The following is a 117,133-nucleotide window of genomic DNA, read 5'->3' as shown; positions in this document are numbered from 1 at the left end:
AGCATTACTTTTTCATTATAAGTGGTATCATAGTCATATTATCAATAATTCATGTGAAGGAGAAAAATATAGGATATTCATCTGACAGCATTAAAATGTGGAGAGTGATTACGCAACATAATCCTTCAACTCTGGTCTCTTTGTACTCAAAACAAGTTATATAATGATCTCAAAATATGATTTTAATCATATGCAGACAACAATGGATCGGTTTACAGATCAAGTGTATTCAAAGTCGGTGTTTTCAAAGATTAATTCAGATGAATGGAAAGATTCCGCTTAGTTTGCACTGAAAACCTCTGTTGAGTACTGGTAGAATAAGCCCTGTAGTCATCATAAAACTTAATGGTTCATTAAGATTTAGTTTAAATGAGGTCACTTTAACTTTTAGTTTCCACATGTTACACATAAACAGAGGGCGTATGTTTTTCTTCAGATACGTCACAGTGAAGTAACTTCTAGTGGTGCAACATTATAAAGGAGTTGCTCAGTGTGATGTGTTGTTCAGGGACGTGGGTAACATTGCTGGGTGTACTGTGGGATCAAACCAAACATATTTTCAATTTTTTTCTCAGTATCCATTGCAACCAACCTTCTGAGAGTTGCAATGGAAGAAAAAGCAGTAGTAGGAGTAGAAGTATCAGTTTCGGTGGGAATAACTGTCAGAATACTAGTAGCAGTACCAAGCTGTATATATACACACTGGAGTAGTAGAAGTTGTAGTGGCAAATGAGAACTAATCTTGTATCATTTCTGAACCAGTTGATGTCTTCGTCGGCATGCCGATAGACAAAGTAATCTGACCCTAATGCTGTGATCAACTAGATCTTATCAACCGTGAGGTCAGCGCATCTGACCAACCACAGCGCGCTGACCATGAAAGGCTCCTGACCTGATTCACTTTGCTGGCACTAGATGAGGTTGTGGATGAGCCAGGACAACTTATTCTCCCCCTCAGTGGTGCGAATGTGCTTAGCATGCTACGCGATTGGCTTCTAACGTGACAAGCGAGCGGAGACCCACGTGTGTAGTGTATACACATACAGGGTCACATGACACGGATGAGCTATTGCTCTTTAATCCACATCTATAGCTGGTAGCTTAAAGTATCATGCACTGGCCGCACCCACAAGGTTATTATTAATCTTTGACATGTCCACCTATTGTCTATTCAGTTTTTGCAGCAAATTAGCACTGAAAAATGCTGAATTTATACTTTTATTTATACAGTCATGGAAAAAATGATTAGACCACCCTTTGTTTTCTTCAATTTATTCTTCATTTTAATGCCTGGTACAACTACATGTACATTTGTTTGGACAAATATAATGATAACAACAAAAATAGTTCAAAAGAGTTTCATGGTATCTGATATCTAGACATTTTCCATGGTTTTCATGATAATAATGTTGGTTACTATCAAGAAAACCATGGAAAATGGCTGTATATCAGCTAGAAATTGAAGAAAACAATGGTCAATGACTGTATGTACAACAAGGAACAACGGTGCAATATATTTAGGCCTATTCTATGTGCAATAACTCTTATTATGTCGCTGTAAATATCCCAAACCTGCTACTCCCCCTTTCTTCTTCTTGTGCTTTTTTATAGGTCTTCTAATATTGTTTTTACTGTTTAAATTATTGTATTCTGTTGCACTAAAAGGAGAGCTGCTCTATTTAATTTCGCTGTACTTCTATGCAATGACAAATAAAACTATTCTATTCTATTCTATTCTATTCTATTCAATGTGCATTCACATGGGTGTTCTTGCATACATCTAAGTCCCTTCTGCCTGTTTGTCCACCCAATTTCCTGTCAGTATGGTGATTATTTTCCCCGATAAACAGGCTTGTCTGACTGGCTGGCTAAATAGCCCATTAATAGAATGGCGTACTGTGCAGATACATGCATCTCCTGAATGGCTGGAAAATTGACTGACTGACTGACTGACTGACTTAAAGACAGCTATTAAAATGTAATGCCTGTCTTCCTGACTGGATCTCTGTCTTCCTGGATACCAAAGTCTTGACGCAAGAGTGCTTTGTGAGGCATGCAGCCAAACATAAGTGCTTGAGAGAGCAGAGAAGCAGATGGTTAGACTGGATGAATTGGGAGCTGTGTAAATGCAGATCATTATATTAAACAAATATTAATCCCGCTAACTGAAGGTCAATAGATCCTTTTACCAGTCTTATTGATTATCCTGCCATAACCGATGTCTTCTGACATCTCATTCTCTATTCCATCTGGCCCATTTCATACCTCTCTGTAATTGGTCATTAGTTTTGTCAAGTGAACAATGTTTAATAATAGGCGACCATTATATCCAATAGACAATATTTCCCCAAAACATAATCACTGACCCATTCATTAGACTTAAGTCTGAATTGAGATGAAAAAGGCGCAGTGATTATGATGGGTTGCAATTAGGTATGCTTCATTCCTTGAGAACAATACACCTCACATGCCAGGGTGGGTAGCAATTCAATTATGTCAGTTTAGGAAATACAATTACTTGGGGAAGATAAGGGGACATACTTCGAAATCCAACGTGTTTTGAAGAAGAAGGAAAAAAAGCCTGGAGTAGGAGTTTGTTAATTAGTTCATTATTCAACAAAATAGGATTTAATTAAACATGTCATGATATGTTCTCTGTATTTGATTCCCCATAACACGCAGCTTGGTGCAGAGCTAGCAGATTACTGAAAGAAACTTTCCAAAAATTTGCTGACCTTTTGAAGGAAAGAGGAGCTCTCAGATGGCAGAACTGAAAAGGCTTTTTTTTCTTTTTTTGTTAAGCTGTTTGCTCAGTGCTCGTCATTCAAATTATTTCTGTGGAAAACAGACTGACATTGAAATAGACAAAGGCGTGCCGTGAGGAAGAGAAAAAAGCCTACGGAACGGGTGACAAAGAAAGAAAGAAAGAAAAGACCTCTTTTGCTCAAGATCTGAATATTCTGGATGCCTCACTGTACATTCAGCACCACAGATGGCTCCAATATCCAACTTATTATTATTATTAATACTACACACAATGACAATTCAAAGTCATTGCTAACACACTCGTCAAACCGTGGCTCGCGGCACCTCTTACACACTATGACACTTCATTGCTTGTTATCATCCAAAAAGTGCATTGTCTAAACTCATTTCTGGCCACACCACAGTGCTTCTATAAATACACGATAGCTCCCACGTGAGATGGACCCACTGTACTTTATGAGCCTCACCATGTGGTATCTATGGTAACCACTTACAGTAGGAGAAGCTCAGCATGTGTGGTGGAATGTGTGTGTGGATATTTCGAGACTATTAAGAACTAAATGTGTTCACAGGAATAGAAAGGTGAGGAATTTCTGCTCATTGCCTCTGAAAGTGACTTGAATGAGATGTAGGGGTTAGGGAAAAGATAAATTTGACTAAAGGTTAGTTAGGTGAGGTCCAGTCAGTATTTAGTGAACAAGATTTATGATAAGTTAAGATATGACTTTATTTATCCAGCAGTGGGGAAATTTAGTTGTCACAGCAGCTCAAGATACAGACACTAAGATAGAGAAGATTTTATAAGAATATAAAAAATAGGACATACATATATGCATACATATACATACATTCTATACACATTATATACATACATTTCTGCTATTTGGCATTAGTATTAATATATATTTTTTGTGTTTGTTTGTTTTCTGAATAAGGTAAGAAAGCTTTTAGTTACGCTGCCCCTTTATCATGGAACAATTTGCAAAAGGAATTGAAATTGTCTGAATTGATCACAATCGGTGCATTTAAATCGATTCTTAAGGAAAAAGAAATCTCTTCCCTTGGTCGGTGTGACTGCTGCTTATAAGTCGGCTACTGAGGCTCCTTCAGTGTTGTCATGATGGCTGTATTTGTATTTAATTGTTTATGATCACTGTGTTTAATTGTTGTAACTTGTCTCTTTTTATGCTGCTTTCTTGGCCAGGTCTCTCTTGGAAAAGAGAATTTTATTTTTTTTGCCCAATGAGACTTACCTGGTTAAATAAAGGAAATATATTTTCCTGAGAGTACTTATATTGCACATTGGAGAAAAAATATATATACATTTTTTAAACTTAAATTTTTATTGAAAATTTTCAGCTCCACATGTAAACATCAAAGTATACATATAGATCCATGTATTACATCCTATGGGTGAAGCGGTAGAAAAAATCAGATACAACAGTCATGGCTACATGCGTCCATTATTAAATTACACTGTATACAGATATAAGAGGAAAGAATATGAATAAGATACATTTCAAGTATTCCCAACTGTGTCCCATCATGTCCACTTCTCCCATTTAGTCAAAAAGACATTGAGAAAATATATTTTAGCATGTTAAATAAATGATGGAAAGTCCCATATAACTTAACTGTATTGGTTAGTGGTTATCCATTGTGTGTGTGGTATTGGTGGCAGTATTTGTTTTTAAGTGCTTCTTTGTCGAAAAGCTCATTCCTTAAGACCTACATTAAAGTCAGTGGGTTTTAAAAACTTTGGAACACAGCCTGGATATAGCCTTTTCCTCTCCCCCATAGCCACACATCCACAGCAGCACACACCAGCAGTACATCTTAAAAATCTCTACTCCTCAGACATGATGTGCTGCACCACCTCCAGTGGATTCAGCGCCGGGGAAAGAAAAAGAAATTCCACTGCAGTTTCCATGGAGACCAAACCATATCATAGTAAGATAAAATAAATGTTGATTTTGAGAAAACAGTTGTCCTTACTGCCTCGGTTGACCTTTCGCCTGACTGCAGCCAAAAGCTTCACAATGAACTGCTCTGGGCAGCTGCCAACAGTCCGCAGTATGGAGAGAGGGAATAAAGGCAGTAAAACACACTGAAAGTCAATTCAATAAACTTTATTGCCTCAAGGTTTGTATTCGTTATTGAAATGTAAATGTAATGCATGTAATATTTGAACTGATGTAGCAGAGGATTGTAAATGCAACACTCGGGGCGCATATTTCTGTAAAGGCACACAACAATGTGTGATATGCCACCAGCACAGATACATCATTAAAAGTTTGCAATTACAGCACATGTGAACACATACAAGAATAGATTATCACACAGATAACACTATTTCTATGGTAACTGATCTATTTTAAGTGCAATACAATTTGTTGAGAAAACTTTATTGTCTTACTGCCTCAGATGACCTGTAAACTGCAGAGCAAAGGAAAAGAAAATGAAAACTTTAGCGCCATAAAACTCAGCCAACAGCCTCCAGTGAAACAGACAAACAAGGCAAAACACAAGTTGAAATGACAATGTACTTGTATTTAGGATTAGTCTGCATGCCCCATTGATCCTTTATTCCACTGAGGTTTGTACAAGTTAGAGTCTTTGGCCCCGACCACGGTTCTGAAGTATCAGTAGTATAAGTGCACTTTTTACTGAGGAATTCATGGCGCTGTCCGTGGTGCTGAATAGCAGATGGATTTGTAATTGGGAATTTTTGTCTAAGTTTTTACCTTTTGTCAGTTTTGTCTTTGATCTAAAATATTCTCAAAACTATAAAGCTTTGGGAATTATGTTTAAGGGTTGAACTTAGTATATACAGCATATATTTAATACTTAACCGTTTATCCGCACTCGGGTCGTGGGGGGCTGGAGCCGATCCCAGCTGACATTGGGCAAGAGGCGGGGTACACTATTACAAGGCTGACATATAGATACAGACAATCACGCTCTCATACACACCTACGGGCAATTTAGAGTCACCATTTAAACCTAAGTGCATGTTTTCGGACTGTGGAGTACCTGGTGAGAACCCACGCTGACACGGGGAGAACATGCAAACTCCACACTGAAGAGCTGCAGGCCGGAGTCAAACCGGCGACCCTCTTGCTGTCAAGTCAAGTCAAGTTTATTTATGGAGCACATTTAAAAACAACCTCAGTTGTCAAAGTGCTGTACAGTTATTAAAATACAATACAAATCATACACACATATAGTAATAAATAAAAAGAATAAAAAAATAAAATAATACTAAAACAAAAAAATTGCAATAAAAAAAGAGTTAGAGTTAAAACAGAAATAAAATAATAAAAGGTAAAAGAAAAAAGCTTCTGTGAGGCAAGAGTGCTAACCACTACACCACCATGTAGCCCGAAATCAATCAATACATCAATCCATCCATCCATCCATCCATCCATCCACTCTCGATAGATAGATAGATAGATAGATAGATAGATAGATAGATAGATAGACAGACAGACAGACAGACAGACAGACAGACAGACAGACAGACAGATAGATAGAGATCATATGTATATCATCATAGCAGAAGCGGATAGAAAACAAACTACGATAACCAATCCATTTTTAACAGCAAGACTATTTCTTAAGAAAACTTTATTTTCCTACTGCCTCAGCTGACCTGTAAACTGAAGGCAAGAAAAAGAAAAAAAGAAAAAGCAAGAGAAAACTTCAGCAGCTTAAAAATTCCGCCAACAGCCCCCAGTGAAACACATAAAGAAGGCAAAACACTAGTTGAAATGAACAATGACAATGTACTTAAGGATTAAGACTTTTATTTTTACAGCTCACATTATATACAAACATACACTGTCAGAAATCATGTGCTGAATATGTACCTTTTAGGGTACTACAGCTTGTGGTTAAGGCAGTACCCTCTAAGGAACAGCTGTTGTACCCTTTACATTGGCTTGGGAACATATACTGTATGTTCCTTTTAGCCCTTAAAAAAGGAGGCCCAATAATTGGCCCTAGGGGGTACATTAATGTAGATTGTACCGTCGGACACAGAAATTGACTACTACAGTACCTCTATTTCTGATAGGGCTAATTAATTAACAGACTTCAAGGTATGTTCGTTTTTGAGGGTATATACCAATGTCAAGGGTACAACAGCTGCCTCAGTGACAAGATGATGTACCCCTAAAGGTACAAATACAAGTTTTTTTCTGAGTGTACAATTGGGTTCAAACTACAGTTCTACATAGATGTTTCATGCAAAGGAAATTGTTACATGTGCATCTATGTGTAATTAATTGTTTTACTTTAATCCAAATTTGCACTGAAAGCACAAAGACACGCTATGTATGAATGTATCACTTAAGGAACATGCTTCTGTGTGTACCCAATATATTTCCAATTCAGCTGGGAAAGAAAAGCTTATTTACACTTTTTTTTCACAGTTTCGGAAACACTGTTGCAGTTCCAAAAACATTAAGTGCAAGCCCCAGAAGAATTCATACTGTGCAGCATTAAATTAAAGCTAAAGTAAGTAATTAATTATTGCATCACTCTCCATTTATCATTTTCTAGTCAAGGTAGGCCGAGGAGATTGTTTCAATATTTAAATATGTGCAGTTGTATTTTATTTCTATCTGGAAAGGCCACGATGACCACTTTAGAAAAATATCCTGAATCTGAAGTCTGAAACCCAACCTGACATATAACAAGAATAAAGAAGATAGAATCACATACATATCACACAATATATGATGTGCAGCAGAGAAGCCATACATCCTTTGAGATTCATGCTTTTTTCTTACAACACTTATATCATGAAAAACATACAAAGTGCTAAATCTGTTCCATGCATATGATTTCCCTCCTTCTGCAGATGTAAGAATAGATAGTTAGTATTCAGTCTCTATGGTAACCACTTGTAGTTATGGAAAAAGAATCAATGTCAATTTAAAGTCAGCGACCCTGCAGAGGTGGTACTTGGCCAACTCTGCCGAGCTGTGTCTTCATACTGAGTCGATCCGATTAAGCTTGACCTGGTCAGAACAGCTGGTTGTCTGACAAGGTTGAAAATTGATCTGAACTGTTGAGAATATTTCTCACTTTTCTACTAACGACTATCTATTCTCCCTGTGTTAAACAGCTGATGTGGCATGTTGAAACTAAAGTGCCACTTTGAATGGCATCAAGTGTCGGCCTGACTGTGTCACAGCAGCTCTTGATCTTTGTAATCTGCAGGTGGCATGGTGAAACGGCGACACGAGAGGCCAACTGCTGTGTTATCATCCTGTGTCATCATCGAAGTCATCACGCCAAGACACCAAAAGAGGGGCTTTTGGCAGAGGCACTCGAATAATCCTCCTATCCTTCCCTCCTTCCATCTCTTCCTCCATCTTTCCAACTGTGGCTAAAGCTGACACTCACCCTGGACTCCTGTCAGCAGTTTTGGCAGTGATAACCAACGTCTGTCAGGGGAAGAGTGGTGAAAGACTAAAAGAGATGGAAAGAGAGTGTGTGTGTGATGGTAGGCAAGGAGTCAGCCAACTATCTGCTGTTTTGGTGGTAACTAGGCGAGGAAGGACACGGTAACCTTGAGAAGGTAGCAGGTGGCGCCTCCTTTGGTAGAGGAAAGGTAATGAGGCATGAAGGTTGGCTGATGGACTTCGTTTGTCCTGCTTATCTACACTTCGGAGGTCGAAACCATGACTGTCACACTTTGCCAGGGACAGGTGGAGAACCTGGCCGGCAGCAGCCCTCTGGTGGTGCCAGAGCTTGTATGGAAGCCCTGCAGGCCAGGACACATCCAGGGGCATTTTCAGGATATGTTGATGGGCTATTTTGCCTCCAGTCAAGGTGGATAGTGATGCATGGGGTGTAACCAATGTTGGTAGTACGGTGGCCTATAAATCTGTGTATGGTAGGATGACAAATTCATAAACATGATTGACCTTGAAAGTGTCAGTGAAAGCCTGCATGCGGAAAGGGGGAAAAAATTATTTCAATATCCCTCAGTGGGAGATTTATGAATGGGATTTATATGAGCTGGGAAAGCTCAATAAAATGTGATCAAATTACTTCAACATAGCCCAGAAGATGCCAATTAATAGATTTTATTCTTATACTGTTAAATTTGTAAATAATAATATTAATAATTATGATGATAATAATAATAATAATAATCTCCATGACCCGAATGAAAGAATGAATTAATGAATAATAATAATAATAATATTTATAATAATAATGATGATGATAAAAATAATGATAATCCCCGCGACCCAAATGAAAGAATGAATGAATTAATATTATTATTATTATTATTATTATTATTATTATTATTATTAATAATAATAATAATAATAATAATAATTATTATTATTATTATTATTATATATATTATTATTATTGTTATTTTTAATATATATAATAATATATATATAATAATATTAATTCATTATTATTATTATTATTATTATCATTATTATTAGTTATCTAAGTTATCTCACATGATCATCCATAAAGTTGGAATCATTTTGTTTTCAGACACAATCCTCTGTTAATTGTGGTTTCATTTTCACTGTGATATGTTTGGAAGAGATAAATAAAGAAATAAAGTTTGGAGAAGATATACACTTTATCTGTCAAGAATAAATCACATTGTCACAATCATTTCATGGAAAGATGTAAACAATACTTTATTCCAACTTCATGGACGACCATGTATCAACTGTCCAAAGTAATTGCTCAAATCTCAGAACACAACAACACAAAAATACGTCCAATGGGGCAACTGTCTGACAGGTTGTAAACAAGCTGACAGTATAGCCAGACTTTCTTGAAAGACACCCACTGTTTTTCTATGCAGTGACACTCTCACTGTACATAACAATTAGGTAAAATTGTAGCTTGCCTACAGCCTTTCTAATTGTCTGGCCACCCTTGTTTGTTGCATTCATTAAACCCATTTTTAGCAATGATATCACATTTTGTCGTATTAAACACCCTTTAAAAAGCTTTTACATTTTATTGTACTTTATACTTTAATTTAAAGCAACATTACACAACTAATAGATAACAGTTTTAAAGTAATTTTGATGCTCGACTGAATCGTAATAGGTAGAATAGTACCCCTGTAATTACACCTTGACTGCCTCTTCTTGCACTTTGTAACTTTGGTGAGCAGGTAGGTAGTACGAGAAAGTGGCATTAGCCCTCACCTATTGTCATGAGCTTTGGGTAGTGACCGTAAGAACGAGATTGCAGCAGCTGGAATGAGTTTCCTCCGTAGGGTGGCTGGGCTCAGCCTTAGAGATAGGGTGAGGAGCTCAGACATCCAAAGGGAGCTCAGAGTAGAGCCGCTGCTCCTTTGAGTCAAAAGGAGCCAGCTGAAGTTGTTCAAACATCTGGTCAGGATGCCTCCTGGGCGTCTCCCATTAGAGGTGTTTTGGGCATGTCCAACTGGTAAGAGGCCCAGGGGAAGATCCAGAACCCATTTGGGTGACCTGGGAACGCCTCGGGGTCCCCCAGAAGGAGCTGGGCATTGTGGCTAGGGAGAGGGACGCCTGGAATCGTTTCTTAACCTGCTGCCCCCGCAACCCGGCCCCAGATAAGCGGATGAAAATGGATGGGTGGGTGGATGGATCATATTACAAAAGAAAACGTGTCCTCCAGCTGCTCTGCCTTGCAGCTGATCTTCCGGCAGCTAAAGCAAAGCTAACCACTAACTCTTGCTAACTGCCAGCAGCTAAATAGCTCAGTTAGCCATGCTGTCAGGGCTTGGAGTTGTATGGAACACTACAAAAAAAGAAAAGTCGGGTGAGCTCAAAATTTAAAGGCAACAAACTTCGATTTGGTTTTGAGTTTGCCCAACTCTGAATTCAGATTTTTGAACTTATAATTTTACATTGTATTAACTTTTAATCCTTACTTCTGCAATGTGCTGAATTGGCACGATTGTAATGCCGCTATGAAATGTCAGCTAATGTTGCGACCACAATTTTGCGTTAGCATTGATACGCTAATGGCTACTCTTGTAGCTGTAACAAGCAGCGCCGCTAGCCGCTAGCATCAGCTAGCCGCTAGCCTTCGCTAATGACCGAATTTCACAACAAAGAAATAAGAGTTAGCAGAACTATTGTCCCTTGTTGTGAACCCCAAATTAAAGATATAAGTAACAACAACTCACAAACTTGTTTTTGAGCAGACAACTGGCTTCTTTTGTTGTGCTAACTCACATTATTGCCCTAAATGTCAATAATTTATATTTCCAGATTTTACCAACTTAAATCACTGTTTTAGGCCAAAAAATACAAGTTGGCTTTTTTGCAGTGAAGAAATATCCTATCTTTATTCAAAAGCATAGATTTTCAGTTTGAGAGCATGATTTTATTCCTTTTCAGTGAAACAGCTCCTTTCTCGTGCTCAGATTTTTTCTCCTAATGCTTACATTTTGTGCACGCACTCAGATTTCTGCTGCTTTCTTTCAAAATGTTTGTTTGAACTCAAAAATCACATGCTTGTGCTCACATTTCTTCCCTCGGACACAAACATTTCGCTCACACTCAAATATGTCCTGTGTGCACTCAAATCTAAAGTCTTGATCTCAAAACTTTTGTGCTCGCACTCAAGCACATTCTCTCAGGTTGAGGTAACTGCTCAGACTGAAGATGTCCCTCCCCTGCGCTTATATTAGTGTGTTTCACCGGTTTCAGACAGCTAGAGTGTGTGCCGTGTCTTGGGTGCGTTCCTTCGCCCATTTTGAGCGCTCCGTAGGGGCGGGTAGTATATCGTCTGTTTGTAGAACTGCTTCTCTCTTAAAATACACCAATTTGCCATATTAGCCAGCTATTTGAATCGTCACCTATTTAAGCGCATTGCTTAGTAATGCATTTAAAATCATGGGACGACGGTTGGCATCCTGGCCGCTGCACTTTTACTGCATATCATGTTATGATTTTATATTTAAAATAATAAAATTACTGTTACAGTTATAGAATCCGTGTAACCAGCGTGATTAAAAAAGTATAAAAATACGCTATGAACATTGGTGCGTGTAATGCAGTGTATTACCTTCATCTACTACTAATTACTGACACCTGGGGGTCAAAGCCAGGGGGCGCATAATTAAGTTAGTGTTGGTTATGCTTTCACAAGCATATTTTTTAAACCGCCTAGAATAATTAAGTTGTTTAATTTGCATTTTTCACTCAATAATGTGTCAATGATCCAGTGATGTTAGATATTTAGCTCTGCATAATGACCACTTCTGGTGATTTCAGTACATTACTTTATTTGAAGGATGTTTTGAATATCAGGCTTTCCATTATAATGGAATATTTCTGCATTTTAGAATTGCTTTTAATGAGACAAAGGATCAATACATTTCATCCACCACTGCATTGATGTAAGTGCTGTTAAGTTGATTTCCTGTCCAGGAAAAAGTACCTTAGGGGAAAAAAGTTAATGAATAAATAACATCAATCACTCCCCAGTCAGCTATAATTACACTTCACTTTTTTTTTGAATGCAGATTTTTTTTTGATTTTATTTTTTATATATATACGTATATCTCATAGACTTAAATTCTCACCATGTCAATAATTAGAAGGCCATCATTTTATGTGCCTTCCACAGGCCTCTAATAGAGCTCTCATGCTGAGTTAAGGAGCTCTAATGAGCAATGTCAATGCTGTAATTGCAGTACACCTAAAAGAGAAATACAGAGAGATGTTTTAATTACAGAGCAAGGCAGAGTGCAATTTCCATCTCTGGCTGGCAAACTGTACTTCATTATTCTATAAATGTTATGTAAGTTAACCACTGAATATGTTGTTCGGTCATTCTGTACCTGACATCCAACCTTAAATGCACTTTCTGAGTTATTTTAAAGCCCAGTAAATACACACACACACACCCACTCAGTGCTGTGGTGTATGTATTTATATATGTATTGTATCTCCACACTGATAATGGCCATTTAAAAGACACAGTCGTTATAATAAGTGGGTGAAATGATGCTTCTGTGTTTTGGCCATGTGCTTTGGCATACTGCCGCTCCATCTCTGTGGGGCTGGATGGATATCAGACAGTAAATCCAAGGGAGGTGTTACCTGCTGAGAACAGACCAGGTGGAAACTCCACCGCAAGCTGTAGAGGTTTATTAAGCACTGCATAGTAATCCACCCCTCATCCCTTACCACCTTACCTCCATTTATGCCCGAAATGTGTAAATAAATAAAAGCTGATTGCATTGGCTTTATTACTTTGCCAATGTTTGGCATGGTTTTACAATGGCTTCAGCAAGATTTGATTGAGGAAACATTCATTAATGAGGCATGTGGTGGGTGGAGATAGAATTATAGCCACACCACTGAACATGGATAAACTTCCTAATGAATATGAACTTGTTCTTGTTATGAATTTGCTTAATTTAGAAATACACGGTCACCCATGAAGATGGAATGAAACATTTTTTTAACCTCTTTCCATGAAATGATTGTGACAATGTGATTTATTATTCATGGATAAGGTGTATATCTTTTCAAAACTTTTTAATCAATCTCTGCCAAACATATCACAATGAAAATGAAACCACAATTAACTGAGGATTGTGTCTGAAAACAGAATTATTCCAATTTTATGGGCGACCGTGTATGTAATATAGAAGATGAACAATGTCTTAAAACCCCCCAAATCTTTGAGCACCGAAATAATAAAAAGTGACTTTATGCTTCATAAAAATCTTCATTCCCTGACAGACGTAAGCCTGGAGGGGATCATGCGTTCAGTTGTGTGTCTGTCTGTCTGTTTGCAGCTACTTTCGTATACTACCGGAACCAGCAGCTTTAAATCTTTTTGTGGACTTTATGAATGTATGCTGAAGGACCTCTCATGGTTGAGGGGATTTTTTTTTTAAAGACTTTTTTATGTTGTCATTGACTGCTGACTCAACACACCTTTTAACCAGCTGATAAGGGCCACAAAACATATCAGAATCTCAGAATGCTTTGATTTACTCAAATTTGGCACAAATGTCCACTTAAACTTAAGGATGAAGTGACTCGATTTTGGAGCTCACAGCTCACATTTGTAAATGTGATATCTCAGGACATTTCTTCAAATTTTGCACAAAAACCCCCCACCAAATTGGACTCATAGATGAACTGAGCAGGTTTTGGTTAAAGGTCAGGGTCACTGTGATATCACAAGATTTATTTATGCTATCACTCAAGAAGAATTAGCTAATTAAACTTTACATAAAATGTCCAGTAGGATGACATAATGAAGTGATGCCATTTTATAACTAAAAGGTCAACTTCACTGTGACATTTGAATGTTTTTTGGAGCATTTTAATATAGAATACTTCAATAAAACCCTTTAAATCCTAAATTTTAATATTATGCATTGACGTATGTCCATACTAATGAAATAAATTGCTAAAAAGTGCAAAAAATCACAAAAAAATTGAAAAAATAAAAAATGTTTCTTTTTTTCTCTCTAAATACAGAAATGTCATAGCTGTATCCCTCAAAAGTGTAAATGGGAAAAAAATCCAAACCAAAGGAAATTTATTTTGAGTGTGTTCATAACTTACTGTTTGAGATACACTATTTTTTTATAAACTAAAACAAAAATGAAATGCACATTGTGCACAATTTGCAAAATCACAGCATGTACTTGTAAATAAACTATTTATAATTAGTTCAATCAAATCTTTCAGTGTAAATGGAGTGAGTGGGCTGTGCGTGTCTTGGTGTTTTTGTGAAAGAGCAAGAGATAAAACAAGAGTGAAAGCGAAAGTGCGACTCCGCGCTAAGAGACATCTTTCCCGCGGAAAAACTACATCTCCTGGTGTAACTATCGTGCTAGTTACACATAAAAAAAAACATGCGACATTTCATGCTCACAACCTGATGATGAATTTCCCAGCAAAGGAAGTGCTGTGAATACCCGCGGAGCACAGTCTGAATTATAAGGTTTTTTTGTGTTGTTTTTACTGGATTTTTACAAACCCATATTTGGTTGAAATTCTACCGGCATTAAACAATAGATATGCAAATGAGATCACGGACGGCCCCGTCGGTTTTAAAGGCTCTCAGGCACTCAGGAACAGAAGAGGAAGACATCTTGTTGGATCCTAAATTGGTGAGACAAAATTTGGATGCCCACCTTGAAACTGTGATTGCAAAGACCTTCTGAACTGCTTGGTACAAGATGTGTGTAGATCCAATTTTTTAAATTTGAAACTTCTTAGAAGCACCATTCAAATTTGAAGCACTGTCTACAGTCAGTAGAACGGAGCATGAGATGGACCGGTGGTTTGGTGCAGCGTCAGCAGTAATGCGAGCGTTGTACCGGACCGTTGTGGTAAAGAAGGAGCTGAGCAGGAAGGCAAAGCTCTCGATTTACCGGTCCATCTATGGTCCAACCCTCACCTATGGTCACAAGCTTTGGGTAGTGACCGAAAGAACGAGATCGCGGATACAAGTGGCTGAAATGAGTTTCCTCCGTAAGGTGGCTGGGCTCAGCCTTAGAGATAGTGTAGAAGAGGTCTAGGGCCTCAACAGATGCGCTGGATATAGCAGGCGAACACTTTGGTAGTGTGACTTTGGTCGCAGAGCTTTAGGTTTATGTGGCTTTAATTGAAGAAAGTGTGCTTCTGAAACACAATAACAGTACAATATACATTATTTACCGAATGGTTTCATGCAAGGCATATGAATGAAAACACACACATTAAACTAATGTGACATGTAGGGCAGACAACTAAAAAATGCGTTCCAAGTAAGTAAGTAACTCCTTTACATCATAACCCAGATTATTAACAAGGAGAAATATAAACCGCACAAACAACGCCAAATGTGGAGTACATGTCTAGCCTAGCTCGTACATGCTAGCTTACATTGCTAATGTAGCACATTCACTTTCGCTAATTTGCTGTTACAGAAACTCCAGTAGATACAGATAAACAGTGAACTGTAGCACTCAAATTGAGTAGGTAAACAGAAAAACTCACATTCGTCAATCACACACACTCCCCCAAACAGGAGAGAGCCACACAGCTCCACACCTTCTCAGCAGACTGACTGATCAGACTCTACAGTCCGGACACCTCTTAAAGGGCCGGTAACAGCACACACTCAATACATTAACACCTCTGACCTAGGACTTTCCTACAGATAGGGTGAGGAGCTCAGACATCCAGAGGGAGCTCGGAGTAGAGCCGCTGCTCCTTCGCGTCGAAAGGAGCCAGCTGAGGTGGTTTGGGCATCTGGTAAGGATTCCTCCCGGGCGCCTCCCGTTAGAGGTGTTCAGGGCACGTCCAACTGGTAGGAGGCCCCGGGGAAGACCCAGAACACGATGGAGGGATTATATCTCTCACCTGGCCTGGGAACGCCTCGGGGTCCCCCTGGAGGAGCTGGACGTTGTGGCTAGGGAGACAGGCATCTGGAATGCCCTGCTTAGCCTGCTGTCCCCGCGACCCGGCCCCGGATAAGCGGAGGAAAATGGATCGATGTCTAGAGTCATGGTTGCATGAGTCTGCACAGACATGGATGTAAATCTGCCTGGTTGGTGGAGGCATACATACATGTGAAGCAATTGTTTTTGTTTGTAGCCTATGGTAGTTTGAAATAATGGAAGAAGATCAAAAGTGATAAAGAATGGTATGTTATTATAAATATTTTCATCATTAAATTAACAGAGCAATTATTTGATGGTGATCCACTGTATGCTATGACTGGAATTTAAACTTTTCATTATTATTATTATTATTATTATTATTATTATTATTATATTGTTACGGACGAATAGAGTTGATTAAAAGGTGTCAGAGTTGTGTGTCTGTTTACTTCTATTCCTCACAATGTGGGGATAAATGTCTTTTATAGAGTCACAATGGGGGGACTCACTTCCCATTTGGGGACACAAAGCTGGTCTGCCAAAGATAAACCATGACAAAGTGTGCACATGTGTGTATGTGTATACATTTGTGAACAACTAGAGCTTTTGACATCAAATGTTTTGCCCAACTAAACACCCAGTGTGTGACATTGCATGCCAAATATTTGAGTTATTTCATCATGTTGGTTATTTATTGCAAAAACAGAAGTCAATGTCATGGCAGACGATGGACTGAGATGTGTTATCTGTGTACTCAGGCACAGAGTCCTCTCTCTCTTTCTCTCTCTCTCTCTTTCTCACACACACACACGCACACACACACACATAGAGTGAGTGAGAGTTCACAAGCTCCTTCCCTATGCACATGTCCCATCATCTTGCCAAGATGCCAGCAAACAAACCTGTTTACTGACATGAAACACCACAAAATGTCTTTTTTCAGACATTGTGGACATCCTTTTTTATTCATCAGCACATGACAACCTGAATATTGCACTGGCGGAAATGCATGATGTTTTTCAAAGGGGCTCAGAAAAGCAGTCATTATATTTCCTCTTAGTGCAAAGATGCAGAACGACATAGATAGGGAAAGAAAAGAGGAGCTAGAGCCCTTTTGGGAATGTTAAACAATTCAGTAAATCAGGCATTAAGAACAGCAGAGCAGGTCAAAATATTTCTTTGCTTGCCTCTGTTCCAGTTTCAAAGGGATGTGAACATCCACCCACTGACATTGAAGGGTTACAATACAACTTTTTTTTAATACTCATTATATTGTGATTGGTGAAGCGCACTGTGGTTCCACCATCTGTTCGCCCTCTGATGAATATTAGTGAGCTATGAAATGCTAAAACAGGTCAGGATATATAAAGCCTTAATGGATGGTGATCACGTCAGTCATGTGCCACAAAAACAAACTTGTACATTACATAGATTGACTTACTTTTCACTGAATTATGTGCATGCATATAAAACAACCACTTGCGAGTTTGATTCCGAGGGAGGGCACATTATTAAAGCATGGCAAGGCCCATTAGGAAATGATGTACCAAATGTCATGAGTGCTATCCGTGGTACTTATCTTTGTGCTTTCCCCTGGGCAAACACAAGCACTCTCTCAGAATCACGCCAGAGTCCTTGCTGTTCCTGCCAGCAGGTAACATGGTAGCACCACACCCAGTCACCACACTAACTCTGGTTAACAGCATCATCCTGTATAAACACTATTAAATCTCTGCTGTCCCCACAGAGCCATTTGCATGAAAAATACTGCTTGCAAAACCCTGTCTGTGTAAACAAAAGACTGTTTAGTGATTTACTGGTGGCAAACTAAAATGTGGGCCAAATATATTAACTAATTTTAATAATTGTTTAGCAATATCTAGTTACCAAGGACCTTACCAGGTTATTTTACTTAGTCTGTCTCATTTACAGTTCAATTAAGCACTTTAAATACAGTTTAAGCTCAGTTACTATGGCACATATGGTGGGAACCTATTTGCTTTGTGGAACAAAATCAACTGAAAATGAGTCAGACTAACTGAAATAAGCTTGGCTTATTATCTGGCTTTGTGGTACAACCCCTTGGATGAACAGCAACACAATAGACAGAGCTTATGGTTTTGTAATAGGCAAAATATACAGAGGAGACAAAGTAATGTAAGCACTTTAAAGCCCGACCGATATAGTGGTTGACCAATGTTAATTGTATTTTTGATAAAGCACTTCAGCACTTGACAGACACTACTTGTGTTTAGTCAGCTATTCATTTTTTATATTTATTGTTCTTATTTTCTCAGTTTTCAATTCTAGAATCGCTCGCTCATGAAGTTGGAATAAAACTACTTTTTACCTCTTTTCATGAAATGATTGTGACAATGGGATTTATTCTTGACGGATAACAAATTGACAATATTGGCCACCATATTGGTTGTCTGTGAATTTGGTATTGGTCTCAAAAATGCTATATTATTTAGGCTAAACACTATAAATAAAATTACTTATGCTCATTTTCAATCACAATACCAAACACTGCTACAGTGGTTAGACTAAGTTTAATGCTAATCGTCAGCTACAATTAGGTCTGACATTAATCACCTTGAATTTTGAGTGTTTGAAGCTTTGCAGGGGCCAAATCATCTGGAAAGGGGCATCAATTAAAAGATCAAAATGACTTGATATGTCAAGGAAACCACACTTGAAAACCACGAAAACATCATTTGTAGTCGAGAGTGCATTGCCATCAGTACATTTCTAAGTATTAAATTATTAGATTAAATTCATTATGACCCATTTTTAATCCCAAAACAATGCACTGATTTTGCCTTCATCTTTCTGACAAAAGCAACCACAATGTTAGGTAATAACTGATACTGTAACTACATTTAAAAATTTAATTGGATTTTTCTGTGTGGGGGGTTAAGAAGTGAATTAAAAACAAAAAAAGTGCAGCTGCCAAATTAAATTTTGTCTCTTTAGAATTTTATATCAACCCCCTGTAGATATATTACCAATTTGTGCAATGGGGCTGCAAATAGAATTCTTACCTAATTCAGACTGCGTTTTGTTTGACATTTAAATTCTTCACATGTTCAGCGCCCCCATCAGGTCAAATAGAGTGAAGAATTTAACTTGATTTCAATGATCAGATGAATTCAAATATTAAACACGAGCAAATCAGTATCATGTTTATTTATTTGTTTATTTTTATTTGTGCTTTGACTGGCAGGATCACTTCTCTTCCCTTGCTCTCTTAGGCAGTAGAGCCAATGCAGGACTCTCATACAGGGCTCACTGCTCCAGCATGTGCCTCTGATCCCACCATATCCATGACGACTCGTGTCCGAGTTTACACAGTGGCGCGCATCCTGCTTACCGGTGCGTGGAGCCACAAGCGTGCATGGCTGCGAGAGATGTGCTGAGTGTAGGCTTCAGTGCGTGCTGCCGTGCACCATGCATCCCAAAGGCACTGCATTGGCTCAGTGTATTAAGCCACGCTTCTCTCATATTTTCTTTCGTTAGAGGCCCGAGTGCTTGGAGATCGATGTGTGAGCAACTGTTGGTGAAGGGATGCATTTATAGCACGGAGCCACCTCCTTTGTGTGGAGAGAGAGAGAGCGATAGTGGAGAGAGAAGGGAGCACATTCAGCACCATGGACAGAGTCAGAGAGAGGGGGTGACTGAATTTACACACTTCAGCACCTTGGACAGAGCCACCAACTCATAGTGAGGGTGTTATTCTTCCCTTTTTTGGAAGGAGTGAGCAAACGGTGAATCTGTTCTGTTCCCTCCGCGTTCCCGTGGGACCCGCCTGACAGTACTCATAAAAAACTACAAGAACAGTTTTATCTCCCTTGTTGGGTATCTGCCTCACGTGCAAGTTCACACCCATGCACGACGGGTGATGTCACTGTGCAATACCACATTTTTTTGCAGATAAAATACGACTACATCTAACTCATATGCATTCCACTTTGTGCAGCTGTTTGATTCATAAATATATGCTCTCTCTACTTTACTCTCAAGAAGTTACATAAGAGCTGTCCAGTCCAGACTTGAGCTGGGAGTCCCCGAGCAGCAGCGGGGTTAAGTGCCTTGCTCAGGGACAGCCAGATAACTTGGCTGACGGGTGTTTAAAGAGAGACAACCCCACCCACATTATCCACCTTCCCCTTCGCGGATTCGAACCACCAACTTTCCAACCACGGGAAGAAAACACGCTGACACCGGGTGTGTAAAGAAACCAGGGAGACCCCTATGTGCCCCTGTGTAGTCTCGGTTCTCCTTTAAATCTTCCTCCGTGGCTGGGGTACTACATCTGCCACTACCATCAGCAAAGCGGCAGCGCTGCTTCTTGATGTTGTGGTCGGGAATACGCATGCGCCCGGCATTGGAATTACTGCACTGGCAAGAATAAGTTGGACCTCGTCTGTCTTGACTAAAAAGAAAAAAATACACATAAGTATGGCAGTGTTCAGAAGAAGAAGAATGAGGTGTTTTTGCGTCTGGTTGTTCCCATTCGTAGTGACCGCGGTGTGCGCCCAAAGGTAAGTGAGAGGGGTCGGAGGAAGCTCCACTCATTTTTTTCTAAGTGACTGTGTTACAGACGGCATGGAAACATACTTGGACACTTTATGGACCAAGAATGTCTCGTATTTAAATCTGCTGTGCACCTTTTTGTCTCTTTTTTCCCTCCATAGTGCCGGTGTCAATGACCCAAGCAATATGTCTCTGGTTAAAGAAACGGTGGATAGACTGTTGAAAGGTTATGATATACGATTGAGGCCAGATTTCGGAGGTAAATGAACTCGTATTATCACCAACTCTGTTCGAGTTTGCGCCTTGTCAGCTCGTATAATAGTACAGTGTTTAAAAGGCAACTATGATTAGCGATACACTCAATTATCTTGGCAAATTTCGGAAAGTAAGAGACATTTCTTATCGGCTCCTGCCACAGTCTATAGCATTTTATATGATACAATCGAGTGTCAAAACAACCCAGAGTGGCGACATGATGAGAACACTAGTGATGTGGCTGAAGGATGAACGTGGCCGATAAAAAACACCAGCTCATTTATTTGAATGAAAAATCACTACAATGATAAAAGGTGGCTGTCAACTCCCAGTCTGTTAGAATTTAAACAATTAGTTTCCCATTCTTGTTTATATTCATGTCCCCCAAATCAGTGTTCACTGCGACGCAAACATGTTTAGGGTGATTTAATGTCAACAACTTTTATGGGAATTTCTAGCACTTTCACGGCAGCTCAGCACGTCTGATCCCACCCCGAAATGAACACTGTAAACTGTTATCCGGCTGACAACAGCTAAGTGTTAATCTGTGTTTTCATCACGCACATTATACAATATGTCACAGGTTTGCACCTGATGTACAATGTGTGTTGCTTACGGTTGTTTTGATCTGTCCTATAGGTGCTCCGGTTGGAGTGGGGATGAATATAGATATAGCCAGCATAGACATGGTATCAGAAGTCAATATGGTAAGTAGGCCATTATCGCCTCTGCTTTGATTTGACAATGTGTGTCCATTCTGGACTAATGATCCCTTGCTAAGCGTTAACCTACCAGGGGAAATACCCCTCCCAAAGCACCCGGGAAACCCCCTCTTAATACAGCTCTGTGTAAATGTTTCCACCCATCACTGGGATCGACTTGTGGGTTTCAAAACTTAAAGGCTCGTTTTGTTTGAGGGTTGGTTGCATGAATTCAATCTCTTTGGGGTTTAAAAATTGATTGACAAAGGTGGTCGCTTTGTTGTTGCTCTTGGAAGCAGATATGCTGATCAGGCACAAAGCCAAGCATCATTAACTTCACAAAATCAATGATTTGGGTGGGGAATAAAAGTTCAATCCAATCACCATTTGGCAAAGTTAGCCCAAGGCTAAACTCTGGTAATATATCACAATGACACATATATGTTGCTGAATGAGAAATGTTTTATATAGCCTGTTATGGCTGGTTTATGACTAAGAACAGTGACAGTAGAAGAACTTGAGAGCTGTGGATATGAGAAGTGGAGATTAAGTTTTGCTTCATACAAGTGCACCTCCTAGTGATGAGATGTTAGAACTGCACGTCAGTTTTTCAGAGAAACTCAAGCCTGTATTTTATCATCATGGAAGGTCACTCTTGACAGTCATGATACAGTTGACAAGGTGAGCAAAAAATTGATATTTATGGTAATATGTATGGGTTTAATAGGTCTACTGTCATCTGCTTTTATTTTACAACAATTGTCTCTTTCTGTGGTCGACCTCCATACTGTTTTTATTTACAACTTCATTTACATTTTGCAGCCCGCTGTTGCAGGTGTTTTGGTGTTTTCTAGCTGTAATATGAGTCATGTTGTGTTCTCACAGAACAGTTACATGCTGGAATATGTTTGGCAGCAGCACCCAAAGGCTGTTGCTCATGTTGTTGTCTTTGTGCTCTTATACACTATGCTGATGTGTAGAGATGAGACGAGGGAACAGATGATGTCTATTTGCATGTATTTACCCAGAAGACCTGCATACACACACACACACACACACACACACACACACACACACACACACACACACACACACACCTCTCCACAGTGGCCTTGAATCCGTAATTAAAGGCTTGTTTTCCCTGTGTAACCGATGCAAGAGGTTGAAAGCTACAGTGTTTTGTGCATGTGTGTGCATGTGAAAGAGTGCCTGCAAGTGCAGTGTGTGTATTGTAAGTGTGTATATGGGAAGCATTTCCAGGAATCAAATACTAAAGTATTATGTAAGATGTTCTTTGTGTCTACATCCATAATCATCTAATGCATAAGAGACATTTCATCCAATTTATAAATAGCTTTTTCTGCCGAAAGGAAGATAATGATTTTATTATGTCAATGGAAGATAGAAATGTAACATTTTGGAGTATTTGTTCCTTTTATATAGCAGGGAGCAGAATGGAGTCCAACAGAGAATGAGGAAAGGTAGTGTTGCAACTATCCAATATCCTGTAGTAGATGTCCTACAACTGAGCTGACAGGACACTCCAAAGTTTGTTGTGTTTACTATTTTCTCCACTGCTACAAACTCCTCTGGGCTACAACATTCAGGGAAAAAAAGTAGAGCATATCCCAGCTTCATTACTCCTACCCAGAAGTGCGTCAGGGCCGGGGCTTATATTCACACACACCCACACACATGGCCAAACAAAAAAAAATCCCACTCTCCATCCAAATATACAAAGCCAATGCCGCGAAGCTTCTTTGATCATCCCATTCCTTTGTCAGCTTTGGCCCACTAAACACCCTCTAATGTGAAAGGGGAGTCATTACCACCTGACCCATTGGAGTCTCATGAAAAGAAGAGGCCACATGTGTGCGTAATGGTTTCGGCATCTTTGATCTGCTCCCCTTCCTATAAATGTAACCACTTTTCAGGATAGCAGCTGGTGTAGAAGCACTTTCCTTTCTTCCATTTCCTCTCCCCCATCTGGCTCTCTGTCTGCCACTTATTTTGGTGCAGGGATAGAACCACCCTGTGTACTTTCTTTAGAGAGCAGATGAGAAACAGGCTGGAGGATAATGGAGAGATGTCACTGAGGGATGTATCCAACAGTGTTCTATTAGCCATTATGGCAGAGCGGGACACCCATGCTTTGGTGCGTATTAACAATATATTCTTCTATCTCCCGCCACTTCTCTCTGTTGAAGACCTGCCATTAAAAGCAGAGACATGAACAGGTGATAACATTGTGTTTATATTTGATTTTTCCAGAGGGGCCATTAAAAATAAGGAACTGCAAAGAGGGTTTGCTCCTAAACCGTCTGTTTTAGCACTTTGTTACCAATGTCACAGAGCAGAAACCTATTTAGAAACAACACAGGCCTCTAGCTCACTTTAGATGAGTCACGAAGCCTTCAAGCGTGAGTGGCCCAGAGGACATGAAGTCCTCTCCAGTTTTTGTCACGTAAGCAGTTCTGATGTCCAAACCTGGACTTTAGCATGTTGTAGGGCTTTACACAGAACACCATCCTACCTTTTCTTAGTTAATTTCTTAAAACTCACCTACCTGAGCAGGGGTAGGGTTAGGGAGAAAGAAAAAAAACGACCTAAAGGTTTTAACAAAAGATATAAGGCCAAAATGTATGCATGAGACTTCATTTGAAAGGTAATATATTGTAGTTACTGCAAAAGTACTTCAGATCTGTAAAATCACATAAGTTAAAAGTTAATTATACATTATTTTGGAATGTCCCTAGTGCTACCCCTACCTGCAAGTGGGTAAGTGGGTTTTATGGGGTTAAAGACAAGCCTCTAAAATATAGCAGAAACCGGTTACTGTTTAATGGCTCCTTTAAGTCTGTAAGGCTTTAGAACATTATGCTATGAGTATATGAAGGCCATTATCATTAGGTGCTAAATTGTACCATTTTATACCACTCAATGTATAGAAATGTTCAAGGATCAATCCAAAATATCACATTAAGAGACAACGAACTTGAGGAACACCACAGAGAAATCCATACTATCAAAAACTTTTGATATTTTGGAGATTTCTGCAAGAATTGCATTTTTTGGTGATTGGATGGTGAGCACTTCTGTTTAGGAATGTGAGTGACCCTTATTGTCAACATACCTAGGAAAGCCACACATTCTCTGAATACACCACGCCTCTAGGTGTTGGTTGTGAAGTTGCAGGAGGCCACAACAGGTCATTTTATAGTTTGGTCAAGTTTAAAATAGTCTCACTGCAATGAAATGGCTTTCCAGCAAAACCCAGTTCATTCCATTCCAAGACTGTTTAGGGACCCCAGGTATGCAGACATATTTAGATAAAATATGTGAAAATAACACATTTGTACTGCATGAGAAAATGCATGGTTTCTGACCCAAACTGCATGCATGTTAAGGAGAGACTCATGGTTATCTGTAGAACCCATTTTCATTCAGATATATTGAGGTCAGAGGCACAAAAATGTCAGTTTCCCCTCACTAAAATTTTGCCTGAGCAACTTAATTTGAAAAGTAAACTCTATTTTACTATTTTCTGCAAATGTGCTTGTTAAGCACATGGTTAAAACACAACCAAAACTATATCAGTTCAAACAAAAAGTTATTTAAGTTAAAAAGTTATTTTGGTCCATCCCTTACCCCACCAGTAGGCTGATGGGCTGTCTGAGGTGAAAAAACATCCACCTGATAACTATTTAAATGTTCAACCGTTAAACTGTGCACCGATAGTTGGCTTCACTGAGTCATATACCATGCAGAAAACTACATTACATGTCACTTAGGCCCGGAGCCAGACATGGAATGAGGAGGCTGTGGCTGGTGTTCATTACATACCCATGAAAGGTCACTTGTTCCTGGGTGTCAGGGCCAAAGTCCCAAGCCTTGGAGGGAGAAACGGGATAGGATATGATTGTGTAAGACCTAGGAGTCAGATTTTTCACCTCTGTATGTATGTGACAGAGTGAGAGAGCGAGAGACAGAGATATATAGGAGAGAGAGAGAGAGCTCTGACATTAACAAGTCACCATGTGGAGAGCCAGAAGCAGTGCTGGTGTTGGAGAGAAGGTCATGTACCTAGTGCTGCTGAGGGTTCATTCTGCATGACTCAGAGCTGGACATACACAGAGGGACATGCACTGAATACAAATGCCATGTTAGACATTCAACCCAAGGCAAGTGGCGTGGCAAGCCTTAATTCCCGCGCATGCCAAAGTAGAATGGAAACTACGTAGAGTAGGCATGTAGTGGAATTGGTTGAATTCTTCTTTTCATCCTCCCAGCCATTCTTTTGTGCACTTTCTCCACAGCCGTTTAAGTCTCAATATTTGCTTTTGGTTGAGCTTCTGAGCACTTGAATCTTAAGCCAACAATTTTCACAGGGGAAGAAATACTCCTGTCTGAGGATGAACTAAAGTACTCATCCTCCTCCAAAAGGCAGAAATACCATTATTGATGCGCATAAAGGTCAAGAGGAGCTTATTGATTGTTGGAGGAGGACTGTGAAATTCAGAGCCCCCCATTTTTGTACCCAGTTATTTCCACATTTCAGCAGGAGACGTCTCTGGGGGGATGTCTACTATATGCATCAAGATTGCACTAAAATCTAGGCCTATATCATACAAACGGTAACGCTATAATGGATGTTGGCTGAAAGGGAAGAGATCATTGCTTGATATTTAATAATAAAAGGGGAAGAAAGATTGTGGAAGCACTTATGTGGTATTGCATAATATCTCATCCGGACCTGAGAGCTTTAAAATTATATTAAGTCTGCATCAGTTGTGTCCCGATCTATTTCACAGCAGCCTTCAATAGTCTATTGCTGATGTGGGCAGAATTGTAAATTGATGAGGAGTAGAAATCATCCAAAATAGTAAGTCAATATGATTTAAATTGCTTTTAAACATTTTACGCCCAGTTCTTAAAGGCAATGGCGAGGCAAACCTCACCTTCATCAGCTCATTGTACTGGTAATGATAACTTAACCATCATTGTCTATTTTGTCACACACAAAATAGAGTTTTCCCAGGCCGCGCTTCACCAAAATTATGCAGAAGGGTTGATCACTGCAGTCTTTGTCAGAACTCAAATTATCCACAAACTGCTGCTCCATGATGGTTGCATAGTAACTAATGAGAGTGTCGAGGCAATGTGTGAAGATTCACAGACTGAAACGCATTCCAATTGTCGGGAGAAATAAATACACTCCAACTTTTTTTTGTCCTCTTGTAAAATGAACTGTCAAACGATTAAAATGATCTTCACACTTTATTTAAAAGTCATAAAAGTTAATGAGCAAAACGGGATTGACCGTAGTCCCCAGATGTAATTCTGGGTGATAAAGCATTTACTAGACAAGTGCAGTTTAAGATATTATTGTAATCCAGCAAGCTGTAGATGGTTGGTTTGAGAATTGTGAAACACAAATAAATATAAACAAAGAAATGCAAAATAATAGTGTTTACTCTGGAAATTGGCAGTACTTAATCATACCAATCCAACTGCTGCATTAAAAGTTTTGGAGTGAGTCTTCTTGTGTCTTATTTCTTTTCCACAGTCTATATTAAGTCTGCTGCCATATAGGGCAGACATGGACATACTTGTACACTTAGCATGTCCCTAGTGAGGGTGTAAACTCTCTCTCTGTCTCTTATGTATGTACATACACACATTCTCAAATCCTAATCCCTCGCCATTCTCCAGTCATGCTTCCTGGTACGTTGACGTAGCCCGCAGAAAAGTAGCTGTTCAAATTACGTAACAGACAGAGCAGAGACAAACTGAACCAGGGTTCAGCAAGGATTCGCCCTGGTGTTGTAATGGAGAGAGCTGGAGCGAACATAATGTATGGAGAAAGCCAGGCTCTAATGACAATGGTATTGATTTATTTTCACTGCTTAGGATAGATGATACATCAGTCTGACTTAAAATACAACCTGGACTCCTCTCTGGGCTCCTGTTCCAAGACAATTTCATTAAAAAATTGTCTTGAATGGAATTTGAAAGGATACCAGTTTACTTATGGTGCAGCTCACAAAGGAAAGGACCTCCATTGCATATTAAATAACTGCATGTGGAAAGTTAAAGTTATGAGATAAGAAAACAATGAACAATTTAGACATTAAGAAAACAATTGCCTTTTTAGGATTTGATGACTGGTTAGCAGTGTCAACTTGATATAATTACTGTACTGATTCTGCTGTTACAAGGATATAAAACAGTTGGAGTGTCTCAATTAAAAGATACACTTAACTGTTTAGCAGTTATTTGGAGAGTGGATGCAAGCATAAATACTCATAACTTTTACCATGTTGACAAAACCTTTACATTTTAATGCATAATGACGAATGACATGTACTGGAATTAATCAAGTCCTGTAGTCTTTAGTTGCTAAATCCTTCTTTATGTTCACCAGTGAGTCACTAACTGTATCTGTTTGCAGTTCGGTGCTGGGCCGTGGAATCCTGGGGGGTTATCAGAGCTTTTTTATAGCTGTGCTCTGCTGCTTGAAACATGGTGAGACTGTGAGGCCATTAAACCAAAATAACAAGCTAAAAATGCTTAAAGTCTTTGTTTAGCTGAGGGAAAGCAGAATAAGGTGAAAAGAAGGTACTTCATGTTTATTTCTTCTGTTTCATTTAAATGCGTTAACTCAATGTGTTTTTTCAAATGCTTGTGGCTGACTTTCAGAAATAATTTTTTCCATTGGAATCTGTTCTGATATGTTCATAAACCTCCTTAAAATATTCATATGAACTGACTTCAGCTGTACCAGTGTTTAAGTTTAACGAGTGACCCTTTTAACTGGTTGCCTGTAGTAACTTACATCAATTAATGATTGGCGCTGATAACAAACATTTTTGAGTATAATTGTAAAGCAGAAGCCTTTTACAGGGACACCTACATGTTCTGTTCATATTTTCAACAGCTGCCATCACTACGAGAAACCTTGCAGATCATAGACTATATAAAATAATGACAGATTTAGCTGAGTCACCAGTTATCGTGGTCACTCAATAAACTTACGGATGCACTGTTAACGGTTGCAAACTTTAATGATCCTTTTGTTCACGTTCATTAGATGCTAAATGTTGCACTCCACGAATGCACTTTTTTTGCATGTTCATGCACGACACTGCTTTGCAGCACCTTTCATATAACATATAGATACTTAAACTATTGTTAAGAGAGAAATGTTGATAGTACTAACTACTTAAATACACTTAGTCCATTCTGAATACATTGGAAACAGTGAAGGTAGCACTATGAACTGGTTATTTGCCTGTATTCAGCAAGTCCCACTTAACCACTGTGTATACTATATAGGTCATGTGGTTATGCTGTATGGTGATTCCACCTCTTTTTCTTTATTATAAATTAATGAAATTCTCCCAGTGTGATTCGCTCCCTTTAACTCACTGCCCAATTCACAGATATGATTAATGCAGTATCTCCATGTCCAGTTGCCCTGAAGATCAGCAGAACAAATCTTAGGTCATACAGCAATTATCTTGGAGCTGATGGATTGTGTTGACTCATACAATTAGTTGGGAACATTTATTATTTTTATTATCTATTTTAGGGCTTTATTTTTTAGGCATTAATGCCTGACGCCCCTTAGGTGGCAAAATATTGTCAGGCCACGTACTGTGTAATTTCATGTTCAGTTTTACAACCCTTTCATTAAACCACTTCTTTTCCACGTGGGTTTCTCTTTCCCACCTGAAGAGACTGGCAACAGCCTGCTACACCTATCAACAGATTCAGCAAAAAAAAGAAGAAAAACATGAAACATACAAAAAGGCTGTATACATTACATAGGAATACAGAATGTACAGCAAGCCTGTGCAGAGGGAAGTCACAAGGGATGCTGGAGTGAGCAAAGCAGAAGTGGATGAATGGTGTGAGTGGAGTGCTGAAACAACCCATGCTCCAACCTGCATTATTCATGCTGGTAGGTTTAGATACACGTGCCTCCCTATAGAGTTTTAGTAATCCATTTAGATTACACTGTGTGCCACATGAATGCAGTGAAAGGACAGCTATTAAGTAGGTTGTTTGTATACTGAAAAGAGGATTTTTATGGTGCCAGTGACAGTATATAACATATGGGTAGGTGTTTACTCATTAGCAGAACCAATTAACTCAATGTAAATGATGATGAAGGTGGTGGCTGTGATGATGACGGTGATCATGATGATGAGGAAAGAAGCAGAAGCTTTTTTCTCCACTTTAAATGAAACACGAGGATCAAAAGAAAAACAAATACAAGAACAACTATTTATAAAAACAGCAACAAAGTGTCATTTTATAGCTCCCCTCATCTGAGAGGAACTGCACATCACACATTAGATCAGTGTGATCACCTCTCTCCGCCACTGGAATGCTGATAAGTTCAGATAATGACATCCATTGCTGTTAGCGTGGGCCCCAGCCATAACACTTGGCATTTTGTTGTGTATTTCACAGCATTTTATAAATTTACTAGTGACCTCGATGTGAGTTCAAGATATAAAAATGGTAATGTTCAAGAATAAGGTACAAGAGTGTAATAATGGTGTTTCAGCCTGAGTCAGACTACTTTTGTAAAGTGTTATTATCGAACAACACTAGGCAAGGTTAGCTTTGCTAGACTGGAAGCTGCCTGTTGGTAATACTTTATATCCTGGAGCCATTACATGGGAGCACTATGCAAATCCCTGGCTGTTCTCATGAACAATTAATAATTATTTCTACGAAAAGTAATCCTCTGACACTTTAAGGGTAGGATGGGAGGGGGTTAGCACAAACCCTGGACTTGGATGTTCTACATCACTGATTCGTTTCGTTTCGTTTCGTTTCGTTTCGTTTCGTTTCGTTTCGTTTCGTTTCGTATCTGTTTATTTCGGTCAATACATGTCATCAAAACAAACCAGAAAAAACAAAAACAAAACATTGATCAAAGTAAACAACATGTAAACAGAGAGAGAAAATTGATAATAGACATTTGGACCGAAAAGGCGTAGGCTGAAGCATAGCTTATTACGCCTACCCTGTTACAACTCAAGTAAATTTAAAATTTAGAAATGTACAATCTGTTATTTATCAACAAAAGAAATAAGCAGTCACAAAAGAGAGAAAAGAAAGAAGCTTATTACTCATTACTCTAACTTATATAAATTAATCATCCTATTTTTAAGTAATTTTTTGAATAAGTTAATGGTATTGCAAGTTTTCAAGTCTTTCTCCAATTTGTTCCATAAATTAACAGCTGTTACCGTGGTGCATCGTGATTTGGTGTTGGTTCTGGTTTTTAACTTTTTAAATATACACTCCCCTCTGAAATTGTAATGGCTTTGTCTTAGATTGAACATTTTCTGAATACAGCCAGGCAGCATGTTGTTGTTAATTTTGAACATCAACTGTGCTGTTTTGAAATCCGCCAGTTCATTGAATTTGAGTTCATTTAAATTAATAAATAATTGATTGGTTGGATGCTTATAATTGACTTTGTTTATAAGTCTCATTGCTTTTTTTTGAAGTAGAAAAATTGGTTTGGTGATTGACTTAAATGTGTGTCCCCACACTTCTATACAATAGGTTATATATGGTTTTATTAGGGATTGATACAACATTTTTAATGAGTTTGTTGTTAAGATATTTTTACATTTATATAGAATTGCCATAGTTTTTGATATTTTATTCTTTAAGACGTTGATATGTGGCTTCCAGCACAGTTTATGGTCAATAACCACTCCAAGGAACTTATTATCATAAACTCTTTCCACTTCCACATTCCACATCACTGATGTAACTGTGTCCAGTAGTTAAGTACTAAAGTAGTTATTTTAAGCTAACCTGTTTTTTTCCTTACAAGTGCAGTATGTGATTTTGGAGTCTCATTCCCAGCTCATCAAATATAGATGCTTTGGGTGGGCGTACCATCCCAAAACGTCGGTATTTGAAGGCCTGATAATGAGACTGACCAATCAATGACCTTTCTCCGGAATCACATACTGCACCTTTAAGTTGCTGCCTAAACTTAACCAATTTGTTTTGCTGCCTAAATTTTACCACATTGTTTTGCTACCTAAACTTAACCAAGTTATTTTGCTACCTAAACTTAACTAAGTTGTTTTGCTGCCTAAACCGTACCAAGTTGTTTTGCTACCTAAACTTAACTAAGTTATTTTGTTGCCAAAACTTAACCACGTTGTTTTGCTACCTAAACTTAACCATGTTGTTTTGCTACCTAAACTTAACTAAGTTATTTTGCTGCCGAAACTTAACCAAGTTATTTTGCTACCTAAACTTAACCAAGTTATTTTGCTACCTAAACTTAACTAAGTTGTTTTGCTGCCTAAACTGTACCAAGTTGTTTTGCTACCTAAACTTAACTAAGTTATTTTGCTACCTAAACTTAACCACGTTGTTTTGCTACCTAAACTTAACCACGTTGTTTTGCTGCCTAAACTTAACCATGTTGTTTTGCTACCTAAACTTAACCATGTTGTTTTGCTACCTAAACTTAACCAAGTTAGTTTACTGCCCAAAACTTAACCATGTTTTATGCTACCTAAACCTAACTTAATTCAGTGGATGGCCAAAACAGACACAGCACTTTTAGAGAAACAGTAAACCCATGATTTTGTTATTTTCCTGAAAAATGTCCAAAACATGAACACTGTAGATTAACAATAGCATTATCCTTTAAGATCCATTGCAATAAACTAGCCTATTTTTTCTGAAATCATAACTATCAGCCCGGAATTACCAATAAGTTAGCATTCATGTCTTTCTAAAGCAAAAAAGTGATAGTAAAGTAGTGCCAAAACTAGTGATCCTGACACAAATGCAGTACAAAAATCAACACACAGAGATTACAGAAATTACTTAGTCAAAGCTAACAGTTGGAAGCAAAGTCATAGAGAAATGGCAAACAAATCCAAAATAGTGTGGGTGATAGGCAGTAAACTAAAAGGCAGGCAGATGGCATATATATAAACAGGTACAGGCAGGGAAAACAAAACAGTAAGCAACCAGACAACATAGACATCTGGCAGAGGCTAACTGTGAGCTATCCTCTATATATACTGGAGTAAAATTCAGATGAGGTGCTACTAGGTGAGCAGGTGACTGGGTTAGGTGTAGAGCAGGAAGGAGAATACTCAAGAGCAACAGCTGGTGGGCAGTTGAGGAATAACGCATCTGAAGAGGTTAGAAAAATTCAGAAAACAGTGAACAGTGAGGAGGAACTAGAGGCGGAGGAGGGAGGAGAGGTAGACGGAGCAGCTGTCACCATGACAAGATTACCTCAGGTTTTTGTGCAGTCAAAATCTCATAAGCTGTGTGTACAAAGATGTCTGGCAAAATGGTGAGTGAAGCTTTAGGCAGCCATTAATTCTGTTCTCACTGCAGATATATCTTTAAATCTCATCAGTAGTCTGTACAACAGGTTTCTGCAGTTGCCCAAACTTTGGCTTTTCATTTGGTGAATACTCTTCAAATGTAATTTTCCTCCATTTTCCAGCAAATTGTGCAGCCTTACCACACTCTTTTTCTTTTCATTTCATTTCCCAGGATTGTCCACATTCTGTGCTTTGCTTCCCCAACTCTTTTTCTCAAACTCTTTATCTATCTTGATGTATTTTTTATGATCATCTCACGAGTACCACAGCTTCGACCAGAAACTTTGGTTATGAGTGAAATTTCTACTTGGCTAGTTGAGTGATTGCCAAAAAATATGATACATATGTTCATATTCCCCACAGGATTAATTGTAATCACTTACTGAATCCTTTCACTTTACATTTATCTACATCATCAAGGTAAAATGTCACATTGTTCAGTACTTTGGTGTACCATTAAATACCTGAAAAACTAGTGACATTCCCATCAATCTGAGATAAATTTTGTGTTTCGTGCTATTGTTAGTATCCTAACACAATTAACTAGCATGGTGACAACAAGTCTTCTTAACTATACCACCACATGTATTTTGTTGCTTCCCTCAAATACGACCCGCAAAACATTTCCAAAATTAGAGCCCCTGCTAGTCACTGGAGAACATGCCCTTATATCTAAACATACAAATTGCTGTTTAGCGTCTCATTAATGCTGTAAAATGTTAATAGTTTGGTTGGATTGAGGCAAACAAAACTACTTGCTTAAGATTAGAAAAAAATATGTTAAGGTGTAGCAAAAGATACTTGAAAAAGTAAAATATATGGACGTAATTACCATAAGTGTAGTTACGTAGGTGACAGAAAGTGCTATGTAGCTACACACAAGCTGTTCACAGAAGGTAGGTTGCATTAATAGGTTGAATTACAATGTTGAATGTTGGTTTCACACAGGACACAAACTCTCCTGGGTCAATGTCCTGTGTCTGTTTGAACTCTAATAGATGGACTTTGTTGTTCTGTATACTCTGTATCCTTGCTATCCCTTTTGCTTTCATACTCCAAACACTTCCTCCTTAGTGTTCTTCATACATACCAGGCCTACTAGAGAGCACTGCTCACTACAAATGTACTTATTGGGCATTTTAAGCTCCTATACAAACAGCACAGGGGGTCGTTTCTTGGGAGAGGACAGTCTAGATGGTTAGAGCATGGTGAACATTACCTGCTAGCATGTTATTGTCATTTCACGTAGCATGGCTTCATTGAGCACCCATGTGGTAAATGGACTGCACTTATATAGCGCTTTGCTAGTCTTTGTGACCACTCAAAGTGATTTATACTGCACACAGCGCTCATTTACACACACATTCAAACTGGTGGCCAATGCTACCCTAAATGGTGCCATCATGAATTCTTTCACACACCGATGAATACATTTACATTGTACCTCCGTTATCTTTTGCAAAATAAGCTCTCTGGAACGTTCTCATGCTAAGAACCCTGTGGCAACACTTTATATATGTGATGTAATTCTTTATGTGGTCAATTAGGATCTTTCAAAAACCATATTCCTGATGTTTCTCTCTTGTTACTCAACTCAAATTTGGATATCTTTTGGGCATAATATGCTACATCCATTTTTTGATAAATGAAGTGACATGCACCAATTGCAGTACACACAAACACACATTCACGCACACGTCATAAAGGGACAAAGATGTACTGCTTTAGTCGTTATTAATGTTACAGACACTGTTTAATGTACAATTAATAACACAGCTCTAAATGTCAGAGGAAGGAAGGCGTGTAATCAATTCCCCCAGGTTAAACAATCTCACTAGTTAGGCATCTGATTCACTGTTGCCTCTGACAGTGAATGATGGGGTGGATGTTTAGCCATCAGACATGCAGCTGTAGGTCTAACTGTTAAACAGCAGCATGTTGTTTTCTTGTCGGTGGGCAGAGCGTGGGGAATTGACAGCATATTGCAATTGCGCCTTTCGCTCATTGAAGGGCAATAATATCCACACCTGTACAGTGTCAAGCTGATGTTTCTCTCCTCTGTTACATTCACTCATCGCTCAGTTTCTCACTCACTGGCTGGCCTCTCTCTCTCTCTCTCTCTCTCTCTCTCTCTCTTATGTGTTCCCCTTGCCTGTTTGATAATGACACAAGGCTGAGGCCTTGCTGCAGGGGGATTAGAGACAGAGTTACAAATCGAAGTGGGTTAATCGGCTGGCCCACCATTTCAGGAGGCATCTCTCACTAGACTGGCCCCTCTGCTCTGTTTGTTTGTGTGCTATTGCTCACACTCACCAGCTCAAAGGTTTGGCTTAGTTGCTGTGGTGAACACAATACCAGTCACACTAAATCAACTTCACTTAAACATGTGCATGATGGACATCATCTTGAACCAGCTAACAGCATGTAATTGCCTATCCTAGTCTTGCCTTACCCATATTAGCTTAAATCAAAGGCTTAATGTTTATGTAAACATCAGTTGTGTAACGCTGATGTGGTTAGATATACCTATCTAGTGATCAACATCAAATATCACTGATGCAAAGTTAAAATACTGATGCAAATCATCATCTTCAAGATATGCTTTTAATTTGAAATTATAACTTTTTATGCAATTTTTTTTAAGAAAAGGAATACACTTTTTTTATTTGGAAGAGCTCAGCAATATAATTGTCAAATCGTATTTTAGTTGTTTTTTGTGAATTGAATACATGTTACTGATTGTGTTAAATGGGCGTGTCATATCATCTCATATCGATCACAGACTTTATGATATCAGCAATATTGTATCATTGCACTTAGGTTTAATTGGTGACTCTGAATTGCCCGTAGGAGTGAATGAGAGCGTGATTGTCTGTCTCTATGTGTCAGCCCTGCGATAGCCTGGCGACCTGCCTCTCGCCCAATGTCAGCTGGGATCGCCTCCAGCCCCCCATGACTGGCGTGCAGATAAGCAGTTAAGGATAAAAGAACCACTAGAACAGCCTGCTAAGTTCAGAAAATAACATTCCATAACCGTAATACAGCTTTAAACCTGGTCTCCCCACAAATACGTAAATAAAAGGCTTTTGTACATACAGCAAAATTTTAAGTTTTACGACTCATCTGCCACAAACCACTTTTGGCGTAAACATACGGTTTGTGATTTTTCACGAAATTTACGTTGTTTTGTTTTTTTGCGTTTTTAAATTCTTTTTTACATAATTTACTGGTTGTTTTTTTTAAACGTTTTTTACGTTGTTGTTTTTTTAACGTAATTTACATTGTTTTTTAAAAACGTTTTTTAAGTGTTTTTTTGGGGGTTTTTTTACGTTTTTTACGTCACCCTCCTAACTACTTCAAGTATTTACGTATCATATGTGTTGTTATGGTTGATATTGGCAAATGGTCTATCCTGTCCTTTAGGTTGGAGATCTTGTTGTTAAAACCAGGAAACAACAACACTTTATGTATTACGATATCCAAAATCTAAGACAATATCTTAGATTCAATATCACAAAATAAATATAATACCAATATTTTACCCAGCTTGATGTTAAATAGTGCTAAGTGTTGGCCCTTTCATCCATATAGCTGATATGGCTCAGGGCCAAGTGCTTATTTATGTATTAAAAGTGGTACATTATCTCTGACACATAGATTGCTGTGCACACATTTCTTCAAGGATTCGAAATGGAGAGTACAGTATGTCTTTGTGTCATTGCAGATGTGTGCCATTGGAGAATGAAAAACGAAACGTGTATCAATTGTAGTCAACCCGCCCAATAGTTTACAGAGTTCACTCGTGGATGTATGAATAAGTGTAACAGAAAGGACATGTTGTAGAGAGAGATCGGTGAGTGTCATTGACAGATGAATGAACACAGTCTTGGATAAAAAGATAAATAAGTGGTTGACTTAATTCCTTTTGAACCTTAGCATTAATTGAGTCACTATTGAATTTAGCTACAATGATCTGTTTCTCATAAACTCCAACGCACACATAGTTTCCAGCACAAACATTTTACGACTCCTGCCTCGACTGTGTAAGCACCCGCTCTGTGTTGTGTTGAGGGGATAACACTCATCATTGTGTGGGACCTATTTTTAGATTGTTAATCAAGGTAACATGTTCAGACTGACACACTCAGTATGATATCCCATAAAGTGTGAGTAGAGTGAGATTGCTTCATTTCAGCTCATCCACCCATAGTGACCTAACAGAGGTCAAAATCATGTGTGCGTGACTCAAATGTGTGACTGTGCGTGCAAGTTTGTGTATGTGGTTTAGGGTTTGTTGTCAAACAAGCCCAGGGTGTACTGTGGCATAGTGCAGCAACTCCCAGTATCCATATGTGTTTATTTTGTTTATTTCACACAAAATAAGAAAAAAAATATTCCAGAAGACATTCTGAACTGTGCCTAAATAATGGTTGTATAACCACAAAATTAGGCCATATTGCATTTTTTTTTTTCAAAACTGGAGGTTGTGATGGAAAGAAGCCCAGATGAAAGGCTGGTTTCAACTGATTATTATAATAAATGAGAAGATGATCACAAAATAAATGTGACATAATAACTCATGCAGTCATATTGCATAATCAAAGTGAAAGGATGCAGGTTGTACATGTAATAGAAGAAGGCCCTGATGATAACAAGTGGATTTGAAGTGTTTTGACACAAATAAAAAAAGACAAGCTTTGTCATTTTGCATGTACTTTTAGAAGGTCCCTGTCTGTCTGCCTTCAAGAAATCCAAAATGCCGGGCTTCAATCTAGGATAATGAGGGGGAAATTGCACACATTTTATACTACACTGCACAACAACTATAAACCTCCATGTTTTTTTTAAACTTGTAGTTGTTGTTTTTTCCTGCAGTATGTCTGTCTCCATTGTGGCACATCCTCACTGTGAAAAATCATACATATTAAGGTACTAGCAGTTCCTGTTTGCACTGTGCAGACAACAATCAGTTACATTTTGGAATCTGATGATTATGAGACAAAATATAGCACCTGAGAAGCACCTTTTTATATGATTTTTCAGTTGATTCATGGACATTTAACCTCAGCCTGTCCATGTCTCAATCTTGAATTCAATTATATTTCTGTTCTCATACGGAATGGTAAGTTCTAGCTAGGCCAACATGGGTAATTGCTCCATTTGGTCTCAGCTGGGAGAACTCTACTTGGTTACTTTCGACCCTCTCTGTGATTATACATTTTGTGTTTCAATATAGTTTATTATATTAGAAACGTCCAGTCATTGACTTATCTTTCTGTTTCCTTTGTCAGACAATGCTACGAGTAATAAACAATAATTTGATCAATGCTACTCGTTCACTCAGGCTAATAATAATGTTTGGTCTCCTGTATTTAGACTCTTTATCGAATCACTGCTTCATACACATGCAGTCAGCAACAGCAGAAACATTTGTCATAGGCTACACCTGATTTGGTTGTCAGGCTAGAAATGTGATGAACTGCATGCCATATATATTGAAATAATACAGTATGTACAAAGAAAAAATGGTGCATCTCGAAAGGTCTTTGTATTTGATATGTGTGAGATAAATGTGTTTTTGAGTCACATTTATTGATGTGTGTGTTCTTACAAGCTGCTTACATTTACTCACATTGTTATACGGTTGTGTGTTGTCATCAAAGCTTTATAATTGGTCTTGTGGGGCATTATGGTGTGGCTCATGTCTCGCACTATCAAACAGATTTCACAGTTCGTGGATACTGACAGTTTTCTATGGAGCCTAGGACTAGATTCGGCGTTATCACAGCTTGTCAAAATATAAGAAGTTGATAATGGCCAAACAGGAGAAACAGCACATGTGGATTGGTTTTCACAGCAGCTGAACATGTCACTGAGAGCTGATAATGGGGTAGTGTGGAAAGGGATAATGCAGTAGTTGTTGTGTGAGTGATAACTTTGACATCATTCACTTTCTTCAGTTGTCTGCATTATTACTTTACACATTACTAGTTACACATTACAATAAGAATAATTATATACTAACCAGTAATGAGTAGTGTAACAAATAACAAATAAGATTTCAGTAATAATATTACAGTTACTCCCAAATTAAACTACTTACTGGTTACAACCTTACTTTGGTTTACATTTGAGTTAATAACACATCTGAAGAGCAATGACTGTTGGCAAGAAGTAATAAGTCAAGCAAAAATACTTTTGAAAAGAGTAATGAGGAATTACTTACATTAACACTTACATAACCTAGGTCAATGGTTTAGTAGCCTAAATTCACAGAAAATGCAGCCTTTTTTACAACTGCGGACCGTACGTGTGTGCTATTTTTAGAATGCGTCGTTGTACCACAAGCCGCGCCGCGATACGTGCCTCTGTGCCGTAATTTGTGGTACTGACACACAACCTCTACTGACATTTATGTTGGAGAACCTGTTGATAAATTCACAGAAGATGCAGCTTTTTTACAACCAAAAACTGTATGTGTATGTATAACGACGTGTGTGCTATTTTTATTTTTTTATTTTATTATTATTATTATTATTTTATTTTTATTTTTTTTATTTAGAATGCTCCGCTGTACGATGAGCAGCAAAACTCTCATATGAGTCGTTATGGGTGGTGTTGACAAAAGGTCTATTTTGTCCTTAAGGTTGGACATCTTGTTGACCAATGACACCATAAAAGTTTGCGCTCAATTTTAAATGTACATTTCTTACAGTGGAATGACAAAAAAACAAATCATCATCTTCACAGCCTTGTTGCTCGGGGTCTCAGGTTACAGCATGCTTTGTAGTTCCCTCTGTCTTTTGATTCCAGGAAGTGGTACATTTGGGGAATGAAACCAAGACCAAATGGGGGGTTTCTGTTGTGCTAAAGGGAGTTTTACATCTATGCTAAACATGAAGCATGAAACAGTTTCCAGCTTTTTTTAATTATTCAGCCTCATATTGTCAGCCGCGGGAGTAAATTCAAGGGAAAGATAAAGTGAGTCTTTTGAAATGCTTTCCTTACGGACACTGTTATCTCTCCTACATGTGCATCATCCATTCATGTATGTCCTTAATTTTGCATTTGTGTAAATGGTTACAGTATATTCAGTGCACTGAAGCTCTTAGGATTTACTAAGTGGGTTCTACATGTCTGTGCCATTGCAGTACTAAGTGTTTTATTGCTTGGTAAGTAGAGGGAGAGCTTGCCAGGAACAGGCAGGAGGAAGTAGTGGCCTCTTATGTTTTATCACTCTCTCTTCTTTGGTGGAGTGGCAGATTTTATATTTATATATGAAATGATGTAGATGATGTACATTTTCTGCACTAAATGTAGGCAGTCTGCCCCGGCTTTGAAAACGTATAGGAACAGTTGCAAAATTGACTTTTTGTGAAGTTTTGGAGTTGTACTTTTTTTGCCAGTGGCAATAAAAAAATGTTTTTTAAGAGGTCTATAATCTTGATCCGAGTCACCGAGTTAAGATAGGTCAGTTAAGGTGAGATGAGGAGAGGATAACCTCCCTGGGAAAACAAATACCATTGTAAGGATTAGTATTGAACACGGCATGTGTGTGTCAGATGCATTTTCATTCCAGAGTACTATGGGTATTAAGGCTTTTAGATGCTGACATCAAGTTATTATTTACCATTATTATTAGTTGTTGCATGTATGAAACCAAATAACAACTTTAATCACGACGTCTGTCATGCAAAGCCTTTGAACTAGGACAAACGTATGGAAATAGTCTTGTCATCACACAAATAAAAGGGCAGATTTTATTAACTCCAGTACAGTGCAGTGGAATGCAATTTCCTTTATGGTGTTTAAATAGCTGAAAAGTGACATTTGAAAACTCGTTAAATGTCAGATGTTCAGGGTGCTCTGGATATTCCAGAGCTCCATGTTAACTTTTTTTATTAGAACTATTTCATCTATATGACAAAATCAAACTTTCAGAGTACATTTTCCATGGTAAGATTTGCCCATTTTCAGCAGTGACTGTATCACACTCGGCCTTCTCAACACCTTTACGGTAGTTCTTCAAAGCATTATCTCGAGATTCCATTGGTTTTCCTTCTGGCCAGTGTGAATGAAAGCCGTGGAATTTAATGTTTTAAGCCATCTGTTTCCTACATTTAAAAAAGAGAAGAATGGTATTGAAAAATAGCACAATAACTAGCGAGCCATTGTGTGTCCCTCACATCAATATCATTGTGTGTGTGTGTGTGTGTGTGTGTGGTAGGTAGTTTTTTTGTAGCTAGTAGCTAGTCTCAAAAAGAAGTCTTAACCCTAAAACAGTCCATGAACCACTGTGTTTAGTCATTGAAGATATTGTGTCCAGTGGAAATAAATTGTGTGCATCAGTCCATCATGCTATCTCTATCTCCGCACCTATTCTCTCATACTATCAGACCAATAAGCCTTATATTTTTTGCACTCTCACTTTTGTGGTTATTTACAATTTTTTGATAAACTCTTAAATTTTCATCACATTTGTGTTGTGTGTCTATGCATGTTACTTGCTTGTCGAAACACAATCTGCCATTACTACTGCAGCAATTTGTACCCAAAATAAACAAATTTCTCTCAGCTTTCATTGCAATAAACGCATCGAAAATGTGCCGAAATAATGACATCCTGATGCTGATGTTTGGATCAATCAGACCTGCGCCATGCAGGAGTTTCTCAGTAACTGGCAGAGATTTAAACTCTACTCAGTGCACTTTTTTATCATGTAATCCTGTGTTTTTTCATCTTTTTTTTGTTTTTTGATTTTAAAACCATTTATAATATAAAAGACTGTGAGAAAGTGACACGTAAGTCATTTGTTCTAATCCCTTTGTGAACTCTAACACTCACACCAGCAGGTCCCCTCTTGGTTAAAGTTAAAATTCATTCATTCATTCATTCATTCATTCATTCATTCATTCATTCATTCATTATCCTTATCTGCTTATCCACACTCAGGTCGCGGGGCGCATTGGGCAATAGGCCGGGTACACCTTGGACAGGTCTCCAGACTGCCACAGGGCTGACATATAAACACAGACAACCACGCTTTCATTCACACCTATGGGACTCTAAAGTTAAAATAAACTCACAATTTTTTTTAATATCTCCAACGGTTCTCCAAAAAGTCCCCTGATCGCTCATCGGTCGAAACAATGTTGAATGTGTAACTACACAGGTTGGACCACTGTTGGATAGGTAAGCATGTGCACACACACACACACACACACACACAAACACACACACACACACACACTCACACACACACACACACTCTCACACATATACACACACATTGTGAAGCTGTCACCCTCTTAAAGCACCCCTGCGTCTCTTGTAGGTCAGTCCAACTGTGAGTAGATATTGCTTCTTCAAGGGTGTCCTTGCTCAAGGAGAGACCGTATGAAGGCCATCAAATCTGGACTTGCACAACTCTGTACATGGACAAAGAAAAAAGACACGAACACATAAAGTGGATTTGTTCAGATATAGGTTGATAACCACTGTTCTGCACTCACTCCGGCTCTATATGCGGCATTGATCCACAGATGTCTATATATTGCATTATGTTACTGTTGACAATGTGTATATATGGTGTGTGCTTCTTGCTACTCTGTTTGAATAGCAATCAGCTTCTTCCTCAGTTCCCCAGACCTCCATAATGCATGAGATGTGGGAGTCCTCCAGTGGCTCAGTGTATTTGTATGTGTGTTGTTGTTTATGTGGGATAGTTAAAGGACAGCTGTCTAAAGCTTTAGCAGCACAAGAAGGGCACAGATTTGGCAAGTTTGTGGTAAAACTCAAACACACACACACACACACACACACATATACAATGAATATAGGCACACCCTAATTTTTTTCCCCCATCTCTTTGGTAACCTTTCGTCTTGTTTGATTGACAGCTCTAAGTGAAGCCTCCATCTTCCAATGGCATTCATAAGCCACCCTAATAATTTGCGTCCTGCTCTGCCCTCTCTTCTCTCCCCAATCATCCCCCATCACCAACCTTCCCCCTCTCCGGATTGCCACTCCACTCTTCTCCTCTCCGGGGACACAAAAGGGCCTGCACATGCTCCAATCGACTCTAATAAATTGTATGTAGTCAGTTAAGCTGCGCGACTGCCAACTGGCAAAGCTGTGAACCTCTGCTTTGGGAGAGCTCTGACAAAAAAAAAAATGGTTCTTCTAAATTTGATTCACCTTCAGCAGTGAGCTCTCCTGAAAGCTATGTCCAGGCCAGAGTAAATGATGAAAGAGTATTGAAGGAAAATGGGGATATATAAACAGAGACAGAGGGACAGGGAACACTGAAGAGAGGACAGAGAGAGAAGAGCAGTGTGATGGAAAGGGAGGTTAAACAAAATGTAAGTAAACAAGCAAGAGTCTTTTAATCTAGTTTCTGACATGCCATCAACTAAGGAAATAGTCTTTAGGGAAGAAAAAAACACACATAGAAAAAGTCTGGGCTTTGGTCAAGGTAATATCATTATGCTGATTCAATTTCTAGACCTTGCGCACACTCACTCTACTAATTGACTAGCATTTTACATTATAATCCTAAACAGACACTCTACATACACACATTTATTTATATTTTCATATAAGCCTGGCATAATCTTTTAATTAAAGGTCCACTGTGTAGGATTTAGTATAATCTAGAGGTGAGGTGACAGATTGCATCCAACTGAACACCCGTCCGCTTACCCCGCCGTTTCCAAGCATGTTGGAGAACACCAGCAGGCTTCACAATTGGCCCCCTCTAGGGTCAATGTTTGGTTTGTCCCTTCTGGGCTACTGTAGAAACATGACAGACGCTGTCAAGAGGACCCACTCCTTATGTAGATATGAAGGGCTCATTCTAAACTGGTAAAAAAAGATATGATTCTTAATATCACGGGATTATACACTAATTAAAACATGATAATTAATATTATTTTCCATTTCTGCCAATGGATCTCCTTAAACCCTACACACTGCTCCTTTAAGTTGTTAAAATTCATATCGACTGGTTTTCAGAGGCCTGTATATACACGGAATTTGAGACACAAACACTTGAGAATTGTGACCACAACATGTACTAAGTGGAACATTATGCAGTTGAAAAATAAACTAGTGAGTGTTCTCTGGTGGTCGGGCAATGTACCAAAGAAACTCTTTCTAAATCACCTCCAGCTGTTGAATGTAACTAAGTACATTTACTCAAGTATTGTATTTAACCCTCCTGTTATGTTATGGGTAAAAATTGACCCATTTCAAAGCTTAAAAATATTAAAAGGTATTTTTTCATAAAAATAATTTAAAAATCAATGTCATGTAAAACCATTGTATTTTATATGAAGGTCTTTCCAATGTACGTAAAAAATTTTTAATGTGCATTTTTTATGAAAAACAAGTGAATTATCCTCCATGATCTGTGAGAGGTAAAGAACATCATTGCACTAAATATTGATTGAAATGGTTAGTTAAATGACTTAATAATGAAATATAAACAATGTTTATTGGGATTTTTTAGTTTCTGACACTTTTGGATAATTAAACATGCCCCGGGTCAAATTGACCCAGGAACATTATTGCTGTGGTAAATATTGTACTTTTTTCTACGTTTAACTGCCACATGAAACAGGAAAAAATATTATTACGCATGGTTATGAATTAAACCACAGTATATTAAGTAGATAAAATGAGTCCTATCTTGACAGTAACAGTAAAACGCTGCTTACATAACAGCATCAATAATAATGATAATACAACAATATATTTGGAATATAATGTAACAAGTAAGAGGTCTGAATACTTCCACCACTGATAACCTTAAACATACATGAGATATTTTTCTTGTTCTATCTATTTTGATATACTTTTGTCTGCAGTAAGCTGAAAACTGCATTAAAACATATCTACATTATTTATTCTTGAGCAAACGGGCCAAATGGAACCCCTGCAGCAGCCCCTGTATGCTTTCCTGTTGCAGATTTACTTCATGCAGTGCACAAGCTGTTCCAGATACAGAGCTCAATCCTAAGGACGCAATACACAGATCTCCAGAGACTTGGGAATATATGTCACTCAGCTCTGCGGGGTTAGGCATGTTTATTATTAGGACTATTTGGAAAATGCTGCGCCCTATGCCAGGTTTCTCATGCCATGTCGCTGACGGCACGAGGACCTTGTGAGACAGGATATTGAAAGCCACTTGTTGTTGGAAGGCTTTTTGGAGGAAGTGAAGTAGGTGGATGATAGAGTGCAGTATGGACATATGGCTGAGTGGTGGAGGAATCACATTTCCTCCCCACTGAAAGTATTTCACAGAGAGGAGGAGAGGAAGATGAAAAAAAGAGGGGATAAAGGTGGAGGAGGATTCATAGGCAGGCTGCTTTAGGATTCAGTGCCACTCCTCAAGGTCAGCCCACCACAAGAAGCCTTTAAAGCAACATATACCTCTTTAAAAGTACTTCAAAATGCCAATAAATCATGTAGCTGATCGGATGCCTTTTTACCTGAAGGCAAAACATGCCAATTTTGGAGAGGAACACTCCCAAGCCTTATGTCAGCCAGCTTTGAGGAGGAGATATTCAAATCCTTTACGGGGCTCTTCAAAACCCATAAAGCACCTCAGAGGCTGATCCAACACCTGTCTTGTTCTCTGGACGGCTCCCTCAGCTGTGTCTGTTTAGCGGTAATGATCTAAGCCATTCACACTCACCACCAATGTATTCCTGCTTCACTTCATTTTTTTTTACCACATGCAAATAGATGCAACAGGGCCTCCTCTGAGACTGAGATGGAAACACGAGGAGGGAATATTGGAGCGAGGGGGAAGCTATAGGGAGAAGTAGATGGAAGGAGATTGGTGTAGAGGAATGGGGAGAAAATGGGAGATGTAATAGAAAAACAACGACATGAAAGAGTGGAAAGAAGGGACTGGATGGGGCAGATGAGGGAAGGGATGGAGACAAAGTAGCAGAGGGAGGTCATTGCTGGTGCTGGAATCTGAGACTGGAAGCGAGGAGCTGTGAGAATAAAAGCAATTTGCATCACTGCTCCACTGAGCTTTCCAGTGCCTTTCATTTACCCCCCTCTAACCCCCCCTACACCCCCCCATCCCTTCCAGCAAACTCGCCACACCATTCCACAGCTCTCAAATGGAAAACTAGCTTCAAGGTTAGTGGGAAGAAGAAGATATATAACCAGTACTCACTATTTAGTCCCCCCCATTCTGATCCCTCTCTCTTTTCTCCCTCCCTGGAGTCTTAACCCTCCGTTCTTTTTCCTTCTCCCAATCGCAAACCAACCCTCTCCAACTTTTCTCAGCCTTCTTTTTACCCTATCGTCCAGATTATACCCCTTTTGGATCGGTTTCCTTCATCAAAAGACCACCTCGCGAGAAAAACAGATTCAGTCGTTTGGTCAAATGCCCAATATGACCTAAATGTATAAATAATTGAGGACCTCTAGTGGTCATGTAAAGTATGACTCATGTCAGTTAGAAGTAAAAGGCAGAGTATCACGATTTAGGTTTATATGGGGAACTTCACTTGAACAGGTGCTTATTCATACATCAGTTGAGTCATGTTTCTGGCCACCTGGTGAATGTAAGTCCAATATTTACTCTGTTTTTGGTCTCCACTAACTGCAGAGGGAACAAGAGAACATCTTGCAATATGATTATACCAGTCATAATGCCAAATCAGGCCAGGGGCGTAAACCTTAAACACTGACCCAAAAATAAGCCGTACCCCCATTACATAAGCTGTCCCCAATTAACTGTTCTTTAGTCTGAAATGTGTCCCCCATGGTGGCCTCAGTCAGGAACACACACACACACAAACAGAGACTAGCCAAAAGTAGACACTGCTAATTATGTGGATGTTTAGCAGCTACATGCTCTGCTGTGTTTGACTGCTAGTTGCTAACACTGCCTGTGTTGGGCAGGTAGTGAACAATTGGTATTTAAAGCTGCCTGCTGTGACCGGAAAGGATGAGAGATTGAGAACAATAAAAGTACATTGAAATGGGACATTTGTAGGTTTAAAAACCAAAATAACAAGCTGAAAGACCCTGTAAGTGGTTCATTACTATAGACGACCCCTTTCACATTATGCACAGTGATGTGATCCATTTTTATTAGAAAAACAATATTGATTAAAGCCCCTTTAAGTTTTGTCTGAACCTTAGATAGATAGATAGATAGATAGATAGATAGATAGATAGATAGATAGATAGATAGATAGATAGATAGATAGATAGACAGACAGACAGACAGACAGACAGACAGACTTTATTGCCCCATGGGGAAATATGTTTTGGAAGACAATGTCAACAACATATTTTCTCTTGAAAAAGAAAAAAAAAATCATCTCCAAGGAGATCAAAAAAATAATTAATCCACAAAAAAGGGGAAATGAGGGCTCAGACAATCCAAATAAAACAGTTTAATAGTATATTAGTTCTCAGGCCAAGAGAAGCCATGTGGTGTGGGGGAGGAGATGAGATGTGAGGGGTGAGTGGACAGTGCAGCCTGGAGGATGAGCGGGGTGGACGAGGTCAGAGTGGGCAGCTGGAGCATCTTTTTTCATTTTGATTTCCAATTGTTTGTTGTTCTTGTCAAGTTTATACTGATCACAGCTGATCTATTTGAGGAAAATAAGAAGTTGTTTTTTTTATTGTCTTTTTTCTGTAATGCTGACAATAATTCTACTCATTGAGACTGAGACTGCTATAGATTGTTCATATTCATGGCCGATTTATGGCACAGATGAGTCTTGACAAGCGCAAAGCATAACTTGTTATTTATTTGAGCAATGTGAGATGGTTACTTACTATCACTTTTGGCATTCATGAGGCTCCCTGGCAGTCACATCCTATCAGACTCAATTTCTAATATCCATGGCATGAAATGTCAATATGGGAATTTGCCCAATTTGGCTGCCTGAAGGGCCAACTGGCCGAGCACATACAGTATATGAAGCATTGTCTGGAATCTTTGCCTCTGTCTGAGTAATCTGCCCACACAGTGACTCTGGCTGTAAAATGTGCCCTTTCAGTAATGAACACAAACTTGAAGTTTGCAGGAGTGCTTTTTGGGAACACATAATCTGGATGGGACTGTGTGGGCTGGACTTCCCACAGATTATGTGTTCAATTAGGTAAAAATTGAGCTCCAGGGAGGAATATGAGGTCATTCGTGCCACTCAGGTCAGGTGATCACCAGTTGACTCTTGAAGTGCCAGTGAGTTCCCACCGGTTACTTTTAACTGAAGACTTTCTAACCTCTATACATCCAACTGATATTTGCTGGCCATTGTTGCATTGTAGTGTATTTTCTGCTACAGATTTATATTACTCTAATACTAAAAGTTCTGCTTTATATAAAATGCCTCAGTATGACCTCTAGATCATGTAACAGCCAGAGTCTCAAGGTATCAGCTGGTACCAACCAGAATAATGACCATTAATATCTGGAAGTTGTCAGACAGTAAAGGCATTGGAATTTTTGAAGATAAGTATAAATTGTATCCTGACTTGGTTTGTAATCAACTCTTCTCACTCAGAGGGGTGGTAAATTTACACCACAGCATTCAAAATAATGATTTGCTATGAATGTTTTAGAAGTGAGATTCTCATGATTTCTTCGGAATATGACATGACAACCACTGCTGTACCCTTCATCACGAATGACATTATAGGGCGTTTATACAGGCAGCAAAATATGAGGTGGATGGTCGAACAAACGGCAGACTTTCACCCAGGAGAACAGGGTTAGTTTCCCATGTGAAAACAAAAGTAAACAACTTTTTCGTCACTTCTGTGGCTCACGTGACCCTCGTAACTACTTCGCTGCTGGCATTTATGTACATTTATTTACTTACTAACTGTCTTTCATAACACCTCACCAGGAAGTTTTTGCCCTAAACCTAGGTCAGTGGTTTTGTAGCCTAAATTAACTGAAACTGCAGCCTTTGTGACAAGTGCGTACCATACGTCTATGTTTAATTACGTGTGTGCTATTTTTAGAACGCTCGGCTGTATCATGAGCCACAAACGATCATATTTGTCATATGGGTATTATTGACGAACAGTCTATTCTTTCGATTAGATCGGAGATGTTATTGTCATTACGATTGTTTTTTTAAACTTTACGAACACCATGTTGTTAATGCTCTAAAACAATCACTGTTTTACATGGTAGGTTTAGGCAACAAATCCACCTCCTTAAGGTTAACTACCAAAACCGTAATCCTGTGGTTAAGAAAAAAAGAACCCGATTTAGCTTAAAAAACATGAAAACACATTAAGTTTTTTCATTACTAAACTCATTTTTGTGGGATGCCTATTTCCAGTGCATTACTTTATTTAGCAAATCATACAAACCATTCAGCCTGTTACATTGCAAACTAAAAATGATCTCTTACCAGCTCAGTTTTCACCTGTTCTTTGTTTAACCCATTTTCCTGCCCACTAATTAACCACAATTAACACTTTCCTCATCCAATGTGTATTTTTCATGAAAAAGGCCGTTTTTCAGAGTTTTTCAACTGAACTTGAACAGCACTCAACTGCCTAAGGGTGCTTTCACAAAGCATTGCATGCAAGTTTTTCATTTATGTTCCACAATCTGCATCTTAACTCATTTCCAATCAGTGTAAATATCAATAACAGGCTTATGTTTGGCCCAAACTGATCTCATATCAGAATGGACCCTGGTCATTATGACTAATTGAAGCTCTTCGTCCAGTTGTGGCTTGGGGTAAGATGACTCGAGATGACGAGGTCAGAAATAATTGTAGGCTGTTCCATTTGCCTCTCACTCGCTCAGATAGCTACAAGCTACAGCAGAGTAGTGATGACACTGCCTCTCACAGTGTACAGTGTACGCCTGGCAGTGGGTCAGGTGAGCCGACTGCACTCTGAATACAGATGATATTACTCTATCTCCCTCAGCAATGGAGCGCACCTTGCAGCTGTAGCAGATGTGTCAAGTGTGCTCAGCAGCAGTATTAACTGTACTTTAAACAGGTGTTTTACATTAAGAATAGACCATTTTTGAAGGTATGGATTGTTTTTTCAGAGATTTACTGTGTATTTTTGTTGGCAAGAAATGCCAATGTTAGTTATATAAAATGTACTTTTGGATTGGAAGATTTTGGAAGAGAAAATAAAAGTAGCATATCTTATGTTATAATTTAATCAGACCATCCTCATCCAATTTTTTTTGTCTAGTTTCATATGATACCATATGATATATTCAGTAGAGTTTAAAACAGAGCCTGCTAGGGCGCCAGCCTTTTTTTTGTCTAATAATTGGGACTTCATTATACATCTCACAAAATACATTTGGGTTCACTGAATCCACAAGAGTCTCAGCCTTCCAGTCATACCCAATTTATGCTGAAATATTGTAATATAAAAGGCAAAAATAACACATTTAAACTGCAAAACACACTGGATTTGCATAAAGTGGGCATGTCTGTAAATGTCATTAAGATATCTTGAGGACAGACGTGAAGGAACCTGTTTGAATGTGATCATGCCAGTTTTTCTCTTGCCAAAATTTGTCTAACTTCTGACAAGATATAATGACATCTGAGATTGAATTGAATTTGACATTAAATAGAAAAGTTAACAATAAATGAATGGGTGTTGTTTTGAGAGCTTCTGGTTGTTGAGTTTGAAACACTTTGAAAGAAAAGTATTTAACAAAAATCTTTAAAATGGGGAAACATTAACACAGTAGGACGCCTGCTGTGGAACTGGATATTAGTTATTAGTTATAATGGATTCTCACTTTCTGTCGTGGCTTTGAGTGTGAGCATATAATGATCACTTTGCATTGTCCTTTCCTTGGCAGCTTGGCAGCACAGCATATTCTGCACTCATAAATCCAACATCATTCTTCCGGCATCATTTTCTGTCTCCTTTTTCTTTATCTTTCCATTCTTCTCCTGCTATCTCTTTCTCTCTCCAACATAGTTTATGTACTGATGCTCATTATGACTGTTGTTATGACAGCCTCCCTTGCACTTACATACACACAGCCGGTGCAGTTATTCTGGTGATTTACAACCTCCTCCTCCAACAGAGAGAAAGAGAGGGGCACACTATAGCTGTCTTTGAGGAGAGCTTTATGTTCACAGTAAACTAGCCAGTGTGGCACCTCAACAAAGTCTGTCCCACAAAGCAAACCACAACTTCCTCAAGAAGATAGCACTGTGATAATAGGCTCTCAGGGATGACAATGGAAACATTCACACTTTAATAATTATGCCCCGCAACAACACATAGCGCCTATTCCTACATCGTGGCTGTCTGGGTTGTTTTTTTTTGTTTCTTTTTTCTAATTCCAGTATCCATAGTTGGACTATATTGTGGGGAGAGTGCATTGAATGCCATATAGCTTATATAAATGATGATTCCTCTATTGCATGAAATAGTACCTGATACAGATGGTTTAATGAGCTTTTGTTGCCTTAAATTGCTGAATATGAAAATATTAAAAGAAAAAAAATGTTTTAAAAAAATTAGAAGAGCAGCATCCAGCAACAATACAAGAAAAGTTCCATAAAATAAAATAAAAATCCCATTTAACTTAATTTAATGATATTAATTCCTTAATTTAACGTTAATCAACATGTTTTTTAATTAAATGTATTTATTTATTATAAAAAGTGGACCAATAAATATTCAGAGAGAGCAATCTTCTTTCTTACCGATTTCCAGTGGTATAATTTTATGATCCAGACAATAAAGTACAGTTACTATATGTCTGAAATGAGAAAATATTATTAAAAATGTCAAAAGTTATAAACTCAGGATCCCCAGTCAGTCCTTCTAGCCACCCCCTGGTTCCTACCTGGACCCCAACCAGTCAGTTTATTTCCATATCCGCATATAGTTGCCATAAAGCAACATATTAATTTTTAGCCTTTTACAAAAGATTTATCACATCCAACTGTTTATTCATGATGATTGATTAAATGTTTACTGAAGCCAGATCTTGAAGGCATTTGCCTCAATATGGAACAATTAGTCAACTTTCTGAGTTGGAATTAAAAACAGGATTTCCTGATCATGTACTGTATGTAATCGGTTTCATATAAAAAACGTTCCCAACTAAACAGTAAAACATGGATTTTATATTAATAGTTTTACAGAAAAAAATTAGATACAGTAATTGTTGCCACATGGCAACACCATGCAATAAAGAGTTATGAGTGGTGCTGGGGATGGGCAAGTATTGTACTGCACAAGACTATGACCGTTGCTATGTAACCCCTGCTGTTACATATTTCAAAGGACATATTGCATACTCCAATATTACATATTGCATGCACGGTGCCAGGTGATAAATCACAGCTGCACTGTTATCATTTATCCCTGCTCAATCCGTGTATAGCAACACATGAACAAATGCATCGATACACACATACACAGCAAAGACACATTGTTAAGTTACATAGTGCATGTATCATTTCTTAATGTAGCATGTATAGAAGGGATGCACTTCAGATGCCACTTTTAGATTTCACATGTCTAACAAGGCAGGAAGAGACATTGTGTGTTTGTTTGTGTGCATGTGTGCCGACAAGAAAGAGACGCAGATAAGCCTCTCTGATGTTTTATAAATCACAGTAAATGCATCCTCTTTGATGGCGTGTGTTGATGAGTGCAGCGGAGGTAGTTTAGGAGGACTACATGGCAACAAGCATCTCTTCAGCCACATGTGCTGCGGTGCACAGCGTGCCAGGAAGAGCAGAGTGTGAGCTGTTACATAACGGCCAACCAGGGATGGAAGTGTTGGGAGGGCAGCACGTGCATCCATTGGTGCAAGTGTAAAGCCACAACATGAGAATAAGTTAAAAAAAAAAAAACAACTTACAATGTTATGCTACTATTTCCATGTTTTTATGTAGAAACTGCCTCATTATTGTGGCAATCATCCAACATCTCATTAAGTGCCTGCAGAGTTCTTTAAATGTTTTTGTCCAATCAAATTGAAATAAGGCAGTTTTGAATTTCTTTCATATAGGAAAAAAATTGAAGTCCCATCAAGCCCATACTGTTTTTTAGGCTGGATTTACTAAAATCAGTCTCTTCATATTCCAACTCCAATTATAGTGCTGAACACTAGGATATAGGACTATACTGTTTACGTCTTTTGGAAAACTCAATTCTCAAACCTGTGGTTGTCAGCACACCAAGCCAAATGAGCAACAAACAACAACAACATGACAAAACCTATTTAAGTCAAACAAGGACTTCAGTGAGAGAAGCTGCTCCTGTTTTCCTGACTCCATCCAGTCAATATCCAAGCCTCCAGTTCCCAAGGTGCTGCGGGATGTCAGATCTGTAGCCGACGGGCATATTCAAAAATGCATGTTCAGCCTCTTTGCCAGGAAGTTGATGTGCCAGTCATGACAAAAAGTTCCCTGAGACAGCAAGTTTATTTAACTTAGTTTTTTCATGGATGATTGGTAGGCTTCATACTTCAGTGAGCTACATGAGTATCTGACTGCTGCCTTGACTCTTTTGTGTCCTAGATTTAGCATCAGGGAATTTTACTGCAAGTTATCATCTTTCTCGATTTGTTTATCAATTATTAACCTAATGTATGTGCCAAGACTTTGTTACTGTGCAATCAGAACAGCAGAAAATGTTTCCTTGTATGTGGATTATAGTTGTTTTATAACAATTTTTGCTGTGAATGCTCTGAATCAACTTTAAAATGTACAATAACAGTGAATTTTATTGCATTTACATATTTAAAGAGGGGTTTTTTTTTGCAGTTGGTGTAAATTCAGTGTTTCACATCATAATGTGTTTCATGTATTCTTGAGTTTTAAAAAATAATATTTTTTTTCTTAAATCTTTATTTGTGATATATACTCAAAACCTGCATGGTTGACATTTAGAGGTGGGAAAAAAATTGTGTGTCGTGATATTTTGCATAGCAATATTTTATCGATTCAAGGCCGACAAGTATCGATATTTAGCGTTCCGACGGCTGGCGGGCCGCCAGTATTTTCAACATTTGTTTTTTTTTATGGAGACCGTAGTGGGCTCACTTTTAGGAATATACTGTAGTTACTGGTATTATATGAAATCTGTAGGCACCATGTGAGTCAGTCGGGAAGTTCGAAATAATGCTGCAAACTTTAAGATCAGCAAGATTTTATAAAATGCAAAGCATAAAAGTGCATTGCACCACTTGCATGTAGTTGCACATATGTTTGAAACCTTGTGCATGCTTGTAAAGCAATAGGTACACACAGTATACAGAAAACACAGCTACACAGCTACAGAAACATTAATCTGCAGGGTTTTTTTGCCTTTTGACATAGCAGTATTGTTTAGAAAGCCACATAGGTCAGCCACTGGATTGGTGGGAGGAAAGGTGGATGGGACCAAGAAAAAGACATGTGTCAAGTTGTTGGAAGTTATATGTGGAATAAGTGTTTTTTTTATATATATATTTAACTCTCATATTTTTTTACCCAACCTGATGCCTAACGTGAACAAGTGTTTTTTTTGTGTGTGTTTTCAAAGTTATTTGAAACATGTTTACAATGTGTTGTAGTCATCACGTGTTTTCAGCGTGTTTTAGGCAGCAGCCATCATATGTCATTATGAGAATTAGTTGCTCCAGTGCAGAAATGTTCATATATAATGCATTTTTGGTAAAAAAAAAAAAAATGGTTCAATGCAGAAACATACAATGGCAACATTCATGCTGGGGACTGGGCTGAAACATCTCTATAGCATAACTCATGATCAAACCTCTGCAGGGTACCTCTAAGTGTCTAAATATTTTATAAATAAATCCACCCAGGCCTGCTTTAGTAACACTGTCGCACACACAAGCTTTTTCTTCATCCAGTCCATGCATATGATGAAGACAAACATGCATATTATGTCCAACTCACTTTGATGCCTGAATCTGCAATGGAAAGCAGACATATACAGCCCCTCAAAGGCTGTGTGCTGTCTGTGCACGACTTGATGTGATGCGAGAGGACGGTCTATCATTCTGGTTGTGGGAGGACAAACAGAAGAAAATGGGTGAATATGTTATGCAAGTACAACATAGTGAGCTCATTTCACAAGCAATACTTAATCCCAGAAAGACAGCTACTGTCAAAGCAAATAGAGCATATAGGAGATATTTTGTGAAACAGATTTTTGAGGTTGCTTGGAGGTTATTTTCATTTGTCTGGAACATGTGGTCTCTCTCTCTCTCTCTCTCTCTCCCCCTCTCTCCCTCTCTCCCTCTCTCTCTCTCTCTCTTCTGTGTATGTGCGTCAGATGCACGCAAACACACATGGTTTTATCATATATTAACAGATCCTTCCTCTCTCTCACACTAAACTATAACCATCTGTCTCTTCCTGTCTCTGACACATACACGCTCTTTCACACTGTCTGTCTAAATCTCATGTTTCTATGAAAAGATGGAATCCCCAGTTGCTTTGTACAGAGAGTTTTTTGGCCTGTACTCCTACTGTTCCATTTGCTTTTAAGTGAACTTCATCCAATATTGAAGCCTAGTCTGGTCTAATCTGAGAGCTTGCACTGGAAAACTATTACACAGCAGCTGTGTAAAATGCTCCCTTTTTGGAATAACCGTGTCTTCTCTCCCTTTTTCTCTTCATCTCTCCTCTATTTTATCCTCCCTCCCTCCCTCCCTCTGGCTGTACTCCTTTGCACCCTCTCTGTGCACTTTCAGGACTACACATTGACGATGTACTTCCAGCAGGCCTGGCGAGACAAACGGCTGTCCTACTCCGAGATCCCCCTCAACCTGACCTTAGATAACCGGGTGGCTGATCAGCTCTGGGTCCCCGACACCTACTTCCTCAACGACAAGAAATCATTTGTCCACGGTGTCACAGTGAAAAATAGAATGATCCGACTACACCCGGACGGTACCGTATTGTACGGTCTAAGGTGAGATTTTAATCTCTTAAAATAATATTTTGACAAAACAGGATGTAAGTTGTTTACATGGGGAAATATAAAAAATACTAAATTGCTCCCTCACGCTGCACGGCACCAGATAATGATAGATTACCCTGCACGAATTGTAGTAATCTCCGCTTCATGTTGTCAACACTTCATAATTAATCTTTTTTCAGTGTACTATTATTTTTAAAAATCAACAAAACAACCTGCGAGGGGGGAAAAAAAGTCCAGCTTCTACCAACTTTAATACAACAATGAGTCAATGATTGCTGCTTTGGACTCAGTCAGTAATTAGCTCATTAGGAGCCAGATGAAGAAAACTACTGATGTGAGGTGCAATATTGCCCCAGGGCCAAAATTAGATTGGTGAAGTAGTGACCTACTTGTGTCCTCATTTACAGGACATGTGACCATTATCAACTGAAGGCTTCTGCAACACTCACTTTTACAAAGTATATCTGCAGAATTTTACATCATCACCAAAAGTTAGAAAAGAAATAAACATAATGTTTAACTTTCTGCTTCAGCATATATATTTGCTCTGTAAATTGCATTCCATGTGTTGTCCTTAGAGAAACTATTCATATCCGGAAATCGAGGCTATATTTTATATTATTTGGCTTCATGATTGTGGCTCCAATTTCTGCATTAGCCAGTTGGAATGATTTAGCTTCTGGATAACCAGATGGGGAATTTGTCTTTGTACAACCAATCAAATTGTGACGTTTTAAACTGGTTATTTACATAAAGAAGTAACTTTATTTATTATAGGCAGATGGTCAAACTTTCAAACAGCCAATACAGCAGCTAATGTTTGCTTCTCAGCTTCTCTTGGGCTGCAACTTGTTGAATTACTGACCGAATAAGTATTCAGAAAACAGTGCAGTGCTTCTATAATATCAGTTTGTAGGACTAATAGCTAATTTGCTGGTCAGTTGCAACATATTAGATAGCTTAAATAGTTATTTGCAAATGTCTTAATGATCAGTTTAGATGATACTGACTGTTCAATTGCACTGATAAGCAACATCACTCCAAACTATATGAGCACTATGTCCTTTGTTCCTATCTTCAGATACAACCTACGGGAGCTTTTCCACAAGTAGCTCCCCTAAGGTTGCTATTTCCAAGACTTGCTTAATGTTGTGAAATAGCCACACACTGTAAAAAAAGATAAACAATAGTTACTCAATAAAATTGAGGCAACAGATTGCATGCAATATTATTAGTTAAATCTAATACGTTACAAGTTGAGTTAATAACAACTTAACAGGAAGTGCCTGTCAATTAAAAACGGACTAATTCTATTGTGTTGGATTCATTCAAAATACTCTTGATTTAGAATTATATTCACATAAAGATTATATTTAATGTGATCAAAATAAGTAGATTCTATCTCAAACATTTTTATATTAAAGTTACTTAAACAACTGCCTCAAAATAAAGGACACATTTATATTTAATGCATTTTATCAAAATATATTAAGTAAAATGAAATGACTACAGAATAATTTATTACAGTGCAGTTTTGTTTAGGCAACACAACTCCTTCCTTAAGGTTAGGATAAAAAAGTACATGGTTAAACGTGATAAAAGAAAGTTTTTTTTTTTTTTTTTAAATGAACGTAACTGTCAAATGTGAGGTAGTGTTGAGATGATGTTAAACATGATGCGCTGAGGTTGAGTTAGGTAACTTTGAATGACAACATTGACTATTGGGTTTACATGCACAAACAGTGTTCTCCTGGGTATAGTATAAGTAATGCAAGTAGACCTTGCATTACTTATACTACAAACCCTCACTTCCCCCTCCATTATGTTACTTCTTCAGAAGGAGCCACTAACTACAATTGCAAATATAGACCAAAATAAGTTGATATACAAATGAAATATGTGGCCGTTTTGCAATCCTGTTTACTATAAATTGGATATTTAAGCATTATTTTAGATCTTATTGGGGGGCTAATGGAAGTTTTACATTTTTATATTCTAAAATTAATTGTAGTATTTTTTAAGGTATCATAAAGCAGCACTGTTTTAGCTTTTAGGTGAAGGATGTTTAGCAGGTAAGAAAGGAGGAGAATCACTCCCGAAAGATGATATGAACTCCACAAAGCTACAAATCTCTCTGGAAAAGTCTGATTTTTAGACTAATCAGAAGAAATGTCTTAATTTTATACATTCCTTTAATGACAGCTGTTATATTTGTCTGCATTTACTGTGGTCAGAGGCATTAATTTAAATCCAGTGACTCTATTTCAACAAACATCACTATGAAGTGTAGTGGTAGCAAATCATCTGGTGTCAAAATCATGTCAGAGAAGAAATGAGAAGTTATGTTTTGAAACAAAATGTTTAACTGAGCCATGTTGGTTTTGAAAAAGCTGACTCTTCAGAATGAAAAAGATCACTTTTTGTTGTGTCTCTGCATAGCAAAACACTGTCTAGTCGAACCATTCTCATTTCCAACCTTTACACACAGAGACTTGGTCAGGACTTCTTGGTGTCTCTTTTCAACACACTCCTACATTGACTGACGTAGTGATAAACATGTGGAACACATGGTTTTAACAGTGTGATTTGAAAACAAAACTTCCTCGCTATGTCAACACAACAAAACTACTTGGTTAAGTTTCAGAAAGATAAAGTTTGGTCATAAAAAATCCCTTTTTTACGTAAATTAAGTCTGGGGATAAAAACAATCTGGCCTTGGATTGTGAGCAGCCCCTGTCATTGCTCAATCATATGCACTGACATGCCCATTCAGACGCTGATAGAAAAATTAAACTTCCTCTTCCCTCATACATCTTTTTTCTTCATTTCAATAATAAAAAGCTATGAAGTGAACACAGAATGAGATTCAGATGGACTTTGAATGAAATCTTGTCAGATGATTGAAACATCCATTCATCTTAGTCATTTTTCATACCAGAGAACAATTAAAGAGCGTATTGTTACAGTTTTTACTCTTCTTGAATGCAGTGTGATGGATGAGTTTCTCAGACAATGTGAGCGAGTTTCTTGACACCTTCAAAGCTACAACTTTTACGAAATGTCACGTTTGATCTTTTCTTTGTAAATATTCTTCAGGGAGGCCACTTTATAGGTATTCATATTTCCCTTTTGAGACTTTTGCATGTGTGATATGTTAATAATGACATGTCCCATCTGTTTTCCAGTTGCTAGAAACAAATCCCCGATTGTACAATATAAATTGATTGACCCATTCCACTGAGTTCCAACCCTTCAAAGTTAACATGATTACAGTGCACTTCTCACACCTCACTGATGTCTCATCAGTTCACTTTGCAAATAGGCCTCGGATGCCCGAACTATAAAAAGTTATTGAAAACCATAACATCTTAATGGCCATCATGGCAGATCATTGGCACCACTGTGTGAGAGTGAAATTAAATATAATGAGAGAGAGAGAATAAGACAAAGAAGGAGAGAGAGGGATTAGAAAGAAATCTTTTCAGTATTGCTCTCTTTGGTCTTCTTCATCAATGTTGTCTGTCTTCATTACAGTGTTCAGCATGTTGTGCAGGTTTCTAACACAAGGTTAAATGATGTCTCTTTTACTTCAGTCCTGTCAACCAAAGGAAACATTTCTGCCTAAGTTTGATGGAAGTAATGTGCTGTCCTCAAAATAGTTCTGATTCTCAACAGTTGAATGGCAACATTAGTGGAAATTGTTGCTGGATGTGGTGTAGAAACAGCCAGGGCTGGATCTATAAACAGGCATTCTAGTCTTTAGGGGTCATCAAATTCAACTGCTTACAAAAGGAAAATATTTCTTACAATATATTAACCATTATTTAGCGGAGGTTACATTATATAATCTTTAATATATACCATAGACTGTATATAAATAATGGGCGTAGTCACTGTGACGTCACCCGTTGGTTTGTGGCCCGTTGGAAGCATCAAGTTCAGCGTTACACTCGTCGCCATCTTGTTTCCGATATGGGGAGCAGACCATATTTGGACTGTGGAGGAGCGAGAGGGATCTGATCACTGACTACACGCTTCTCTACACCAGCAACAAGACTGAGAGAAACTGCTGCTAATTCATGTTAGACATTTTTACTGAACAAAATGTTCAAATAAACTGTCATTAAGTGAAAATACAGTGTGAAAGGGTCAAAATTATGAAACCAAACTAGTAAACGATCTTTTTTACATCTATATAACGTTATATATAACTTTATTGACATGTTGCCGTGGATACGCATTGTTCTGCTTCCCTCCTGATGATGGCTTGTCTTGTTAGTGACCTGTCAATCAAAGGTAGCAATTTCAATTTCTATCAATAGATAGATAGATTACTTTATTCATCCCCGAAGGGAAATTCGGGGAAATCATACGATTCTTCATCTTCTATTTTCTTCTAAATGGGGCCATTATTTAAACTATTAACATCAAATTATCTTGAAGATTTAAGGTAATAAATCAAGTGAGAAGTTTTCTCATTTTGCATTGAAATGAATGGACAGAAATCTTTCTGAAGCCAAACTTGGCACCCCCTGCTGGAATTTTTGGTAGAATGCAGCTTAAGGCACTTCCTGGTTTGCCTCCATGCTCAGACCCGGAGGTTGCCACCTGATATATGCACAGTCGCCCATAAAGTTGCAATAATTTTGTTTTCAGACACAATCCTCTGTTATTTGTTGTTTCATTTTCATTGTGATATCTTTGGAAGAGATTGATGTACACTTTCTCTGTCAAGAATAAATCACATTGTCACAATCATTTCATGGAAAGAGGTAAAACATGTCTTATTCCAACTTTATGGCAGACCATGTATTTAGAAAAAAATAAAAATCAGCTCTAAAACTTTATTTCAGTGTTATATAGTTTTGTTAGTGCCAGTGTGTGGGGGAAAAAAATAGTTTACGTTTACTGGAGATAAAATTTTATTAGCAGCAGTATTATAGGCTTGCAGCTTTTCAGTATGCTTTTAGGTGCAGCAAAGTGCAAAAATTCCACGTTTCTCTCTGGCCCTTAGTCATTTTTTCTTTTACGAAATATCTAAATGTGTGTGGGGGGGACAGCGGCGAGTGTAATCAGTGGTGGAAGAAGTATTTAGATCGATTACTTAAAAAGGAGTTAGTTAGTCCACTACAAGTAAAAGTGCTACATTGAATTGTTACTTAAGTAAAAGTACAAAAGAATCAGCATCAATATATACTTAAATAATCAAAAGTAATACATTTGTTTTATATATTCCAATTTATACTGTTATTATTGATTATTATTTTTCATGCATTTATGTAAGTAACATTTTACTGTTGTCAAGGTAGGGCACATTTCATCTACTTAATATTCTGTTATGTCGTTGTATTTGAGTTTATCAAAAAGAAATTCATGTTAAGTTTTAATCTGAAAAGTAACAAAAGCTGGCAGTTACATGTAGTGGGGTAAAAAGTACAATATAGTAGCTTTAAAATGTAGTGTAGTAGAAGTAGAAGTATAAAGTACTTCAAAATTGTACTTAAGTCCAGTACTTGAGTAAATGTTCTTAGTTTCATTCAACCACCAGTGCTTTGTATCCATTTAATCCAGCCCTGATAACAGCAAGAGGAGGAAGGAGTAGGTCACAGGTAGCTACTCACCCTGTGAACATTTTCTTGGACTAAAATACTGATTTTAATCCCACAACAATCACTCACTTTTTTTGCTTTTCACAGTGAAGTGGTAAGGCCTTGAGTTAAAGAAAGAAAGAAAAAAAAAACCTCACAATTCTACAGAAGAATACAGAATTTACCCACTTAGGACTTTTCTGCCAAACAAAGGCACAGTAATTAGATCAGTAACTGTTTCATTGCAAGGAGCAAGGGACATTTACTTGAATGCTGTGTCCAATTATGCCTGAGCATTCATGAGTGCAAAGTGAATAAGAATCAGATTTTTTAGAATATTTTTTTATGCTCTGATACATTTTATAGACTTCAGATTAAATCAGAAATCCCCAGGCACAAACCAAATCCTCCTGTCAAACTTACAGACTGACATAAGCATTCTTCCTGGATCATAGCTGGGTTTAAAGTACTTTTCAGATACTTGATTTGATGAAAAAGAAAGGCATTACACATCAGATACCTACACACAATGATCTAGTGCTTGGCGGGTTTTGGAGTATGTTTTTTAATCTTTTAATGTCGTGTGGGAAAAGGGATTTTCCAAAAATAAAGTCACAATGAACTCAATCAACAACTGAAAACATACCATATGCATGAATTGATCAGTGTTAGAAAGTCCGGCCCAACCTCCATGGGATTTGAACCCTTGACCTTTGTTTACCTGAGAAGGTGATTCACTGACTGACTTATGGAGAGAATTGATTTAGCATATTTTGAAACATACATGATGGACTCGTGAACTGACCATAGGTTGCATTGAGGAAAAATTTGGTCAAAATTCAATGGATGTTTTGGGGGGGAAAAGTCAGCTCTGTAGAACTTTTTTTTTTGTTTGAAATGTGAAACACCTAGAAATAAGAATCAGTTGTGATTAAGCTATGACTATTCCCCCATTATTAAATATTATGATCATAATGCAGGGAAATATGCTTAGATGATTTACAAATAATGTTCAATAATATAAATGTGTAGATAATCTTTACTTGTTCAACAGTGGACTGATACTGAACATACACTTCATACAAATAATGTAGTAGTAATACATGGTATACTATATAATAATGTTAAATATAACTTAATAAAGGTATGTGTTTAATAAAGGAGCCTTCTGAGTTCCTTTACATAGTCATATAAATTCAATACTGGTACACACTCATATAAAAGGTTTATTTTCATTCCAGCTGCATCATATTAGCAATTGGTATATTTTCCCCCTCTAAAATCATATATTATATAGATCTGAAAAATCCCATATAGATTGAGCTCGGTATTTGTGGATTTCTTTTACAAAACATAGTATAACTGCATAACTAAAATATCTCATGACAGTCTAATCATAGCTCACATTCTCTATTTTTTCCCTATGATTTGCACCTAATCTGGTGCAAGCACATTTACTTTCATAAAGAACGTACTTCTTTTCCATTGCTGGCAGATTCCCACAAATTTCATTCAGAGACACAACATACGCCACGTGCCAGAACTGCATTATTTGATATTAAAGATAATGACAGCATTGAGAGAGCATCCAGCCCCCACAGCCAGCTGCTTCACACCTACAGCATACAAAACATAGGGAGGAGGATGCCCACATGACCAAACCACTTGGATGCTATAACACTAATTACATATTCAACAAAAAAAACCCACTGCCATTTAATGTTGGACTGCAAAATATTATCTTGGCATTTCCTATAAATATTTAGTCAACCTGATATTGAGTATTGTAATCAGTGTATGCCAATTTCTGTCCTTATCTGTCAGGAAAGCTCTTTATTCCTGCAGTCTCACTGCAGTCTCAATGTGCTCACTAGTCCTCGGTGACAAACAAAGAATATTCAGGCCTATCCTGCAGCAAATAACCCTGCAAATAACCCCAATAAAGAACAAAGCAAGTCCTCCTTTAGATGTGCCGTCTTAGGCCTACCCTGCCATGAGAAATACAGAGAGGCACTTTTGTTGCTTGTTATGGTTTGCTTCTGCACTCTTATTACGCTTCCCGAAGTCAATATCTGTTATTTGCTGTTGTTCTTCATAGGTAAAAGAATGCCCTTGAAATGGTGGATTTACTTTTGAAGATCAATGTGAGAAAAGAACGCTGGTTTGCATGGCAACAGATGTGTGCAAATGAATGCGTATCAGCCCACAAAAGGGCTTGGTGCTGTTTGCCTTTTAGCCAGAATAACAAATCCCTGGGATGAATCGGCAATTCAGTGGCAAATACAGTGTGTGTGTGTGTGTGTGTGTGTGTGTGTGTGTGTACATATTCATGTGCTGTTTGTACATTCTCTGTGTGTTACTTTCTCCATTATCATCTATGGACTCGCTGCATCCAATTACATTTCCAATAGAAGGCTTCAATAAGGTCCTCTTCTTCAACAATGCATCTCGCTGTTTGTGTTTACAGATAATGTGGCCACTCTTTCCTTATTAAAGTATGTAGATTGCATTTGTGTGACAAATTAACTATTAACCGTGATGCACAGATTGCTATACGAGCACCACTATAAGCCACGGGTCGGTAGAAGTAGTTGTAGAGACACACTGTTTTTCTCACCTTCAAAATGTTTTCATGATGGGCAAAAAAATACAAAACTCATTCTCTAAGATCAGGGTTAATGAAGTCCTGGTTAGGCGTCATTAAAGTTAGTTTAAAAAGTAATAGAATTGCACATAAATGCTTAAAGTGAAGTAGTAACGAGGACAACATTAATACCGGAAATAACATAGCTATTGAAGTTAAGTTAACTTTGTATCCCTTTTCCACCAAGCCAGTTTCAGAGCCGGTTCGGAGCCCGTGCCCAATCTCGAACCACTTCTTTTCGATTGCCAATTAAAGAACTGGCTCTGGGCCAGGAAAACTGGTTCCAGAGTGGCACCAACTCTTTGCTGTTTTTGAACCACGAACCACTTATGCCAGGGCCTGGGGGAATATCGGCACCAACAAGACCACTCAGTGCTGTTGAGAAAGACCAACTAAAACGTGAATTATTCAATCATTTTTAAAATTTGATTTGTTTAACTGCAATGCGAATTGATATGGGCTAGCGGGCTAGCTCTAGCGTGCTAACGTTAGCGGGCTAGCTGTTTATGTTTATGTGGCCACTCTTTCCTTATCGCATTTGTGTGACAAATGAACTATTCACTGTGATGTATCCCTGACTTAAGAACTTATTACTTGTATATTGATAATTTCACATGTTGTATTTAACATTCACACCCTCATTATGACAAAGTATAGAGATTGTAATTTGCATAACCCCTATACATATACAATATTTAACTTTCTTTGGTGTACCGTTTTACGACTGACTTCTGCAATAACCCATTTCTTTTTTATCTCAGGGACCATTAAAGTTTCATGTAGTCTAATCTAATATATTGGCATAATAAATTAAATAACTACATAATTTGTGTTAGGCTTTCAGGGGACAGTAATATGCTGTATCTGCATGTGCTGCATGGATTCATGTGCACTCACTCACTCACTCACTCACATGCCCAGATCCCTTGACCCAATTTAAAAATCTGGTCATCCTACTTACATGATATTGAGTGTCAAGGGTGACAGATTTCTTCGCCCAGTTTCAATCTAATCCCACTTCATCCAGAGTAATATTTGCACTGACTTTGTGTCATGACTTCTGCAGTGATTGGGAAATGCGCCAACCCATATTTCAAGTGATTATGGATTTTTCATTTGCATATTGGATATAATGGATGGGTGGATATTGTAGGTTATCTGTTTTAACTCACATGGCCTGACACAGGGATATTTTGTACTATATGAGTTCTATTTCAACATAATCTGACCCTCACAATCTGTTTATGAAACTCTTGCTTTCTTCTGTACGCTCTCGATCAGTCCATTGGCTCTGACGTAAGAGGGAAGCACTAAAATGCAATGAACAAGCACCATTCTTTTTATATGGACAGCAGAATTTGCTTTAGTAGCAAATGTTATTGGTTTCCAGTATTTAGGGCAGAGAATGTTCTTTCTTTCCTTCCTTCCCATTTTGCTCCACTAAAAGTGTTTGTGCAGAAAGAACTCTAAAACCAAATGTCACCAAAATTGGCAGTTGGATTTCAAATTTGACCCACTACCCGGACACAAAAAAATTAACTTATTGACCTCAAGGTTTATAACTATGACAATCAAGTTTACATTTCTGCAACTATCTTGAAAACGGCTTGGCTTTGAGGAAAAATTATTTCAATGTTTTAATCTTTCTATTCTTCAACATCTATGCTTCAACAGTCAAATTTTTTTCTCAGAATCCTATTTTCAACAACTCCAAGCATTCTGATCATCTACCAAGTTATCAATTTTTATCAAAAGAGGTAATTTAAAAATGTGTAATGACACATAAATATGTTTAGATACCTACCTGAAATTTGTGAAACGTGTTCATATTTCCCCCATGTTAGCAAAATGACATGCATGGCATGCTGCATGTTAAACTCCTATCTCCTGCTGCCCAGCCCCCATTAAGATGCAGGGGTAGAGGGGTTGTTTAGTTTAGTAGTTGTTTGTCTGACTGGGATTTGTGCAAGTTAGTCTTTGTGCATATAGTCTACAGCCCCAACCAAGGCTCTAAAATATCATTAGCCTAACTGGGATGTGTATTGATAAATTTTTGGCACTGTGCATGGTGCTGAAGTAGCAAATGGATTGGTAACTGTAACCTTTGCTCAGTGCTGCCCCTCTGTTGGTTTCATGTTGAATCTTGGGGGGTATCGTGCAGTTGCAGGTGAGCAAAACAAAAAACAAAGAGAGCACAAGAAACGTATTTTTGTCGGCCAAAGCGTCACCATAGGGTCTATTAAGAATTCGCCTATGGGTTTTTTGCATTGGATTTTGGATCATTACAGAAAATAAGCTCTGTAGCAAACACACGTTTTTTATATTTTTATTTTTTGATAATTTTCACAAATAAACACCACTTTTATGATGTTTGAAGCTTTAATGTGGCCGATAGAAGTAAAAAGCTAACGTTATCTAATAGTGAACTACACCACACTAGCATGACTTCTACATCACTGCCGTTAGCATCAGACGGTCTCCGACAAGCTAACCAGCCGCTTGACAAGCTAGCTGATCCGTAGCTTAATAAATTGTTTATTAACATCATTTAAAATCTACAAGATTTTGCAAGAGCACTAAAAAACACAAGGCGGACTAGTCAGAGAGCTGTCGTCCGTGTTTGACATGATGACGTTTAATATCCCCGACAACTACTGTAGTCTCATTTAGCCACTTGTTAGCAACCGCCTTTTTAAGGACCTGTAAAAACTCCAAAATTCACAAGTGAGGGTATTTACTAACATATTGTTGTACAACAAAACATGAACACATTTTCAGCTTGTGTTAACCACAGACCTTATTTCAGGCATCAAACCAAAAAAAACATTCTTCTTATTGAGTTAGAGAGGTTAGACCCCAGGGCGCTAACATGCTAACTTACTTCCGGGTTTGAGAACTCATTCCTATGACACCCTATTATTTAATGGTTTAAACAACTGCTGCAATGAACACTATATATAGAGAGAACAGGAGAAACTGTTAGTATATGTTAGTATAAGTGACTAAAATATACGACAATTAAGTAAAAAAGGTGTCAAGTTACCCTTTGTGTACAATATTTGAGTAAACATGCTTTCCACCTAGCATGTCTGTGACCAACAGTCGACACGTTTACTTGGTCTGAATCCCAATGACTGCTTGAAACCCTTAAGGCTACTTGGCCCTGATTTGACCCCACAAGTTTGATCCATGCAGGAACAGAGTCTTCGAGCACAATGTGGTAAATATGGCGGGTCACTGCAGGTGATGCAACATATGGGGGCTCAGTTGGTGCGGTTGGCAGTGTCCTCAGGCAGTAACCAAGCAACCGAGGACTATACTAAGACAGAGCGAGAAATGCGGCTGTGCATCATGTAATGGATGGGACAAGCGGGGATAGTGTGTGAGGGTAAATGGAGAGCTAGACAGCTGCAAACACAAACAGGCATTTACACCCACCCAAACACATCCACAGAGTGACAGCAACCTGCACACATAACCCCACACAAACATGCGTAACCTTTACCTTTCCCACACTGTCTTTTTAAAGACTCTGCCAGAGGCTCTCGCTCTCAGTTCTACACCGCTGACTCCATCTTGACACAGAGATCAGAAAGTTGCCAGAAAGTAACCGGCAATTTACTCCTTGGTTAAACACTTGGAAGCCACAGAGCCCCATCACCAGCAGCAAATCCATCAGAGAGAAATAAACGCTGACAAAGACGGGGGACAAGAAAGAAAGAAAAGGAGAATCCATCTAAACCTCTTAGGCTCAAACAACCTTCCCGTTTCACTCTGGGGGGTGGAAACCCCTGAGGTGTGTAATATGAAACAGCATGTTAATGCTAGAACTCATCTCTTTGAACTTCTTTATTGCTATTAAAAGGTGCTGTTATGATAGTCTCCTCACTGTCTCACCTGACATCTTCTGTCCTCAAATTTTCTCTCAGCTCTTCTCTTTTCATCATTTTACTCCTGGGACCTCTTTTGCCTTGCTGCTCTCGCTTTATGTGTGGCTATTTACAGAGCCACAAGTCATTATACCCAAACAACTAAATAGGTTGTCAGTACAAATATCAAAACAATAAAAACTATGTTGGATTGTAAAAAAAGAAAAACAAGAAAACCTTGTAACTAGAAGAAGGGATTTTCTGACACTTTATACTTAATATAAACACATTTTTGCACACAGCCAGTGGACATTCATTATTTGACAGCAGGAGGTTGCTTGCTAGAAAAACATAAACATGTTTTTAAGCCCTTTAATGACTAATATACTTATTTTTCCCCCTTTAGGAGGCTTAATGGCCACCCACTGTAAACTGTATGTCCCTGACAATTAATTCAAGACTTACTGTAGCTTTTGCACTCTTTGTAAATAACACCAGCCAAGGCAACAATGTGAAACAGTTAAAATTTGTCTAGCCATCTTGCAAACCCAGGATAATTATAGATCTCAAGATAAGAAAAAAAATGCAAAAGTTGGAAGAGAGACAAAAATAATAAAAGTGAAAGAAACTTTACAGGGATTGATTTGAACCCCTGGATGCAGTGATGTCAGGAATTCTACTGATATTTAGATATTGTGTGGGTGAATCCTCCTGAGGGTTTTCTTGCCATGCCAGACTCACAATAATCTCCACAAAAAATGTTCAAATAGTCATCTGTTCTCATTGCATCGTTATGCAAACACAGTGAATGTAAAATTTGTAGTTTACCTCAAATTGTTTATACACATGTCAGCTGGATGGAAAGATCATGTCATGTTCCTGGGTTATGAATATTCTATATGATTGCTCTGATCAGAAGCACTAAATTCTGGCCATGTCTGTCTTTATGAAGGGAGATAATCTATTATATACAGTTATTTTATACAGTCTATGGATAATATAGTATAATAATGTTTTTAATCGATCTGTGTATTTTTTTAATTTTAATTTTATCTGTGAGTGCGTATAAGCACTCACTGTTCTCACAGTTCTGCAGCCATACGTGAATAAGCCAATGAGCTGAGAATTAAGTTGGATAAAGCTACAGTTTGCAAACTGAAAGTTGCAATAACAATTATAAATCACACAAATACAAGAGTATGAATTGCAGCAAAACTAGCTGCCTTCATCAAACCTTGCTAGCATGAAGTACTAGGTTTAATTTTATCCAAAACTTATTTAAACACAAAACACATTTAAATATGCAAGACTACTGTGAAAACTAACCTCATGCCTCTTCGGGGGCTAAAACATAAAACATTGAACTCCTTGACGTTATCGTTACAGTATAATCTCTTGTGAGTTAGTTTTACAATCGACAGGAAGTCTCTTTTCGACCTTTCAAAATAAAAATGTCCATTATCAAAACAGCCTTTACCATAATACTGTATATAAATATTTATATATTGCATGTTTTTTATACTGGAGTATGTATAAAAACATAGCAATAAATCAATTAATTGATCGTTAACGTTACAGATGCTCGAGTTGGCAGGTTTCTTCCAAACACCCATCTCTACCTGTAATGCTATTCATCAATCATCATTGTTTTGGTGTGAATTGACAAGTGTTACGGTGATAGGTAGTGATAGATTAAGATAGAGATAGTGTTTCTCAAAGCACCAAAAAAAAAAAAAATCACAGAGTTGAACTTTTTTCTTTTTGGTATAGTTAGTTTGACTCACCAGATGTAGACTGTTGGGCTTAACCTGCCATTTGCTGCCTATTTCAGTTAGAATTCTCCTCCCCTGCTGCTATCTATTTTGCTGTGGCACTGTCACTGCGTCCTGGACTCAGCACCACCCAAGACAATTGGGTGTGATTGGGTGCAGTCAGACCTTTCACCAGTGCTGACACAGCACTGTGGAGAAAGGTCTGGCTATGTCAGAATAGTTCTTACATGAAACTGCCTGTACTGTACATCTCCTACACTCTGCAACTCACACCAAAACCATCTAGATTGCTAAATAACCTGAAAGGTTAGAAATAAATATAAACATTCATGGAAAAAAATATAAGACCACAGGTACATTTGTTTGGACAGATATAATGAATGAACAACAAAAATTGGTTTTTATCAAGAAAACCAAGGAAAATGTCTAGATATCAGCTCTTAAATTAAACTCTTATGATATATTTTGTTGTTATCATTATATTTGTCCAAACAAATGTACCTTTAGTTGTACCAGGCATTAAAAAATTGAAGATAACAATGGTGTAATAATTTTTTTCATGACTGTATATTTATAATTTTGGATTGAACTGTGCCTTTAAGGGCCAGAAGGTCAATAAAAATATGTTTTGTTAAAGTCCAATACTCTTTTAAACATACCAGCAAATCTTCCCCTTCCGTCCTGTTTTTCCTTGATTTTGGTTCGACCTCAGAATGTCTGAGTATACCACAAGGACTGTTTTGATTTGGGTAGGCGTGGCCCCACCTGTTTGCCATATGGTGCCTGTGGTGAGCTTGGTTGCTTAGAGACAGACACATATGATTTAACATGGAATGGGATGCCTCTATAAAAAGCTGACCACACCAGCTTCGTGAAAGTATTGCTGCATGATTATTGTGGACAAATACTGCCCAATGTCCAATTGCATGAATCTTAGATAGCTTGGATTTATTTTTTTTTGGGGGGGGAGTAGATTATGAGATGCAAAAAGCTTGGCGTTGCAGTGGCTGTTGGTCTGAATAATGGAATGGAGTGAGAGAGAGCAAAGAGAGTGGAAGAGAGGGAGAGGCACAGAGACACACAGGGGTGATTATCTCTGCTGTGTAACACAGAGGATTGGACTCAAGATGAGCCTCTCCTCTGGCACAAATTTATCTATGTTGTCAGGTGTGCCTAGACGATTACCCACCATGCTGTGCTGCTCTGTGGCAACTCCCACAGTGGGAGTCAAGTTCTCACACAAGACCAGAGCGAGGGGAAGAATGGCAGCCTATTACTCACAGCCTCGTCCTTATGTTCCCTTCACAAAGTCTGATGGACAACATAACCTTATCTATTGACTCATGGCTGGCTGCTGTTATTATCCCGTATTATCCATCCCTGTCTATTTGTTTTGATAGAGATTTCAAAGCTAAATGCTATTATGCTGACATGTACACACAAAATATGATAGCAGAAGGCTGTAGCTGTTTGGTCATTGCTGTTTGCAGCCATTATAGGAGCACTTATGTTTCTTTTTAAATATTAGATAGGATTTATGTGCAATGATTCCATAAATAATCCAGATTTAAACGGCATTGTTTCATGCCGTTTAAATCAGTGCTGGTTTAAAGATGCATTATAAGCTCGAGTAGGATTTCAAGTAGAATTATAAAGAATGTGGTATTGACGTTTCTTTTTAAAAAATTCACAGTGATATGTTTGAAGCAGCTCTTTAAATCAAGACAGGCTCAGTGTCAAATAATTCAAACAATGTTGAAATTGTTGCTATAAATGACATTTTTGATGAGTTGGACCACTTGAGGTCAACTCATGAAAAGAAAAATACTCCGTAGAAAATAAATAAACCTTCTTCCATGCTAAAGAAACATTCGCCACTGACTGTACTGAAATGGAGTTTACCATAGCCTGGATGGTGACAACTTTTATGTCAAAATTGGATTCTTCCAGCACTTATTATACTTTTGCCTTTCAAGTGACACTTCAGGGGTTAAGAACTTCAAACATGAAATGTGCTTTGATTCTAAGTGGAGACAAACATAAAAGAACCTCCCACGATCGCTTTTATTCTTGTTTATTCATACAACTTTTCACACTCGACAACAATGCTCACAAAGCAAAGCACTGTCAGTCACATCATCAGAAGGAGGGGTGGACAACTGTGTCATGTGTAGCCTTGAATATTACATATTTAAATAAATGTATGTATTCATGTATTTCCCTACAGATTTATTGATTTGGAATAATAAATATTCAATTCTTCTGCTTCCTGTAGTCATATTAATGACCCTCTAATGCATTAATTATTACCTAGATGTGATTTAACAATTTAGTGTTTTTATTCTCTAAAATTGCTAAAATAATGTATTTATTTAAAAAATGGAGTAGATGGTAAATTGTTGTCATATGTTAAAAATGCCAAATCGTGGAAAGTCCCATAAAATCTAAATTTTCCTATTTGATTTAATAATATTCATTTAGAGCCATCCAATCCTTTCCTTTGGTGTTCGTCAACATGATTTTTTAATCAAATTTATATTACATAATCCATTCTGACACAATTCGACCTAGTTATCTAGGCACAAGCAGAAGGCATATTGCTTGGAAATGTAAGCAAAAGTGGAACAACATGTCATTTGGGCAGAAAATCGCAAATTTCCTTGTGATTTCCAGTGGTAAATTTTTATAATACTGATAATATAGAGTATAATATAGAGTAGTTACTAAATGTCTAAAGTAACAAAAGTTGGACATCCTGTGTGTCTGATTTGTTCATAAAAAAATAAAATAAAAGTATCACATCCAAATGGGTTTTAATTATAAAAGTTAAAAGTTACTTCATAATAATAATAACAATAACAGTAACAATAATAATAATAATAATAATGATAATAATAATACATTTTATTTATAGAGCGCTTTTCAGGGTACACAAAGACGCTTTACAAAACAGTAAAATGCAGTTAAAGATAAAACAAACAAAATGCAGTTAAAGATAAAATTAAAAAAAATAAATCAACAACAATGGTCACACATTAAAAGCAGTTCTGAACAGGTGAGTTTTGAGAAGTTTTTTGAATGTGGTTGGATCTGAACAGCCTCTGATGTTTACTCCAGAAAGTATTGAAATCCGAAAGCATTTTGCTTGGATTAGATTAGATTTTATTGTCCCCAGGGGGAAATTCACTTTAAATATGGACCAATTAGTTGCCTTTGGGAGCCCTCTTATAGTGACCTTCTCAGTGTTACATGTTCATAGATAAAAGACATGGAAACAGGATTTCTTGATCACTTATGGAATCAGTTATTTTTCATATAAAAGCAGAAGACCCCCTTTACATAAATGAACAGTAAAATATGTGTTTTATATAAAATCTGTTTTACCATCCATGCAATAGAGGGTTAATAGCATTTTCCACAAGCAATAATCTTGCCTTGTCAAGTCTTTGGGATGTCCTCAGTTTGTTAAATGTTCCCTTTTATCCCTTCATGTTTCAAGATGACATGCAGTAGTCAGAGTACAAACACTACCACTGTTATCTCTGGCCTATTGCTGCCACCGCTGTCCCATCCAGTTTGATCCCTGCTGTGACTCGCATCTCAGGTGGGGCCTGACAGAGGACCCACAGGATTATCCAAACAATGCTAAAACTGGGACATAAGGATTAGCTTTGGCCCTGTAATCCCCAGTGGAGTTCCCAACACCACCCCAAACCCTCAAAGGCTCCTGCATTCAACTGTGAAGATTTAAAGTCTTGTGTCATGGTTGAGCGGATAATTAATGTTCATTAGATGTGTGTGAGATGTAATTATATGGAGCTAAACTGTACATTTATTTCTATAAACATTCAGAAACTTTACTTCCCGGCACTGCGAAGACAAACGCCTAATCTCTATTTCTACTGCTGAAAACATCCACCGTGCTGTCTGTTGAATTCTACCAAAATGCCCTAATTTAACACATCATTTCATCATGTGTTTTCAGGATCACCACCACCGCTGCTTGTATGATGGACCTGAGGAGGTATCCACTGGATGAGCAGAACTGCACGCTCGAGATTGAGAGTTGTGAGTAATTCCTGCCTTTATTTATTAATATTTTTCTTCAGTTATTCTTTATTTTCTTTCTTCTCAGCGCTATAAATCTCTGAACTGTATCTCTCTGTGTCTGCACTCTTAAACACAGCTCTGTTCAGTCAGCTGACTGGGCTCCCACTGGGTCTCCACAATTTGTGCTCAACTGTAGTATAAGGATTTACTCCCAATTTTAATATTTTCAACATAATCCTTCCCATCCAATTTACTGTACTTCCCTCTGTAAAAGAAGGGACATTCTTAACTTCCTAAATATACCCTCAGGGTTTGCTATTTTAGGAAGAACATATTGTATTTGTTCAGATAAATCCATTTGAGCTATTTTATTGGTTCCAAGAAGAAAGTTCCAGTGTAGTTCGTTGGTTGGAGTTTATGTAATATTATTTTAATAAGCCATCTTGTACACCAGATCGCTCCCATTAAATGAGCTGATGGTCATAGCTCAATGAGTGCTTCTACATTCACTGCAGCAGCAGACGGCTTTCTGTAATGTGAACTGTCCGTGGTGCTGAAATGATGAAGTGGAGCAATCGGTAATGCTGTTCAAAGCTCAAACCTGCAGCCTAGTTTCATATGACAACAATTTATGAGCAGTACATCAGAAGAGGTGTCCTAAGGGTGCTGAAGCACCTCTACGGAACCTAACATTTAACCACAGCGTGCTAGGCTTTAAGACTTGAATGCATCTCAGGACCTTTACTGTATCTCTATCAGTCTCTTTCAGTTCTTTCATGCTCGGTTTTTCATCAATTTAATCATACATTTTTTAACAAAATTCCAGTGGTGGAATTACATTTACTCAAGTGTCGTATTTAACTTCAAATTTTAGGTACTTGTACTTTATTTGAGTATTTCCAGATTTGTCTTTTTATACTTCTTGTCAGGCCGGGCTCAAGGCAGGACTCAGACGCAGAGCAGGTGTACTTACAGTCTCTTTATTAAGGAAGCAATAAGGGAAATCCTCAACAGAGAGCCAAAAGCAAAAGAACCAAAGAGCTACAAACACTCCTGAAGCTGAGCTGAGATATCTAATAAAATAAAAGTCGCTCCAAAAGCAGGAAAGGCACAGGAACCCTATCTACACTAATCAATAAACTAACAAATCCTAATCTATGAAAACAGGTTCTATCTAACCTGACAAGGAAAACTAACAAAAGAAATCTCTAACAAACAAAAGGGAGGAACCAAACCTGATGGGGAAAAATAAAGAATCTACAAAACGCTCCGTAAATCCTGGAGAAGGGACTAAAGGAATGAAAAATAACAGAACACAAAATCACTCCAACCAGAGGAAAACAAAACGGCTATTGAGATAAAACTAAGAAACTAAACACTAGCGCTACGCTATAAAGTTACAAAGAAAAATCACTCTCGCGAGGAAAACTCAATAAGGCGAGGCGTGGCTGTGGTATATAGTACAAGACACGGGCTGGTATGGACTATTTGAACACATGGAGGGAAGGGAGCACCAGGTGAACACAATCGGTAATTAGGGGAGACAATCAGACAGATGACACTGGGGAAAGTGACCTGAAACGAGAGGAGAGTTACTATTTCAAAATAAAACAGGAAATAACGAGACCAGGACACAAAATAAGACACAACCTCTCCGCGGTGTGACACTTCTACTCCACTACATTTAAGAGGTTTTAGTTACTTTTTAGGTCAAGATTTAACATAAGAAACATGATCAATTTTAAGTGATTACACGTTTATAAATTGAACTACATTAAAGCATTAGAAATAGTTAGAATTAGCCCGAAAATAATAATACAATAATCATTTTGGAATAAACTGCATAAAACAATGCAGCCATTCTGCATAACAAGTACTTTTGATACTTTAAGTACATTTTGATGCTGATACTTTTGTACTTTTACTTACGAAAGTTTTGAATGCAGGACTTTTACTTGTAGTGGAGTAATTCTGTCATGTGGTAGTAGTACTTTTTTAAAATTTGGACGCCTTCAGACACTTTTAAGGTGTTCAAAATACTCTCCCAGGATTAATATTTGATATATAATAAACACATTTAAAAAGAATATGGCAGCAGTGTTACTGTTCGTAGTAATCTTTTAGCTTGTTTTTGTTGGTCGTTGCTTGATAGCTTGTTGCTGTCTATGGCTGCCACAGCATTAGTGTTTGTGAAGTATACATCTGCTATGATGTTACATGTTATGTGTTTTGGCTCTCCTTAGTCCGCTCGGCGCTGTTTCAGGTTTTTTTTGTGGTTTTTGATCATTCTTTGTAGTTGTCTTGAACCTAGTTTGCCTGGCGTACATTTGAATCTCAGATTTTATGAAAGTCCACAGACATCTACCCCTTCAGTACATAAAAGTGGAAACACCTCTCAAACCTTTGACAGATACAAGTCAAGCCAAGGTCAGAAATTTTAGTGGAATTAAAAACAAGAAAAACACAGATTTTCTAATGCTATTATAAGTAAAACCTAAAAATTCAGGCTGACATTTCTCAGATGAATGTCTCTTCTTTAAACTCTTGCATTTTTAACTGCTGCTCCAGTGCCAAAGATCATAACTCCTTTCTTGCTGGCATACTAGAGAGGGATGAAAGCTGTGGTTTGGTAAAAGGGGTGTCCTCAACATTAATTTATTATCACAAAGAAAATTTAATTTGCTCACAAACCAAGATAAATTTGCTCAAGCGTGATGACGACTCCACTGGATACATGTAGATGCATCTGAATGTGGTTTCCGTGTAAAGATGGTTAAAGGGTGTTACACTCAACTGTGCAAGTGAGCTGGAAGGCCCACAGCTGGTGTTGGTGCACAAAAGGAAATAGAGCATAAGGAGCAAAGGAGGCAATTTAAGACTCAAGATTGCACAATAAAAGTAAAAATGTGAAGTTTAGCAGAGGCCTGATACAGCCAGCAGTGTGCTTGTACTGTATACTGACAGTAAACACTTTGAGAATGTTTGCATGTTATTGTTGCTGAGCTGAAAATAAAACCTGGAACTTTCTGTATGCGAGGCTAAGGATGCACAGCTCCGTAACCACTTTACAAAATGTGCTGGACCCAGATACAGGCCATTTGAGTTCAGTGTGTGTGGGGTTACAGGAAAGCATGAAGGCTTTACTCTACAGTAGTCAGCTAATGGACTAGAATGTGTTTTGCTTGGTGCATGATGTGCACAGAAACCTAACAAATATTCTCCATATTGCAGCTAATTCTGTGAATTTACTTGAAACAGTTTATATGCTGAAAAAACACATTATTTCCATCCTCAAAAGGAACAATAATGGACATGTAGGGTTGAGATTGGGTTCCCAAACTGTCAAAACAAACTTCAGAGGAAAACAAGAGAACAGAGGAAGGTGAAATCAGGCTGTGGCAGATTAGTGTGAAAGAGATGTGGAATAGGATGAGAAACATTTTTGTGTATGAGCTGTTAGGCCAAATGGTTGAAGGGGACCAGGAGAGGCAAAAACCAATTAAACCTGTTTTTCAACAGGTATGACAAGGTGACCTCAGGCCACCTACACAGGCCTTTACTGGTGACAGTACAGGTGGCATCTCAGCTCCTTAATAAATCTAAACTGTCCATGAAGGATACAACATCTCTGAACCTCTGCCAGTGACCTCACTTGATTGATTTTAACCCCTTTGTGAACCTGATATTATGGACTACTGCGCTCAATAACCTGCTCACATCACCTCACAGTGTTCCACGAGTGTCCAAACCTTCAACATGGAACAAAAATAATAGCCATATCCCTGTGCTGATAATATTTGTATTTGATTTCTGTAGAGATTCAAAAATCCTTTAACCCTTTCTGTTTGAGGAAGTGCAGAAGGAGTGGACAACTCACAGACACACACAAGAGATCTTTCCAAATACAAAAAAGAATATATGGCAGAGCTTAAGTAATTTCTCTAACACAAGTGTTTTGAATATAATATAATATCAAACATATCCAAAACTGACATTTTATTTTTATTTTTGCCTACAAATAGAGAACAAATCCCACCAGGTATTTAGATTCTCCTGCATAGCATAGCTCTGATTGATCCAAACTCTTTTCAGAAAACAAGCATTTTTAAAGTTGCTTGCTTGTCCTCTTGCAGACAAACTTGACAAAGTATGGATTCAGACTTTTTACACATCTGCATCATGTTGTAGCTATTTCTGCATACTTTTAATCCACTATAGTCACAGCAGAATCAGTTTATGTTGGGTTCATACAGATGTATTAACGATGTACCAGCAGACATCCAAACACAGTTTCTGGAGAAAGCGATGAGGTTCCCAGAGCTGTTTGCACCTCTGGATGCTGTTATTAATCCAGACGTAACAGTGTTTGGTTTTCGGACATAACTTGGACGTCCACAGCAGATACAAAGAAGCAATAGTTGTTATTTTGACAATGATGGATGACGAAAAGTACGGCGTTGTTTACGCTGGTGCATCTTGTACGAGTTGCAAATAAACCCAAATGTGTTCATGTGGTCAAGCTCATGGGGAGCAGAAATTAAATGCACAAGTTTCCACAATGCAAACATGCTGCATAGGCCAAATTGTGGACTGCAACAGACTAGGTAAGACTTATTTTTAGCTTAGCTGACTCCTTACCCCTGCCCTACTGGCCCAAGGAGTGAGGAGTCAGTTAAGAAGAGTGAGGGTCAGTGACAAGGTAAAGCAACCATTACTGCACTACAAAGCTGCAGTAACTGCAGTAAGGCTTGTTGGTCGAAATTGAGACTCCTTGATGTCTGTTATATCTTGTGACAAGTTTTTAGATTTCAATTTTGCTTTATTTCAGAGAAATAATGATATAAAAATTGCAGTAACTACAAAATCCAACTCAAAACCAAAGCAGTCTGCTTTGACTGTGATACAGTGTAGCCTTGTATTTCTTCATTGTGTTGAATAGTGAAGATAAGAATAACAGAAATTAAAGTGTATTTGATAGGGGAATTGTTATCTAGATAGTGATTAAGTAAAAAAAAAAAAAGTGAGATTTATGTTTAGACTAAAATATGACATTGCTTTATAATATTAAGTCTAAAATACACAAATATTTGAATAGAGTTTTAAATCCACTTACAGCTAAATACATTTGAAAATGTATATTCACTGAAAATAAAATATAAAAGCTGAAAGAAGACAACAACATTGTAGTTACTGCACTCTGTTACTATTAGAACATTTTACAGAAATGAAAAACCAGAGTGCAGTAACTTTTTGGGGGTCAAAGGTCAAATAAATCGTCATGATTTTTGAGCATAAAAATTATATCATCAATACATGTAAAAATAAGTGTCATATCATTAACCTACCTATAACCCATTTGGCTGGCCAGGTAAAAAACATTAGAAAACTTTGAAGCAGTTTTTCTCTGTTTTACCCTTTGCATAGTTACTGCAGTTAGACTTTGTAGAGCAGATTAGATGTCCTTAATGTTTACAAATCTAAGGGTTTTTGATGCAGTAGAAAGAGAGATTAGCTGCGGACAGACAGAGAGACATACAGACAGACTTAATTACACACTCACACATGCAGTCAAACACAAAAAAACACTGCAACCTTTATGCTTTTTTCTGATACTCACATTTATAAATACCAGTACTGCATGAGATCGCAGACTGGGGACAAATTAGAAAAGTACTGAAGCTGCCGTGTTCTCTCGCACCCGTTGAGAGGATGACCTTCATGTCATCACCAGTCATCTATATTTTTACTTGCCAAGGTTCACAACGAGCAGAAATACCTTAATCACAGCTAATTGGGTAGCTGGTATTCGTCTGCTAAGATGGTGTTGAGCCTGTAACTGCAGTGTTACCACATGCTGTGCCGTGTCCATTTAAACTACCTGTTTGAATACGGTTCAGGGAATGATGGGAGGCAAGTGAGTGTGGGGGATAGACAGGGACATTGGCTGTTTACAAATGAGTGCACCTAACAACACAGCGAGTCATCAGCACCCCGAGCACACATCCTTCTCTTTTAATTTGGTGACAAGCTTAAAGTTTAAAAGCACCGGCAGGGGAGTAGTAACTGCAGGTGTGTGTGTGTGTGTGTGTGTGTGTGTGGCTGTGTGTGTGTGTGTGTGTGTGTGCCTAGCAGATAGAAATTTAAAAACAGAGGGCACACGCTGCCTCTTTTGTTTCATCGGAGGCCTGGGAATTGAGAGGCTCATGGAGCAGCAGCATGAAAGAGATATCTGCTGGTTTGGACTGTCTCGGATCTAGTGTTGCATTAGATGACTCCACTCATTGGGTTGGATGGTTGATTTTTCTGCATCCGTGCTCTTTCTCTCTCCCCCGAGTGTTTTTTTTTGTGTTTTTTATTATTATCCTGGCCTCCACTTGTGTTTCTGTACCTCTTTAGTCTTCCTCTCCCCCTCCCTTCTCTTATTATACACATATTCCAGTGTCATAAATTCAGACTCTGCTCTTTTTCTGTCAGTTGGTTTGTTTCCAGTGAGTTTGATCGCTCCAGTGTCTCCTATATCAGGGTATTGAGCCACTGAGTGATGAGTGTGATTTAATTTGACAGCTTTATATTACGTCCAAGGACTAATTTATGGACCGGGCTTTCATTCCTTCATGCTGAACCTTTTCTTAATATCTTAGCTAAAGTTAAATCGCTGACCCTGGTTTAATTAACAACTTTTAATCATGCAATAATAAGCTGTTTCAGTACATTAGTTGCTGCTGTTATTTTCCTGCAAAGAGGAAAGGCGCTGTATTGTTTTTAGTTCTACAAGCAAATTAATTAATCTATTATCACTCGCAAAATACCAAAATAGAGTATTAATCATTTTAAAGGTCCTCTTGTTTTCCAACTTTTTACAGTTCTGTGACTTGTTGAGTATTTAAAAGAATATTAGAAAAACTTTTTAGTTCACACAGTTGTGCTATGCCTGGAGAAAATATCAAATGTATTTATGTACAGGTAGAGTCTCCATTGTCAACTGCACTGTACAGTATATGCACAATTCTTTGCATCCCATCCATCAGGCCTTGATTTAGGGACAAGGATCATGGAATATACATTTGGAATATACATTTGTAGCATGTTTTAACAAGATCTCCAACCTAAATGGCAAAATAGACCGTTTGTCAATACCAACCCTAACGACTCACATGAGCGTTTGTCAAAATGACACATACGAGCATTTTGTGGCTCACGGTACCACGGAACATTCTAAAATAGCACACACGTCATTATACATACATGTACAGTTCGCAGTTGTGAAACAACTGCAGTTTCTGTGAATTTAGGCTACAAAACCACTGACCTAGGTTTAGGGTAAAAAACGTTATGGGAAGGCGTTATAAAAGACAGTTTAAACAGTAAATAAATGTATGTAAATGCCGGAAGTGAAGTAGTAATGAGGGTGACGTGAGCCACGTAAGTTACGTAAAAATCTACTTTTGTCTTCAAGCAGGACATGAACCCTGGGTGAAAGTCCTTAGTTTGTTAAACTCATCCACCTCCTCTCCCTCATGCCTTGAGCAAGGTTATTATAGTTAACGAAAACTAACGAAATAACTAAAACTAGAATTGAAAAAAGTTTTTAAAAAAACAATAACTAATTGAAACTGTATTGTGTGGTTACAAAAGTAATTAAAACTAACTGAAATTATAGTGAAAATGACCTTCATTTTCGTCTTTGTCAACTCTTTTCATACATAATCCAGTGTTTCTATTTCTCCGCTGCTGAGTGTGTGTGTTCCTGCTTTGTGGGCTTCCAGGAGAGTCGCGAGTGAAATTACCGTAATGGCACCATGTTGGCTGTAAAGAGAAACTTCTCAGCTTTCAGAAAACATTGGAATTTTCCCGATAGCGCAAACCATTTAGTTATTATGGTAAGTGCTGCCAGCGCAAACTTTGGATGTTGTGCTTTCACTGTCTGCAAGTGAAAGTCTTCAATTCAACCATGATATTACAAATCACATTTTTTTAGCGGCTGCTCCTGTACACGCGCCTTATATTAACGTTTTTGAGGGGAAACCAGTCTCAATGTTTAATATGAGGAACAGGGTCACACAGAGGGAAGAAGGGAGACATGAAAAATAAAAAAATAAAAACCCAACCTTGTAGTGGTTTGCGATGTAAATGATTCATTCTGGATAGCTCAGGGACTTTTCCCACCATGTCTGCCACTAACGGTTTGCTAGATTCACAAGTTGTTCATCCGTAACTTGGATGAGCAAGAATGTATAATTAAAGAATGGGAACAATTAACAAATGAATGCATAAACATGGACATGTTACTACAGAGTAATATTACCCGTCCACCCCAAACGTAAAGGTACCCTGGAGTTTTTACTGTACAGGAACAAAAATGGTGATGCTACATACAAGATGTGTTGTGCAAATCTTCATGTATCCTGGACAAATCCATTTCCTTCATGATAAAACATTTGCAAACCTCAATTTTAAGTCTATAAATTCCAAAATTATTTACATTCATGCTTACAGGCTTGTAGTCTTTTTCCCTGTCTTTAAGGGCGTATTGCTGCATGTCTTGCAGCTTTGCCACCACCTGTAACACCATCCTCCGCAGCCATCTTTTTGCATGCTGTTTATGTAACTTATGTCACTTTTTGTTAATCACGTTTTTCTTTACATAACTTACACAACGTTCTTTACATGACCATTTCAATTGTCTTTTATAACGTCTTATGCTGGGTTTGCACCAAAAGATTTTCCTAGTCCCAGACTAAAATGAGTTTTACTGGAGTCACGACGCTATTTTTACTGTAAAATAGTCAACTTTTCATGTCAGAAAAACAGAAACACTTTTTTAGCTTTGTGAGGGGGTGTTTTGTGGCGTCCTCTCCTCTTCATTTTTTTTTTTTCAACACAAACCTCTGCACACAGTTTTTACACAGTTTTTACTAAGAGCATGATATGAAAAAAATGCTAAAAGAATCTAGTTGTAGTCTTGTAAATAGTGACCCTGAAAGATTCACGGCCTGTCTACAATCTTGGTCTGGTCAAACTAGGCTGGGACTATAAACTCTAAACACTTGTCTTTAGATGTGAGCAGGTGTGTGCTGATAGTATTCTGGGAGTTCAAATCTTTTCAAAGTCTTCTGATGTATAGGTAGCATTACAAGGACTTTTTTCCCCTAAATGGTTTTGTAGCTTTAATTCACAGAAACTGCAGCCTTTTTTACAACCGCGAACCGTACATGTATGTATAATGACATTTGTGCTATTTTTAGAGCTCTCTTATTTATTTTTTTTACAAACACTCATTGGTGTCGTTGGGTTGTATTAACAAACGGTCCATTCTGTGGTTTAGGTTGAGATCTTGTTGATACTGCACCACCCGCATGCATGTGTGTGAGGAACAAAGCGAGGACCTGCTCACAGAAAATATATGGCCAAAACTTTGAAACACCACAGATAATGTTGTAAAACACAAAGTGTGATTATTTCTGCAAGATACATTTTACTTCTCATGCAAGGAATATCTCACTGTTCCTATTCCTTCATTCCAAGCTTATTATCCAGGCAGAGCTTTGAGACAGTGTGTTAATGTTAACTCTTCGCTCATAACTCTTGCAGAGCACTTTGTTGGCTTATCTATAAACACAAGCCACAACTGAGATAGTTATAAGTCATAACAATAACTACTCCCTGGATATAAATACGTTATTTCTATGATAGCAGGTACAGAGAATATTTCTTTGTACATTAGACTCTGCTGTTATTTGTAATGCTGTTACTGCTCCAAGGACTTCATAACAAAAAATCCACTGCAGTTGCTGTCTTATTTTTGATATAAGGCAGACTTGGCTTCACTGCTATAACCTCACATTCAGCAGTATTAGATAAGTGTTAGGCTTATAACCTTGCAAGCCTCGCAGTGTCCCCCTGTATTTGTTTTGTTACTACTTGCTGAGCGCCTCTATAATGCATGTGTAATCCAGGGCTTCCTCTGGCGTAGTAGGCCACACCAGGTTTACCTCAGCGCAAGGAAACACCATTTAGTGCATTATTTAAAAGGGTTAAACCTCATGATGTTCTGGGTCACTGTTACAGTAATGCAGTTTACAATGTACAGTATATACACCGCTGTGCAACAGCCCCACCTTCACAGGAATCTGCTTCTAGTTAAACATTGACGTCACAAATACAGCAGCTGTGAATAAAACATATCAAGAGTACGGTCACTGAGTCATAAAACAGGGAATACTATGCCCTGATTGGCTGCTTTTACATACAGTATGTGTGACCGCAGATGGCTCTTCAAGAGGCAGAGAAAATTGGGATTTTAAGTGCTTTGAAAAACCCTGAGAGAGAACACAAATTAAGTCTAACTCGCAGCCACTGATACAATCACATACATACACTGAGAGAGGAAGTGAGAGGCTGTTATTCCACACAGTCGCTGTGCACTCACAATGAAACTATCATTTCATTACAGCATCTCTACCAAGTAATAGTTATATTTTCTGCACCAGCGATCCACATCATACGGACAGAGCCACTTCCACAGTCTCTCTCTTGCTATCTGTGCCTATCAGAGCCCATTTTTAGAAACTGCACACATCCTCTGGGGTGTGAATGGTTTTCCACACTTGGGCTTGCACGGCTTATTTATTTATCTTATCTTCAGATGTTCTGTCCCTGTCCAGGCACTCAGTCAAGCTGCAGTTTGCTGTGTACCGCGAAAGTTTCGAAGACATTTTTAATTGGACACCAGGAATAACATTAAAGTCGCTTTGAACTGCGTGGAATCAAAAATTCATCTGAGAAATATTTAAGAGAGGAGTAGCCTTCTGAGCTCACAGGGGAGAGCGAGAGGCAGCCAGTTGTTCTGGGAGGTTTGATTTGACGAGCTCATTTGTGTGTTTGTGAGGAGGTCCGTGAAAACATATGTGTCTTATGTGTTCATGCCTGTTTGTCTGTTGTTGTCTGTCATATTTCACAGCCTTTTATAACGGATTGATTTAGGGGGAGATAGCAGGTCAACAGTAAATGCCACATAGAAGTGATGTACATCGTCTGAAAGCTGGGAACTTTAAGAATAATTTGAGAAGCAACTCAGCACTGTGTGTCAAGATGTTCTAGTCTGTAATAATCTGTAATATTAATGAATACATTAAACAGTGATTAAACTATATAATGGTTTAGATCATTATGATGTCAGTTAGGGCTGGGCAATATGGCCAAAATCCTTTTTCCCGATTAAGTAATTTCAAATGTCAATAACGATATATATCACGGTTTTGCATGTTTTCTGGTTATTCGGTTAATAAATTGTCTATATGAAATAACTACATGGTAAAGCCTATTTTTGTTAACTCCATACAAAGCACCTCTATAGCTCACTCCAGCTTTGCCCCCAGCTGTAAGGATCAGAACACAAAGCCTAATCTCGATGACGCTAACCGTGCCGTAATTCAATTCGGCTGTTGGTTTTTTTGACATTGTGATACAAACATTATAGAAAATATATACAACAAGCATTTTTATAGTTTAGGTGACATATAGTGTCATATTGCCCAGCCCTAGGCTTGTTATTATCAAGTTAGACAATTGCATTTTGTATCACGACATCACAATATGGTATTGGATTACAAACCCTAATATCAGTATGAAGGCCGTTCCCATACACAATTGTGTCATTGCAGCAGTTTATGGTTGATACTATTTGTTACACGGGTTTGGTGCAAATTTTTCTCTTTTAAAATTAATAGAAATGGTCAAAATATCACATTAAGACACCAAGAGTTTGAGGAACACCAAAGAAAAATCCATGTTGTGATTTGATTTCAAAAACCTTTGACATTTTGGAGATTTCTAGAAGAGTGGCCTTTTTCTGTGATTGAATGGTGAGCACTTTTGTTCTTTAGACTGCTGACAAACCCCCTTATTGTAAATATACATCCTCTGAATGCTATAGGTCTCTAGTTTGTAGTTGTAAAGTTTCATGAGGCTGTGATTATCCTAGAGGTTACAGCAGCATTTTATACAGTGAGGTCAAGTTTAAAAATAATGCCCTCACCACAATATAATGCTATTATGGGGACTAACATCAGAAATTGGGTTCATTGAATCCATTGAGTCTCAGCATCCCAGTCATAACCATTTTATACAATTCTAAGACCCCATGAACTTTTTTAATGCAATAATCGACAACAACACATTTGTTCTGTAGGATTAAAGAATATATTCGGATTGGCTGAGTTTCTAAATTATGACCGGGTTACTTAAATTTAGGAAAGGCATGTGAGCTCAGCTCAGACCTGGGCTGTGATGAGGAGCAGGATAGGGAGGAGAGAAAGGATGAAAGCTTCAGCAGGCAACAAACACACACATAAATTTGAAAGGTCAAGGAGATGTCAAATCCCCAGATGCACGGTTAAGGGGGGCAACCGAAAGCATCCCACAAAATATTGACCAATTACCTTAAAAAGCCCACCCAATGGACGGGGTTTGCCCAACCCAAGAAGAGGAGTGTAACATTTGTAATCACTCTGTCTTGTGGTGCCATCGAGATCACATTGCAGAGTCCAGCGCTGAGCATTGCATTTGGCTATTATTCTTTCAATAAATGGTTAACTTTATTCATTTGTTCTTCGCGTTTTGTAAGACCAAGTTTAGAATAAAGAATCTGGGTGAGCGTGGGAGGCTTTAAAAGCCCGTGCTCTAACAGTTCTACATGGGAAATACTGTATGGTTTTTGCCTCATATTGCATGAGGTTAGCATAAAGTGGGCTTGCCTGCAAAATGCCACATTTCCATTCAGATATCTTGAGGTCAAAGATCAAAGGACCACTTTGACCACAAATAGCAATGCACTATAAACACTACCAGTCTAATTAGGTTGAATTGTGTCGTTAGATTGCGAATGGACACCATGTATCATAAATTCCCTCATTTACAAACTCTTCCCTAGACTCCCTGTGTGCTTTCTGGACTAATCTAAAGGCTTGTTAGGTGGTGCAGCATCCAAAATTCTCAATATTATTCATGGTGAATAAATTAGGCTTGACATCTGTTGTGACATCTTTTGATTCTAAGGGGCTGTTCTCCAGCGAGGTTTGTAAACACTGCAATCGTAAAAAGCCATCTGTTCTCATTATAGATGTGAGGGAAATCAGATAAAAGGATTTTGTGATTGCCGTTAGTGCGTCTGTGTGGCCTTTAAAATGTATGTCACAGTGACAATGGTGTTTATTACGTTTTCAAAACTGTGAGCTGTTTTCGAAGTTTTATTCGCCTTATATGATGTTTTATAGCATCATTTAGAAGTTAAAAAAGACTTTGCTATCCCTGATTATGTTTTGCCCAGAGCAATATCAAAGCCAGTGTTTTATCTCCTTCCAAAATCCGTCTTTGCCCATTAAAACAAATCAACTGAGACATTATTTCATAAGCTTGATAAAAAGGCCTGGAGTCAGATTTGGTCAGGGAGATATGCCAGAGTCCCAGTTAAATAGCTTTAGTATTGTATTGCTATCTCCTCTGATGCTATCGTGAACAATTTCATTTATTTTTGGCCTGCCAACACTCCCAGACTTGGAATCCATAAGAGAAGCCTTTGTGCCACCGTAAAATATATATTGTCACACCCGTATTGTTTTTTTTTTGTACTGAAGGAATTAATTTACATCTCATGTCACTGAGGAAATCATCTGATTCCTCTTTTATCCTTTTTTTTTCACAATTAATAGATATACATATTCTGTAGAATAACTTTCTCTTGCTGATCGCATCTTTTTTCTCTGTCTTTTTATTGTCACACTCTCATTTAATTTCACACAAAGTGTGAATTGTGCCAAATACTGTGACATCATAACTTATGCATGAAAGTGAGGTGATGCAAAATTGCAAAGTCAGCCTCTATAACAAAGTAACAACTGTGTTAAGTGGATTAGGTAGCTGGATGATCTATGAGGACCGGATCAAATGGTTTTCTCTGGTGTGTGTTAGGACTGAGCAATCTATTGATATAAAAAATATATCAATACATTTCTAAATGTGAAATGGAATACCATATTGCATATATCAATATAGTTCCATTTTTTTTCTTTTTTATATATATAAATACTGCACTTTTTGTCATATTTAGTTCTTTTGGAATGTTCATTGTGTCTCATATAAATATGTTTATTTCAGAAAAAGATTGGCCTATTTTCATTTAAGATATTTTTTTATTTAAATGTGCACTTTATGGATCTTTGATTTAAAAAAAAAAAAGGTACTCCTGTACAGTATTTATGTTCACTTAAATAAACGGTTTCAATAAAACTGCTTGTGATAAATATTAGGATATACATCGTATATCGATATTCAGCCTAAATATATCGGGATATGACTCTTGGTCCATATCGCCCAGCCCTAATGTGTGTAGACTTCGCACAAACGCATTGACTTCTCTTTACTGAAAAAACCTGCCTTCATCATAATCATTGTTTTAAACACGTTGTTAATGCTGTGAAACGCCACTAAGCCACTAATCCATTTCCTTAAGGTTACGCACCAAAACCACTTTTTGAGGGCTAGGCTTGACCCATCCTCCAACCATCCCACCTGTCCAACAACGTCATGACTGGTCAACAAACCAATTCCAGTGTATCACATTTTGTAGAAAAAAAACATGTCAGCTGTCCCTGGAGGGACTACAATGTAAAAATAACATTTTCTGTTGTTTTTACATTTTAGTCAACTAAAATGTGCACCATCGCTTAAGAAAGTCTATGGCTTGGCATTTTCACCTCTAAATTTTACCAACATCAAGTCAAGTTTTGAGTTTCCCTTCAATTCCAAATCTCCTGAGATATTTCTTCGGTGTCCAGCCTCTGCATTCTGACAAAATCAAACAAATAAATGCTCATTATGACCTCTTAGTAGTGTTGGTAGGGTAAGTTAGACTTAGTAGGCCTTTTCATCTTCTTGTAAGGCTCAAAATAAGGTTTGCGGCTCCATTACAATATATTTATTGTATCGTATTTTTGACATGCACCAATATGATGATTTGTGCAGAACATAGAGTGCAAAAATATGATACTTGGGGTAATTTAAAAATGGTGTTAGCAATTAATTCAATGTTTATTCATTCTTTATTTAAATGGTCAATAGTTAACTAATAATGAACAAACAGTACTGATGTCTAATTAGGTGTTTATTTTAAAAAAATGTAATTGGTTGACAGCATTACACATTGTATGTAGGATTTTATAATAACTGTATGAACTATATCACTGCATTACATTCATTATTTTTAGGTAAGCAGCCTTCTGAGTATCTTTGCATAGTCATATCAATGCACAACCCACCTAGAGAAGTTTTATTTTCATTCCAGCTTAAAAGTTCATTATATCCACCACCATATCGGTAATTGAAATCCACGTTCAAAATGGAACTACTCTACTAATTTGCTCATCTTCAATTTCTTCTCCTGAGGTGTTAGACAAACGGACATGCGTTCATTAAAATCAAAAGGTTTTATTCCGTTGGGAAGGAGAATGTGCATTATAATCTGTCCGTCAGATGACAGATATCATTGGAAGAGTTGACATTAAGCGTGAGGTGGAACAGAATAGAAAGGCTTCGTCCTCTAGGGAGAATGATTGTTGTAAATGTAATGTCATTCTCCCTTCAGTTCTGATACGTCTTGTGTTTGGCCCTGGTGGTGACACAAGAGGAAAGGTCGGGGGAGGGAGGGGGGGTCACCAATGAAATGTGTTTCATCCTTTGCTCACCATCTTCTGGGACTGAACACTCAAATTTAAATTTTGAATCTCAAGTAGAGGAGGTTGTTCAGTAGCGGTTTTATCACTTAAGAAATGTATCCAAAATTAAGTTATTTCTGTCTGCCCCTGACCTGACCTGCTTTTATTTCATCCCATCCCGACTAATATAATTTCCTTATACTCTGCACTTAGTAGAGAAGCACTTAATCGTCTGCAAGTTGTTTCAAAATGCAGCTGCCAGGCTTTTTACTGGAACTGAGAGAAGAAAACACATTAATCTCATTTTTCCATCCTCCCTTTGGCTACTTATTTCATTTGGAATACATTTAAAAAAATATTGATTACCTCCTGTGTAAGGTGATGATGATGTCATATGACTACCCAAACTCTACTGAGCATGAATGTTTTGAAAATATGTTATTTTTGAGAGCAAAAACCTTCACTTTCATGAAGGGGACCAAGAGAGTGTGAAGGTGTGAAAAGCAGTCACTAAGGAGTTTGCATTAATAATTCAGAGCGATTAAATAGGCCACACAAGTATTAATTAACAGATCAGGGTATGGGGGAGGAAGAAGAAGAAGAGGGAAGGTGGAGTGAAAGATAGATGGACACATAACTATTGTTATGACAGAGAAATAACAGAGAGGATGGAAAGAGAGGAGTGTAATCAAATGGAAAAACTAGTGGGAGAAAGGGAGATAAAAACAGCACAAGTTAGAGAAGAAGGGGGAGAAAAGGAGACCAGAGGAGAGGAGGTGTGGTCTGTATTACATGCACTAATCAATGAAACAGCGTGGGAGTTCCCTTTTAAATTGTTCTGTCAAACATGCTTTTATTCCTCATCCAGCCTGGCCCTGTCATCGCTGCCATCCATACACACAACCTGCACATACTCATGCAAATAAAGCATTTAATTCACTTTCTAGTAGCTAAATCTCCCCATCATCTGAAAATAGTGCACAATAATAGTCAACTGTCACGCATGCAATCATGTGATACAACAATAATCGCTCAGGCAAACTCAACTGACATGCATGCGAATCCCCATTGTAGCAAATCTGCAGTTGTACCAACTGTTGGAACCATCACAGCTGATTATGTTGCATGTTGAACTATTGAAAACATTCCCAATTTGTTGCAAATGCAAAACATCACATGCACATTTGGAGGGACTTTCCAGTTTTATGATGTAAGACTACAATATTCAGTTGTTTGTCTCGGGGGAAGGAAAGTGTAATGCAAGTCTCGGGCCGCCTGCCTCTCAGTTGAGCGAGTTCACACTTCGATACACTCATTGTGATGAGCTGTCAGAACTCTGAGACTATCTAGTGAATCTAGCTCGCTGTGTACAAAATATAGCAATCTCACTGTGTTGCACTATCAAATGAGCTCTGTGTCACTTTTCAACCTTTGTGTAGCCCTAAAGAACGCCAATATGGAAAAGCAATAACACTGTCTGTGTTTTAAAATAATCTTGTCTGGTGTACATATGGCTTTTTTTTTACAGCATGGTTACAGTTTTTCAGTGGTTTATTATTTTGATGACTTCTGCTCTAGCATGGAGAGGCCTCAGAACAACGTCATTACTATTAACCCCTTAGTATACCGGGTCGACTGATTTTTTTTCTTAAAATGCTATAGTTGGTTCAGTTTTAATGCTACAAAGAAGGTATTGGTATCATTTGAATCTAGAAAATCTACAGAATGAATATACAACATATATATTCAGGAAAAGTATGTGTATATATATAAATCTGCAAAAATGGAAATTGGATGGCGAGCAGTTTCTAGAACCTTCCAAGACTGTCTAGGGACCCCAGTATGCAGAAATATGTAAATATGGTAGCCAAAAATAACACATTTATACTGCATTAGAACCTCTTTGTTTTTGTCCCAACTGCCTTAGATTAGATACATTGGGGATGTCAGTAAAGAAAGACCTACTGGTACCCAAAGAGACCATTTTCATCCAGATATCTTTAGCCCAGAGGTCAAGGGACCCTTTTGAAAAGGGCAATGTCAGTTTTTCTGTGAACAAAATATAGCCAAATTTGGAGCATGTATGCCTGGTACAACTAAAGGTACATTTGTTTGTACAAATATAATGATAACAACAAAAATAGCTCATAAGAGTTTAATTTAAGAGCTGATATCTAGCTGTTTTGTTTTACGGAAGAAAACAATGGTCTTATATTTTTTTTCCATGACTGTATAACAAAACACAGCATGGATTTCTCTAGAGTTTTTCTTGGTGTCTTAATATGGTATTTCCAAGGGATGTTTGAGCATTGTTTTCAATTTTCTAGTCGTAAAAACATGTATAATTCAACACTAAATGTTTGTAACAAATGGTATCAACCCCAAAGTTGCTGCAATAACCATAATAAGGTTCTAAGACCTTGCACACTTTCAGATTTTTTAATTTCTTATTCATCACTGAAACAATTTGACACACAGTGCTGAGCTGCACTTTGCATTATCCATATTCAGGTAGCTTTCAGATAATCTATTTCCACCACTCCTTGATAAAAGGGAAGCGTACTTTAAAACACATGTATTACTTTCCAAAAATTTAATTGAGTTTAACATAGCTCCAGCACGGTTTTAATGGTGAGCCTAAAGAAGTGCACTAACCCCAGCTGTCTTCTGTCTTTCTTCATCTCCTCATGTCTTTCCTCTCTCCTCTCTGAGACCAATACTCTTGTGCCCTGAAGTCAACAGACATGTCAGCTGCATGAGGGCAGACAGTGGATTATGCAATCGTCAAGTTTCATGGTCTAATGAAAATTTTCTTCTTTTCTTCTCTCCTTTTTCTTTTTTTTTTTAAAAGCACTTGTCTTGAGCTATAACTACAGAGCACCATGTTACTCAATCATTTATTGCTCCTGCACACTAGCCGCCTTGCTGTCCATGTCTCCACTGATTGGGCCAAAATGAGAGCAAAAGAGCGAGCAGCTTTGGTTCAGATTAATATTAATGGACTCGCTTCTTGTCCCTTTACAGATTTTACTTGGTTTTAGAGATGAAAATGGTTTCCACAAGCCTGGTTATTTAATCATTCTTGCTCTGGGTATTTAATTATTAAGTTACTCATGGGACAAAACATAATAAAGTTGACTCATAAATATATATTTAGTCACATGTATAAGGGTTTCCTTCAGCTACTACATGGGATGTTGTATGTTTAACTTCATTTCATAATTTATACATTTAACAGGCTGTTCCATAATTCAGTTATTGTCAAGAATACAGTAGCAAGACTTCAGCATCAGACAGTGATGTTGATGAGGTGAACAAGGCATAGAGCTGTTGTGGAGCTGCTCAGTGGTTTTACTGGGCAGCTGGATGTATGTAGCTGTCAGAGTACATAAATTATATCAAACATGAACTACATTTCCATGGTTAAAAGAAATCAATTAACAAAATCCATTACCCAACATTTGTCCTGAGCGTTTCCAGTGTTATATTGTACTCAACTGTCACAAGTGAGGGCTCGAGGAGAGTCAAGAGCATACGAGCGGATCATTTTTAATCTAAAATAATAAAAAATAATAATAATAATAGGTGAACACTTTCATGCTGGTACTTGAAAAAGTGTTAAAGCACATAAAAAGATTTTTGAACCACCCACATTATGAATAATTAAATTAATACAGAATACTTGACAGTATCATGGCATTGAGAAGTTACCACTTTTTGCTCTTACAGGTGCATCTCAATTAGAATATCATAAAAAGTGTATTTATATCAGTAATTCAATTCAAAAAGTGGAAATAACACATTATATAGATCCATTACACAGAGAATGAAATATTTCATGTCTTAATTTATTGTATTTGTTCTAATTATAATGATTATGGCTTACATTTAATGAAGACCTAAAATTCAGTGTCTCAAAAAATGTTAATATTAAAACAGACCAATTTTAAAAAGTATGTTTAATATGGAAATGTTGGCCTTTGAAAAGTATGTCCTTCTATATGCACTTAATACTTTGTTTGGTTGGGGCTATTTGACTTGAACTACTGGAAATGGACTTTTCCATCATGTGCTAATGTATTGAGATGCTTCAGACAGCCACATGATACACCAGTTTGAAACATGTTTCTTTATTTACTTTTTTCATTTACAAGATTCTTTTGGTCTCTGTATCTTCTTGTCTCCTGATCTCTCCACCGTTGTGGCTGCTCACTTTGGGTTTTTTACCAGTAATTACTCTTAAAACTTGCAGCTGTGCTCATCATCTGACGGTGTACCTGGTGTGCCGTCCTGACACACCCCTCTCCCCCAGACAGATGCTGAAACCACGCCCACGCCCACAATATACAATATACAAGTTATGTGGGATGAATTAATCAGGCAGCACAAGGTGCACATGCTCAGTACTAATCAGGCACTCATAGGAGAAATGGCAGCAGGTAAATGCAAAGTTTTATGAGCTGAAGTGTAAATCAGCATTTCAATTATACTGCAGCTTTAGTTTGGTGGTGTTAGAGCAAGCGGTTGGAACTCAAATTTGACAGCAAGCTGCATAAAACAAGGTTGTTTTTCAAAAGCATGTTTATGAAAAATGGTGCATAACAAGAGCCGACAGCATCTTGCTAGCATGGCAAGATCGTCTGTCACTTCACATTTATTACACAATGTGTCTTTGTTCTGATTCAATATATTTATGTTTATCATTTATGTTTAAGTAGATTTCTGACCCATTTGCCCTACTGGGCATATTAAAAAACAAAATGAAAAAAACATTAACTTTGGACATTAAAGCCTGTTTTTGATGGCATCTCTTCAGTTCTTGGTAATGTGACAGAGTATTTGCACAGGGCACATCACATGCCCTTATATAGTGTTAAGGGGGCATAACCTATGCTAATATACAATAAAAATCAAGTAGGAGAGAAACCTGAGAAGGTTTGGTGCATCTGGAGTTGACTTCTTTTTATGTTTTCTCTTAACAGAAAGAGGATTTTAAGAGAATCTTGCTGCAGGGACCTATCTTTTCCTTGCAGAGAACCTCATATTTTACTATAAGTCAGTGAACCAAATACCAATTACTGTGACGGCTGTCAGCAAAATGTAAAATGGTGCCAAATGCAAACCTGATAATGCAAAGTGATTAATTAACAGGACTGCAGTGGATCCAGATGGGACGTGATTATGAACATATATACTGTACAGACCATTAACAATCCTCATTTATTGCTGTGCTCTGTACCTGTTCTCAGATGGCTACACTACAGATGACATTGAGTTCTACTGGCGAGGAGGAGACAATGCTGTGACGGGGGTGGACAAGATCGAACTGCCCCAGTTCTCCATTGTGGATCACAAGCTCATCTCCAAGAATGTCGTCTTCTCCACAGGTAATTGCAACAAACTGGGTGAAATGCATGAATCATACTTGGATGAAAACACAAAACCCGATATATAATGGAATCCAATAATATAAGCCCTGAAAAATATTATCTTGAAACATATATGTAAATGTTTTGTACATACATATACTTAACTGTAATTACTTTATTTACATTAAAAAAGCCATTTCATTATTTTGTTTCATTGTCATTACACTGCTACAAAGAAGGCAATATGGCAGTTCATAAATATTGACACTTTTCCCAATCTGCTCTTATCGATATGAAGAATAGCATCCACTAATTTCCAGAAATGCAAAATGTTATGTAAATGTGCAAATGCCACCCTTCCAATGAAGTCCCGTCCTGGGAGACAGACCATGACTTATTTAACAGCAATAAACAAAAAGAATGCTGTCTGATACAATGAAATATTCATCTCTTCCGCATTTTCATATTCATGAATTTGTCATGCAAACAAGCAATTGTATTCAGGACAGCGGTTCTGCTGAATACAGTTTCTGGGTGTACTGTACAGAATGAGAGCACAACACTAATGCAATAATAACACTGGGACTCCACCAATGAGTGGGCTTGTTTAATCTGCCGGGGTCACACGTTCCACGTAACCCTATTAATAACATAATGCTTTCTGATGAATGCACAAGGTTTGTATGCATGTGCGTATGTGCTCGTTATCCACCAGAGTGTGTCCCCGCAGTGTGCCTGATTTTATTGCCTTATGCAGGGATATGGTAGGCAGGGGATTCCCTTTTAACTCGCTGTCTATTGCGTTATGGAGTGAATGACCTGGGGGGCAGCGAGAGATGCAAACATCAGCACTAGTGCCTGGGCATTTACCCAACACAAGTGTCATGATTCACTCCAAGGATAGCCAATGTCATTGTTGCCCTCATAAATAATAAATACTCACAGTTGCACGTCTGTCCTGTCATTTTCTACCCGAGCTGTTTACTCACTTAATAAAGAAATAATTCAGGGATTCTCTCAGTGACTCATGCTAACATTAGCAAAATGAAATAGCATATCTTAGTTGTGGTATTAGAAGAGAAGCTGTGCTGGTACTTTTATAAAAAAAAAAAGAAAAGACTTAATCTTACTTCTTCGGCCCTTTTCTGTTCCTGCATCCAATAGACTTCATATTAGAGTGTATTCTAGCTCTTATTGTGATGCCTCTCCCCATTCAAACCAAAATACAGCCAATTCCCTGAGGGGAGAAATATGTGTGCTGATACAATTTGCCCTTGGCAAAACCCCTGCTGTGGGCTTATTTCAAATAGAGCGTGATAAGCAAAATAAGAGGACCCTCAACAGACAAACCATCAAACCTCTTGCAATATTGGGTATAAACACAGGCAGTGGAGAACAGGTCATTCTGCAGAGCGCTGATGCTTCAGTTCAGTGGATAGAACAAATATGGCTTTTTGCCGAGTGCTGCTGTAATAGACAACTCGAGGATGAGAGTATTGTTGATAAAAGAGCTTGGAAGAAGGAGTGCTGAAGGAGAACAGTCTACATTTTAGGAGACCCTCACAACAATGTCATTAATCAGTCAGTTGTTTTGGTCATTTAGGAAGCCAAAGTGGGAAACATTTACTGGTTTCTTCTTCTGAAATGAATATTGTTCTATTTAGATGTTAGGACTAAGGTTCTTGGAAAATTGGGAGGAACATTTTTTTTAATATTTGAGTACATAGTTAATGGGTTCATCCCAAAAAACAACTGACATATTAATCAAAAATTAAACAATTTGTTCATTTCTGTGATTTCTGAGAGACACTTTTCACCAGAAGACCCTTTGATTACCATTTAAAGACAATATATGGTCACATTCAGTAGCAAATGCTGATGTACCATTATGCTGTTGAAAAAGGGAATAAAAATGCCAGATTGGGTCGAGGTTTAAATGTTGATTTCCTTTTTTTACACTTGATTTGTAGAGTTGGTTCGATTTCTGGTTTTGCCCACCCAGTCTGGCGTTTGAGCTTAAAGCGGTTTGATTTTATGCCAACTGCCTGAACTGGCATTTTGGCAAATTAAAAATGTACCTGTGCCAACGGCGTCATGGGACTGTATCCAACTTGAATTTCCAGTGTTTTCCACTCATAGACTGTTCCTGAATGGGCCACCAAGGTATATTTACGTCCACCAAAGTATATCTCGCAACACATAGAAGCATTTTTATTTTATATGGAAACATCTTGGGCAAAAGGTGATCCCCACTCTCTGCTTCTTCATTTTTTCCCTTCTTCTGTTATTGTGAGTCTGCAAACCAGCTTAGAGGTGCCTTACCGCCATGAAGTGGATTGAAGTCGCTATACTCTAATTCAAACGGCTGCTGAGTCAAATGAGACGCCTACTGGTAAAATCCAGTATACTGGTCCATTGTTTGGCTTAATTTGAAACCAGTTTTAATACCAGCCCAACCCAATTAATTTGTAAACCTATGATAAATGTTATGTGCACAAAATAGCTGACCGTACCACAGCAAACTGACATTCTTAACCCATTTCTTACCAATAGTCCTTTAGGTTGCTAAAACGATCAAAACTGGTTGATTAACATTAAGATTTAGCATCTAAATGGACTCTTACCATAGTGTGGATCAGAAGCCATCACTGCTATCTTACAAATAGCCTGTTTTTGTTTTCCATCCCAAAATACACATTATAAGGCACAATCAGAAAACATAACTCTCTAGATACCTGTCAGCTGTGGTAAACACAGTGGAAATCCGTCACCTAACACTGCTTCTGCTTCCTTTTTTCTCTTCCTTCCACGTTCTCTCTATGCAGGTGCTTACCCTCGTCTGTCCCTGAGTTTTAAGCTGAAAAGAAACATCGGGTACTTCATCCTGCAGACATACATGCCTTCTATACTTATCACCATCCTCTCCTGGGTCTCCTTCTGGATCAACTATGACGCCTCTGCTGCCAGAGTGGCTCTAGGTGAGGCCTGCGATACCAATATAGACAGATAGACAGTGGACATTGAAACTGAAATAGTCTGACCTGAAATACTTTACATGGATTTTTCTTTTTTCCAATTTCACCTCATAACATTCACATCATTCACTTAAAGGACAAATAGAGACCTTGTGGGAGACAAGTTGAGAGAAAAAGGATTTACAATATATTGAATTTACTGACAGATGAAGAAGTGTTATTTTTTAGAAGACCTGTATGACCTGAAAAAAATCAATATATCATCTAATTAAACAATATTCATCATCAAAGATAGACTTTGCAGTGCTGTGAAGACAGGTCCTCAAATGTTGCCTGCTTTTTTTTAAACTTTATTATTTAATTGATTACTACATGATTCTTATGAAGTCATTAGTAACTTCTCTTAAATCACTTCTTAAACTCTTCTCTCTTCACTTCTTAAACTCTTAAACTCACAAATCACTTCTTTTAAATCACTTCTTAAAACCCACTTTTATAGACTTGCTTTTATGTAATGCTTTCAATCCTATTACTCCTTTTACTTCTTCACTTTTTACTTTTTTACTCCTTTTACCTTTTATTTTCTGTGCATCTGAGAGTGTCTTGTGATTGTTCCTGCTTTGTCTCTCATAGTTTTTCTTTTAACGTAAGAATTGTTTTTAGCCTTATGTCATCATTCTCTCTGTAATTAACTGCTCTCTGTCGAAGCACTTTGTCAACTGTTGTTTTTTAAATGGGCTGTATAAATAAAGTTATTATTATTATTAGAGAATAGGACTGCTGATCCACAACAGCACTCACTTCTTTTGTTAACAGGGTCAAATATCCGTCCCCTGTACAACAATTGTGGCTGTATCCCACAGACGTATCATGATGAACGACCGGTTCGATTTGTTTCCACTCTGATTCCAGAGCCTCTGTGCTTTTCTGGAAGTCACAATTTCCCCCCGTCATCCTCGATTATGTAAACCCTCGTGTAGCCTGTGAGGTTTGTATCGAGCCTCTAACTTACTCCGTGCTAATCGGAAGCTCCCTGTCTTGTTTTCACCCAACTCCATCCATCCAGCCTCATCCATCCTTCTACCCATCCCTAGCTTTAGTCGACAAGGCAATTTCGCTGATTGACGACTGAGCTGCATTTAGTGATCCGGGGGGAAGGCGTGCATGGGATTTAATGAAAAAAAAAAGGTAATGCTCCATAATGGAGGCGGGTCAGCAGAGTTGGGAAGTGTTCGGTCACCCCCCGATCTACGCTAGATTCAGGAACCACTTTACTCTGACCTGGTTTCGGGCATTAAAAGGGACCTGTAATGGCTGAATCACATGGCCACTGTGCTGCAGGAATCCTCTGTTGTTATTGTTAAGCTCTTGCAGCAACAGCTTGGGAAAATTGCCTGAATCCTATTTTGAGCGGCGGTCACCTGACAGCTTTGTGACAGCTGTAAAATAATTTAGTAATTGTTTACTGAGACCCTCAATAGAAATTGCCTTAAATAATCACGCTTTGTGTGCTTTCATAGTAGAATATACAGGTGCGTGTGCAAGGATTTGTGAGCTCTATAGGAGCTGAGAACACAATTAATCATGCAAGGAAAATCATATTTAAGCTTTAGAATCAGGCCTCTCATGCCAGTTATAATGCCTGCATATAGATAATACCATAGGCACACACTATTGTACGCACACTACATCCAAGAGCCTGTGCTTCGCTAAAATGGCAAGAATATAAAATGAAATCACTAGAAGCAAGAGTTAGCGTGTCACTCATAATGAGCACAAACTCAACACATTGATATGCACGATTCAACAGTAACTATCCCCACAGCTTGCTGGGCGAGGTTTCTGAAAACTGTCTACAACTCTTCTCAGTAGGAGTTCTCCGCTAATGAACAAGACCAAGGTTGACATTTGAATTTTAAATCGCTGCAGCGCTTCAGGTGCACGTCTTTTAGCTCGTCTCCCCATGCATGGTTTGAAGTCGTGGGGGTAAGCCCCTCAGGTTCATTGATCCTGGCAGGTTTAATCAAGCAACGACATGGTATCAAGTAGATCAGAGAGATGTCTTACACTTGGCAGGATTAAAGCTGTCACAGTCAGTTGGAACACTATAGTAAATAAGGCTTTCAGTTAAATGCTGCTATTGTTAATGCAAGAAGTGGATTTGTTACTGCATTATATTAGTTAATAAAGCTATACTCTACAACTTTTTTTTATTATTATTAAACCCCCTAACGATCCAACAGCTCGTTTGGCTGACTTTCTGTCTTTCACAGGCTGAAAGGGGATCAGTTTTAATGAAGAGACTGGTCTCATATCAAACTAAAAGACCCAAGAAATCCATATGTACCAACCTTGTCATGACGTCTTGTCAAAGGGAGCTAAATAACGATTCAAAGTTAAGCTAAATTTTGTCAAGGGAAAAACTGACATGGTCAGATATGTGAATAAATAAGGGTACTTTATAGAATTTCACTTCATGCGAACCCCATGCAGATTGGGGACCAGTCCAAGACCAGTTTTTCTCATGCAGCACAACATGTTATTGTGCTGATAGTATTTGAATATTTTTGCATACTGTGGTCCCAAAACAGACTTGGAAATGCATAAATTGCATATGACTGTAAAGCTGAGTCTTTTAAAACCCCAGTACCAAAAAAGTTTAGATGCAATGTACAACATATATAAAAACAGAATGAAGAGTTTAAGTGTATATTTACAACAAAAATATCTTATCAGTTTTAACACAAGTTATTCTGTCTTTGTACAGTTTTCAATTGATTATATATTACAAAGGACTTGCAAATTACCGTATTCTGTTTTATTTAGGTTCTAGACAACGTTCCATATTTTTGGGAATCTGTGTTTTAGTTTAATAAGCTCAATTTGATTCACGTGTGATTATGTTATTCCCCATTTCATTTCAGTGAGGCCATTTTTTTTTTACTCGACCTCACTGTATAAAATTATCTGTTGTGACCTCTAAGATTATCACAGCCTCGTAAAACTTTACAACCACAAAGTACAGACCTACAGCATTCAGAGGATGTATGGCTGTTCTAGATATATTGACGATTGGGGTTTTTTCTCAGCCGTTTACAGAGCAGAATTTCTCCCCATTTGTCTGTGAAAAAAGCAGGGTTTTTTTATGCCACAATGCCACAACACGTCCTACGTAAATAATTATATTTTGAAAAATGAATGCAAAAATCTTCAAAATCGAGGATGCACACCTTCGTGCCATGTGCAAGCCACATACGAAATCTTAGGTCAGTCTGACTAACGGTCAGAGAGATATGCCCTAGACACACATCCACACACACACACACACACACACAGACGCTTCTTGCTTTTATAGATTAGCATTTATTTTTCTGTCATGTTCCTCTAGTCCTTTGTGTCTTCATGAGGTAATAAGACAAAAAACAGGGCACTGAATGGTAAGGGGGTTAACATTCTTGATTCAAACCACTTTCTTATAATGTAATGAATGTGGTCTTTCTCCTCCAGGTATTACCACGGTGCTCACCATGACAACTATCAACACCCACTTGAGAGAAACCCTACCCAAAATCCCCTATGTCAAGGCCATTGACATGTACCTCATGGGCTGCTTCGTCTTCGTCTTCCTGGCTCTGCTAGAGTACGCGCTGGTAAACTACATCTTCTTTGGAAGGGGCCCTCAACGTCAGAAAAGGGCAGCTGAGAAACTAACTACAGCCAACAATGAAAAGATGAGGATGGATCCAAACAAGGTATGAACAGCTTTACTTGCCTCAACTTGCATTTTCCCAATTCCACAATATTTTTCTGAAATATGCCTGCGTGTGTTTGGATCAATCTGGTGAGTAAAAACTCTTGATGAGCTTTCCCATTCTAAAATTTCCAAGTGGAAGCAGTTTTTCCTCTGTTCTGGATTCACAGAATCCCATATTTTCTTTACTTTGCAGTGAAATTTTAATTTAATTATTCATAAAGCTGTCTAAGGAGCTCGGAATAATTACAAGCAAAGAAAAGAAATGTCACCACTTCAAATGGAGGGTTGACCTAATGTTTCTCGCCTTCACTGTGCCAAGGAAAGCTGGCCTAATAAGCTTGTACTATCCCTGTTTGAAATCCAAATGAGACATGTTGCCAGCTGAAATGGAGGGAAAGAAGGTCTCACAGCCACTTGGCTCTTTGTCTTGATAGAAAGAGTTGCGTTCACTTTCCCAGTTTGTGCTCCCAGATGACGTGAACCAAATGCTTACTAGCAAAGATGCAAAATGCCAACCATAACATGGCTGCACATAAACATGCTGATATAAGCTGAATATGTATTTATGTCTCCACTGAGCAGAAATATGGTTGCATAAATATTCTGAACTCAAAGGATTTAATTATGTCGTAATATGTTTAATGTTTCCAACTTATACTCGCCAACACACACTTCCACTACTTTTCAGTTGCTCAAGTAACCATGGTGACTGTTTTCGTTGCAGTGGCTGGTGGGGAATGTAGTTGGCAGAGATGATACTTTGTATGCAAGAATGAAACAAAGAGATCTTGATGGTCATGACTCGATGTGGGAACCAATCTTTGTGGGTGACGCAGCAATTGGTCTTGGAGATCAAAAGAATAAGGTACTGCAAAAACCTATTACAAAATGTCAAATTGTGTTGAAGTGCTAGTTTACATTTAGTTGTTTAGTTTTTTTGGCAAAACAAGACATTTTATCATGTCATAAAGCTGATAATGAATTACCAAATATTTTCCTGTTTTGCACATCCAACAGACTCGGTGCAGCAGTTATTTGTGTTGTATTTTGTTGTGTTTTTTGCCCACCTGGTAAATATAATTCCAATATTGTTAGAATCTTCTTAGATCTTGACTAACTCCCAAGGGAAATATCTTGCTTTTTAGTTTCCACATGTGAACACTCCAAAATAACTTTTTTTTTAGCGCCACCTAAGGTGAATTAATGTAAAAATCACTGTGGAGAGCATCAGAACTATATAACTAAATAACTATTACCAGATGTAATGGTTGTAGCAAGTTTTGTTTAAGCTTTGCAGGGTTGTTTATTCATTATTTGCTTTAGAGTAGCTTTTCTAACTTTTGTGTACACAAATTTGATAGGGCTGGGCAATATGGACCAAAAGTCATATCCCAATATATTTAGGCTGGATATCGATATACGATATATATCCCGATATTTGTATCGCAAAGTGAGAGCAAATGTTCAGTCAAAGTCACAAGTAGTTTCATTGAAACTGTTTATATAAGTGAACATAAATACTGTATAAAAACAGCAGTACCTTTTTGTTAAACCAAAGCTCCATATAGTGCACATTTAAATAATAAAATATCTTTTCTGAAATAAATATATTATGAGACGTAACAAGATTATTACATCATCAATACATGTAGAAATAAGTCTTATATCACTTACCTACCTATAACCCATTTAGCTGGCCAGTTAAAACATGTTAAAAGCATGAAAGCAGTTTTTCTCAGTGTTGCCCTTTGCCTAGTTACTGCAGTTAGGCTTTGTAGGGCAGTATAGTCTTAAAAGAAAGAGGAATGAGTCCATGTTAAAATGAGCTGACAATGTGAACATAATAGAACTGAGTCCCCTTCGATTAAAATAGAATATATGTTTGTTTTTTTAAACTAAACAACCCATATACTGTATAATAACTCTCTGTATCATTCATCAAATTACAGGAAATAATTTCACCCACAGTGAATTCATTTATTGTGAATAATATATTTTTATGTTCTCCACCTTTTAAAAGAAAAAATAAGACATATATTTTTAATCATTTTAGCAAAATGTGATTTATCAGAGAAAAACTGTTTTTAATACATCAGACAAACTTGACTCTTATCCAGATGGACTCGCATGAAAATATCCTGTTGGGCAACCTGGACATCAAGAACGACATGGGCGTCACAGAGCTGGCTCTGGGTCTCAACGACCCCCGTAATACCATGCTGACATACGACAGCTCGACTCTACAGTACCGCAAAGCAGGGCTGGCCAGGCACAACTTTGGCCGGAACACGCTGGAGTGCCACATGACTCAAAAGAAGAGCCGACTACGGAGGCGCGCTTCACAGCTTAAGATCACCATCCCAGACTTGACTGATGTAAACTCTATTGACAAATGGTCAAGGATGATCTTCCCAACCGTCTTCTCCTTCTTCAACATTGTTTACTGGCTTTACTATGTCAACTAAAAGAAACAAAGGACATCAGTGGGGGCAAGAACAAACAGCAAAATATGTTGCTCATTTGTTGTTTGTATCTGGTTTGTTTCATATTTATGTGATCTTGTAAACTGGACTGAATTACATTCAGGACTGGATCCATCATATCTTGGAATAACGCATTTGCTGGCTAACACGTGAAAACCTTATAGAAGAGAGATTACAAACATATAAGGTGCCTGTTCCTGAGTATTTGTTTAAATTTTACATATTTTGTGAATTGTGTATCTTGCCATTTTTTTAAATGTTTGTTTGCATAGTTTTTTATGTTTTTATTTTTATTTATAGTATACATAATTCATTGCCAAAATGTCATATCAGTTCGTAACAAATGAACATATTTGAATTTACTTTTACTTTTACTGAGACTACTTATAAAAAGTGCTGAAGCAAGTTTCAGGTCAGCAGGGTTTTCTAATATTAAGTCAAAGACACAAATTTATTGTTACGAGAATTAATTTCATACTAATATTATAAGGGCCTAAAGTTCACAATATACAATATCATATTATGTGAAAGAAACTTCAGTTCACCTTTTTCTACTTTAATATCCTGGGAGCTCTATATAATTATTTCATACACCATTAGGGGTAGCGTTAAGAAATATCAACTAAGCATTCCAAAAACGTCCAAGTTTTAACTCAGATTGCACACAAGCAGCCTGCTGATGGTCAAAAATGATAAGAAGCATAATGCTAATACAGACAGTAATTATTATGTACTGTGTCAAATTGCTGGAAGAGAGTAGGACAAACAGGGAGAAATATGTAGGAGTGAAACTATAAAATAATGTCTTTAGCCAAATTGGCTTTAATATCTATTATTATAGTCGATAATATTGGACCCAAAAGCACATATGGATGTCTTTGGGGTAGAGTGTATGTAAGAAATTAGTGTAGTCTTTTACTGTCCATGTACTTAAATATCACCTGTATAGCATTTATTATAGGGATAATATGACCTATAAAATTCCCTTTTCAGCTCTCTATTTTTCTTTCTTGGATACATATTTAAAACACTGACAAAAAAATGCTGAAAAGGCACTTTATTAGCTTTGACAATTATTTCATTGTTCAATAATAACTCAGATGGTGAAGCTAAAAGGACTCCATTGGTCCACCGAAAGGCCAGAATAAATTAAAAGCACAAATAACGTCAAATATCAGCTTTTGACAGCATTATTTTAATATATATTTTTTCTATGCAGATGATATGTCTTTCTTTGTTGCTATTGAGTTTATATATTACATCTGCCTCCCAAAGTAGATTATTATAATTCTTATTAGTTTAAAACCTTTTAGCCATGAGTTATTTCCTGATTGAAAAAATGGGTTGATAATCATAAAGGACATAGCCGTAAATCTAAAACGAACAAAATGGATTATTTACAAACAACGCTGTGCTTTTGACTGTATGTACACAAAGTAGATTTTATAAAAGATTTTGCACACAAGTTCTTAAAAGCCATAGAGGCTGTTACCGTAGTTCTTCTAATACCTGGTGCTTATGGGGGCTGTCTTGTGAGGAACTTTATTAATATGACCACGATCACACTTTATGTTTCAGTTATAACAAATATAGAACTACAACTAGGGCTGCAATACACAAGGGTGTCATATCCCTCCCCCCATAGATCTGCCACACTGTCCGTATGAATGAACTCTGGTGGTATGGCCTCTTTTTTCCACATACACAAAGTACCAAATCATTCGTCAAAGGAGTTGGAGTTGCTGTGAGTGACTAAAGCTAATTTGAGAAATTGTACCTTGAAGAACATTGCTATAAAACATATAACAGAAGAGAAGGTCGCTCCAAATATATGATATTTATGAGGACTGGAGCTTTTCTCTCAGGTGGTTCTTTTGATTTTACCCTAAAATAACAAAGATCTAACTCCAAGGGTTAATTTCTCCTTGTACGCCATTCATTTTGATTGTGAAGGTGTGAGTGAACACTAAACAATAATATTCTAATTGTTTACTGAAAATGTAGCCACATACAGTTATGTCTCACTGCATGCTCTGTACAGTAGTAACTCCTTGATATTCTGTTTTTTGCTCACTATCTCTGTTCTCACTGAATTGTTTCATTTCATTTGTGCTTTTTCTGTGTTTAATTCACCTCACAAATGAGCATACATAAGTCTGTAATTACAATTTATATAAAAAAAAAAGTATGTCTGATTAGTATTTCAAATATTGATGATGTTATATAAAGAATATTTACATTTTTCTAAAAAGCATTTACGTAACAGTTACAACTGTTTGAAGAATGACACAATGATGCATTTTCACAAGCACTGCCCAACAACTGAAATGTAAACTTTGATTGAACATTGTGCAATGTTCTAACTTACAATAACCTCACTGGTGTTTACATGTTACTCATCAAAATGAACCATTTACACATTGTTTTGATCTAGGTACTGAAAACTGTGCATAGTGAGTAATTTGTTATGTATTGTTTGGGGAGTTTTTTGGTAGTTCTGGTGATTATTTCAAACTAAATTCTTCTCATTTTTCTTGTTTTTAATGTTTATTTTACAAGCACATTTTTTAAAAACACAAAAAGATCGAGATAGATTCTGATATCTACTAGAAAACTGATTATTGGCATTGTAAATCCTTTTATAGATGAGGATGAGTTGATCTATAATGTCTCCAAAAAACATATTTAAATGACTATGTATATATCGGATATTCTATTATAATTATCAATTGGAACATACTATTCCTGTATATAAAAACATATGAGCTTTTAGCAGAAAAGACAAAATAGACATTTATTAATAAAACCATTTATACTGTAATGTTAAGAGAATGCAAAGGCTGGTGTGAAACAATGTAAATAGTCTATTTTACAGTGTCACTTCATCACTGTTTGTTTCTTTTTTGCTCAGTTTGTCGAAGCACATTTCTTTGGTTTTGCCAAAATGTAACATATATTCATGAATGTAGTTGATATTCTTTTGCAGCATGTATTTGCTGTAATGTGTCAGCAAAAGTATTACAATTTCTTGTACCAATGATCAGCTAAATACAGCTTAATGTACACCACCTTTTCAAACACACACGTACACACACACACAAAGGGTGAAGTGATAAAGAGGCTACCGATGCCTTTTTAATCAGCCCTAAAGTCAACCATCTCAGGTCAGCACAATTCACACTAAACAACAACAACCTACAACTTCAAACCCAAGAATTGTACTTAAGAAAAAGTACCTTAGTGAGCTTGTTTCTGATGTTTTTCTCTGTCTTGTGTTTGCTTTCTGTGTTTAACACAAAGACCCATAAAACTGTATACAGTACAGATTTACAGTGCTAATAGTATGGCACATTTTTTCATTGGCAGAATCTAAACACAGGAAATATATTAAATAGCATTAAGGTACTAAATCCACCTCAGCCATAGACATGTCTCAATCTATCCATTATAAATATATTTCTTAATCTTCAGAATAACATTGTATGTGGTATGACATGTATGTGTATTTGAGTGTGAGAGTGGATGTATACTGGCCAGTCAGTAATGTGTCTTTTCCAAAGCACACCGGCAACTGGCAAGAAAGGTCTGCTTCATAAGTTCTACACTTTGAATATGTGTTTGTACTTCACAGCGCTTTTTTGTTTCATATATTTTTATACTTCTATACTCCTGTGTAAAAAAAATAACTGCAAACACTGTTGTTTGGCAAAACCTTGTAAATCAAATTTTGGCAATTTTCACATTTATACTATACAGAATGATTACATTGTCCTCTAGGGGTTCTGATCCCTTCATGATCCCTTGTATAGAGTAAAAAAATGGTTGTACATGGTTTGGAAATGGCTTTTTTTCTCTTCATTCCTGGAAAGTTAAGGTTTTTGGAAATGTTAGGGTTTCATCAGACAGTAGAGTCTCTCTGGAGAGCAAGGACAGACTGACATCCTAAAAGCCTAAATGACACATCTTGGTGACAGTGTATGTTTGCACACACTCACAGAAGAAGCCTTAGCCTCCTGCTTCCCTGGACTTCACTCCGAGGAGCATCAACCCTTCTTACCCTCTCGACACCCTCCACCTTGAAAAATCCTTGTATGTGCCACTCACGAGAACATTCCCAGAAACCCAGAGCTGTACCCTTCTCAAAGATAAGCCCTGTAAAAGTCAGTGTCTGTCTTTACTATGAAAAACCTATGGAAATGAATACATTGTCAATAAATATTGTATACAGTTCTAAACCTGAGTGTTTATTTTTGCACTAGATCTGAGGCAGAGAAAATAAATTATACTTTTTGATGAATTGGGCAAGCATTATACCAGTTTATCATCAACATCATATTGCCTGATTGCAGATGTGGCAGACTTGCAGACTTTCAAACTTGTTTTGTTTTTTTTTCTCAGACCATGCGGGTACAGTTTGCATAAAAATGTAAGGTTGAGTGACCTTGTTAACTTGAGACTTTCAGATGAAAGCATGGTTGCCTGGAATAAGTTACATTAAAGGTTGGCGTAAATAATAAACACATATTAGTATGTATTTCCAATTGATTAAAGTAAAATTAAAAAAAACTTTGTGGTCGTGTTTTCAACATTTCCCATCACTACAAGCAGCCACAGTGCATTCAGATGAGTCACCAGTTAACATAGTCATTCATGAAAATGTAACACCGTCGTCATTTTAACAGGAGGGAACTATTGGAGAAAAATGATATTCGACAGCTTGAGCATCATTAATTCTCACAAAACAGCATTCACTTTCACATTCATTATGTCCAAAATCATGCTTTTCAGTTCACCATTAAACAAAAATGTTCAATGAACACATTCTATTAGCAGGTTGAGACTTTTTCATGTGCAAGTGGCCCTGGTTTCATCCGAATAGGTTGAAGAGGATTGAAAGGTGGTCTGCCCCACAATAAAAAAAATCTCTCTGGTGGCGGATGCTGTGCACTACATTACATCAACTCAATACAGAAAAAGTATTAGAGTGTCTGCTTGGGCAACATTGAAAGTCATCCCATCAACTAATACGTGTTTTGTGAATTCCATGTTGAAGGCCAAAGTTTGTTTGATTTTCAAATAACTTTATTCCAAAGCTAAGTAGCTTCAAGGTCACTTCTACTCTGGCAGTGAGTGGCTAAATTTTCCAAACCACCGCTCATGCATTTGCATTTCAATTTCAAGGCTTCACATCACACAGATCAGTAATACATACACATTAAAATGTCGAGTGAAATAATGCTTATCTGGTGCTGAGAAATGCTACAACTGCTTGAGTAGTGTGTTATCAGCAAATTCCTAACTCTCTGCATGCGAACAGTTCAAACAAAACTAGTTCTGCTCTTAATAATTTAAAGCAGCAGTCACACAGCAGATCAAACAAAGTCCTCTCATTCTGGGTGAAAGTGAAACAGAGGCAGCTGCATGTCACACGTTCGTTTCAGCACTGAGGCTTTTCAGTACTCTCACTCTTCCACTGGCTGTCAGTGAACCCTCCAGATTTTTGGGATCAAGAACTTCTTCCTCCAGGAGATGATTTAAAATACATAAAAAAAATGTATTTAAAATTCTATTATGACACAAAGGAATTATAAAATGTGCAGTCTACAGAAGGATCCAATAAAAAAGCAGTTACTTCTGGAAAAAAGAAAGAAAATTCCCATTACTCTCAAGTTCACACATTAAATGCTTCAATTTTTAGCTGCATTATTATTAATACCTGGTAAAAATGACTGTTCAGTAAGTGTTAAGCCGCAAACGGCAGATGATCATCAATAGCGATTGCTGCCTTTGTATGGTACAACAAAGATAACTACAACTAAAGGCGAAATAGTCAGAGTACTTTGCAGAAAGTTGGTGTCAAAGATACAGAGAAGAAAACCTGCAGCCTGTTGAGACATTCAATCTGTGAGAATGTTATGTTAGCACAGCTCAAGGTCTCAAGATGGAAGAGGACTTTATAACCTATTTTTATTGAAGAAAAGATAGCTATAGAAAAGAAAATTGCATTAAGAAGAGTGCAGACCATGAGAATCTCTTAACAACACATGTTAAATCAAGCCCCTGTATAGATAGATAGATAGATAGATAGATAGATAGATAGATAGATAGATAGATAGATAGATAGATAGATAGATAGACTTTATTTATCACAAGCTGGGAAATTACAGTGTAGCAGCAGCATTACACACAGAGACAATAACAACACAATTAAATAAAAAGAACAAGCTAGGCATACTTCACCAACATGTACATTTAATATCAATTAAATTTAATTACGGTTCCAATAGAATACCACATGACTTTTTCAAAAGTAGTTGTTCTGCCAGTTCTGTGCAAGCATTAACAATAAAACAGAAAAAAACTGGACCAATATGTGAAGTGGGATATTATGGAGAATCCACTGTGCTATGGATCAGTACACAGCAGCCAAATGGTGACCCACACAGACTCCCCTGATGAAAAGTTATTCATTGTGTGACTCATGCTGCATCCTTCCTCCTAGTCATGCGGACATGATCAGTGGTTCCCAGTATGGGAATGCTGCGTCACCATTAACTGAAAAAGTGCCATGTGTGATTTGTACCCTGGTGGTCTTGTTGTGCTTCAAACCCTGACATGAAGCTGTTAATGAGAGAACGTGGTTTCTGGAAGACAGCGGTCTCTGTGGACTGCTGTTATGAAGCCGCAACACATGACTAGGCACTTTAAAATATCTGACAGAATTCTGCTTCTAAAGAAATGGGGATGAATGAGATGCCACAAAACAGAAACTGCATTGCCTTTGGGCAAACCACTGAAACACTCCGAAGTTCCACACTGTTTGTTGGCAGATAGTTTACCGTCTCCGGCTTATAATGTGCCTGTTTAAAATGCATAAGTAGCACAGCATTAGCCAGCCTAATCAAAAGAATCTGCATCCCATGGCAACAAAGATTTTTCAAATTTGCATTGACATTTTTTATAGAAGACACAGCGCATCGCTGAATTTGAAACTGAGCCACCGTGGTGTAGAAATAGAGCTCTTGTGGCTCTGGATAGGACATGAGTCATGACACAGAACTGTAGGCAGGCCTGGCATTGCAACAAAGACATTTGGGTTTCATGCAAAATGCTCCTTTTCATCTTTCACCCACAACACCGTCTTTGGTCATCACCCACAGCCGGTACGTGTGTGTGTGTGTCATTCAGTGTTTCAGATTAAACCAACAAAGAGAAGTAGCGTTTCTTCACACCAGGTTTATTGTGGAGGGTGACTCACCTATGAGGGGTGCTTGTATTGAAAAAGCATGACCCTGTGAGATTTTGCATCTGAAGCAATAGAAGAAGCTGGGACACCGGAAGTGAGTTTGTTAGTGTGCCCATATAAAAGCTTCCTTTACACTTTTGTAAATCCCTGTGTGAATCATGTTGACATGGCAAGACTTGCTAGAGCAACACTGACCAATTAGTGTTTACCGTCCACTGCATGGACTTAGACACATGTAGCTTCCATGTACTCTAACAGACACGCAGGAAAATCCATAACACAACCAGTAGCTTTAATTGCAGATAGACATCAAGAGATAATAGCTTCCTGTATTAGATGTAGTTTGATAACAATGTGAAAGTATAGACCAATTTACTTTTTGAGAGGTTGAAGAGAGTTCAAGATTGACTGCTGCTATTGAATGTTACTAATTGACCCATTTTTGGCAAAAATCGACAAACTATAGTATGACTTTTTTTGAGGGGGTCATTTTTCAACATCCCAAAATATGTTGTTTTTTTTCTCTCATTTCTATAGAAACTATACTACCACATGTATCAACAGACTATAATTGACCCATTTCAAGCAATTTCAGGCATTTTCAAAAGGACAAATCAACATATTGACGGTGATATTGAGGAGGTGATTTTTGGACATCCCATAATATGGTGTTTTTCTGTCATTTCTGCTGATATAATGCTCTAAAATGTATTGACAGACTATAATTGACCCACTGATAGCACTTTTAGGCATTTTAAAATTTGATCATTTTTGACAAAAATCAACATACTATAATATGACGTTTTTTAGGGGGTCTTTTTTCAACATCCCAAAATGTTTTTTTTTTTTCCTCTCCTTTCTATACAAACTATACTACCACATGTATCAACAGACTAAAATTGACCCATTTCAATGGATTTTAAGGGATTTCAATATTTGACGATTTTTGGCAAAAATCGACATATTATAGTATGACTTTTTTGAGTGGGTCATTTTTGGACATCCCAAAATATGGTGTATCATTAGACAATATTTCACCCATTTTAATCATTTTCAGGCATTTTAAAATTTTACCATTTTGGACAAAAATCGCCAAACTATAATATGACTTCTTTTGAGGGGTAATTTTTTGACACCCTCAAAAGAAAATTCATAGTATATAGATATTTGTCAAAAATGGTCAAATTTAAAATGCCTAAAAATGCTAGAAATGGGGCAATTATAGTCTGTTAATACATATTAGAGCATTATTTGGCCAGAAATGACAGAAAAAAAACATATTTTTGGATGTCCAAAAATGACCCCCTCAAAAAAAGTCATACTACAGCATGTCGATTTTGTCAGTATTGTCCGATTTTAAAATGCCTAAAAATGCTTAAAATGGGTCAAATATTGTCTGTTCTTACCAATTACATCATAATATGGCCAGAAATGAAAGAAAAACGTATATATTTTGGGATGTACAAAAATGACCCCATCGAAAAAGAGTTTTTTGCCCTAAACCTAAGTCAGTGGTTTTATAGCCTAAATTCACTGAAACTGCAGTCTTTTTGTACAACCGCTAACTGTACATGTATGTATAATAACGTGCTATTTTTAGAATGCTCCACTGTATCAGGAGCCGCAACACGCTCATATGGGTCATTTTGACAAACGCTCATATGAATTGTTATGGGTTGTGTTGACAAATGGTCTATTCTGTGGTTGGAGATCTTGAGCAGTTGGAAATATTTTAGGGGAATCATTAACCCTGTGAATGACCTTCCTTTATCTTTCTCCTGCCATCCACTAACTCCTGGTCATATGTCTTTCAGTCACTGCTTTGATGGGTTATGATCTGATGTTTCCAGTTCCTCTTTGGTAAAGAGGAAAGTTCTGGGTCTGACATCTTGATGGGTCCAGGCACTCTTTTGTTATTTTTTGGCCAGACCTTCTGACTCCCACAGTTTTACTAAACTTCTGTTAATAAATAATAATTTGCTTTATCCATGGGATATATATTGTAGTCACAAATTGGAGCTAAAATGTTTTGTGGCCGTAACAATGGCTGATTCTAAATGCCAGAAACATTTCTCTGAACTTAATGATGATAAAACTTAATTTCTGTTGACTTTGTTTGGCAAGGTCTTTGCCCACTGAAGCTATTGAGCTGAGCTACTTTTCTCAGTCAGCAAGGCAGAACAAGGTTGACAGATTAAAGCTTTACTTTTGTGATTCTGCTTTGTTAATTTATTTTCTCATCTTACGAGACTTCAAGAAACATCTTTAATTTCTCCGTCTCTGCCTCTCTCCCTTCTGTATGTGTGTGTCCCTAGTTAATTAGGAGGAATATATGTTAATGGGACGCTGCTAGCAGACTAATTAAGATTCTGATTAGAGCGAAGATACTGTCAGCCAGTCCCAATGTGTGTATGTGTGTGATTGTGTGCACTTATGTGTGCGTCTTGCTGCTGGCTTGCTTGTCGAGGAAATCACCCCGACTCTAACAAGCACTGGATGAACAGATTACACAATGTACTGTATCTGTTTGTTCTCTGGTCGGAAAATGAAGCAGATTCTTAGCTACAACTGTGAATAACCATTCTTTTTTTCCCCTTTTTTAAATAATTGATTATGATTACTTCATTCAGCCAAAGAATATGGAGTTGAATCTGTTGAGTAGGAGGTAGTTGGAGTCCATTTGCAGAAGACCACAGGCTGAATTTAAGTCAGGAAGATAATGATTCCTCTAATAATGGGTTTATTGTGTGTTTGTGTGGGTTTGTGGATGTGTTTTTCTGTGTGTTTTTGCCACTTCGTTTTGTTGCATGGTATCACTTTGTACATACAATGTGCAGGCAGGCTATTTCTTCCTGCTGGGAGAAAATCCAAGATCCTTCCCTCAAGTCCACCATAGCAACAGTGTATTGACAAGAGGTGAAAAAAAGTCATATTAACAATTCCTTTTTGTCTTTCTTGCCTCGTCTCCATGTGAGTCACTCTTTCTGTCACAGTTTCTTCCCCTCTATTTATTTCTCTTTAACACTTCATTCTCCTCTACCAGCTTTTGTTTTCTCACATTTCTTCTGTTTTCTAATGGATTTTCTCCACTTGTCTATCTACAGCGTTGCCCACATGCTGCGCCATGTGCTTTGGAAAGATGAAGTGAGAATCCAGCATCTGTAGGTTGTAAGAAAGAGTGACGTTCCTCTGGTGCAGGGAGCTTCTCTGCACAGAATAAAGGAGTCACTGTGTGCCTTCAGAAGTGACTCACTCATGCACGCCATGATTGATGTGAGCATTGATGTATGCACTGAAGAATGAACTGCAAAGATTAGATTAATTTATGCCAGAGAGATATTTAGCTTGAAGTCGCTCTGATTGCACATACTGAGCGTCACTAAGTATTGAAGAAGGCATGAGACATCCATGTAGGATGTAGCATGCTGAGATTGCACTATATGATGTGTTTTGTGGACATAAATCACAGTTTGAAGTGAGATTTATGTTTGTCAAAGACTGGAATACTTTGCTTTGACATTTTGGATGGTTGGCTTGCAAGTTGTAGCGTTTTGAAGTTGTTTGAGAAGGTTGGGGGCAATTTATAAGACCTCAGTCAGAATAGTTATAAAAACTGTACAGAACAAAGTACACTGAAAAAAAAGATTTTGGGCCCTGTTATTATTATTTCAATCATCTATATAAATTCTACAAAGAAATGCAAATTCAGTGCTTTTACTTTAAAATAGCAGTTTTTCATGTAGTGCATTACTTAGTGATTGTTTGTTATTATGTGTCCTCAGTTTTGTATGTAAAATTGAATCATTCAAATCATCCATTTTTTTTTATTGTAACATTTTTTAGCAAGGATTAATGTTGTCACAGGCAGTTATTGTTGCTTTAACCCAATAATTAGACCTGGATTTTGTGATGAAGTCTTGTGATAGTGTTGAGCCCAGCAGGATATAAGGGTGAAATGTTAATAATTTGTACCCGACAAAAAGGGGATACAGTGTGTTTGACAGAAACACAAGGGGCATAAAATGTATATGCATATGCAAATGGTATACTAACAAACACACAACAATAAAATGACATTAAATACGAACAAGAGAAAAGCAACATTGTTTTTTTTACTAAACTAGGCCCGAAAAATACCAAATTTACTTACTCAATTCATTTTTTACAAAACTATTGTAGCAGTGGGAAGTAAAGCTCCATATAATCTATAGTTCACTTACAAAAATAATCAAAAACCTACCCCCTGTTTTTCTGTGTGTTTTTGCCACTTTTGTTTGTTGCATGGTGTCACTTTGTACCTACAATGTGCAGGCAGGCTATTTCTTACTCCTGGAGAAAATCCAAGATCCTTCACTCAAGTCCACCATAGCAACAGTGTATTGACAAGAGGTGAAAAAGTTGGACTTGTATACACCTGGTTAGAATTGTGAATGGTTACACTTAGGCAACAAAACTACTCTGCTAAAATGTGTTGTAGAACATGACGTAGTTTTGCTCTGTAGAATAACTTTTGACTTTTCGTTCCATGTGGACTTTGTCGCTCTTTAGTGCAAAAACATGACTCCTGAAGGAAGCCTCCCGTCATGATAACTATAGCCACTAGAGGTCACCCCCTGTCAAATGCGGTTAAAGGACAGCGTGATGTATGCTGTAAAGCCCTTTGAGGCAAAATTGTGATTTGAATTTGTGTCTGATGTTACAAAGGATTAGACATGTTTTTTAATATACGTGTTAGACAACATCCTTACTTTTTGGAATTGGGTTTTCGCAAAAAAGGGGAATTACTGCAATTATTCCGGTAACAAATGATAAAATACTGTTCCTCTTTGTGAATTCTCAGCATTTCACAGCTGATGAGTATAATATGTGAATGTGGATTTCTACATACAAACATTTGACACTTCACAAGAAACTGCAAGAAAACACTTTGTATGGAATTAAAGAGATTTTTTTTAAAAAGACAACTATTTTGCCTTACTTTAACGCAAAACTTGTGTGCACATGCACAGGGCCAGCAGCAGAGTTTGAAAAACAGGCTGGATTAGAAGAAATACGTTATCTGAGGCTGAGGTGGGGGGATGCCATTAGTCTTGAGCCATCAGAGCATACCTTTTCCCCAGCCTGTAAAAAGTGCACTATAGCGCTCTGACAGTTTGGTGGATGAAAGACAACAATTTAGTACAGACCTGCCATAACCGCTGATGTCCTTGTGTGGGAGGTGCAGAATTACAATGAGTGAAGATAAAACACCTCACATTTGTTTAGCCTGGGAGAGGAAAACACATTTACTAAATGCATCACTCTGGTCCCAAAATAAGCACAGGCCATTGTTAGAACCTGCTTAGTAATTCAAGGCCAAAAGTCAAGTATACATTGGTAATAGCATCGGTTTTCCTGTGAATTTAAAATGACACAGTATTACTATGTGGACTCAACATCATAAATCAATTCTGATTTTTAATAAAAACAAACAAAGCTGCAGAACTTAATGAAAATAAAATTACATTAAAAATAAAATATTCTGTAATGTAATAGTGACTTGTACCAATTTGTAAGAGTGGTTACCTTAAATAAAAAATAAAAATGAATGTCTAAGCGCATCATAACGAGGAAGAGGCTCTACATTTGGAGAAATCTTATAGTAGAATCTTTTTTTTTCATTATCAAACATAGCCTAACCAT

At 37.7% G+C, this 117,133-nt stretch overlaps 1 protein-coding gene across 1 annotated transcript; it reads left to right on the top strand.

The window, feature by feature from the left end:
- The first annotated feature begins 20,313 nt into the window (after positions 1–20,313).
- LOC131986614 (gamma-aminobutyric acid receptor subunit beta-2) lies at positions 20,314–107,871 on the top strand. The gene is made up of 10 exons (XM_059351656.1): positions 20,314–20,700; positions 20,854–20,951; positions 21,587–21,654; positions 55,762–55,982; positions 73,850–73,932; positions 94,874–95,011; positions 97,819–97,971; positions 101,476–101,720; positions 102,447–102,587; positions 103,840–107,871. Exons 1-10 carry the CDS (start codon positions 20,618–20,620, stop codon positions 104,185–104,187), a joined length of 1,578 nt encoding a protein of 525 aa, XP_059207639.1. The 5' UTR covers positions 20,314–20,617; the 3' UTR covers positions 104,188–107,871.
- Positions 107,872–117,133: the final 9,262 nt, after the last annotated feature.

This window comes from Centropristis striata, chromosome 15 (assembly GCF_030273125.1).
Source record: "Centropristis striata isolate RG_2023a ecotype Rhode Island chromosome 15, C.striata_1.0, whole genome shotgun sequence".
Taxonomy (NCBI): Eukaryota; Metazoa; Chordata; class Actinopteri; order Perciformes; family Serranidae; genus Centropristis; species Centropristis striata.
Note: the sequence above shows the minus strand (reverse complement) of the source record. Positions and strands in the feature narration are given on the sequence as shown.

Excerpts from the sequence above, each read along its gene's own strand:
- LOC131986614 (XM_059351656.1), top strand. The coding sequence starts at position 20,618 with ATGGCAGTGTTCAGAAGAAGAAGAATGAGGTGTTTTTGCGTCTGGTTG. Across the intron at positions 20,952-21,586 it reads ATTGAGGCCAGATTTCGGAG|GTGCTCCGGTTGGAGTGGGG; the intron begins GTAAATGAACTC and ends TCTGTCCTATAG. Across the intron at positions 97,972-101,475 it reads TGCTGCCAGAGTGGCTCTAG|GTATTACCACGGTGCTCACC; the intron begins GTGAGGCCTGCG and ends TTTCTCCTCCAG.